Here is a 144,179-nt window from a genome sequence, read left to right on the forward strand (position 1 = left end):
CAGAATACTAGATATACTGCTAAACAGTACAGATACACTGTCTAAAAACAGTGCAGACCGTGTTTGTGTACCCAAACCCGTCTTGATACGTCCCAGCAATGGTACTCACCGGGAAGCACGGAAACTGAAGGCCTCGGAAAACTCGACTGGACTGGACTCGACTCGACTCGATACGTGGATACTTCGGAAAACTTCGGAAAAACTTCGGACAACTTCGGACAACTGGTGGGCCTCTTGACACCTCGGACCTTGCTTCTTTCGGCTAGGCTCTGGTCGGGATCCTCCGCACTCCTCACCGCCTCGTCTGGGTACTGATCGCAGTCTTCGTCACCTCCGTGGGCCAGAGGGAGATGCAGGAAATCCTGCCGGTACGCGTAGTTTCCTTCTAACTGATGGCAGGGGACAGAGCTTGCAACGCACCTACCGGCGCGTGAGGTGGGGGAGGGGTCCCTGTTCGGGCGCCAAAATGTAGTAAATATTTAATTTACCATCGTAATTTCTATGCAGGTAAGTACTTAATCAATAATAACTCAATCGGAAGGAAAGAAACAGAGTCCGTGGTGTTAGAGTTCTTAGGGGTTTTATTCCTTAAAAAGGAATGGTCAAGACCTGGATATCATGTTCTTCCCACCACAGGGGTGGAAGAAGGGATAGAGCGCTATTTTATTGACAATACATAGCTTATATACTTAATTTACATCATAGAAAGCAATGCAGTAGGCGTAACAGCTGAGAGAAGACAAGATAACAACATCCACGTGTTACTAGTACGTAATCAGAAGGCGTGGAATAGGCGTGAACTAGAAACGTCACAGGTAGGTGTCACAGGGGGGTGGCACTAAACAGAAATGTTGCAATGTCAGCAGAAATCAGAGACTTGGATGCGCGCGCAGCTGCATGACGTGTGATTGACGTGAGACTGGAGGGTGCAGGGAGCTTGACATTTACACTAGCGGAAAGAGACAGAAGTCTGGCATGTCAGATCAACTTGTACTTCTATCATATCTGATATCTGATGTTTGGGAACCATATTATCTGGACGGAAAAGGTCTCTGGGGCAGAAGCTATTCTATACTGACTGTGAGTGCGTGTATAAGCGCCTGAGTGTCTGCATGAGAAGCGTGGGGGCACGGGCCTTCCATGGGAGCATGGTAACAGAGGCTATGAATTACTTGCACGGAGACAGGCCGGCCCTTTGGCTCTGCAGCTGGGGAATGTTTACTTGAACTAGTAGGCAGGAATGTATTTTCAAGGAGCGGAACAGATAATTCGAAGGTTGTAGTCAGTCTTGGCAGGCAGCAGGCTGAGCTAAGCGCGGTGGGCCGCGCTGGAAGTAAGTCAGAGTTCACGGGTACAGGGGCAGCCTGGGCTGAGGCTTTCAGAGTCAGAAGCCAGAAAAAAGGCTCGATGGCAGAAATTCCAGGCCTACTTTGCCAGAGCTGAAAAACGTGTAAGGTACACTACAAAAAGACGTTGGCATAGCATACTTAGGAACGGACTATTCAACCCATTCAGGTTGGATCTGAAAGAGGACATGTTAACGTTGGACGCAAATGTATTTGCGTCTTCATAGCTGGCACAGGAGGGAAGTTACATGCACTTGAAGCTGGTACATGGAGACGGTGGGGTACTCGCTAGGGAACACAACTTGACCATAAAATTTATATTTCCTCATTGACTTGGCGCAAAATTTGGTAGACACACTGCAAAACAACATTATCAATGCCATTTGCTCAAGCCCCTTGCAATAGCTATAGCAATACTTCTGTGATTTTTCAGCATCGTAAGGGTGGACATCCCAATCTGCATACTGACTCTTCTTACATTTTAGTGACAAGGTTATCTTTTCAACATCGCCGCGTCAGTTGAAGTAACATCCTACAGCCATTCCGCAACATCTCTAACACGTCACTTCCGTCTTTTACTAAAGGTCGGGTGCATCTTTTGTTTCTATGACCCAACCTTCTTTAGACCAGCCATAGCCACCGTGAAGTCTCTGGCAGCCGGCAGGGCAGGGCGAGGGTAGGTGCAAATGCCACATACCTCCGAGGGTCAATGTAAGTACGCACCATTTCACAGCGAGTGAGACACCATCTCTCTTGTCCGCACTGGGGAGACTATGTCCCTCGGGGTGTCAGGGTTTTTGTTCTGTTAGTCTTTCCCTGCTTAAAAAAATCTTTGAGACGCTTGCTTTACACCCCTTTGAAGCATCCCCTTACATTGATTAAGGTAAGCGAAAAGCCTTTTTAACTTTCTGTACGCCTCTTTCATTTTCTCTACATAAATGTCATGTTGATCAAACCGAGGCAATTAGGAGCATTTACTGTTTAAGCCTTTTTAATTCTGTCACACTACCATTAGTGGCAAGCAGCACTCAAGTTGCTTTAAATTTTATTCTCAAATTGTTGACCAGTTATTGTTTTCTTTATTGAATGCATCTTCATCTTCTTTTTTAGGTTGGATATAAACATTGAAGAGGTTTTAGACGACTGTCCTATAAGAGATAACCACAAAACCTGACCAAGGTTCATGTAACAGGGTGTACATTTCCCTTTGCCCCCCTGTTTACCTATCAATATTTTACACTTTCTGTCGTTATGGACTACTAGGGCTTGAAACATGTTGACCCTGTGACCATTTACACTAACTCACTTTTCATAAGTAGAACTAACCCTCCTCATTGGTGGAAGGTCTGACAGTTCTTTCCTATTTTTATCCATACTAAATGAATCCAAGAATACCACTACGGCATGTCTCTTAAAAAGAGCTCAGTTAAAGAGCCCTCTAGCGGGGCCTGTGCTAAATATTTTAGTAATTTACCTTGATCGGAATTTCTATAATATCAATAAGGTCAAGCATGAAGAGCAGAGTCCATGGTGGTTAGAATTCAAGGGACTTTATTCAGTAACTCGAGTTAAGGGAGAGCCCCGTCACCTAAGGAGGCTCGGGAATAGTCTCTACTTTAATCAAAGAAAACATGGTATTTATACATTCTTGACAGAGAAAAGAGGAAGGAGCTTCCCTTGAGCAAAACTCGGATAGCCGTGTTGTAATCATACAGAAGTCATGGCAGCGTAACTGTGTCATAATCATACAGAAGTCATGACAGGAAGAAGCGTGACTGTGTCTTTAATCATGAAAGTCACGGCAGAAGCAGAGCGTTGAGAAATAACCCTAGGTTGGTTCCTTATATAAGAGAGAGAGAAAGACAGAAAAGAGAACTGGTCTTTGACAGGATGTCTGGTGTCGTGTCTTTAGCAAACAGGCCCTGGTTTCTCGGAATTGGTCGTTGTGTCTTCGCAAGCAGGGGCTTATTTCTCGGAATCGGCCTGACCATAAGAATGTGTGGTTGCAACGGGGCTCGTTTCTCGGAATCAGCTCGGACATAAGAATGCGTGATTGTAATTAGAGGAAGTAGCACGTTGAGTGCAACCTTACGTTCATGTGCCCGTGTTTTCTAGTTTCCACCATGGTGAGCTCGGGACATGAAAGAGAGGGTGTATAATGGGACATACATAACGAAAAATATTCATTTTCCACATTCCCTCCTTGTCCCATAATATACCCTTTTAACATTGTTTTTCTTAATCTACCTCTATGTTCATTAGGTTGTCTATTTGTTCTTGTAACATGATCTCTTCCTTCCTTTTATTTCTAGTGTGGGGTCTGGGCATGCAAGTAGTGATACAGAAACTACAGAGTGCTGGGCCACACTGAATACAGAGGCAACAGGTGAAGAGAATGGCTAGAGCGAGACCTATGACTGTAAGTGCCTTCCATCCCCATGAGGACCGGAGGCACCAGAGCCATCCCGTCAGGGACCAGGCATCAGTATTTGCATCTAGCTTTCTGGAAAGTACATGAAGGCGGGGAATAGCAGAATAGACCGACGGTGCATTATCTGGAATATATATACAGCAGCTGGACCCGATCAGTTCGCATACGCCACCACGGTCAGACAATATAATATCTAGAACCATACGATTCTGCAACGTCATGAGTCTGTCGGAAGCCATCTCAGCCGTGATGTTGCTTAACGCACCAGCGGTCTCGTTTATGGCTCCCTGGACTACACAAGTTAATTGTCTTATGTGGCGGCTGTTGATCATAGGCCCCCAGAAAGAGAGGATTCCTTTAAAGAAATCGCCAGCCTCTTGGTCCGCTGTGTCCTCAGCATCTATGACCCCCCTTCGCCGTCTATTAATTACGGTCGGAGGATCACTTAGATGGTAATCTGTCGGGGCGGTGTAGGTAGGGGGAAGGAGAAATGCACTGTAGCACTTCCCGGACCAGCCTGGGGTAGTAAAGTACGTGCGTGAGGTCCACAGATAAAATAGGTGTTGGGGGCAGTGGCCATTGTTGGGAAGTTTAGGTCAGGTAGGGTGTATGTCTTATTACACTCGCTGTCTCCCATTTTCTGACCCTTGCCCTTTCATCTTACACAAAATAGGCCCTTATAGGGCACAGCCCATCCTCCCTGATCTGTCTGTCTTTTTTGGACGGAAAACGTTTCCCTAAAGGAGGTGGTGTTGTTAAAAAGGGAGTAACTGGTATTCTCATTATTATCTGCTCGTCCCCACGTCGCGGTGAAATTTACCATCTTTTCAACTGCTCGTACTGTCTTGGTTTTTATCTCATTCCAGGTACTAGTGTTCTCGGCCTTGGTCTTAGGAATGTTTCCAACAGAAGCGGAGAATATCATAGAGAATGCGTGGGTAGATCCAGCATAGCCAAAAGGGAGAGGAATAAAAGGCATTCCTCCGTGTACGGAATGTGGCATTAAACCACAGACCCAACAGTTGGTTTTGTTAATAACCATTTGATGTTGGTGGAGTGTGGAGATGAACGTGTTATTAAAAAATTATTTTCATCTATTTTCGAGATGTGGAGGGAGATCTATATGTGAATGCATAGCATTGTTATTCAAAAGTGTGGGGGAAGCAGGTGGGAAAGCAAGATGAAGGAACCAACCTAGGCAAGCCGTGATACAAAAAATAAGAATCATGATAGAGAGGAAAATTGAAACTTTGTTATGCAATAATTTTACGTTTTTAAACATATTTTCCATGTTTTGTTGCTAGTTGGAATAAATCGTGCATACGTGACCGGACACTTCCCAGCAACCACTTCACCAAGACTACGTCTTGGACTTAATCAGCCACCGGTAGGTCGAGGTCAGGTGCAGTGTCTCTAGCTTGTTTCTGATGAGATCGCAGCTGCGATCTGTACTCGTCTTGGGGGGAAAGTTCAGTAAGGGGTGAAACAAAGTCTGTCACTTCAGTCTCTATTGTTTCGCGGTTAGCAAAAATGTCAGTAGAAGTTGATCCGAAGAATTTTTTGCAGTGGCTGACGTGTAGCCATCCTTTTCATCCTTCGACCTTGACTGCAGTCCTTGTTGTGAGTAGCACCAACTTGGGAGACGTCCACCTTCTTTCCAGGGGACTGGCACGGTCAAAATTCCTTATGAGGATCCAATCCCCGGGTTGGATGGCGTGTTCCTCGGGCGTTGTTTTGTCTGGAAAGGCTGCAGCCACCTTTGAACGACAAGAACGTAGTGCAGACATCAAGGAAGCTAGGTAATCTGTCAAAACATTCGAATTAATATCAGTTAATTTTTTAGGGGATAGGACGCCCCAGATATTTGGAGGTCTCCCATATGTGACTTCGAAGGGGGACAGACCCGTCCGGGAATGTGCCACCATTCGCATGTAGAAGAGAGCAACAGGAAGAGCTGTAACCCAGTCTATTTGTTTGTCAGCACAGATTTTGGCTAATTTGGTCTTTAGAGTCTGGTTATGTTGTTCGACCAAGGATGCCTCTTGGGGGTGTCGAACACAGTGGAATTTCCAAGTATATCCTAATAGTAAGGAAACAGCTTCCATTAGTTTAGAGGAAAATGGTTGTCCGTTGTCAGAATATATGACTCTTGGCAACCCATATCGGGGGGGAAAAATTCCCTAACTAGTTGTTTAGCTGTCGTTTGGGCACCGTAGTCTGGGCGGGGTATGCTTCAGTCCATCTGGTCAAGGTACAGACTACTACGAGGACATACTTATGTCCTCGACATCTCTCCATCTGTATTTAGTCCATTTGGAGGACTTCATAGGGGTGGTTTGGGGGATGGAACCCTCCTTGTTCAACTGAGACACTTTTCCCTGGATTGAACTGACAGCAAATCATACAGGTTCGTACTTTTTGTTTGGCTGCTGAGCGCAGATGCTTGTTATGCCATACCAAATGTAGGCTGTCCAACATTCCTTTTTCTCCTAGATGTGCAGGACCATGGGCAGTTTCTATGATTACGGGAACCATTATGTCAGGGAGAAACCATTTGGATTTATCTTTTGTTACCCAGCCCTGATCTGTGTGAGAACCTCCCTCTTCTTCCCATTTTCTCTTTTCGGTCTCTGTAGCTTGGTTTTGGATGTCTACTACATCTTTGGTGGGATCGATAACTGGATAAACAGTCTTAATGGTAGGTTCAGTATTCAGTGTTCCTGTCTGGGCAGCGTGTTTAGCTGTGGCATCCGCCAGAGCATTGCCTCGGGTAATGGAGTCCATGACTTTTGTGTGTGCCTTGCATTTCAGTAAAGCTATTTCTGTGGGTTTGTGTATTGATTCTAGTAGCTGAAGAATAAGATCTCCATATTGTATTTTAGTTCCATGAGAGGTCAGGAAACCTCTCTCTTTCCAAAGGATTCCGAAATTGTGGACAACCCCGAACGCATATTGCGAATCGGTGTAGATGTTAACCCGTTTTCCTTTGGACGATTCACATGCTTGTGTAAGAGCTATGAGTTCTGCTGCTTGGGCTGAATGTACGGGTATTCTGGCTGCTAGGAGGACCGTATTATCTGTAGTGACAGCATAAGCTGCTGAAAGCTCACCTGTTTGGAGGCGCATGCAGGAATCATCTACGAACAGTGTGTGTTCGGGTGGACTTAGAGGTACGTCTACAAGATCAGACCGGGGTTTTGTGACTAGTTCGACTATCTCTATGCAGTCGTGAGTTTGATTGTCTTCTGAAACAGTGGGTAGCAGTGTAGCTGGGTTGAGGATATTGCATCGTTTGATGATAATGTGGGGTTGGAATAATGTGACTTCATAACCTGTGAGACGAGCTATGGTCAAGTGTTGTGTCTCTGTCCTATTCAGAAGTAATTCTACTGCATGTGGGACTTGTACCTCGAGAGGATGTACTAGCACTATGGAATCACTTTGTCAAATTGCCAGAGCTGTAGCTGCAACAGATTTTAAACAGGCAGGCAGACCTTGTGCAACAGGATCAAGAGTACTGGAAAAATAAGCACAGGGACGATGTTTATTGGCCTGCGTTTGTGTGAGTACTGACAAGGCTGTACCTTCCCGTTCCGTGACAAAAAGGACAAAAGGTTTGGCATAAACAGGTGTAGCTAGGACAGGTGCAGAGCATAATGCTTGTTTGAGAGTGTCAAAAGCAAAAGTATGATCAGGTGTCCATGGCAATGGAGAAGAGGTGGCAAAATCGGAGGTCATTAATTGTATCAGAGGTTTGGCTAGATAGGCGAACTGGGGAATCCACTGCCTACAATAGGAAGTGAGTCCAATAAAAGCACAGACTTCTTTCTGTGTCTTAGGGACAGGAATGTTAAAAATGAGTTAGATTCTTTCAGGTGTGAGTGCCCTACCCTCCTTTGACAGCAGGTGTCTGAAGTATTCCACCTGCTGTAAACACAATTGTAATTTAGAGGGTGATACTTTGTGGCCATGCTATTGTGTTTTTATCTAGGAACCTGAATCAATATTGCTATTTTATGCCCTTGTACGGCTATAATCAATAATATCCTTATAATGGCATAAGAATCAGATCCATATTTATGTAAGTAGCCCTTGCAGTCCAAGGCACGGCAAAAGCTACTTCCTTGGATTCCTAGAAAGCACAACGAGTTATTTCAACACACCAAACCTCCAGCAACCTGGGAAATCCCCATTTGCTTTATTTTGATTTGTAATAGAACTCCTGCGAGCACTGTAAGAACGGACAGTTCTTAGTGACATCTTTATTGACGTCTTATGTCCAAACCTTACGTCAAACTCGGCACCTTTCAGGTATAAATATACCAACGTTGCCTTAAGCAAACACACGGTGGTGGTTTTCGAGCAGAGCAACTATCTACTTGCCCGAGAGCCCAGCTGATGCGAGAGCCCATGGACGCTGCCCCTCCTCTTTGACGCGCTGAGAAAGACGCTGTCTTTTCTCCTGACGAGAAAATCCAGCTCCGGCGTTTCCAGCCTACCCTTGCGGGTTGCTTGGATATCAAGTCCTGAGGAAAGAGATACCAGACCTCCTACATTCTATTCCCAAGGTACAGTGCTGACTAAACCCTTAAAGAGAATTCTTGAATCAGATTCTTGGCAAAACCAACTTAACTTAAACTGCTGCTTACTTACTCCTTCCCACGTTTTAGGCTTAGGTCAGGTACACCGGAGTAGGCATAGTTTAGAAGCACCAGTTGAGCACGCTAGTCAATGTATATATGTATGTATATATTTTATCCATTTTAAAGTATCTTATGGCTAAGAAACCATATCAATGCTTTTACAGTATTATTTCATAATACTCCTTTTACTGTACGTAGTTTACTTTATATTAAGTATTGCAATTGTGGCAATTCATTTCTCTTGCATGAGAAGGAAGACTGCTCAATAAATAATACCTTTTATTGAAAACGCCCGTCTCTCTATTCTCTGCACAATTGACTGAGTGAAATAGCTGTCTATTGTTTTCACATGACTCTAGAGATTTACTCTTATTCTGGGGGAGCAAAGTTGTCATGTTATATGGTTGTCGGAATCTAATCCCTTCTTGTCTATCCAGGGAGGTTAAACTCCTCCTCGTTTATTCGAGAAAGTTTCTAGGGACCTCTGAGCTAGCTGGCAAACCTTAAGTCTAATATAGTCAGTAGCGACCTAGTCGACCTCAGTCCTTCGTCTACACTGCTGAATATATATTTTTCCAATGCGCAGAGCCTATTGGAAATATAGGAGCTACACTACAATGCTGTGCAAGAAACATTAGGACAGTTCGTGAGGCTTGTTCGCATTCTGGTTCGGAGTGTGCAGTGATCATTAAGTCATCAACATATTGTGACAATGTCGTATTGGAGGGCAGAACAATGTCATCTAGTTGTCTTTTAAGTGCCTGACTGTAGATACTGGGACTTTCTGTGTACCCTTGAGGAGCTCTTGTGAAAAAGAAACTACGACCTTGCAGTGAGAACCCAAATAGATACTGACTGTCTGGATGAATGGGTATACTGCAGAAAGCATTTTTAAGGTCAATAACTGTAAAATGTGTTGCATCAGGATCTATAGCTGTTAGCTAAGTGCTGATGTCTGAGACCACAGGGTACTGTGGTACCACACATTTGTTGAGTTCTCGTAAATCTACCACAAGTCTGTAAACTGGTGGTGCACCGTCATCTGTCTTCTTTCGCACTGCTAGAACTGGTGAATTACATATGTTGGAAGCTACTTCTCGGACTACTCCTTTTTGTATCAAGTCATCGATAATCTGAATAAGGGCTTGTTCCGCATCTGGAGGTAACTTGTATTGGCGGACACGAGGTAAGACAACACCTTCCTTCAACGTGACTATGTGTGGTGTTATATCCATGAACCCTACGTCAGTTGGATCCGTAGCCCATAGTGTAGTAGGAATGTCTAACTCTCGTGTCGTGTCGTGAAATGACCTTTGAAATCTCGGAGGAATAGTCGGATCCCTTCCGGGGAACAGCATATCACAGCACCCAGTTCCTTTAGTGTCTGGATGCCGAGTACATTTTCAGGACATGATTTAGTAAGTACCAAATCGGTGGAAGCTGTAAGAGGTCCAACCTGAAGTGATACTGGTTCAGAAACTTTGTTAATGACTGGTGTACCTGAGAAACCCAAGGAAATACTATTTGAGCCAGAGAGGGGTACCTTGGGAACTTCGTTGTGTTGTACTGTCGTCCTACTGGCCCCGGTGTCAATCAGAAATTTTGTTTCTTTACCTAGGAGCTTAGCATGTACATAGGGACCCTTTTGGTCGACCGGGACCGGGATTAGTGGACGACTGTCGTGTTCCTCCCAGCTGTCTCATGAAATTGTAGGGAACTCAGGATAGGATGCCACTGGATACTGATAGAGTTGTGTGGCTAATTTAGTATCAGCTGGGGGAGTGGATGTTGGAGCAGAGGGACGAGTGGTATAGGGGCGAGGCTGTGTCTTTCCAGTAGCAATATTATGTTGTGAGACTGGACAGTCACATACAAAATGTCCAGGCTTTTTGCAATAATTACAAGTAACCTTTTCTTGTGTTTCTGGACGTTGCTTATGAGTCTGAGGATTTGTATTGGTCTGTGCTACCAGTACCTTCATTTTAGTATCTTTTGTCCTCTTTTTCTCCTGTTCATGTTCGTCTCTAATTCTATTCTGATGGTACTGGAACATCTGAAGTGCTTGTGAAGGGGAACTTGCTTGCCAAGTGCTTTCGACCTTCAATACCCTATCTTTTATTTGTTGTAAGGCATTTTCTACAAGCTTCGAAACAAACAATCGACTATAAGCGTCTCCACCTGAGGAGAGACCACTATTGATAAGAAAACATTTTTCTAGTCTGGTATAATAGTCCCCTATATCCTCATCTGGTTTTTGTTTGCATGCAGAGATAGCATCCCAATCTTCCTTTTTAGTGGCCAATAACTGGGAGAGTATTTTCGGGAGAAGGCGAGGGAGTTCTAGGGCTAGAGGTCCCAAGCCTTGTCCAGGAGCACGAGTATTTTCTTCTGTCTCTAAAGCTGTCCATGCTATCTTTTTCCCTTCTACCTCCCAATCTTTCCCTTTTAGTTTGTCATATGTTCCTTGAGGCAGTAAGACTTTGAGGAGAATATTGAGATCCTTATAAGTAAAGGAACCCATTTGAAGGATGTCATTGAGTTCACTATGGAAACCCGAAGGATCTTTTTCATGAGAAGGGACCATTTTCTTCATTTCTAATATCTCTATTTTTGTCAGGGGAGTGTAGACAAATGTTTGTTGTAGCTTTCCTCCAGAATCTACAAATGGATGTTCTTCTCGGAGAGGAAATTGACCTTGGTCATACTGAGGAGGATTTGAGTCATAAACATTAGTATGGTATTGGACATAGTGTTGTCGTTGATCTAGGAAAATGTTTAGGAATTCTTGTCCCCTTGTCACCCACCTCCCTTCTAAACAGTCTCGTAAGAGAGGATGTAACATTTTGGGTGGGTGGCTAGTGGCTTCATACAATGTAATGAGGTGTTGAACCATATAGATACTGGCTAGTCTTTGAGATGTCATGGGGAGCGATAAGAACATTTGGGCGACTATTTCAGGGCCATATAAAGAGTACTGGGACACCCAATGGGTGCTTGATCGAGCGAGTTCTTTTTCTTGTGTGGTGAGTGGAGGTTCGTCGTCCATCCAGTCATCCAAAGCTTCTTGTGTTAATTGGAATGATCGATCTGAAGAAACTGATATTTTTTTAGACTTATTCCTTAAATTGCCCGCTACTTTGGGAGCGAGGGATACGAGAACGTACTGACCCCTGAAAAGCAGCTCCTTCTTCCCTGTCTTCATCTGTACCCCCATTCTCTGTCTCTTGAGTAGGGGCATTTTTCTGGTGAGAGTCGGAAACCTTACTGGTAAAGAGAGGGATGAAGAAATCTATTTCCTTTATTTTATTATAACTCCCCGCTACAACTGCTTGATCTAGCTGAAGTGAGTCGTCGGGAACCTTTTTTCCTGCACATGATATCATACGGAAAAAGCAAGTAATCACAAATCGTGAGAGACACTTTTTATGGGTGAAAGGTCTATTTTTAATAGCCTCTTGTAGGACTTCTAAATTTTCTCCTGTTCAGAGAGCTTCGTACATTTTATTTAGGCAACTTGTGATATTTGGTACCTCCCGTATGCCTTCTAAAGCTTCGCGTAAGCGATAGGAGACATCTGCTTGTGGACTTTCTCCTGGAGTCGGGTCGAATTCACATTCTAACATAGGCAAAACATCATCTGAAGTATCAGGGATGGTTTCTGTCTGAGTAATTATCCGTCTGGCTGTTGTTTGATTAGTTCAAGCAGGAGGTGATTCCATTAAATAGGTGGTAATGAAGTCTTTAGATACAGAAGGAACTCTAGGACATGGAGGTGCTGTGGGAATACTAAGATTATCATCGGACTCTGTCCTTTGTGAAAGGACGGGATACATACCCGTCACGGAGGCCGAGGCCTCCCTCTTTATTTGTTCAAAATTAATATCCTCATTCTGTTCTCGTAACTTTCTCATCTTACTTTTTTCTGACATTCTATTTGCTTTCTCTACTTTCCTTTGCTCTTTCTGTTCCCTTCGATGTGCTTCCTTTCGCCATAATTCGATACTCTCTAACATCGAGGGTCTTGCTTTCTTTTCCCAACATTTCTTTTTAACTGCCATGATACAATTTAAATCCCATGTGCCACTCTTTGGCCATCTAATCGCAATTTCTAAATCTTGAGTGTACTCTTTCCACAGATCTAAGTACAAAACAGCACCAATTCCATATTTCGTATACATAAGGAAACCAGGAGTATCCTTTGGGGGGACTGGTACATCTTGTTCCAGTAACCCCCACCGGGTACCCAGTTTACACAACTTTGAAAACAAAGGCATTGTGTCATACTCACCGAGGTGCAGAGAACTTGAAGATCTTGGAGATATGGACACTGGACTAGTTGCGCTGCGCTCTTGATCAGGGGACTTGTCGAGGTTCTGAAGACCTCGGACTCGGCAACTTCACAAGATTCGGGCTCTGGGTCGAGACTTCCGCTGTCGTCCTCACCACCTCGTTTGGATGGCTAGGCCGCGGCTCGGTCCCTCTTCGACACGAAGGAGTTCATGCAGGAACACCCTGCAGTGTGCACGTTGAAGTCCGTCGGTATCTGGAGAGACAGGTTCAGGTCCGCATCACCGGTGTGTGGGGAGAAAGGGAAGTTCCTGTTCGGGCGGCAATTTACTGTGGTAAATATTTGAGTAATTTACCTTGATCGGAATTTCTATAATATCAATAAGGTCAAGCATGAAGAGCAGAGTCCGTGGTGGTTAGAATTCAAGGGTCTTTATTCTGTAACTCGAGTTAAGGGAGAGCTCCGTCACCTAAGGAGGCTCGGGAATAATCTCTACATTAATCAAAGAAAACATGGTATTTATACATTCTTGACAGAGAAAAGAGGAAGGAGCTTCCCTTGAGCAAAACTCGGATAGCCGTGTTGTAATCATACAGAAGTCATGGCAGCGTAACTGTGTCATAATCATACAGAAGTCATGACAGGAAGAAGCGTGACTGTGTCTTTAATCATGAGGAAGTCACAGCAGAAGCAGAGTGTTGAGAAATAACCCTAGGCTGGTTCCTTAGATAAGAGAGAGAGAAAGACAGAAAAGAGAACTGGTCGTTGACAGGATGTCTGGTGTTGTGTCTTTAGCAAACAGGCCCTGGTTTCTCGGAATTGGTCGTTGTGTCTTGGCAAACAGGGGCTTATTTCTCGGAATCGGCCTGACCATAAGAATGAGTGGTTGCAACGGGGCTCGTTTCTCGGAATCGGCTCGGACATAAGAATGCGTGATTGTAATTAGAGGAAGTAGCACGTTGAGTGCAACCTTACGTTCATGTGACCGTGTTTTCTAGTTTCCACCATGGTGAGCTCGGGACATGAAAGAGAGGGTGTATAATGGGACATACATAACGAAAAATATTCATTTTCCACAGGCCCGTGGGGGACTGCAGGCCAACCCCACGAGGAGCAAAAACGCCCTATGATGAAGCATGACACCTTCATGGGTGTGTGAGGGCAACTCTTCAAATATGAGGAATTTCCCTCTGTGTATCCTATCCAACCTTACATTTGTCTACTTTGGATGAGGGATTTTCAACATCTATCCACTTTTTACACAACTTTATTGTCTGGAATCTCTCTATAGGAACAGCTACCCTTCAGTGGATTCATTGCTTTTTGCTAAGCATAGGATAGTCTCTGCATGGGGCCCAGGACGTGTGCCCATCACTCAGCAGTGGCTATTAGATATATTACATTGTCAAGAACGGTTAACAGTAAACTATTAAATGCTCCAGCAATCTAACAGTCCAAAGCACATCTGCTGGCAATTTCTTATCCCCTGAGTTCTTGAATGCCTTTGTAACTCAATAATGTGATTATGGCTCTACCACGGTTGCCAACTGGTTCTCTTTGCCTATATTTGCACTTCCAGGATGACTTTTTTGTCAATATTTTATCCTTGTCTATACTGTCATGAATGAATTGTACTATGAGCGTTTGTTGATTACCAAATAACGCACCCAATGGATTCCATTTCTTTGATTGTACCATGTCTGAAGATGCAGCCATTTCTTCCTGTTGTAATAGTTTAAACTTTGAAATTATAAATACATGAATAATAAAAAAAGAAGATAAAATCATGGCTATTTGGCTAACATTACCTTCACCAACATTTTTACAAGGCAACCTCAACTGTATACTTTCAACTTGTCCTCACACATGGTCATGATTGTAGGAAACTAGCTCTCTAGAAAGTGTCCCAAAATGAGATGTACTGTGTATAGAGTCCAGGTATCCCTTATTAGTGCACAGGGGCTTGCTTTAACAATCCCAAGGTGCTCTATTTGTGGTAGTGTGGTCAAGCAGCCTTAGTCTTATCAGAGGGGAGTATTAGGCAGTTGTTGCACACACACAGTCAATAAGTGAGACACACACTCAATAAGGAAATCCAACACCAATTTAAAAAAATAACATAGATTTTTATATAAATTTAGATACCAAGATCTTTGAGATTAGGTAAGTACTTTTCAAGAAACACAGAATATACCGCTGTCAGATTTGAAGCACGAGCCTCGAACGTGGTAATGTGTAGGGCTGGGCGTAGTTTGTGAAGTAGCGCTACTCGTAGCTATGCGAAGTGCACTTCGCGAGCTATGCGTAGCACTACGTGAACTGCGTAGTACCCTGTTCGCACTGTGCAAGATGCCGTTTTCAATGATTGCACAGTGTGGACAAGCATCCGACACTGTGCAATCATTGAAAACGGCATCATGCACAGTGCGAGCTGTAGTTTTCTGCCGCTTGAGTAGATTTTTACTCGACTGGCAGCTTTCCGAACGCGGACTGGTAGTTTCTCATCGCGAGCGGTTGTGAGCATACACGACCACTCGCACTGAGAAACCTGACCTCCCTGCGCTAGGAATCTCGCCGGGAGGTCTATTTTCCACGCTCACGATCGGCAACTTGATGTTGCTGAACGCAAACGAGGAAAAAGTCTTGCCAGGATGTAATTTTGCTTACTCGCGGTTTCCAACTTGATGTTGAGGATCGCGAGCTAGCAAAAAATGACCTCTGCACTACGCTACGCTTCGCGTAGTGCAAAGTAACGCAATCTTCGCAAACTACGCAAGCGTAACGTAGTGCTTTGCCCAGGGTTAGTAATGTTATGCTATGGAACACTGAAGAGGGTCACTTGTAAACAACTTACAGGACTGCTGTTCTGGACTTAAGATAAGAAAATGTCATTAGAACCACCAGCAGTTTTGGTTTACCTTCCCTGGTGTGCCCAGGTACAGAAATGCCTGCCGCAAGGGTAGCCTTGTACACTACCACTGAAGTAATGGAGAAAAGTACCTGTAGGAAAATGGCTACAAGTAGAAACTGGGCCACAAGTCCGGCAAAACCCAAAGGGTGACTTGGTTTTAGAGGGTCTCTGGAGCAAGGGGGCACCATCTGTAAGCTGGGACTCGGGCTGTGGTGGTCGAGTGCAGAGATGTTTTGTCCGGCAGGTTGCTTGCATTGTAGGCTCCCACTTTTTAGGCCGACAAGATGATGGGACAAAAGAGGGCAGCAGGGCTACTCATGATAATAGCCTCTCTGAAGTGAATAGCCCAAATTGGTAGGTCAGTATTGGTGATGTTGATGTTGGGCTGGACACCAAACAAGCCTTCGCATCAGCAAGGAGTCTGGTGGGGAGATGGAGCTGACCTCCTGGAGCTTGCTGACCTCCTCCTGGGTGGCTACTGCATCAGTGGACCCGGTAGTCAGCAGATTGACGAACCAGACTTTGTGGTTGGTGCCTGCAGGCTGCAGGAAAGTGGCTGCTCCACTTCAAGAGAGATGCTGGCTGGTTGGTGAAGTGCGAACCGCCTTCCAAGGCTTTGGGAGGATTCACAGCTACAGAACAAGTAGGCTCTTTGCAATTGTTGGTACAGGAGCAGGCTGGTACGCTTTGGCGCCAAGTCCTCAGTGAGTACACATTTTTTGCATTCTTTGACTCTTCATTGTCCTTCTCCTTCTTTAGTTAGGTGAATCTGAGTTCCTGGTGTCAGGGGTCACCTAAATTCTAAATTGAGGTGAATTAAGGGGAGTGTAGGATAGTAACCAATGGGCTACTTACCCTTGGGGTCACTACACCCCTATATGACCACTTCCTGTGGGGAGGGTGCATCACCATCTCAGAGTTTCAAATTCCACCAAAAACAAGATGGTAGATCCCTACTTTCAAGCAGCACATCAGGCAACCCACCTAATGGGTGTGACTAGCCTGGTGGTGCATCACACCTACTTGCATAGCTAATTTCCTGCCTGTCTTGGTGACAAATGGTCCACAGGGCAAGGGCTGGTATCTCCCAGGTCTAGGGGATTCTGGGGTTGAATATCATGGGTTGCAGGGACTTTGAAGCCCCTGGTCTTGGTATGAAGATGCACTTGCCATCCTGCTGGAGGAGGTTTGGAAACCATCCTCCAGAGCAGGCAATGTTTCTGGCCTCCGAGAGCGTGGGCTCTCACCTGCAGGGTGTCAGAAATGTTTCTGTGGTGGCAGGCAGGACAATACCGGGCAGCAAGCACACTAGAGGTAGGTTTTCAGGGGGCACCTCTAAGGTGCCCTTTGGGTGCACGTCATAATAAATCTTGTACTGGCAACAGTACAGATTTATTAAGACAAGGTGTTTGACACCAAACAATATAGGTTTCAGTAAAGCCATCATGTAGCTGGGGAACTCATATTGACCAGTGCCCAGTACATGTACTTAAGATGGCTTGCATGTTCACTTGTAACATCGATTAATTGAACTAGTCAGCACTGGGGCATAACTGATCATCCTACAATGATACTTACAATTTTTGTACAAAAAAATAATTGTCCAAAATAGTTTAGCAAATTTAAAACACAAATTGAACCACATACTCAAAGCAATTTTTTGGTATGTAGCTACCATTAACAAAAAGGTTATGCCCACATCCCTGACCATCAAATGATACATTCATTACAGTCACTTACCGTTAGACAAATATGTTTTCAATGAATTCACACCTGAGGTCAATACCGTTATCTTCATTAATGTCATCCGTTACATGCCACCAGCATTTACATGGGGTTGGGTTACCACTGCTGATGCTCATCTGTAATGAATGGTATGCTCCTCTGCAGGGCAATGATGTGAAGCATACAACAGAGCAGTGAAATTTTGTAGACCTTGCCACGAGTTTAGAGGAGGACTCCTTAGGTCTTGTCCGTGAAAATGAACCAGGCCTTTAAGAGCCCAAAAGCCCACTCCACAGGACTCATCGTTTACACATGGGTCTCATTGAAGTTCCTTGTCATTTAATAAAAGCACATTTACAATGATATTCACTTGTCATCGTTTGTTTTCTATAATGGAATGTAAATAAAATGTTATATAGTTCAACGCTCAACTCAAATTAATTCTAATACTTCCTATTGAAAGTATGCAGCACCACAAATTTCATGAATATGTATGGGCAAGTCATTCTATTCCTTTGCATGGAGATAATCTAACAGCACAAAACACTGCAAAGAGGGGAGACAGGGAGCGATGAGGAAAAAGATGGGTCCAGTACCAATGCTCCCAAGTACTAGCATATACTCACTGACAGGTAACTGTTCCTATAAGACAAGCAATACCCCAGACAGTTACGCAGAAAGAGAAGATAAATGATAGTCTTTAGGTGTGGTGCCTGCCTGATGAAGGTGGGGAAATTTCTCCTTTAGAAAATAGTGCCCTCACACACTCTTGTGAGTGTCATGCTTCATCATCAGAAAAGGGGGTGGTGATGGACAGAGTCTCTGAATTAAGCAGAACACTCCTACCCAGTCAACAGATCAGGGCTTGATCCATCACCGTTTTTTAGCTCACTGGACCATCCCAGCTCAGAACCTGGCTACATGCAAATTAGTCTGTCCCTGGCCCAGTGCATCATGGGAACAGGGCAGACCAAACTACCAAGCCAATTCTTTTACTGGAAAGGAAACAAGCTTCCGGGGACTTGTTTCTGGCATTACAGCCGTCTTCGGCCCGGCTTGCTTGAATCCTGATGGTGCAGTGAGCAAGGGACTCACATCTGAGCATACCCTTCCACGCTTAGGGTGGACAAAACGATTCAGAAAAGGGGGTGGTGATGGACAGAGTCTCTGAATTAAGCAGAACACTCCTACCCAGTCAACAGATCAGGGCTTGATCCATCACCGTTTTTTAGCTCACTGCACCATCCCAGCTCAGAACCTGGCTACATGCAAATTAGTCTGTCCCTGGCCCAGTGCATCATGGGAACAGGGCAGACCAAACTACCAAGCCAATTCTTTTACTGGAAAGGAAACAAGCTTCCAGGGACCGGATATTGGTATTACAGCCGTCTTCGGCCCGGCTTGCTTGAATCCTGATGGTGCAGTGAGCAAGAGACTCACGTCTGAGCTTACCCTTCCACGCTTAGGGTGGACAAAACGATTCAGAAAAGGGGGTGGTGATGGACAGAGTCTCTGAATTAAGCATAACACTCCTACCCAGTCAACAGATCAGGGCTTGATCCATCACGGTTTTTTAGCTCACTGCACCCTCCCAGCTCAGAACCTGGCTACATGCAAATTAGTCTGTCCCTGGCCCAGTGCATCATGGGAACAGGGCAGACCAAACTACCAAGCCAATTCTTTTACTGGAAAGGAAACAAGCCCTGATCTGTTGACTGGGTAGAAACAAGCTTCCGGGGACCGGTTTCTGGCATTACAGCCGTCTTCGGCCCGGCTTGCTTGAATCCTGATGGTGCAGTGAGCAAGGGACTCACATCTGAGCATACCCTTCCACACAAAGGGTGCTCACTGCACCATCAGTAATGCCAGAAACCGGTCCCCGGAAGCTTGTTTCCTTTCCAGTAAAAGAATTGGCTTGGTAGTTTGGTCTGCCCTGTTCCCATGATGCACTGGGCCAGGGACAGACTAATTTGCATGTAGCCAGGTTCTGAGCTGGGATGGTGCAGTGAGCTAAAAAACGGTGATGGATCTAGCCCTGATCTGTTGACTGGGTAGGAGTGTTCTGCTTAATTCAGATACTCTGCCCATCACCACCCCCTTTTCTGAATCGTTTTGTCCACCATAAGCGTGGAAGGGTATGCTCAGACATGAGTCCCTTGCTCACTGCACCACCAGGATTCAAGCAAGCTGGGCAGAAGACGGCTGTAATGCCAGAAACCGTTACCCGGAAGCTTGTTTCCTTTACAGTAAATGAATTGGCTTGGTAGTTTGGTCTGCCCTGTTCCCATGATGCACTGGGCCAGGGACAGACTAATTTGCATGTAGCCAGGGTCTGAGCTGGGATGGTGCAGTGAGCTAAAAAACGGTGATGGATCTAGCCCTGATCTGTTGACTGGGTAGGAGTGTTCTGCTTAATTCAGATACTCTGTCCATCACCACACCCTTTTCTGAATCGTTTTGTCCACCATAAGCGTGGAAGGGTATGCTCAGTTATGAGTCCCTTGCTCACTGCACCATCAGGATTCAAGCAAGCCGGGCCGAAGACGGCTGTAATGCCAGAAACCGGTCCCCGGAAGCTTGTTTTCTTTCCAGTAAAAGAATTGGCTTGGTAGTTTGGTCTGCCCTGTTCCCATGATGCACTGGGCCAGGGCCAGACTAATTTGCATGTAGCCAGGTTCTGAGCTGGGATGGTGCAGTGAGCTAAAAAACGGTGATGGATCTAGCCCTGATCTGTTGACTGGGTAGGAGTGTTCTGCTTAATTCAGATACTCTGTCCATCACCACCCCCTTTTCTGAATCGTTTTGTCCACCATAAGTGTGGAAGGGTATGCTCATACATGAGTCCCTTGCTCACTGCACCATCAGGATTCAAGCAAGCCGGGCCGAAGACGGCTGTAATGCCGGAAACCGGTCCCCGGAACCTTGTTTCCTTTCCAGTAAAAGAATTGGCTTGGTAGTTTGGTCTGCCCTGTTCCCATGATGCACTGGGCCAGGGAAAGACTAATTTGCATGTAGCCAGGTTCTGAGCTGGGATGGTGCAGTGAGCTAAAAAACGGTGATGGATCTAGCCCTGATCTGTTGACTGGGTAGGAGTGTTCTGCTTAATTCAGATACTCTGTCCATCACCACCCCCTTTTCTGAATCGTTTTGTCCACCATAAGCGTGGAAGGGTATGCTCAGACATGAGTCCCTTGCTCACTGCACCATCAGGATTCAAGCAAGCCGGGCCGAAGACGGCTGTAATGCCAGAAACCGGTCCCCGGAAGCTTGTTTCCTTTCCAGTAAAAGAATTGGCTTGGTAGTTTGGTCTGCCCTGTTCCCATGATGCACTGGGCCAGGGACAGACTAATTTGCATGTAGCCAGGTTCTGAGCTGGGATGGTGCAGTGAGCTAAAAAACGGTGATGGATCAAGCCCTGATCTTTGGACTGGGTAAGAGTGGTCTGCTTAATTCAGATACTCTGTCCATCACCACCCCCTTTTCTGAATCATTTTGTCGACTATAAGCGTGGCAGGGTATGCTCAGACATGAGTCCCTTGCTCACTGCACCATCAGGATTCAAGCAAGCCGGGCCAAAGACGGCTGTAATGCCAGAAACCAGTCCCCGGAAGCTTGTTTCCTTTCCAGTAAAAGAATTGGCTTGGTAGTTTGGTCTGCCCTGTTCCCATGATGCACTGGGCCAGGGACAGACTAATTTGCATGTAGCCAGGTTCTGAGCTGGGATGGTGCAGTGAGCTAAAAAACGGTGATGGATCTAGCCCTGATCTGTTGACTGGGTAGGAGTGTTCTGCTTAATTCAGATACTCTGTCCATCACCACCCCCTTTTCTGAATCGTTTTGTCCACCATAAGCGTGGAAGGGTATGCTCAGACATGAGTCCCTTGCTCACTGCACCATCAGGATTCAAGCAAGCCGGGCCGAAGACGGCTGTAATGCCAGAAACCGTTCCCCGGAAGCTTGTTTCCTTTCCAGTAAATGAATTGGCTTGGTAGTTTGGTCTGCCCTGTTCCCATGATGCACTGGGCCAGGGACAGACTAATTTGCATGTAGCCAGGTTCTGAGCTGGGATGGTGCAGTGAGCTAAAAAACGGTGATGGATCTAGCCCTGATCTGTTGACTGGGTAGGAGTGTTCTGCTTAATTCAGATACTCTGCCCATCACCACCCCCTTTTCTGAATCGTTTTGTCCACCATAAGCGTGGAAGGGTATGCTCAGACATGAGTCCCTTGCTCACTGCACCATCAGGATTCAAGCAAGCCGGGCCGAAGACGGCTGTAATGCCAGAAACCGTTCCCCGGAAGCTTGTTTCCTTTCCAGTAAATGAATTGGCTTGGTAGTTTGGTCTGCCCTGTTCCCATGATGCACTGGGCCAGGGACAGACTAATTTGCATGTAGCCAGGTTCTGAGCTGGGATGGTGCAGTGAGCTAAAAAACGGTGATGGTTCTAGCCCTGATCTGTTGACTGGGTAGGAGTGTTCTGCTTAATTCTGATACTCTGTCCATCACCACCCCCTTTTCTGAATCGTTTTGTCCACCATAAGCGTGGAAGGGTATGCTCAGACATGAGTCCCTTGCTCACTGCACCATCAGGATTCAAGCAAGCCGGGCCGAAGACGGCTGTAATGCCAGAAACCGTTCCCCGGAAGCTTGTTTCCTTTCCAGTAAATGAATTGGCTTGGTAGTTTGGTCTGCCCTGTTCCCATGATGCACTGGGCCAGGGCCAGACTAATTTGCATGTAGCCAGGTTCTGAGCTGGGATGGTGCAGTGAGCTAAAAAACGGTGATGGATCTAGCCCTGATCTGTTGACTGGGTAGGAGTGTTCTGCTTAATTCTGATACTCTGTCCATCACCACCCCCTTTTCTGAATCGTTTTGTCCACCATAAGCGTGGAAGGGTATGCTCAGACATGAGTCCCTTGCTCACTGCACCATCAGGATTCAAGCAAGCCGGGCCGAAGACGGCTGTAATGCCAGAAACTGGTCCCCGGAAGCTTGTTTCCTTTCCAGTAAAATAATTGGCTTGGTAGTTTGGTCTGCCCTGTTCCCATGATGCACTGGGCCAGGGACAGACCAATTTGCATGTAGCCAGGTTCTGAGCTGGGATGGTGCAGTGAGCTAAAAAACGGTGATGGATCTAGCCCTGATCTGTTGACTGGGTAGGAGTGTTCTGCTTAATTCAGATACTCTGTCCATCACCACCCCCTTTTCTGAATCGTTTTGTCCACCATAAGCGTGGAAGGGTATGCTCAGACATGAGTCCCTTGCTCACTGCACCATCAGGATTCAAGCAAGCCGGGCCGAAGATGGCTGTAATGCCAGAAACCGTTCCCCGGAAGCTTGTTTCCTTTCCAGTAAATGAATTGGCTTGGTAGTTTGGTCTGCCCTGTTCCCATGATGCACTGGGCCAGGGACAGACTAATTTGCATGTAGCCAGGTTCTGAGCTGGGATGGTGCAGTGAGCTAAAAAACGGTGATGGATCTAGCCCTGATCTGTTGACTGGGTAGGAGTGTTCTGCTTAATTCAGATACTCTGTCCATCACTACCCCCTTTTCTGAATCGTTTTGTCCACCATAAGCGTGGAAGGGTATGCTCAGACATGAGTCCCTTGCTCACTGCACCATCAGGATTCAAGCAAGCCGGGCAGAAGACGGCTGTAATGCCGGAAACCGTTACCCGGAAGCTTGTTTCCTTTACAGTAAATGAATTGGCTTGATAGCTTGGTCTGCCCTGTTCCCATGATGCACTGGGCCAGGGACAGACTAATTTGCATGTAGCCAGGTTCTGAGCTGGGATGGTGCAGTGAGCTAAAAAACGGTGATGGATCTAGCCCTGATCTGTTGACTGGGTAGGAGTGTTCTGCTTAATTCAGATACTCTGTCCATCACCACACCCTTTTCTGAATCGTTTTGTCCACCATAAGCGTGGAAGGGTATGCTCAGTTATGAGTCCCTTGCTCACTGCACCATCAGGATTCAAGCAAGCCGGGCCGAAGACGGCTGTAATGCCAGAAACCGGTCCCCGGAAGCTTGTTTTCTTTCCAGTAAAAGAATTGGCTTGGTAGTTTGGTCTGCCCTGTTCCCATGATGCACTGGGCCAGGGACAGACTAATTTGCATGTAGCCAGGTTCTGAGCTGGGATGGTGCAGTGAGCTAAAAAACGGTGATGGATCAAGCCCTGATCTGTTGACTGGGTAGAAACAAGCTTCCGGGGACCGGTTTCTGGCATTACAGCCATCTCCGGCCCGGCTTGCTTGAATCCTGATGGTGCAGTGAGCAAGGGACTCACATCTGAGCATACCCTTCCACACCTAGGGTGCTCACTGCACCATCAGGATTCAAGCAACCTGGGCCGAAGACGGCTGTAATGCCAGAAACCGGTCCCCGGAAGCTTGTTTCCTTTCCAGTAAAAGAATTGGCTTGGTAGTTTGGTCTGCCCTGTTCCCATGATGCACTGGGCCAGGGACAGACTAATTTGCATGTAGCCAGGTTCTGAGCTGGGATGGTGCAGTGGGCTAAATAACGGTGATGGATCAAGCCCTGATCTTTGGACTGGGTAAGAGTGGTCTGCTTAATTCAGATACTCTGTCCATCACCACCCCCTTTTCTGAATCATTTTGTCCACTATAAGCGTGGCAGGGTATGCTCAGACATGAGTCCCTTGCTCACTGCACCATCAGGATTCAAGCAAGCCGGGCCAAAGACGGCTGTAATGCCAGAAACCAGTCCCCGGAAGCTTGTTTCCTTTCCAGTAAAAGAATTGGCTTGGTAGTTTGGTCTGCCCTGTTCCCATGATGCACTGGGCCAGGGACAGACTAATTTGCATGTAGCCAGGTTCTGAGCTGGGATGGTGCAGTGAGCTAAAAAACGGTGATGGATCTAGCCCTGATCTGTTGACTGGGTAGGAGTGTTCTGCTTAATTCAGATACTCTGTCCATCACCACCCCCTTTTCTGAATCGTTTTGTCCACCATAAGCGTGGAAGGGTATGCTCAGACATGAGTCCCTTGCTCACTGCACCATCAGGATTCAAGCAAGCCGGGCCGAAGACGGCTGTAATGCCAGAAACCGTTCCCCGGAAGCTTGTTTCCTTTCCAGTAAATGAATTGGCTTGGTAGTTTGGTCTGCCCTGTTCCCATGATGCACTGGGCCAGGGACAGACTAATTTGCATGTAGCCAGGTTCTGAGCTGGGATGGTGCAGTGAGCTAAAAAACGGTGATGGATCTAGCCCTGATCTGTTGACTGGGTAGGAGTGTTCTGCTTAATTCAGATACTCTGCCCATCACCACCCCCTTTTCTGAATCGTTTTGTCCACCATAAGCGTGGAAGGGTATGCTCAGACATGAGTCCCTTGCTCACTGCACCATCAGGATTCAAGCAAGCCGGGCCGAAGACGGCTGTAATGCCAGAAACCGGTCCCCGGAAGCTTGTTTTCTTTCCAGTAAAAGAATTGGCTTGGTAGTTTGGTCTGCCCTGTTCCCATGATGCACTGGGCCACGGACAGACTAATTTGCATGTAGCCAGATTCTGAGCTGGGATGGTGCAGTGAGCTAAAAAACGGTGATGGATCTAGCCCTGATCAGTTGACTGGGTAGGAGTGTTCTCCTTAATTCAGATACTCTGTCCATCACCACCCCCTTTTCTGAATCGTTTTGTCCACCATAGGTGTGGAAGGGTATGCTCATACATGAGTCCCTTGCTCACTGCACCATCGGGATTCAAGCAAGCCGGGCCGAAGACGGCTGTAATGCCAGAAACCGGTCCCCGGAACCTTGTTTCCTTTCCAGTAAAAGAATTGGCTTGGTAGTTTGGTCTGCCCTGTTCCCATGATGCACTGGGCCAGGGACAGACTAATTTGCATGTAGCCAGGTTCTGAGCTGGGATGGTGCAGTGAGCTAAAAAACGGTGATGGATCTAGCCCTGATCTGTTGACTGGGTAGGAGTGTTCTGCTTAATTCAGATACTCTGTCCATCACCACCCCCTTTTCTGAATCGTTTTGTCCACCATAAGCGTGGAAGGGTATGCTCAGACATGAGTCCCTTGCTCACTGCACCATCAGGATTCAAGCAAGCCGGGCCGAAGACGGCTGTAATGCCAGAAACCGGTCCCCGGAAGCTTGTTTTCTTTCCAGTAAAAGAATTGGCTTGGTAGTTTGGTCTGCCCTGTTCCCATGATGCACTGGGCCAGGGACAGACTAATTTGCATGTAGCCAGATTCTGAGCTGGGATGGTGCAGTGAGCTAAAAAACGGTGATGGATCTAGCCCTGATCAGTTGACTGGGTAGGAGTGTTCTGCTTAATTCAGATACTCTGTCCATCACCACCCCCTTTTCTGAATCGTTTTGTCCACCATAGGTGTGGAAGGGTATGCTCATACGTGAGTCCCTTGCTCACTGCACCATCGGGATTCAAGCAAGCCGGGCCGAAGACGGCTGTAATGCCAGAAACCGGTCCCCGGAACCTTGTTTCCTTTCCAGTAAAAGAATTGGCTTGGTAGTTTGGTCTGCCCTGTTCCCATGATGCACTGGGCCAGGGACAGACTAATTTGCATGTAGCCAGGTTCTGAGCTGGGATGGTGCAGTGAGCTAAAAAACGGTGATGGATCTAGCCCTGATCTGTTGACTGGGTAGGAGTGTTCTGCTTAATTCAGATACTCTGTCCATCACCACCCCCTTTTCTGAATCGTTTTGTCCACCATAAGCGTGGAAGGGTATGCTCAGACATGAGTCCCTTGCTCACTGCACCATCAGGATTCAAGCAAGCCGGGCCGAAGACGGCTGTAATGCCAGAAACCGTTCCCCGGAAGCTTGTTTCCTTTCCAGTAAATGAATTGGCTTGGTAGTTTGGTCTGCCCTGTTCCCATGATGCACTGGGCCAGGGACAGACTAATTTGCATGTAGCCAGGTTCTGAGCTGGGATGGTGCAGTGAGCTAAAAAACGGTGATGGATCTAGCCATGATCTGTTGACTGGGTAGGATTGTTCTGCTTAATTCAGATACTCTGTCCATCACCACCCCCTTTTCTGAATCGTTTTGTCCACCATAAGCGTGGAAGGGTATGCTCAGACATGAGTCCCTTGCTCACTGCACCATCAGGATTCAAGCAAGCCGGGCCGAAGACGGCTGTAATGCCAGAAACCGGTCCCCGGAAGCTTGTTTTCTTTCCAGTAAAAGAATTGGCTTGGTAGTTTGGTCTGCCCTGTTCCCATGATGCACTGGGCCAGGGACAGACTAATTAGCATGTAGCCAGGTTCTGAGCTGGGGTGGTGCAGTGAGCTAAAAAACAGTGATGGATCTAGCCCTGATCTGTTGACTGGGTAGGAGTGTTCTGCTTAATTCAGATACTCTGTCCATCACCACCCCCTTTTCTGAATCGTTTTGTCCACCATAAGTGTGGAAGGGTATGCTCATACATGAGTCCCTTGCTCACTGCACCATCAGGATTCAAGCAAGCCGGGCCGAAGACGGCTGTAATGCCAGAAACCAGTCTCCGGAAGCTTGTTTCCTTTCCAGTAAAAGAATTGGCTTGGTAGTTTGGTCTGCCCTGTTCCCATGATGCACTGGGCCAGGGACAGACTAATTTGCATGTAGCCAGGTTCTGAGCTGGGATGGTGCAGTGAGCTAAAAAACGGTGATGGATCTAGCCCTGATCTGTTGACTGGGTAGGAGTGTTCTGCTTAATTCAGATACTCTGTCCATCACCACCCCCTTTTCTGAATCGTTTTGTCCACCATAAGCGTGGAAGGGTATGCTCAGACATGAGTCCCTTGCTCACTGCACCATCAGGATTCAAGCAAGCCGGGCCGAAGACGGCTGTAATGCCAGAAACCGGTCCCCGGAAGCTTGTTTCCTTTCCAGTAAAATAATTGGCTTGGTAGTTTGGTCTGCCCTGTTCCCATGATGCACTGGGCCAGGGACAGACTAATTTGCATGTAGCCAGGTTCTGAGCTGGGATGGTGCAGTGAGCTAAAAAACAGTGATGGATCTAGCCCTGATCTGTTGACTGGGTAGGAGTGTTCTGCTTAATTCAGATACTCTGTCCATCACCACCCCCTTTTCTGAATCGTTTTGTCCACCATAAGCGTGGAAGGGTATGCTCAGACATGAGTCCCTTGCTCACTGCTCCATCAGGATTCAAGCAAGCCGGACCGAAGACGGCTGTAATGCCAGAAACCGGTCTCCGGAAGCTTGTTTCCTTTCCAGTAAAAGAATTGGCTTGGTAGTTTGGTCTGCCTTGTTCCCATGATGCACTGGGCCAGGGACAGAATAATTAGCATGTAGCCAGGTTCTGAGCTGGGATGGTGCAGTGAGCTAAAAAACGGTGATGGATCTAGCCCTGATTTGTTGACTGGGTAGGAGTGTTCTGCTTAATTCAGATACTCTGTCCATCACCACCCCCTTTTCTGAATCGTTTTGTCCACCATAAGCGTGAAAGGGTATGCTCAGACATGAGTCCCTTGCTCACTGCACCATCAGGATTCAAGCAAGCCGGGCCGAAGACGGCTGTAATGCCAGAAACTGGTCCCCAGAAGCTTGTTTCCTTTCCAGTAAAAGAATTGGCTTGGTAGTTTGGTCTGCCCTGTTCCCATGATGCACTGGGCCAGGGACAGACTAATTTGCATGTAGCCAGGTTCGGAGCTGGGATGGTGCAGTGAGCTAAAAAACGGTGATGGATCTAGCCCTGATCTGTTGACTGGGTAGGAGTGTTCTGCTTAATTCAGATACTCTGTCCATCACCACCCCCTTTTATGAATCATGCTTCATGATCAGGCTTTGCTCCTCGTAGGGGTGGCACTGCTGTCCTTCATGGGCCCTGCGAGAGGGCTCTTTGTCAGAGATCTGTTAGGAGACGCTGCAGTTGTGCATGTGGGTGTGTGGGCCTAATAAAGATGTGTGCAAGTGTATTAAAATTACCCCACCGGTACCCATAAGTTAAGTTTTATCCGTGGGTCCGAGAGGTAAGAATAAAATAATTATTTAAGGGAAATGGAGCACCCCTAAAAAACAAATATAATAGAGGAAAGTGTATTACTCTTCTGCTCTCAGTACCCGTGTTTGTGTGTGAATGTGAGATCTGGTCAACATGTTTCGCACTAAAAAAAATGTCCCTAATGAATCCTCATACTCTTCGTCAGGACCCTGATGTGTAAAACTCATGACTAAAACTAGGAGCAGGGGCAAATACACCCTGTATTCCTATGGTAGCTATATTAAGGTGTGGATGCTTCAAAAGCGCTCATGGGAACATCTCAATCGTGTTCCTGTTTTCAACCTGGTGGAAAAAAATAAGAGTGGGAAACAGACACATAGAGACAAACACAAGTCAAAGTGAATCAATATGTCCACTTTTAACTTTATTACAGCAGCTGCACATCAGTTACACCATGTATCTTGTTGCAGCAGGTTTCTTGGAAAGTGTGCCCATAACAACATCATTTTGCCACATGTACTTGTGAGACAGAATCTACTGTCTTTTTTGTGATTTGTAGAGAGTTCTCATGCGTAGGGCTTGTGTTAACTACGCTTGGCCATGATTTGCCATTGTGAATTAATCAAACATACTCGTTTGAATCATGGTGGCCACCGTTACCATTGCTAATAGTGCGGTATATGTAGGTGGAGCGAAAAAAGGCATAGCTGCCATGGAGTAAAAGTGGCAGTCCATTACGTTCAGACGATAGTGCAAAATACACTCTAGAAACTATACGTTATGTGACACACTGCATGTGCAGGAAGAGGCATTCTATCAATCACAGCATTCATACCAATTACCCCTTCAAAAGAATGAAGTTGCTCCTCAGCAAGTCCTCGCCATCACAAAAGGAGATATCTGTGGAATGATGATTAAGTCGTGAGCCCAAGGTGCGGTTGGACATAGCTTCGTTGTAGTGAGAGGCAGCAGAGAGATACTCACAAGTAAGCCCTTTCGTTGTGGCCTGCCGCTGGTCGGGCGCAGTTGGAACACTGAGAAGCGGCCGGCCGGTTAAGTTTGTGCTTGGCGGAAGTGACACAGCTCTTCCTAGGGGCATGGTATGTGGACGGAAGGGCTGCGGAGGTAGACTAGTACTGGCAAGGCTATAATGCCGAAAATAGCGGCCATCTTGGAATGTGAACGTGTGTGTTCACGTATTTTATCGTATGCCAAAGTGTGGTTAAAACATGGTAACAAAGGGGCACTGATTAGTACCCCTGGCCTCGGCACTGTAGCTATAGTGAAAGCAGAAGTCAGTATTCCACTTCTCAATTTAACTCCTTGTACATCTTATTTTTCACTGTTATTCCACATTTAATCCGGTATTCATTCTTACATCATTCTTCATCCACTTGCAAGGAAAAGCCAATTTCCTGTGCTTCTCATACTCCCGAAGGGCCATCCGTGCCTCTTCATTCAAGAATACGTAAAAACGCCAATTTCATCTGAAGCAGTTTATTTAAAAACCCAATGCATTTCGGGCCTCTGTGGGCCCTTCGTCAGGGGTAACTGGAAAGATCAATTAAATAAAATTAATTTAAATTAATATACTGTGCATCATATTATATTAACATAAATAAAACATGTGCTTTTACATCTTTTCTTTTGATAAGCCAGTAGTACTGTCCTACTAACTATTCTCAAAGGGCCCCATAATCATCATCTCATATACTGTGGTGATATAAAACATTCAGGTTTCATGAATACGCCTAAGCGCAAACAACATTACCCTTTAATTCAGTCAGTGAACCCTTCACATATCCTCACCCCTCCTGTCCCGTTCGCTTTTCACTGCCTCCCTTTAGTTAAACACTCCTTCATAATACCCAGCTGCAGTGCTCGTTTAAAGAGACAGATTTCTAAAAGGAGATTACCCAATAATGCGCAGAATTTATACTGTCATTTTCAAGGTTTACTAAGACGATGTCGTCTTAGTAAACCTTGAAAATGACAGTATAAATTCGGCGCATTATTGGGTAATCTGCTTTTAGAAATCTGTCTCTTTAAACGAGCACTGCAGCTGGGTATTATGAAGGAGGGTTTAACTGAAGGGAGGCAGTGAAAAGCGAACGGGACAGGAGGGGTGAAGATATGTGAAGGGTTCACTGACTGAATTAAAGGGTACTGTTGTTTGCGCTTAGGCGTATTCATGACCTGAATGTTTTATATCACCACAGTATATGGGATGATGATTATGGGGCCCTTTGAGAATAGTTAGTAGGACAGTACTACTGGCTTAACAAAAGAAAAGATGTAAAAGCACATGTTTTATTTATGTTAATATAATATGATGCACAGTATATTAATTTAAATTAATTTTATTTAATTGATCTTTCCAGTTACCCCTGACGAAGGGCCCACAGAGGCCCGAAATGCATTGGGTTTTTAAATAAACTGCTTCAGATGAAATTGGCGTTTTTACGTAGTCTTGAATGAAGAGGCACGGATGGCCCATCGGGAGTATGAGAAGCACAGGAAATTGGCTTTTCCTTGCAAGTGGATGAAGAATGATGTAAGAATGAATACAGGATTAAATGTGGAATAAAAGTGAAAAATAAGATGTACAAGGAGTTAAATTGAGAAGTGGAATACTGACTTCTGCTTTCACTATAGCTACAGTGCCGAGGCCAGGGGTACTAATCAGTGCCCCTTTGTTACCATGTTTTACCCTTACGTGTCTTCAGGGCTGGGCACGTCGCCATCGAGCACGCTTGGATGAGTTAAGGAACATGACAATTTGAGCATAAAATAGGTGTGCAACCTACCCCTTTATGAAAGTGTGGTTAAAAGGCATTTTTTGTGCTGATGTAGCTACTGTGATGCAGACTTGAATAAATACTCGTAAAAACTCACTAAGTAATCTGGTCTTGTACAAGTGAGGGATCCTTAGTGCAGATCAGGATTGAAAGACGCAGTGTTGGGACATCGTCGGTTATCGATATGCGTGTGTGGCTCACCTTGAGATGTACATAGTGCATGGGAGTGGTCATGGTTAGGAATAGATTGTAAATATTTAAGTCACCCTGCCTAAATGGTGTGTGTACCCACATACATGTGGCAAATATAAATGCCATAAAGGGATGATTGTAGATACCGAATGTGATCTAGTGGGGGTTTATTCTAGGTGGTTTGGTACCCCCAGCTGACCAGTGTACTAATGCTTGCTTGGTTCACACTGATTATTAGTGATTTCTTCTATTACCTCAGATGATGAGTTCAGCCCACGGTATCTTGTAATTTAATCCCATAGATTTACACCTTAACCGGAACACCGAACGTTGTTCCTGGCTGAATAGGGTGCTCAGGATCCAATTGGGATTGCATTCGATGATGGTCTATCTAAGACGGTCCGGGCATGGTTCTTCTTAAGGAAGTGACTCAGTAGCTTTGTACTGTTCTTCTTGCAGTGTATAGTACTCTTGTGTTCCCCTGCAGATTTTAATGGGCCTGATTATCATCCCCACATATCGCACCTTACACAGACAAGTGATTAGATACATGTTTTTTTATGTACTGCAGTTTGTGTGTCTTTTTTGGACCCACGGTCTAGCCAGACCCAGATCAATCTGTTTGGGTACTCCTGTAAGGGGACATACAGAACATGACCCGCAGTTGTGGTGACCTTCAACAGGTGGAAGTGACCAAAAGGTTGGTAGAGTGGTGATGGGCAATTTTGGTCGTGTATGGACCAAAAGGTCCGTAAAGGTCTGTGTTTGTTTGAACGAGAAGAATGGGGTGGCCCAGGTTTGAATACTCCAGTCTCCAGGATGCCCCAGTGTTTTTTAATCAGTTTTTGGATTTTTGGGGAGTTGGGAGTGAATGTAGTTACTCACATAAGTGCATCTGTCTGGGGCTTCTCCTTCACATCCATCTTCTCTTTCTGCGTAACTGACTGGGTTATTGCTTGTCTTATAGGAACACTTACCTGAAAGTGAGTATATGCTAGTTCTTGGGAGCATTGGTACTAGACCTATCTTTTTCCTCATCGCTCCCTGTCCCCCCTCTTTGCAGTGTTTTATGAATTAGTACGGCAGTTAGCCATGGGACATCATTATTTTATCTTACCGCCTTTATTCTCACTCACTTTACATGACCTAAAGAAACTTTCAGCTACACTGTTAACCCCCAACATCACAATTAGTAGCCCACCCTACGGGTGTGCACGTACCACGTGATAATGGACAATCATAGCTTAAGTTTTTACAATGACACATGAGCAGAAATACTCAGGGCATCCTCACTGCTAGTTAGAGATGGAAGCGCAGCAAAAGAGAGTAAGAATGATGATTGGAAAGCCTTACAAACATTGAGGAAACTAGAGATAAAGACAGCCCTACACAGCACAATAATGATGGAGTATCTGAGGGCGAATATAGCACCCAATGGTCTATTAGCGACACTCACCCCTTGGATCTTTTTAGAAGACTTAACATTCAGGAAAGAGTGGTCAAAAATAGTGTGTAAATGCACAAGGGATTGGCATGTACTTATAACCAATACGGCCAAATGTCTGTCGGATGAACTCTTGATTCAAATTAACTTGGCAGAAACGGGCCTTAAAGCAGGGATCTCAATTACAGCATTCAAGACACGCCTGACAGAAATCAATGAAGAAATGATGGAACACAGGGACTTACTGACCAAGCAAAAGATAACGAAACTCCAAAAAGATGTCAAACGATTGGACCAGGAGAAGGTGCACCCTTACACGAAAGAGGATTATGTTTTTTAAAGTCATGACACATCATCAGATGAGATGAGTAGCAATAACTCCAGGAGACATAGGTCGATTAGTAGTGATTCCAGCTATGAAGGGAGAGATTATACACCATCATCCAGAGGGACCTGGAGACAACAACCACCACTGTTCCAGAATTTCCAACACCTCCCATTTCAGCAACAACGATACCTGGGACAATGGATGGGTCACCAACCGGCGTGGAACGCATCACCAGGACATCCCCTCCAGATACCACAGTACCAGCAATTTCCGAACCCCCGTTGCAAAATAGAGGAAGTAGCAAAGGAAGAGTCAGATGGAGAATCGGATCAAATAACATGCACTGCCAGGAACCAGAATAAATGACTCTTCGGAGCAAGACGTCAGGACAGAAACATTAGTTGTCAACTTGTCCTCCAGGTCGCTGTCAAGGGAAGAATCCAAGCTCTTGGAGAAGGGCCTTGGTTTTGTCCCGATGCCTTGCAAGGACACATTCAGACTTCATCAAGAACTCCACCAATTCTTCAAGAAGGTGAGATTGAAGGCCTTTTTCCAAGATAAACTAGAGACCCCTTCCAAAAAGAAATCCAAATTTACACCAACAGCGGTGATCACTCCAAATGAAGTGCTCACTTTTGAGCAGGCCGTCTTGAAGGACATCATAAACCTCACATACAAACGCACTTTTGACAATATGTTGAAGGAAAAGAGGACACTTTTGAAAAGAATAACTGAAGATGCGTTCATCATCCTGAAACCAGCCGATAAAAACTGTGCCATTGTGATCCAGGACATAGGCACATATGATGTAGAATGTCGCCGTCAGCTACTGACACCAAGTACTATCTCCCAACTGAAGATTACCCTACGGCGTGACTAACCACAAGGATTAGAAATCTAGTCACAGAAGTTGAAAGCAAAATATGATTACATCCCATCAAGCAGCATTCCTAAACAATGAACACCCCTGGGTTCCGTACTAATGTACACTTCCTGAAATACACAAAGAGACTGATCCTCCCAGAGGACACCTGATAGTGTCAGGTATTGATTCCTTGCTCGAGCCACTGAGCAAGTTTTTTTACTTTTTTCTATGTCCGATAGTCACGAAAACCCCGACTTACCTAAGGGACACGACAGAGGTCCTCAATCTCATCGAGAATTTCCCAGAACCAGAAACAATCAATCTTCTAGTCACCCTAGATGTTGAAGTGCTTTACACCAACATCCCTCAAGATGCCACACTGGAGGTCATGGAGACAATGTTACAGAGCATTAACCCTTGGCCCTATGAAACACCAGTCTCCTTCATCTGTGAGTGTGCTTCTTTGGCCCTTAAAGAAAACTTTTTTGCCTTTCAAAAACATTGTCTCATCAAATCAAAGAGACCAGCATGGGAAGCATGTTCGCACCCAGTCTAGCCTGTCTGTAGCACTCAGTGATAACCTCCCGGTAGGGCAGTTTTTATGCCTTTGCCGTAACTGTAACACCATCTGTGAGTTTGAAAAACAATCAACAATCTTGGCGAATAACTTGTCGGTAGGTAACTACCCCAGGAGGACAATACGACAAGCACAAAAACAAGTGAGAAATAATCACTGGGAGGCATTGTTGAAAGTAAAGGCGTGACCCCAGACAGATGCACTTACATGTGTACCTACATTCACTCCCATCTCCAACAAAACCTGATTAAAAAACACTGGGGCATCCTGGAGCCTGAAGTATTCAAACCTGGGCCACCCCCACTCTTCTCCTTCAAATTAACACAGAACTTTAAGGACCTTTTGGTCCAACAAGCCTCCAAATTTGTCCATCACCACTCAACCAACCTTGTGATCACTTCCACCTGTTGAAGGCCACTACCCCTGCGTGTCATGTTCTGTATGTCCCCTTACAGGAGTATCCAAACAGATTGATCATGGGTCCAAAAAAGGCACACGAACTCCAACACAAAAAACTGCTTATATCTAATCACTTGTCCCTGTAACATGCGATATGTGGGTATGACACCCAGGCCCATTAAAAACCGCATAGGGGAACACAAGAGTACTACATGCTGCAAGAAGACTAGCACAAATCTATTGAGCCACTTCCTTGAGAAAAAACATGCTCCAGACAGTCTTAGATGGACCATCATTGAATCCAATTGAATCCAATCCCAATTGGACCCTGAGCACCCTATTCAGGCAGGAACAACATTGGGTGTTCCGGTTAAGATGTAATTCTATGGGATTAAATGTCGAGATACAGTGGGCTGAACTCATCACCTGAGGTAATAGAGGAAATCACTAATTGCCAGTCAGAACCGATCAAGCATTAATACACTGGTCAGCTGGGGGTACCAAACCACCTAGAATAAACCCCCACTACATCACATTCGGTATCTACAATCATCCCTATATGGCATTTATATTTGCCACATGTATGTGGGTACACACACCATCTAAACTGTATGATTTAAATATTTAAAATCTATTCCTAACCATGACCACTCCCATGCACTATGTGCATATCAGGGCAAGCCACACGCACATACTGATAGCTGCCACATTATCCCAACACAGAGTCTTCCAATCCTGATCTGCACTAAGGGTACCTCACTTGTATAAGACAAAATAACTTAGTGAGTTTTCACAAGTATTTATTCCTGTCTGCATCACAGCAGCTTCATTAACTCGAAACATGCCTTTTAACCACACTTTGGCATACTAGAACATATGTGAACACACACGTTCACATTCCAAGATGGACAATATTTTCGGCATTATAGACTTGCCAGTACTAGACTACCTCCGCAACCCTTCAGTCCACAAACCATGCCCCTAAGAAGACCTGCGTCACTTCCGCCCAAGCACAAACTTAACTGGTCGGCTGCTTCTCAGTATTCCACCAGCGTCCGACCAGTGGCAGGGTAGATATTGGGCCACAACGAAGGGGCTAACTTGTGAGTATGCCTCTGCTGCCTCTCACTACAACGCAGGCATGTCAGACCGCCCCTTGGGCTCACGACTGAATAATCATTCCACAGATATCTCCTTTTGTGACCGCAGGGACTTGCCGAGGAGGTACTCCATTTTTTTGAGGGGGTAATTGGTATGAATGATGTGATTGATAGTATGCGTCTTCCTGCACATGCAGTGTGTCATGTAACGTATACTTTCTAGAGTGTATTCTGCATTATCGGCTGACGGTAATGGACTGCCACTTTTATACCATGGCAGCTATGATTTTTTTCCGCTCCATCTACGTATTCTGCAATGGTAAAGGTGGCCACCATGATTCAAACAAGTGTGTATGATGAATTCACAAAGCACGGCCAAGCGTAGTTAACATGAGGCCCACGCATGAGACGTCTCTAAAAATCACAAAAATGACAGTAGATTCTGTCTCACATTTACATGTGGCAAAATGATGATGTCAGGGGCACGCTTTCCAAGAAACCTGCTGCAACAAGATACATGTTGTAGCTGATATGCAGCTGCTGTAATTAAGTTAAAAATTGACATATTGATTCACTTTGACTTGATTTTGTCTCTATGTGTCTGTCTTTCACTCTTGTTTTTTTCACCAGGTTGAACACTGGAACACGATTGAGATGTTCCCATGAGCGCTTTTGATGCATCCACACCTTATAGGTACCATAGCAATACAAGGTGTGCTTGTCCCTGCTCCTATTTTTATTCATGAGTTTTACATATCACGGTCCTGAAGCAGCAACACCAGCATCCATTAGGGACCTTTTCCTATCGCGAAACATGTTGACCAGATCTCACATTCACACACAAACCCCGGTACTGAGAGCAGCAGACTAATACCCTTACCTCTATTATATTTGTTTTTTAGAGGTGCTCCATTTCCATTAAATAATTCCTTTATTCTTACCTCTCGGACCCACAAATAAAACTTGCCTTCTGGGTACCGGTGGGGTAATTTTAATACACTTGCACACACCTTTTTTAGGCTCACACACCCACATGCACAACTGCGGCATCTCCTAAAAGATCTCTGACAAAGAGCTCTCTCGGGAGGCCCGTGGAGGACAGCAGCACCACCCCCACAAGGAGAAAAACCCGATAATGAAGCATGACACTCACAAAAGTGTGTGAGGGCACTATTTTCTAAAGAAGATGTTGCCCCACCTTCATAAGGCAGGCACCACGCATAGAGACTATCATCTATCTTCTCTTTCTGCGTAACCGACTGGGTTATTGCTTGTCTTATAGGAACAGTTACCTGTCAGTGAGCAGATAATCTAACAACATCATATCACAGGAATCACCCATCCAGTGTTGGGAAGATAGAGGAACCCTCTTTGGGACGTAACAGACAAGCTCAATGGCTGGACAAAATAGTAGCATCACATCCCATGTTGAATTAAAACACAGCAGTCGCCATTCTGACAAGTGTATTTACACAGTACTAAACAATGTTCCACATTTCATAAACTTGCTTCTTTCAGCACATAATAAAACTGACATTGCCACTTTATACCAAATCATTGGTTAAGGCAATGGAACCAAAACATGCAATTGACAGATACGAGTTAGAACTGCAGGACATAAAATGGTCTACCCAGTTCCAGGGTACATACACAATCTGATTGCTGTCTTGGTTAGTAGACGTTCTCTTGAAATCCTTCAGATCTAGACAATTATGAATATTTGAAATCAGTAATTAGATGTAAGCAATGAAGGACTCTTGAGGTGATACAAGTTCCAAAATAATGGTAAGCAAGTTTTCTACGACTTCCAATTAGCCTTTATTGCTCTGGGTGTGGTAATGAGGGTATTGTATCGGACGTGCAGGCATCCCCACTCTATCTCCTGAAGCAGGTCCTTACCCAGAGATTCCTTTTTGCCTCAAAGCCAGGTTGTAGAAGAGACCTGACATCAAGTCTCCACCTCCACCTGTTGCTATCACTTGTACTTTCAACTTTTTCTTTTCCAGCTTTCTCTCCTTCACACTTCGTAGATTGGCCTTCCCGATGTGACCAGCCTTGAATATAGACTCAAGGTAGGGAGCTCGATCATTAGACGGTTTCAGAACTTCTTGGGGGGGCTCCCTGGGCTGGACATGCAGGTGAATCGCCAGCACCGTTCTGAGCATGCCAGAGATGAAACTGTTGAGGCTGTGAGGAGGAGGTGGTGAAGAACCATAGGGCGCAACAGATGCAGGAGGAGGTGGCAATGGAGGAGGCGGTGGTGGAGTCACTCCTTCCTAAGCATCTGATCTGAAACTCTCCACAGATTCAGTGTTGAAAGGAGGCAGGTCAGGAATAGCATTGATATGTGCAGACGTAGAAAAGTCAGGCCTTTGTTCTGCACTGCACATGAGATCACCTGCAATGCCGGGTAGGTCCAGGAGGTAGGGAGGGACATCGGTTTCTGGGACATGCCCAAGGTCCGACACATAAAAGTAATGCTTTGATGTGTGTCGTTCTAGTTGCTCTCGCTTGCTAATTGATAGTGGTGCACAAATAAGTTTCTTTTAAGTTTTCGTTCCCAGGGTTATGTGGGTTTTTAATATTAAACCTGCTAGTGGATCCAGGAAAACATACTTTTTCTTGAAGTTTCTGGTGTGTTAAAGAGCAGCAGGGAGCTAACAGAGCTGATGTTCCTTGGGAGGCTCCCCAAGCCTTACTCTGCAACATCTTCCTCATGGATTCTGGTGTTCAGACAGACAGGAAAGTGTCTGAGCTTCTCCTGGAAAGCTTTTTCCTTTTGTAGCCTGTGCCTGCTTTGAATATGATATGGTGCCTCTTTCTCTAAAGATGGGGCTTCTGCACCACTGAAAATAGAGCAGTACTTGGCACTGGAAAGCACATTCAGGGCCTTCTTCCTTCTTTTTAAATTCTTGATCATGGTTTGTGCAATAGTGACCTTTTTGCTGAATGACTGGAGCTGACTCCTGTTGGTCTCCACGCGCTGGGAGATCCTGGTAAAGGAGATGTCACTAGAAACGTTCTACAAGTACAGAAGGGCATCGGAAATCCGATGAATTACCTCCTCCCTGCACATGTCTGGTGAAATCAGAGGGAAGGAGTCCACTTTCCCATCAAGTGCCTTTGAGATGCTGTGCCACCTGGTTTAGATGTGCCCGCACCTCTTAGAGAACTGGCTGCTCTATAGTCAGTGCTTCATGTGCGCGCCAGGGCATGGAGCCGGAGCAGGGGTAGGTAGCTTGAGCAATGGAAAAAGAAAGGAGACAGACATTGAAGTTCCTCAGAGGTGAAAATAGCCAGGTATGACTCTGATACCATGAGTCCCCTGAAAAACATTCTCACAAAAACAAATGTAAGGGGACTGGCTGACCACATTATAGCAGTTAAAATGTCATAAACATAATGGCTAACATTTACCAACAGGTCACACCCTCCTCAGGTCAAGGTCTGCCATATGTTTAGGAATGTGGCTGTTGTGTGGCACCAGTGAGTCTTTTGTGGAACCAGGAAATCTTGCACAGACACTGGCATTGTAGAGATAAGCAATGTAAACCGCCTGCACATCAAAGATTGTGGAAAGGCTTCCTACTGTAGTAGACTTGCTCCCGGTCGTGAGGTGGCACCAATGCAAGGTGGGTTCATCGTTACAGTTTGATGATCGGAATACTGCATTACAAATATGGCAACTATACTGCCCACCATATATGTGCGCCATAGATTATAATTAACTTGTAAATCGGTGAATATAACATCTGTCCCATGTAACAGAGTAATCCATTCACTAAACTGTAAAGCAAGCCCTGTGTCTAGATGATGTATTTTTTAATCAATTCAAACTGCTTTACCTATTTTTTGTACATATAGGTTAGCTTGTTAATTTGTTTACAAACAAATATATATAATATATGTGCTAATAAGCATGAATGTCAAAAAACAATGATTTGATTTATATTTTTGTCGATGGGAAAAACTATAGAAAATATGATGGATATCACAGCTGCTGTACTACAAGTGTCAGAGGCAAAAATGCACTTGTATATGGCAAATGGAATATCTGCCATGTTAGTGACAGAGCATCTCATCCATCCAAACTAGGACCAAGGTCCTTCATTGTGTGGTTCAGTAGATTTACACTCCTGTGGTTGAGGAAACTGAGTTGGGCATGCTTAAATGCATACAAAACATAATTATTTTGCACTATCTTGCAAAAATCAGCACTATGTGACAAGGCAAGATCGCTTGGCCTCTACTTGAGGTTATTGGAGTTGTGGACATCCCCTTGTAGGGCACGTGCATGAGCAGACTATTGCCACAGTGCAGGCCTAAGCAAAAGGAACAAATGATGGATGGAATGCTGAACAATGCAAACATTTACCCCCAGTTACAATGATCAGGTTTAATCCATTGTTCTTTTGTTCACCACGAGACCTCAGTTTGGACCCAGCCATGTGCAAATATGTCTTGACCCTGTTGCGCATTGGAACAATACCAGCACAAATTGCCAAGCTAGGTTTTCCCTGGACCGGAAACAAGCATCCTGGGACACGTTTTGGGGCATCGCCTCTCATCAGCCAGGCTAGCTTGAATCCAGTGGCACAGTGAGAACAGGACCCACGTCTGGGCATACCCGTCCCAATTAGGATGACAAAAGTAAAAGAAACAAATGATGACCGCATTGCCTCAAGTGGGATGGGTATGCCCACACGTGGGTCCTGTGTTCCCCATGCCACTGCAGTCAAGTTAGGCTGGCTGATGAGGGTTGAAACCCCAAAACTGGGCACAGGATGCTGGTTTCCATTCCAGGGATGACCTGGCCCAGCAATTTGGGCTGGACTATTCCCATAGGGAGCAGGGTCAAGACTGATTTGTATATGGTTGGGTTTGAACTGCAATGGCATCAGGAGCAAAAAAACGATGGATTTAGGCCCAGTTCCCCGTACTGGGGTGAATGTTTGACATTGTTTGGCATTCTGTCCATCAATTGCCCTTTTTAGGTCGAGCTTTGATCGACCTTTTATATCTCTTCTGTTGGGTTTGGCACAACCACCAATTGCCATTGGCTGTTATCTGGGTCATTTACAATGCTGGCTTGGTATTGGTGCATTCGTTTAAATATCCCTCCTTTGTGGGCTTAACTCCCTCGCTGGCGATTTCACTAAGAGAACACTTTGTTTGTCTATCACACTGTCCAGTGTGTGATGGCCTCTCCTCTCTCCTCCCATCTGGTTTATTTATAGCTGGTTTTTCTTCCTGTGAAGCACAGCGCTGGACCCTCCTCCCGGTCTGGGCTTCGCAGTCTAGTCCTGGAATACATGTCCAGTTGAAGCCTCGCCTCCCCGGTTCCACTCGCCCACCTGTTCAGGTGAACAAACCTCTGCTCTATTTACAAGCAATTGAATGGATGCAACTCGTAATAGAGGCAGCAAGTGTTTTACAGAAGTGCAGACAAGTTTCACCCCAGTCAGCCTTATGTCATCAGCTTGAAAGTGAGCCGCAGAAAGCAAGTCACCCGAGGAAATTTAGGATCCATCATTTTGTTATTATTAAAATTCTGCATTTTTTTCCTACTTGGATTTTTTGTAAAACGTTTGCTATCAAATGTGGCTACCTCTTTAAATAAAAGTCAATCAAACACTTTCACCAAAAGGTGAAGTTTTGGTATCTCCACGAGTGTCTACTCCAGAAAGTCTGCTACCTGAACAAAATGCACCTCCCCCTCTCCTTCCCAAAATCGCTGATCTTGCCGCCATTGTACTCAGTATCACAGTTCCCATACTTTTTTCATGCACTTCGACCGCTGCTCTCTATCAACCCAAAGTGTATTACACATCCAAAGCTAAAAGACCAGGCTCCTACTCGTCCACACAGAACTGCTTCAGGGTCTCCCTGCAACCTTGTGTCTGTTTCTTCTTCACCCATCCCCGTTTCTTCTCCCAGCAGACTGTCACTGTGCTGTTTTATCTGTGCACTTCTATTACAGTACATAGAGACAAGTTCATTTGCAAACATGGTAGGATCACCCAGAGCATTCATCAACATGCAATCAAAGGAACATTTTTGGGTGCAAAATAAACACCATTGTTCAGATTGTAGCATTGTACCCCCCTTCTGGCCATGCCTCCTCTAGTGGCCTGCTACTAAAAGTGCTGAATTGTACTTTATTATTGTTTGCGTTTCCTAACCTTTCGCAATTAACTTCCAATTAATGTCCTGCCTCAAAACAACGCGAGCATGGGACCCTGAAAGGTTGTGTGTTCACATACACAGCAGAGATTCCCTGTCAGTTGGACGGCTGCTTAGTTCCTTCCAAGTGTGCTCTGTATGCCACTGGTACCACAAGCAGAGGCTTAAGGCAGCAGATAACTGGTACTTCTGAGTTCTACTGAGCATTATGCTGTCATGTGGATACTGCAGTTGTTGAGTGAGTTCACCTACCTCCTTAAAGAGTCCCCTTCACCTCCGAACCATCAGCTGTCACCTCCCATACATGCTATATGCAACATGCTCAGACAGCGCTGGCCTTTTAACAATACGTGGCTTTCTGGGACTTGTAGTATTGCTTTTAATATTGTTGTATACGGTATAAAACACATGACGTGCTAAATTTTGTTTGGTTGAACCCTAGCTCATTGAAGATGTGGTGTGGGACGTGGATTCAGTTGAAAGTTATGGTCCCATGCCTTCAAATCTCTTTGAAAGTGTAGCAAAATGGTTAAACAGCTAGGGGCAGTACTTGTCGAGCGGTTTGGCTCATGAATTCCCTTCCTGTTAATTCAAATAAAAGGAGCAGGGTGAGTGAGATTTGTTACTAGGTCTTGCACTTTGCTAAAAGCATTTTGCTGCTTTGGTGTGCAACATGAGTTATTGGGAAGAAAAGTTGAAGACTCCCAAAGACTGAAATTTTGTGAAGCAGCTGTTAAATCACCCCCTTCCTTTGCTGACTCTCTCAAAAACATGTTTGCCGAAGAATCTCTGTAAAGACTACTGCTGAGCCTTATCCTGCAAAGCAAACAAATTTACATATTTGCTTAAGTCCTCGATGAATGAATTCTTGAAGAGCATTCTATCTGCCTAAATACTTTCATACACAGCAGTCATATTGCTCCATTTTGTATCAGTTTTCAAAAGAAGACTTTTCTGAGTTTGTGGGCCATGACTGCGTTAGTATTTTTAAATAGGCAAATCGACCTTTGAGCCTATTTATAAAATTAATCTGCATCAGTAGAAGAACCCTCCAATCTATCCACTTCAGCAATGCCTTAAATATGAGGTCTTATGATTTTCAACAGCTAAGTGAGCATCTCCTGACGTCTGAAGGACGGGAGCGTCTGCCGCTGGGGCCGCCGTACAAAACAGACATCCCAGGCACCATTGTCTCAAGATGGTGCCTGGGATGGAACGGACCTGCCTTTGAAACACCGAAGTTGTGTGGCCTGTCTGCTTCACCTGGAAACCTTCTCTTGGCCGCAGCTGACATTCCGGTTGTGTGCCCTTAGCCTAGAAGCACCTATTTGCCAAAGATCGAGGTGAGCGCCCCCCTCCCTCCCCCTGCGCAAGGCAAAATGGTGGCTCCCTTCGCTCTGCCCACCGTAATGGGAGATGTGCCCCACAGCCCTTTCAGGGTCTGCGCTACGCCTCATCAGCCTAGGGACACCGGGGGTGATCCTGTGTCCTTTGTAATAATGGGAGTCTGACCCATGCCTCCCCACAAAGCTCTGTCGTACTTGGCACACTCTCGTTTTGGAAAAGGGTCCCAGGATGCCTGTCCCCAGCATGGCCGACATTGGTGACTTCTTCCCCCTTGCTGAACTTTTACCTACTTACCCTTCCTGGACTGTGCCTGACTTCAAGAGGACTTCTTGATCTCTCTATGGCCATGCCCCCCCTACCCCACCCGCCCCTACACTACTCTGACATTCCCTGAGGATACATGACCTCTTGCTTGACAGTGGAGTCCGAGGATTATGTCCGACGCACGGTGGAGCTGTTCTGTTCAACTAATGAGGCGATCGGACTGGGATCACCCTCTGACCGTCACCTGCCCAGCCGGACCTTGGGCACAGTTTTTCTCCCCTTCTCCCTGTCTCACCCACCCTTCCCCCTCATTATATTCATGCCATTCTGCTTTTTCCTTGTTCTCCTTTCTATCCACCTGTTTGACCGGTACCTGTTGGTGCTTCCTTGAGTTATAGGGGAGACTGGCCTCAGACTACCTCACTGGCTGTCACTTACCCCTTTCAGTCTTTATGCTGACTTTACCTCTGTCTGTTATTTCATCCTCTCCCTCTCACTCCCCCTCTCCCCCTTCCCTCTCTACTGATCTCCCTTTCTCTCCTATTAATGTGTCTGATATATTTTGATGTACCGTAAAATTGTTATTATTGTTGTAACTTTGCTGACCTTATGTAAAGCGGTCTGATACCTGCAGGTCTAGCCAGCGCTATATAAAACTCTTTAAATAAATAAATAAATAAAATTATCTCCACAGTTCCACACCTCACAATTCAACTCCACACATTTCCAATCCACATAACATAATTTGACACCATACCACATAATTCAACTGAACAACACAATTATACAACACTCCAGAAACATCCAATCCACACCACAAAATTCCACATCATGCCACAAAATTCAACAGCACACCATATAATTAAACTTCACTACATACCACTCCAAAAGACAAAATACCATAACATATAATTACACTACATAATACACAATCTCACTCCACATAATTTCCGTACACTCAATACCACATAATTACTATCCACATAATTTCACTGCACACCATGCCACATAATTCCACTACATAAATCCACTCAACACCATTCAAATCCACAACAAAAAATTCCAACCCACATAAATAAACTACACACCCCATACATACACTCCATAACAAACAGGTGAAAAACAATGTCAATTACAACGCCAACACCTGTAACTCAAGCAAATGGGAAATCTATTGCATTTCCAATGTTTGTTTAATAGGGTTGTTCAGTTGTAGATAATGTTTTCTTTATTATAAATGAGATAACAAAAATGCTTGCCACTCTTTTTTTAATAACAATTCAACATGCTGCCCAGAAGCCACATTGCCTTACAACATAGCTTAAAGACATTGGCACATTTGATAGCTTTGGCTAAACACTTATTTGGTCCCAAAGGCGAAGCCTATTGGCTATGCCAATGCTTGTTTCATTTGTCACCCCGAGTGGCACCGGTATGCCCAGCCGTGGGTCCCGTTCTCTCCATGCCACTGGAGTCAAGCTAGCTTTGCTGATGAGGAGTGAAATCCCAAAACTGGTCCCAGGATACATGAATCCAGTCCAGGAAGGGCGTAGCCTGGCAGTTTGGGTTGGAATGTTTCCATAGGGAGCAGGGTCAAGACTGATTTGCATATGGCTGTGTTTGAACTGGAATGACAAATAAACTATGGATATAGGCCCAGCTCTCTGTACTGGGGTGAATGTATGACATTGTTTGGTATTATGTCCATCAATTGCCCTTTTTGCATTTGTCATCCCGAGTGGGACGGGTATGCCCAGACGTGGATCCCATGCTCTCCATACCACTGCCTGGCTGATGAGGGGTGAAACCCGAATGCCTGTCCTAGGATGCTTGTATCCAGTCCAGGGAGGACCTTGCCTGGCAGTTCGGGCTGGACTTTTCCCATAGGGAGCAGCGTCAAGACTGATTTGGAGATGGCTGGGTTCGAACTTGGAATGGCATGGGAAGCAAAAAAAAACTGTGGATTTAGGCCCAGATCTCTGTTCTTTTTGCAATGCAAGCCTAGGCATTCACACACAGACACGTGCAGTTTTAGTTTCAGGATTGGTCCATATAGTCCATGGAGTGTGATAGCAGATATTTACAGTTGTGAATTCAGGCAATGCAATAGGTCTCTACCCTATGAAAGAGACATTCCTGTCACTAAACTAAAAATATTACTGTAACATTATGGTTTTTATTTGGAGTTTGGAGGATGGGATTCTCCTTCCCAAAAACAGCTTTTGTCCATCAAGTACATAATACTCTATGTAGGTCAATCTGTTGTATGAATGGCATACCGCTGTTGACAGAGTAAGGAGAATGCAGCAGGCTTGACAGACATTTTTCTTCCTCAACACATCCATGGTGGTGAACGGTTGAACAGTTGGCTTTTTACAGCCTGTCTACCTCCTCCAAACTCTAGATCAGGCTCTTGGACTCTTTTTAGGATCCTAAAATCTTCCAGTGGTGCAAATCTAAAGCTGTGTCTAACAAAGTTCTCTAACAATCTGACAGCTTTGCCGCAAGTGTTGCTGAACCTTGAGAGGTATGAGGCCTAATTACTTAGGCTTTCTGGAACATTCCTCTTGTCTTTTTTAAGGCTCTGAGGACTACAGGTAAAGGACTTATGGGTTAGTTGCTAACTCCAGGAAAAGATATGCTTGCACTTGTGTCTCTATAGCTAAAACGTAAAATTCCAGCTCTCAAGTTCTGGGTACAAGTTGGAGCAGGTCCAACCTTACAGGTCTCCACACTGCTCACAAACACAGGTCTAGGTGTGTTCTGTGGGGCTGAGAGGGTGGTGTCTCTTTGGTACAATTCACTAGTGCGTTAGTGGGGGACCTCCTCGTCATTCGCTAACCAATGTGAAAAAAATAATTCAAGGCCAAACCTTCTCACTTTCACAGTACATCCTGTGTGCCTTACTGCAAACTATATGGCAGTGCATTATAATAAGTGAAATCAAATATGGCAGAACCCTTCAGTGCCCGGAGGAGGCTGGTGGCCCAGCTAGTAGCGTCCAGGTACCCCCTCCTGTACTAGAGCACACTATTTCTGGGGCTGGTACCTTGCTGGTTAAAGTGTCTCCTGGGATCAACAAATCCCTATTCCCCAACATTCAGTTTACAGTTAAGTATGAATGGGCAAGCCTTATCTTGGACCCTTCCAAATTAATAAAATTCCTGAATCCTCTCTAGATACCCTTCCGCAGCTGAGATGAGCCACATACCTCACACCAAGGTATTCCTAACAAAAGCCTGAAATATTTTTTCTGCTTTGGTTTTCACACCTCTCAGTGTTTCCACTGAGAAAGGGGCAACTGTCGGGAGCCTAGTGCTAATTCGCTGTCAGCTCTCTAGATGCATTAAGATGCAGAAGACTGGGAAAAGATAGCACACAGGACAGAGGATCATATGCACTCATATACATACAACAATATTTACCATACTCATGTGTGCAGCTCCAGCAACTGGAGGGCCAGCACTATCAGTCACACTTCCTAACCAGTAGTTGCAAACTAGGTATTTAACCCCTGCCACCCACACCGGTATTGAGTTCCTTTGTCTTGCAAAAGTGGTTGTTGTGAGTCTTTGCTTTACTTTGTAGTCAGCTTGCGCTGTCCCTTCATCTTTGTTGTTTTCTCCTTTGTTTTGTTTCCTTTGGTACTCTAGTTTGAGGACTCCTGTTTTTTATCCTCTTGCCCCCTTGTCCAGGCCTCCTTTCCCCCGGTGCAACATTGGCATTGTATCTTAAACTCCTTCACTGGTTTTGCGGTACAACAGGGGTTAGTTACAACATTCTCCCTGCTTGCAACCAAGTGGAGACTTTGACATTCATAGTTTGACCTTAATACGCTGTGCCTCTCCAATCCAGTCGAAGTTTTCTGAATAACATAATATCAGCCTGCAGTGAGTGTGTCTCACTCTCTCTACTCACTTTGTCCCTTAGGCTGGGTCTTCATTAACATTCTTGACCAATTACAAGGGTTAGAGTCTAAAACTAGGGAAAGACAGATGTATTGACTTTTCTATCCATATGCTCAAATTACTGTGCTCATGACAGATTACTAGACCTCATAAAATAGAGTCTGAGGCCAATGCCCCCAAGCAATGGCACACGCAATTCATGAGATCCAAAATGATCTTGAAGTCTGTCGTATACAGCATTCATTTTTTCTAGGGAGGAGGACTGACCCCTGCTGCTCCTCCTAGTATTAACACCACCCCAAATGTAGAAGTAATCTAGTAACAAAGAATCTAGTAACAAATAATTAGAGAACAGAACCTTACACATCCACAATTTTAGTAGCGCCTAAAGAGTTCACTGGAGATCCATATTGCTTCCAAGTTTTTATAGCCCAGTGAAATTTGCATTTTAGAGCAATACCTCAAATATCTGTAACAGACAAAGCTAAGGTAACTTTAAATTACCCTATTTAAGAAAAGACAGTGTCACTGCTTTACTTTTAAATCCAAGCACTTTGTTGGGGAGTTTTGGAACATTTGTGCAGAAATGTAGTGATATTTTTAGCAAGAGACGTGTTGCTTTATTCTCCCTTCGAGAAGGCAAGGAAGATCTGGTATCCTATATTAGACTTTCAACTATTAATTTCAGAGGTAGTCTTGACAGAAGAGTCCCAGTGGCCTCCTACTAATACCTCCATAAGGGTTTAAAAGAGGCTATTTCTTTAGTGGTTAATTGGCCAACAACCACCACTGCTCTTATCAATCTCTTTCTTTTTTTTAAATATTTTTTATTTCCTTTTTTAACTTTTACCAAGAATTCCAATACATGTTACAGTACACATATTTCAAAATACACATTAGTATACAGACACAAAAGGGAAAAAAAAAAGAAATAGCAATATAAACAGATAAACCTGTTTCAGCCGCCCGGTCTGTTTTCCTATATCAAATATGTATAAGTCATTCCTTCAATTTCAATGGTGGAGAGCTCTCCCCTATCCTGGCATGGTCTTCCAAAGCTCAATGGGCAGCCATATCCTTTCACCCAGTGCTCTTGCCCTTCTGCCCTTCATATCATATATAGCTTTCTCCATATTGTATGTAGATAGTAGCCTTGCTACCCACATCTGAAATGTAGGAGGCATCCTATCAAGCCATGTTTTTGCTATGCCAATCCTACATACTGCCATTACCATAAATAAAATTTCTATGGGGAGGCCTTCTGCTCCTACAATCACCCCAAGCATTAAAAATTCGTCTGTCATTTTAATCTTGATCCCCAGGGACCCCTCCAAAAATTCCTCAATTGCCAATTTCAATGTATGCAGTTGTGGGCATTGCGCGAACATGTGTACAATATCCGCATTACTTGAGTCGCAACGCGGGCAGGTTATTCCGGTAGCCCCCCCCCCACTGTGCAATTCTCGCAGGGGTATAGTATAATGAATATACTGTTTTATAGTGCTGTGCTTGTAACGTCGCTGAACACAGGACTGTCCGGCCTAGATCTAAAGAAGCCTGTAATCCTTCAGGAGGTGAACCCACTTTTTCCACCCATTTGCTGGCATGTTTGCCCCTATCATCACCTTTTAGTGCATAACATTCTGCATACAACTGTCTTATTGTACAATGACTACTACGTTCTATATAATCTATTATCTTGCAATGGCTAAACCCTAAGAGGCCTCCTTGTTTATTATGAAAATAGCTCCTTACTTGCAGGTACTTAAAAAAGTTACTTCCCGATATCTCAAATTTACTTTGAATCTCCTGAAATTGTAAAATCCCTCCATCCGAATCCATTATATCCCCTAATTTCTTGATCCCCTTATTGTCCCATTCTTTCATGACTGCATCTCTGAAGATCTCCCCTGTGAGTGAGTGATTTGTATACATTCTCATATATCTATTGTATCTGCATATTCCCAGTTTATTTGCAACAGCCTTCCAGATTTAATATATTGCTTTTAAAGTCTTAAACCTAGTATGTTTAAAGTAAGTATAATCTACCATATTTAGTAGTGCATTCTCCGCCTCCCTGCCCACCAAAGCTTTATAAACGTTCACAGAGCCGGGTCTGCCAACTCTTTGACTATCACTTCCCCCTCCAATCAGCCCTTGTGAGTATTGTAGTGCCGCAGCCCAGTAATAAAACCTAAAATCCAGTGCCCCCCACCCCCCTTTTCCCTAGTGAGTGTCATAAAGCGGTAGGCTCTCCTTGTTTTTCCTGCGCCCATATCAGTCTATTTAGTATTACTTCTAGTCTATTAAACCACATGCATTCAAAGAAAAGAGGTATGGCTCTGAAAAGATACAGGAATTTTGGGAATGTAACCATTTTGATCACATTGATACACCCCAATAGGGTCAAGTGTAGATTATTGATCCTTTCAGTGTTACTTTTTACTTTCCCTAACAAGGGTTCCATATTTATCCCTACCAACCTCTCTAGGTCCGCAGTCACTCTAATTCCCAAGTATACCGCTTCCTGAACCACCCTGGCATCCTGATAAATTGTAAACCTGTTTTGCACTATCTGAGTCTTCCCCTTATTTATAAGTTATCCTGATAGTAAGCCAAAGTGAATGAATGAATGAATAAATGAATGAATGAATGAATGAATAACATTTATAACGCGCAAACAATAACCCGAAGGCATCAAGGCGCCTAACAAAACAGATCAAAGGAGAAATCGCTACATCACTGCAGACACGCTTGCACAAAAAGGTGTGTTTTTAAAGCCCTTTTGAATGTCTGAAGAGTGGGTAGAGATCTTATTTCCAGAGGGAGAGCATTCCACCACTTGGGCGCCAGAGTGAAGAAGGCCCTGCCACCCCATTTCACTCTCCTGAAACGGGGGGCAGATAGCAGGAGTCTGCCAGAGGACCGCAGATCCCAAGTTCCTTGCCTCTTGCTCTATTTCACCTATCGCTCTCCCTGGCTCCGGAGTTATAATGGCCACATCATCCGCATAGGCGAACAGTTTATATTCCTCGTCATGCAACCTAACAGGGGGGATATTACAGTTACTGGCAAGTCTCTTTAGCAGGGGGTCCAGATATAAGGCAAACAACAGAGGCGAAGCTGGACAGCCCTGCCTAGTCCCTCGTTTTATCTGGACTGCCTTCGTATAGGTTTTATTAATTCTTATCCTTGCTGTCGGCTGTTTGTATAGGGCCTGAATTGCTTTTATGTACCCCTTGCCTATCCCTGACCACTCCAGGGCCTTCCACAGATAGTCCCAGGAGACCCTGTCGAACGCCCTCTCCGCGTCCAAAAAGATAGCTGCGACAGGGTCTCCTGCAACCTCCGTGGCATCTAAGATGGTAATCAACTGCCTTGTATGCTGGGTGGTCCCTTTCCCTGGAATAAATCCGTGCTCTGATGTAATAACTAACCCCTCAATAACCTTACTTAACCTTTGTGCCAGCGATTTCGAATATATTTTTGCATCCGCGTTCAAGAGTGTTATTGGCCTGTACGACCCTGGTTCTAGTGGGGATTTATCCTTTTTTAATAACACTATTATATCCGCCCCTGCCCAGGAGTGTGGTACTGCCCTACCTGCCTGTGCCTGCCTAAAACTGGCCCACATATCCTCCCCTATTACATCCCAAAACGTCATAAAAATCTGCGGGTATTTGATCCGGCCCTGTTGCTTTTCCTGATGGGAGATTAAATGCTGCTTCTCTTACTTCCAGGAGTGTTAATGGACAATCTAACTTTTCTTTTTTATCCGGATTTAGCCCTACGTGTGGTATGTAAGATAAATATTCCGTAATTCCTGCCTCTGTATTAGTTAGATTTTGCTCATACAGTACTCGTGAGAAATGCTCAGGCGCTGGGGAAAAAGAACGGCAAAGACATTAAAGACTCTGCCCTCAGGCAGCCTACCTTGACGGAGTCATTCAACGCGAAGGGGCTATCAGCCACGGCAAACAGACCCCCGGTGAGTCATCCTCCTCTGCAGGCCGCTGTACTGGTATCCGCCGTCCTCGAGGATGTAAGCATTGCGGTTGCTGGGCAACAGGAGGGAGCTGCTTTGGAACACACGCTTCCCGCGGAAACGGCTGTAGCGGCCGAAAACAAGCAGGAGAGACTGGACTGCAGCCACATTCAGACGGTGAGCGAGGGGGCCACTGGGGAGACAGAACGCCAAAATAATCCCCAGATGTTGAATGCTCTCATACAATTAGAAGCTGAAATGGGCTCTGACAATGCGCAACCACAGTGTGCAAAGTGGGGGAGTCTGGCAAGCCTGGAGTCACAAAAGTAGCACAGGGAGATAGAAGGTGATAGGTTCTTCTCGGTTAATAAAGGCTCGGATTCTATTCCTGTAAGCAGTGGAGAGGATAAGGACACTAGCGACATAAGCTCCGATTCAGAGGGTAGCACTGACTCCAAAGGAAAAAGTACGCAGAAAAGGCAGAAATCAGCGGCAAGACGAGGAGGGGTAGGTTCCCCTGGTAATACGCATAAGAAGCTGCTTTGGGATTATTCTGCCACCTCAAGTGTGTATCGGGAGGACATTCAAGGGGAAGGAACAGTAGGGGGGAATGATAAGGGATCCCTACAGCACGCTACACTGGAGCTGTTGTTCAAGACATTAAAGCAAATGCAGGCAGAAGCCAGGGCTGAAAGTCGGAGAGCCAGGCATGACACAAAAAAAATACAAGCAGCACTCAGAAAAGTAAATAAAAAGTATGAAGAGCTCGAGGAGAGAGTGGAAGTGGTGGAAGAAAGGACAGGCAGGCTTGAGGACGAAGTAACGGACTGGCAAGCATTTAAAACGGAGCAGACAAGAGCTGTTGAAGATCTACAATGGAAAGTTGAGGATTTTGAAAATCGCCAGAGGCGTAACAATGTGAGACTTCTTGGACTAGATGAAGGGATTGAGGGGCAGAATCCAAGAGGATATGTCATCAAATTGTTAAAAGGGGCCTTTCCGGACGCTCAATGGCAATGGGAGCTGGCAGTACAAAGGGCACACAGGTTTCCATTAACTATTAAAAAAAGACGGGATGGTAATCCAGATACTTTGCCAAGAGCCATGCTAGTGTTCTTCGGTAACTTTTTGGTAAGACAAGAAATTATGGGGAAAGCCAGGCCAGACTCTAAGAAAACATTTGAAGGGGTAACGTTCTTTGCAAGGTCCGATTTTTGCCACGTGACTGTGGAGAGGCGATGGCGGCTTAGGCAATTAATTACCTCTTTTCAGAGACAAGGGGCTGAGGCATATCTAATGTTCCCGGCAAAACTAAAGGTTATCGTGGGAGGTCATACCAGGATGCCAGGATGTTTTTTTCAGAAATAAAGGCTGGGGAATACTTAGCAGAACTTACTGAGCAGCATAGGGGGAGGAACAACAATAAGTGAAAGGGCCGGGACACTGTCGGGAAGTAGGTAATCAGATAGAAAGCCAGGTTTAATAAAGGGAAGGAGAGGGAGGCGACACTACAACATATAGCAGTCACACATAGGTCATGTGTAACCTATTTGCGTGTGGAAGGGGGGGAGGGATTCTAGTGGGAGGGGGATGTTGAGGGAGGGGGGTAAGGGGAGGGGAAAGCACAAGGGTGTTGGTGATGGGTGTACGGGACATACAGCACAGAAAATCAAAATACGCAGAGTGGAGGACTGTTGGTTAGACATTGGCACAGAAGGAAGTAGAAAGAGAGTTAAGGGGGTGACTAGTAGAGAAAACTCTAGTAAGCATATATGGCGGTAAGGATAGCTTCACTGAATATCTGCGGCCTTAATAATGGGGAGAAGAGGCAGAAGGTAGCCGCCATGCTAAGATTGTGGAGATTGGATGTAATATGCCTACAGGAAACGCATGTTATGGGAAAGGATAAGTTCATGCTAGAGCAGATGGGGTATGTGGTGCTTGCCTATACAGGACAAGAAACCAGAACTAAAGGGGTAGCTATACTAGCTAAAAGAGGTGCTGTTAAATTCAAAAGGAAGAAGGAGGATCAAGACGGGAGGTGGATATTGCTGGAAGGGGAAACAGATGCTGGGAGATTTACGCTTGTCTCTCTGTATGGATCTACAGATGATGAACCTGAGCTGCTGGAATTTCTTGATCTAGAACTGTCACTATGGCCTGAGCCTGTAATATGCTGTGGGGATTTTAATATCAACGGACTGGATGGACTGGGCGTAAAAGTTGGGGCTGGGGGAGGATATGGTGGTCGGAAGAGAAGGACATATAAAGCATTACAGAATTTAATACGGCATAACGCTTTGGTGGATGTTTGGGCTGAGAATAATCCAATAGGGACAGGGAGCACGTATTATTCAGCACCCCATAGGATGGTTGCCAGGTTGAATTATTTTTTCATTTCTAGTTCGTTGGTAGGCGGGGCCCAAATAGAACGTCTTCCAAGGATAGTGTCAGATCATAATCCGCTGGTGTTAAGCATCCCGTTGGTTAACAGAGGGGAAAGAGATACCAGCACATGGACATTTGAGCGAGGGCTGTTGAAGGAGGAGAGATACGTCACTCGGATGCAGGAATGGATAACGCAGTTTTGGGACATTAACAGGGATTCAGCCCCAGCAGATATGGTGTGGGATGCATTCAAGGCCGGAGTTAGGGGGAAGACTTTGAGCTATACGCTATTAAGGAGCAAAAAGGAAAAGATCAGGATGGAGGAGAGGGTGAGAAAGTTGGAGATGCTTGAAGAAGGTTTAGTTCAGGCCATAAGTAGGCAAGATCCTATAGAGCAGATTTTGCTGGAAATAGCGTTAAATAAAGCAGAGGCGGGCGAAAGTTTGGCACGGAAGGCAGAAGGAAACTTTTTAGCAAAAAAAGAAATTAATATAACGAAAGGGTGGGACACCTGCTGGCAATTCGGACTAGGCAAACCTTAGCAGCAGGGGAAATAAAAGAGATAAAAAATGGCACAGGGAATATAGTAAACAAAGTGGAAGAGGTGCAGGAAGTCTTTAGGAGATTTTATGAAAACCTGCTCTTATCAATCTCACGCTATAAATTGATGCTCACATTGGAAGTTGGGTTCGAGAAAGTGCCTCTGTGTGTCTCTATAGAAGCAGTGATAGAATACCTGAGTTTAAAAAAGGAAGCCATTCAATTGGTAAAAATTGGAGGAGGGCTAACTATGGAAAGAACGTGTTGAAGAAGAAAGAAAGACATTTCCATTATTGTGGGAAGCACAGACAACTCGTCAAAGAATACCAAAGTCTGACGGGAATTAATATGGATACAGACCAGCCAAGGGCCATTCTCTACCTACTTCTCTCATCGATTGTGGTGCTTCAAGGTGCATTATGGACTTCTAGACTCGAGATTTCATGAAATAAATTGTCTATTGAAAGAGTGCAAGAAGACTTGGAACCTATCATGGGAATGTGAAACCACTGTTTTCTGGGGTTGTGTGTGGAAAGCTCTTATGTATGGATCATTTTGAACAATAGACATTTTGATAAGCATTCAATCTAACCATATGGAAATTCCGGCTTTTAACATTGAACTGGTTTCACCTTGACTTCCAAAATATAACTATTCAACTGATTGGCAAGAACATAAAATCTACTTTTTATCATAAGATTCCAATAAGAGCTACCTTCCTTGAAAGGAATTGGAGTCTATACTTCCTTTAACGTGCTGTATTACACAAATGGAGAAGGAACAACCAAAGATACCAAAGGCATACACGGTTTTCCAGAATGTCTTTAGTAAAGGAGGAGCTGATCAACTTCCCCCCCATTGTCCTTATGACTGTCTAATTGATTTTATAAAAGATGCCCATTAATGGAAATATCCTCTAACAGTACAAAAAGATAGTATTATTCAAGAATACAAAAACCTACAGTATGGGTTCATTTGTCATGCGGTTTCACGTATTTGAGCCCCAATTTCTTTCATTCTCAAACCGGGGGTGAGAGTTTTCCTTTGATGAGACTACACAGAACTTATTACCATTACAATCAGAAATATATATCCTTTATCATTGAACTCTGGATTATTGGATCAGATAAAGTCAGGAATAATATTTTCTATTATCAATCTTTGTGAAACCTACAACTTAGTGCAGGTACACTCATGAGATGAAGGTAAGATGGCATTCAACACAAGATACATACACATTGAGTATTTATAGATGCCCTTTGGGCTGTGAAATTCACCTGCAGCTTTGCCGCACTTTCTATATGACATTGCCCAAGATCTAATGGACACGTACATTATTATACATCTTGATCTTTTCTGAGAATCTGAAAAAACATTGGGTGCATATCAAGGAAGTCCTAAAATGGTTGAGAGAACCTTCATTATTTGCAAAGCTAGATACATGTTTGTTGTGTCGGAAGTCATATTCCTGGGGGTTTATATCTCCCAAGAAATATTATACATTGATTTGGAGAAGACTAAGGTGGTACGCGATTGGATCCTTCCTTGAACCAACAGACAAGTGCTAATGTTCCTATGGTTCTCCAATTTCGGTAGGCATCATACTCAGGAATTTTCCAATATTGTCTGTCCCATTTTGAACCTTATCCAAATGGGATTCCTTTTCACTGTAGTAGACAAAAAGAGATTGCCCTTGAAACTCTTAACAGAGCACTTACCAATGTACCCATCCTCGGACATATGGACTGTAATTTGCCTTTCATCTTGGAATACTTGGATACTTTGCGCCACAGGCGATTCTGTCAAAGAAAAGAACTTTCTACATCTGCCAAAATCAACTACACCATTAATGACAGAGAATCATTGGCAATGAAGGAAGCCATCTCACATTGGAAACAATATTTAGAAAGAGTTTAACATTGTATTATCATCTGAACGGACCACAAGAACTTCGATTTTTTTAAATCCATGAAATGAATGAACCAAAGACATACCGGATTGTGTTGGCTCTTTTTACAATTTGACTACAATGTCAGTTACAGACCAAAAAGGCTTTATCATGACCAGGGAAGAACTTCATCTAGCCACTGAGAACAATTTACCTGAAAATGATCAGAGATTTGTACAATAACTTGTGCAAAGTTATCAGTAGGTTAATGGAAAATAATAGGTCTAACAAGTTCCTCACAAAAAGAAAGAACATAATTAACTATTATGGCATAATCAGAGTGTAACCATCCCTGACAGAGACCTCCAACAACATATTTTAAAGAGGGGACATAATTCCTTTGTAGCCGGACATCTGGGAATGATGGAGACTCAAGTCTTTATTACGCTTCACTTTTCAACCGATTTAGGAACAGACATATACTGCTATTTTAAGCAGTTTTCAGTAAGTGCACAGACCAAACATGTCTGACTGATTGTTACAGTCCATTCCTACTTCTCAACAGAGTTTCCATGAATTTTATTTTGTATTTTAAATTGACTTTTTTTTAGCATTTCAATTAAATTATAGCGACAGCAAACACATAACTTTGATAGGTAGTGGAAGGTTACCCAGTGACCCTACCCATCCCAGCAATAATATTAACCTGAAGTAGGCAAACAATGCTTCTGTGTTCCTGTAGAGCAATAACATATGCTATGAAAGTCAGCAAAACGTAGCAACAAAACCAACAAATGATCAAAATTTGTGTTTCGTTATAGTAAACCATCTCCCTCCTCGTTGTCTACTCTCTGAGACCCAGTGTAGTCATATCATCCCTGTCCAGTGTCAATGAGACCAAAGAGAGGGGTCCCATTGACAGCTCTCACACATCAGTCCCTTCTTGATTATTAGCATTCCGTTTATTGTGGTTGTGTGCCATCAGCTTCAGGTGACTCATTTTCTGATGTATCCCCCTTGATGGAGGCGGTCTCAGCAAGTCAGCAGTCAGGTCACAAATCATGGCCTCCCCAGGCAAGTAAGTCATCTGCCAATCTATTATTACATTGTTCAATTATCATCTGGGCTTCTCCCACCGGGGCCCATGACGTTATATCCCTCAGCCATTCAGTCTTCAATGGAGTCTGGGGCTCAGCCACCAAATTGGAATGCGTTGTTTGGCTTAGGTTAGCCCAAGTATTCCGAATTGTCTGCTCTGTGTTTTCCAGTTTTTGGTGGGGACTAGACTTAGACATTGCTTAATTTCTCTAAGGATAGACCAGCCCATGCCCCTGTGTAAATGGAGCAATATCTCAGCCCAGTAGAGCACTATTTGAAAATAGCTCCACAAAACATGGACAAAGTCCACCAGAATATACCCACAAGACATACACCAGAAATCCCTAGCAGAGTAAATAGTATGCAAGATTTTGGGCAAAAGGTATGTAATGTGTATAAAAAATATATTGAAGGAGTTTAAATCTTGAGTTTACTGAGACTTCTTGGACTCCCCTATGTATTTACACCCATTCCACGGATGTGATGGGAAATTCACACACCGGCCGCCATGTGTCCTCAATCTTTAGAGGAAGCCACAGTTGGTCCATTTGGAGGGCATGATACACTTGTCTAATGAGTCTCTGGCCATCCGTCATCGACAACAATACAACAAAAGTCTGTGTGGGCTCCTGGTCCTCAGGAAATCTCGGCCATATCTCCTGTGTGGTTCTTGCTATTTTAGCATCTTGGATAAATTACCCCCTTCCCATATTAATCATATCGTTTTAATTGTATCTTTCAACATGAAGAAGTGATCCACCAGGTACAAATCATCTAGGGTGACGTAACCCCCCTCCCACCAGCAGTCCGATCTTGCAAATCTCAAGTTCTGGTGAACCCTCCCCCCTCCCCCCCCCGTTTCCCTTGCTTGCTCCTCCTTCAGTAGCACATGCGGAATAATAACGATCCCAAATCTGCGTCAGTGCATATGCCTGCCAGTATGGGCGTTTTTCAATTCTGCTCATCATCGAACCAATGGACAGCATGCTGTAGGTGTGATGCCAAATAATAGAATTCAGGGTCAGGTTCCTCTGTACCTCCCATATCCCATTCCTGTTCAGCTTGGCCAAGTCTACTCTTCATCCTTTCTCTGCCCACAGAAGGTCTATCAAGAGCCAGTGTATATCTCGAAAGACACTCCAGGGAATTTCATACATTGTTCCTTGTAGTGCATACAGACAACAAGGGAGTACCATCATTTTAATTAATGCGATTTCCCCCATAAGAGAGAATTTATGGATGTGCCAAATCTGTTTGGACATGCAGAGGTTTGCAATCACACGGCCCATATTAAGGATATGGCAACACAGAACCTCCCGCGCTATGCACATACCAAGATATAAGCCATTAACTGTTGTCCATGGCAGACCAGTTGCAGGAAGACGAGCAGAATCTGTGCCTATTAGCTGCCCCAATGGGAACTGTGCAGATTTTTAACTGGTTCACATATATCCCCAAGAGCTCCCCAAATTCTATCATCGCATTTAATAGGATCGGAGCCGACATGTCCTGTTGGCATAAATAAACCATAGTGTCATTTGCATAGGGAGGCATCACATTGGTCGTATGACCCACCTGAACACCTCATCCCTGTAGCACCTGTTACTGTCACAACATAGACTTGGGACCCCCTCTTTTTTACTTAAGGCCAAGGAATAGAGAGGAAAATAGCAAAACAAAAGAAGAGAATTCCCCCGCGGCCTAAATATTATTCGACTTGTGACATTGTTCAAATACTTTAAGAGAAGTCCTTCAATACATAACAGGTACACATATTTTCTTTTTTGTTTTCAACAATTTATTGATTTTTTTGTATGTATTTCAAAAAAGCTTTTTTTTTATTTTCTGTATAATTTTCTTTTTAGTTCATTATTTTCTCTTAATCATATAAACATTAAAATCCAACACATCATATTGTTGTTTCTCAAGTTTTAAATACATTTCAAAAAAGGCACCCAAACTGCCACACATCTATCTACACTCACATACCACTCATGCATTCATCTTCACACACTCTTCTTATATTCAGAGCAATCTCTTTTTTCTGTGGGTTGTGGTAACCCAAGTTATAATGTAGATTCCCACGCCAGGTCGACGCGCGTTTCGGTGGGCTTGTACCACCTTCCTCAGGACCAACAGAGAAAAGTTTGCCTCTTTTTTTGTGTGGACACTGGGTATCCTCTAAAGATTCTAGGGATACACTGAAGAAATACACCTGTTACTGTCTACATGCCACCGGCTCCATTGCCATGGCAATAAGTAAAGGCGACAAGGGACCTCCCTTTCAGGTACCATGGTCCATGTTTAATTGAATCATCTTCAACACTTGTCAGCAGTTCCGTGTACAGCAGCTTTATCCATGTAATGAATTTCGCCATCAAACCAGCTACAAATAGTTCAGGCAAGTAGAATCAAATGCCTTTTCTATGTCTATTCTATGTTTAAAAAGACCAGTGCATATTGGTCATCAGCCAGACAGGGTATATAAAACACGTGATAAATGACATATATTGCGCTGGGTGTTACTACGAGGGATGAATCCCGATTGATTGGGTTTTCCAGTTGTGGAAGGGGTATTGGCGTTTTCCACAAATCTGGCCAAGTAGGAGGGCAAAAGGAGGCCGCATCCATAAGATGTAGGTATTAGCACTACTAGGGCCTCTTTCATGAAAGCAGGAAGTATTAGGGCTTCCTGGTGTACCAGCAGCAATTTATCAACCATGCTCCGTGGTAATGTTCTATAGAGCTTGTCTGGCAGTCTGTCAGCCCACCACCACCACCACCACCCCCGGCATGTTAATACAGATGCCGCAAAAGGATAATAGCACAAAGGGATAAATTGGCATAAAGCGAGACTATAAACTCTATGTGAAAAGAGAATCTACCATACGGACAGTATCTAAGGATCAGACGTAACTGTAGCGATGTGAAAGACTTTAAGGAACAATCAGCTGGCCTCCACCTAGCCTCTATACCCAGAATCAAGAGGGCTCGCACAGGAGCTCGCCTCTTCTCCTATAACGCCCCCAAGCTGTGTAACTCCCTCCCCCTGTCCTTGCGCGCCGAACCCAAACACTCCACCTTTCGCAAACTCCTGAAAACCTGGATGTTCCCATAATTCATCTTCCCACTTCTGCCAGCACACTCACTAGTGCTGGGACGCTACCGGGCAGCCATGCACTTTATAAATCCCTCTTTCATTTCATGACAACTCTGGACAAGGGGTACAAATGGGCACGCAATCAACCGCGTGAGGCACTGCTTGAAGATAAACCCAATACATCCCAAGATGTGCCCCTAACCTGTGTCACTACTTACAGTAGCCACTCGAATCTAATGAAGAAGTCAATTAATAAAAACTGGAAAATCATCTCCAGTATCAAAAAAACATGGGAGAAACTTCTGTTCTCTTTTAAGAAAGGACGCCCTTATACATACATGTCCTAAAGAAACGCCACCACCAGTGCCATGTTTTATCACTGACACCTGGGGCATGCTAAAAATTGTGGGACATTTTCTATGCTCTGACTGTAGCGTTTGTCATTTGACGACCGCATCCAAACAAATTTCCCTTGAGCCAGGAAAAACCTGGACCCAAAGAGTCCATACCAATTGTAATACGACAAATGTCATTTACCTGATTACTTGAACCTGTGGAATGCGCTACATAGGAATGACCACCCAAAATATCAAGCAACCAATTTGTGAGCATAACATCAGGTGTCACGAAACAACCACCAAAATGAGCAGTCACTTCCTACAGTCCAACCATACCACCAACAATCTAAGGTGGACCATACTTGAACAACATCCCCCACAGACTCTTTGAAAAAGAACAAAGATGGGTGTACCGATTAGGGACCCATATCAAAGGCCTAAAGGATGATATCCCCTGGAACTCAGTACTCAAATGAACTCTGATTCTCTCCCTGCATCCTAGGACACTCCCTGCATCCCAGTACCCTCTCATGCCAGTCTATATTACTACACTGGGACTCTGGCATTCAGCCTGGTGCTGAGTTACGCTTCCTTGTGATTCAGCAAATTTGAGCAAATGTGCACTCTACCGCCGCGCCTAAACGAATGATTCGCAGTCTAGTTGCCCATACCAAACCAGCCTTTACGCACACTCTCTTGTACTTTCTGCGTAAATCCCCTATTTGTAACATTTCACATAGACTTTGAACTCTCGCTTTATGCCAATAACGTTCCCTTTGTGCTATTAACCTTTTGCAGCATGCGTATTAACATGCTGCGTTGAACTAATCGCGCTGTGCCAATAAAGTTTTCTTGATTCAGTAACCTCTTAGGCATGTGCACACCTTCGCCACGTCAAGCCAATCGCTTCGGGGTCTAGTTCTCCAGTCATGCACACCCCAGCCACTTCCGCATATGGTGTGGGTGACACGTCTGAGCCACTCACACTCTGATTGGCCGAAACGTCTATCCACGCCCATGCTTGTTCCGGACCACGCCCAACCCGGAAGGGATCCGGTTTTCGAGGGCAGTAGCAGGTTTCCAGTGGGTGCCTGGCGTCGAGGGCGTAAGTCTTACTCCCGCTACCGTCGCTTCACCCAGATCGTCCTCACCAAGCTAAGTACAGTGTGCTTTAACTATTGGAATATATCTTTTTCTTTCCTAAAGGTGTGCCAATTACGCCACAACCCTCCTCCCGAGATCCATGATGCGTATTCTACTCACCATTCAAGTGAGATATTTTAATCCTAATTTCTGTGCTGTCTGAAGGTGGGGTCACTGACCATTTTGGTCCATTGATCCTCCATTCCACACGCGCCAATATTCGTGTAAGGGCTATACAGCATGAATGTGAACTTCACTGCATATTCCACCAGTAGCCCTCTACACCCCTTGGCATTGTTAAACATTCCCCGGACTTAGTATGGTGTTAACAATACCACTATATCGCCATCTAATGTCCTTTCACCACAACTGGAGCACTTTAGACCTACTCGTGAGCATGGAGCGAATTTTAACGTTTGTTCTATCTCTCTCTGCGATATGTTGCCCGACGTAAACCATCAGCACCATGGTTCTCGGACCATCTCAGATTATTAAGACAGGGATGCAGAAGTAGTGAGAGGAGGTAGAGGAAATCCTGGGATCCTATGGACCGGGAGGCCCATAAGTCTGCTCTACGGGAGTACAAGCAGAAAGTGATTATGGAGAAGCAGGAATACTTTTCCAATCTTACTAGCTCACTCACTTCCTCTAGGGAGCTTTTTAAAATCGCTGACTCGCTATGCTCCCTTCAACTCCCTGATCCTGTAGTCAGCTCTCAAGATCTATGCGACGACATTGCAGACTTTTTCTATAACAAAATCCACGATATTCATACTTCACTTGAAGTTCAACGTCATTCTCTGGACAAGAATATTCCTTCAGGCTTAAGCTCTCTTGAGTCTCTGGATACAGCCCCTTCTAGCTTCCTTACGGATTTTCCTCCTCTGTCTCTGGAAGGATTGAATCTTCTACTTGACAGGACGAAATCCTCTTCTCCATTGGACCCACTACCTCTTAAAAAGCTGAAAGAGTGTAGGAGCAGTCTTCTTCCCTCACTATTGGAGGTGATGAACAAGGCGATTGTCCAAGGCTCTTTTCCATCGGTATGGAAGAAGGCCGTCGTGAAGCCGCTTCTTAAGAAACCTTCACTTGACCCCGGCCTCCCTAAAAACTTTAGGCCTATTTCCCTTCTTCCTGCACCGGCTAAAATACTAGAGGCACATTTGAACTTTCATTTATCTTCCTTTCTGGAGGCTTCTGAGTATCTTGACATCACCCAACATGGATTTCGGAAACATCACAGCACAGAATCTGCTCTCACCTTTGTAGTCGATAACATCCGACGCAAAGTTGACGCTGGTCAAACGACTGTTCTAGTGCTACTAGACCTCACGGCTGCATTCGATACCCTGTCTCCGCCATCTTAACATCGCGGCTTAGGGAGGCAGGTGTTACTGGGTCGGCCCTGAATCTCCTCAACTCTTTTCTCCTTGATAGGGAACAGAGAGTGATGCTTGGAAACCACCTCTCCCCAGCTAAATCCTTGCAATGTGGGGTGCCACAGGGGTCGGCCTTAAGTCCGACCCTGTTCAACATCTACGTGGCCCCCCTTGCTAGGCTTGTAAGATCGCAGGGGATGGAGGTGGTATCATTCGCCGATGACACCCAGATTATGGAGTCATTCACTCACTCCTCTGTCACTACATCTGCCTTCAGCTTCAGGTCCTGTATGCAACACGTTGCAGATTGGATGGTCATCAATTTCCTGAAGCTGAATGGCGACAAGACAGAGGTGTTGGTTTTTGGGAAGGACCAAGATGTCTGGTCGAGTGAGTGGTGGCCTTCCTCTCTCGGCACCTGCCCCACTCCCTCTCAATCTGCCAAAAACCTCGGTGTGGTGTTTGATACTTCACTCTCGATGTCCCTTCAGGTGAATCGGACTGTTGCTACCTGTTGGGGCGTGATCAGGATACTCAATAGAATTCGCAGCTATCTGTCTCTTCAAGCACGTAAGCAGATTGCAGTCGCCCTTGTCGGCTCCAGGTTAGACTATTGTAATTCTCTTTATATGGAGTCCAACAAGGGCCTCATACATCGGCTGCAAATCGTGCAGAATGCTGCTGCACGCTTCGTCTTGGACCTTCCCAAGACATCATCTGCCACGACTGCGAGGAGGGACCTTCATTGGCTGCCTGTCCAGCACAGAATCTATTTTAAAATCTTGTGCCTGATGTATAGAGCTCTCGAGGATGGACCTAAAGGCGCTATCAGCTCCCTCCTTACCCGCTACCATCCTACAAGGTGCCTCCGCTCTGCGAGACTGCTCCAGCTTGCTGTCCCTCGCTTTAGGCTTACCAGATGGGGAGCTAGGGCCTTTTCCGTTGCTGCTCCCCAGCTCTGGAACACCGTGCCTAAGGAGATCAAAACTCTACCTTCTCTTGACCTGTTTAAAAAGGCCTTAAAAACTTGGTGCTTTTCAAGATCCTATTCAGGTTGAACTGCTGAGTCTTTGTTATGAGCTGGTTTTGGAATTAGGCGCCTTGACGCCCATTGGGCTAAGTTTGCGCACGATAAAACTCTTTTCATTTCATTTCATTTCATATATGTATGTCTTTGTCCCTTTCTTTCCACAGGTGCATATACACTAACTTTGAGGTCTCCTGAACTAGGAGTACCATAGGAGGAGTACTCTCCTTCTACAGGCACCATTTTTTCACAATTTTTACTTTCACGTCCCTAGGTTAGGGTGGGTCTTAGCGTGTCCACACCGCCAGGGTTTAGTTCACAATTTGTCCTGATGAATGCCTGGTAAATTTACACCGTTTCAAGGCAGAAACATGTTAACTGACTCTTAAGATAGTGGAAATAACCAAGCAATCTATTTGGTCTACTTTCCCACACTTCGTTTTTAACTTGTCCTAGTGGTCAAACATTAAACTCTTTTTTTTGATACACTACAGACATTTTTAAACATCACCATCACTTTAAATCACTCACTTTACGTCTATTCACAAAGAACCTGCTCCGCAGTAAACCTGGTGTTGAAGCACACTGGAGAGGCACTCGGCCTCTCCAGTGTGGCCCAATGATGAAGCATGTCACCAACCAGGTTGGTGAGTGAGGGCTTTCTATACACACCTGAGCGGGGTTGTGTATCCTCATAAAGAAATTAATTTTTTGCTCCTTTTGTGACAAAATATTTGTTTTTTGGTTAATCTCAATAGCCATTATGTCAATCTTTCCTTCTAATTCAAGCCGAGAGTCCTGTATCACTCTGACGAGATCCGCCAAGGTGGGCCCCTGTCTGGCGCATCAGTGGGCTGGTCTTGTTCATGGTCCAGTTGCAGTGTCTCCAGCTCAACAACATATATTTGTTGATTTTATTGGACTGTGACATTTCACCTTGTCTTTTCCCATGATCAAAGATGGGTGAATAAGAACTTTCCGCTGCGGGAAATGTCATAATGAGGCGAACCAAGTATTGCCCCTCATTCACTTAAGATCAACTGCATGCCCCAGGTCCCAACAGATGAGTACCCCCACAGGCATTCGGCACGTGACTGCCCAGTTAGAAGGCCCTGTAGCCTATGTCGCAGTCAGCAGGCGTTGTACCCCTTTAGGTGGTAGTTGTGGTCACAGGCCTTCACCCCTGAATCCAGGCCAAGTATCCAGTCTCTGTGGTCAGTTTCACAGCCTCACCATTGTTGTGGACCCACAGGCAGCCTCAATGTTGCAAAACAGTGAGGCAGGGGCATATCCTAGAGCATAGGGCCACAACAGGACACAGTGTAGCTGTCCCCTTCCGGGGTACGGGTTCAATCCCTTTTCTCACTCGGTGGTTCCCCCAAATCTCAGCCATCATGCATGTGGCTGGCAAAGTGGGTATGTCATTTCAGGCACCTCCAGGGACCTAAATGCCAGGAGTAGTGTTTTCAGCGCACCGCAATCAGAGGCAATGTCCAGGTTTGAGGGTGACAGCAGAGGAAGGGCAGTGGGTGCAGCCCGTGAGCAGAACACAAGAAGGGGCCCCCACAGGGTCCTCAGTCTCACCAGGGCACGGTAGTCATCAATTCGATTTGGTCTGCCGGCCTCCCGAGCCGAGCCAGGGCATTACTCAGGGCACTCGACGGTAGTGCCTTCAATTCAGTTCACTCCTTAAATCAGGGGCAAAACTGCACAGTCAGTCGACACCAGGAGACCAGGTCGCCACCTGTGACCCTCCGGAGATCACTTTTTGGGATCCAACACAGAAGGAGAGCCCATATCTCTCTGCAGAGTCTCAACCATTGTGCCGGCTCTGGTCCACCTCGCGTCCCGGGACTGCCCATCAAGGACAGACTGCCCACATGGTGTCCTGGGGGACGCAGTGATATCCAGGTCCTGAGGAAGGCAGCACGCTCAGAGCGAAACAGAGAAGGTGTTCATCAGCTTCCATCAGCAGGTGCAGACTCCCTAATCTGATGCGCTGGCTTGATCGGCTCCGCCCCAGATGTATACCCAGAGGGCTGGCTCACTCGGCTTGAGTTCCAAAGTGCCAGCAGGGCCCCTGCAAATGTCTATCGTCTTTCAAGGACTCCTTGCTCCTATACCAGTGTTCCAATCAGGTGGATTGGAGAGGATTAATAAGGATTAGATGTTTCATGGCGGGAGATACTGGATATTGCGACTATGCGGCCATCTTGCCAGGCCATACCCGCTCCCTTGATTTTAACAAGTATTTACCTCAATCAGAAGTTAAATCTGTGCTGGAAGTTATAGTTGACTATTTTACCAAGAGTGGCCATTTTGTTACTGTGGTGAGCAATCAGGATGAGGGTTCAGTCTTTTTGCAAAGTGCTATTCTTGTATAAATGCCCACGACCAGAACAGGACCGATCGCAAGGTGTATCCAATGAAGACTAACAGTTTTCAACCGAGCGCCAGAGATCGATACATTCCAGAATGTGCATTATGTAGGGAGCATTATGCACAGGATGCTTGACAATTTACAACATGCTTTATCATTTACAGCATTTCAATATAACACCGCCTTCCCCACTAAAAATTAAAATCAGCAAAATATAAACAGCATTGAGTACATTTTTTTTTAAATAAATTACCTATAATGATAAGTATTAATTCATAAGGCGAAATGGACTATAATGATATGCATTCATTAATGATGAAGTCATTGAACTTACTGGGTACTTTTAATTCATTTGTGTCTCGCAACACAATCCTATCATTTTATAATTCATTATCATATTTCAATACCTCAGGACCTGATATCGTTAAAGCGTTGCCTACTCATTCTCGATAGCTTCTAACCCAACATGGGAAGCTCTGTCACTAAGTGTTCAACTCTCCCCCAGGATACCTATAAAGGTATGCTTATCTATCGCCCTCTGGGTCCCAGAGGTTTCTTTACAGCATTCTATTGGCCCCCTGCTGGAGAAAGGGCTGTGTGCTAACTCCGTCACAGTTTTCGGGGACTTCAATTTTCATTTGGAGGATTCTGCTGATCTGGACAATATGAGATTGAAGTTAATAATGAATGGAGGGAATCTCGAGCAACGGGAAGAAGGCCCTACACACATTGCAGGACACACCTTAGATGGCAGATTAACGAACAACACAGGCCTTTCTCTGTCAGAGATATTGCCACTCCCTTGGGCAGATCATTCGGCCATCATTTTTAGTCTTTCACGGAAGGCTCAAGATCAACTTAAATCTAAGCCCAAAGAGAACATAGTTACCCGGGCCTGGAAAAATATTGATAGCCTTTAGATAGCCTTTAGATTCTACAAATAACTACCCCAAATCTTTCAACTAATGTGGATGAGGCCAAGGCGGCTTACTCGAGATGGATCGAGACCACTTGTGGGAAATTTGCTCCAGCCAAATTGTTTACCCCTAAGAGAGCCCAGCCCTCAGCACCTTGGTTCTCCGCGAAGAAGAAAAGGGTACAACATTAGAAACAAAGAGGCTTATAAAGAGAGCCTCTCTATCTATAACAAGCTACTCTTAGAATAAAAAAATATGTATTTTGCGAAGCAGATAAAAGAGGCTAACTCCTCTTCTAAAGAATTGTTCTAAACTATTATTAATCTTTCAAACCCCACCAAACCAAATATTCTCAGTATCCCAGCTCTGTGTGAGTCATTAGCCTCCTTCTTTCGCAACAAGATGGAAGCTATCTTCTCCTCTTTCATCAACCAGCAAGGAGAGGTGGGTGACTTGGCAGTCAACCCTATGCCGGTGACCACTGCCTCTTCACATATGCTAGAGGGTTTTAAATCATTTTAAACCCAGGAAGTAACTAAACTTCTGTTAGTATCTCAGTCCGGATCCCCCTTGGACCCTTGTCCAGTGTCAGTGATTAAATGCTTCCCAGAAGTAATCGCGGCTACCCTTATGCCATTGTTCAACATCATCATTTAGTCCGGTAAATATCCTAATATCTGGAAATCAGCCTCAATACTCCTGCTGATAAGGAAACCGAACGTGGAAAAAAATGATCCTAACAACTATGGACCTATTTCACGACTTCTGTTACCCGCAAAAATGGTAGAAAAGGCCTTCAATGTGCAAATCAGCACGTTTCTTCAGAACACCAACGCGCTCGACCCTACACAGTATGGCTTTCGTGCAGGTCAAAGCATAGAGCTACTGAGAAGGTCAGAGAAGCGGAGGACCAGGGAGGTATGGCGATCCTGATTATGCTGGATTTGTCAGCAGCCTTCGATACGGTCCACCACGATGATTTGATGGACAGTTTATCGAAGGCATGGGTTTGCCTTCTCCACCAGACCATTTAAGCTAAGCGAGTATAGAGCAACTCTTATATGCTTAACATAATGCAATATCAAGAACATATACATTCCACTAGATACAAAGTGAATACTATTGTCTGTAACTTGTTCTCTAGGTGATCCCTCCACAAACACAAATCTTTTTAAATAACGTTATGGTGTAATTAGCACAAGGAGTACTGACAAAGGAATAATACATCCACTTGGAAGGGTAGTCACTTAACATGATAAGATACCTCAACCAAAGGCCAACAAAATCAATTGCAACTTGATCCTAAAGTGACTCTGGAAAACGGACAGTTTGTAATGGAGCATTCATCATTTTCCAGTGTTTGCCTGACAAAAGGTACTCCTGTCAATTATCTATTATAGATTTGACTTGGGCATCTAATGATGGCCACCAATAATGCTGTTTCAAATGCTTAACTTTTCTGTTTACTCCTAAATGTCCCTGTTGATCTATCATGATGAGGGTTATCCTCAGTCTTTCAGGAGACCAAACAACTCGTGGCGCATACGAATCTCATTTACAATAGGTAGATTTTCAGAAACTTGTTAGTACACCTTCACATTACCAGATACAATTCTACTTTCCAGTCACCCACCAACGATAAATGTTTTGACCTGAGGCCGTTCCTCATCATCCAAATAACCTTTGCCCCATTCAGTCTCTGTGATTTGTAGAGTACATGCATCAAATACATCTATTCGAGTAGCTGCACACTCCATGTCATTGTCTAGCTCATCATTCTCATCATGATCAAGTAAGTCCAAGCGTGACAAGCAGTCTTTACTATCATGTTTTCCTTCAGGCAAATGTTTTACTTCAAATGTATTTTTTCTGAGTTTATGGCATCAAATGTACTAGTCTTGCAGATGGTTTACTTGGTTTACTCCTGTGGAGTAAATGAACCAATGGTTTGTGAACTGTTATAATCTCAAAATTTGAACCCCAAATATTTGATTTGAACTTTTTCACAGCCCATGTGCAAGCTAATGCTTTTAGTTTGATTGTGCTATAGTGTGATTCAACCTGACAACATTCTTGGACCAAAAGCCAAAGTCTGTTCCTTACCGGCAGTACTTTATGTTAAAAATACTCCTATTCCTATATGGCTGGCACCTACTTTGATGGTACACTTACTCCCTGCACAAAATGCACTCAATGCTGGAGCTCCCTCCATCATTTTTTTGATGGTAGTAAATGCCTCATCCAGTACATTAGACAACTCAAATTTAGTTCCTTTGTGGAGTAATGTTCTTAATGGTTTGACAGTTTGGGCAAAACCAAGCACGAATTGGGCAGAACATTCCTCCAACCCTAGAAAGGAATGAAAAGCAACTTTATTTATCAGGCGTCTGTATCCCTAACTGCTTTTATGAGATAAAATGTTGGTTTGATAAACCTACTTTATTTTGTGTGACCCATATATTCCAGTTCTTGGGTGCCAAATTTGTATCTATCATGCCTCACAGTCATACCAGTTTCTGACAATATTTATAAAACCCTTCGTCAGATAGTATTGTGCTCCTCCACATTTTCAGCAAAAACTAAAATATCGTCCTGGTGTGCCTGAATGCCTTGAACATCCCTAAAGAGATTCTCCATCGGCCTTTGGAAAGTGCTTGCAGCTGATGCAAATCCAAATAGCACCCGTAGATATTTGTAAACAATGAACGGTGCCGTAAATTCCTATGTCTCTTCCACTAAGGTCACCTGGTGGTGTACAGAACATATGTCAATGATGGAAAAAATGCATTTGCTCACCCTAAATTAGCTAACAAGTCATGTATTTCAGGCATCGGATGACTATCAGCAATGATATTCCTATTAAGTGAATGCAAATCTGCAAAAAGTCTGATCTTGCCTGATTTTTTTGTGCTTTGACTATTGGGGAAACCCATTGTGACAATTCGCAAGGTGTTCACATAATGTTTTTAATATTTGTTTGAGTTCATCTTTAATACTTAATAGTATAGGTTGGACTTTTTGAACCACTGGTTGGGCATTTTGCTTCAAGCGAATATGGTGTTCTAAAACTTTGAATGTACCTACTTTATCAAAAAACACCAAAGCAAATTGTTTTAAAATGTCTCCCAGGTCTGTACCATCTGACTCACATTCCAAATAGGACACAGGTACTTTCCCTAATACGACAGGGTCCTCTGCTCCTGGCTAGCAGCAGAGACCCATCTTGGTAAAATTTCTCCAATCAACAATGTCCTTGCCTTTGATGGCCTGATATATTATTGTGGAAGTAATTCTTCCCAAACACTAAATTTAAGATGTGAAGTAGCATGGCGTGTCAATATCTTTCTCCCCGAATGCCTTAACATCTGTAGGCATCAAGGTGAAATCACTGCACCAGTTTTTGTGAAAGGTTGTGACCCTCAAAATAGTAATGGAAAAGCTTGAGAGTCTCATGACTTGTAAATTCACATGACCAATTCTTGCAGTGCACAATGGGCCTTTTACGTTTCTTGACACAAAAATAGAGTCACACTCAATTGTTAAGACAATATTACTCAATTTTTCCATGCACTCCTCATTTGGCGACATCCACAGTATCGATTTTTACCACACTTCTCCCGCTATGATAATGTCTTGAAAGTGCCCTGCATAACTTGACCTTTTTCCCTCAGGTTTGTAGTGATTGGTGTGAGTATTCACATGGTAGACAGAATCATTATTGACCCCTGCAACTTAAAAGTCTTTCTTGCATTGGAGAATCTGACCTTACGGGCCAGGCGGCGCAGGGCATGCCTAAGATCTCCGGGTTCACCTGCTTTGGCAGACAGAGACACGTGACACTCTGTTAGGCGTAGAAAAGCAGATTTATTAGCTGCAGCTAAGCACAATGGTCCTGTAAGTACACCAATGGTAGGTTTTTCAGGAGACTGCCACTTCATTCCGTGACGCACAAACTATTATAGTACACAAGTTTACAATGCCAACTCCCAAAACATACAAAATTGATGAATAGGAATAGTTCGAAAACAAGTTATCAAATGTCTAAAACACACCCTCCTTTCAGACCCTGTGTGCTCTCCTCCCTCCAGGTTAATCAACACTAGTGCCCGTAATTCAATTTGCAGGTGGTTGAACATGTTGAATGCTACAAAGGACAGTCTATGTAACAAGAGCACACACAAAGAGAATAGCCAAGGCCAGTTAAACAAGATAAAGTCAAGAAGAATGGTGGGACCCAAACAGTGGAGTAAGACATGGATTAATCAGTCTAGACATGGATTTACGAAACTCGGGAGACCCTGACATCAGTTTCATAAACATAGGCAGAAGTTATTCTTGTACGGGAAGGACACGTAGCAGCTGCAAAAGCAAAAACATTGCGTTCACCACGTCCGCCGTGCTGCCTGAGTGAGGCAACACAAAATGGCGGTAAAATACAAAATGGCGGCGGGATACGAAGCGAAGTCGAAAACCACATAACCTCAGACCCTCCTTTTGCCATACTCACTCAAAGCACAAAAGACTCATGTTAGTCTAAATCTATATCAATGGTCATGAGGTCATTGAGGTGTTGCCGCAGCATCATTCTGATGTTCTCTGTTTCCTGTGTTACCGGCTTAGAAACACACACAGTGGCACAAAGTCCGCAAATAGCTGGACCGCACTGTAAACACAGACAACAGGAAAAGATGATTGCCAGAATCGCTCCAAGGAAAGTTAACACTTTCCATCCCCATGTGGACAGTAGTCCCCAAAACCATCCCATCACAGACCAATCTCCAGTGTCCTGATGAATGGACTCGGAGATGATATGTAGCTTAGAGATGGCTTGGTATACCGTAGGGGAATTATCTGGAACGTAAACGCAGCAACTGGACCCAATCAATTTACAGACTCCGCCTCTATCAGCCAAGACAATGTCTAGAACCATTCGGTTCTGCAAAGTTATAAGGCGATACGCCTGAAGTTCAGCTGTCAAATTAGTCATTGCTCCAGATGTTACATTTATGGTAGCATCGACCACACGAACCAGGCGTCTAATGTTTCTACTATTTGCCATTGGACCCCAAAAAGGCAGAATTCCTTTCAGGAAATCTCCTCTTTCTTGTCCAGCCGTGTCTTCCGCATCAATAACCCCTCTAACCAATCTCTTTCCATGGTGATCTGCAGGAGCAGTATATGTCGGAGGGAGAAGGAAAGCTATATAACATGTCCCCGAGAAATGTGTGGGAAGCCATGTATAAGCTTTATCATGACAGATAAAATATGTGCCTTGTGATGGAACTAACAGTGAAAGAGTCAAGGGTGTATAGACGAATATGTGAGAACAATTACTCCTTTCCTGCTTAATTTTGGTATTCTGACCATTTATTTGTAAACACAGATTACCTCTCTGGGGTAAAACCCAAATTGGTGCAAATTTCTTCTGTTTAATCTTATCAGTGAGACTAGTGACATACCGGGTCACGTTCCATCCATCATACGCTCTCTTTTAATCTTTGGGAATTTTAATAATAACAGCGATTTTTGCCATGGTCACTATTCCCTTGATCAAAGAGCTATGACTGAAATCCACTCCACCATTATAGGACCCACCAGGAGGATATCGGAGTAGGTTCTGGTATGCATTAGATAACATAGCCAGATAAGCCCAAGCAGAACCTTCATACGAGAATGGAAGGACTAAATACGGCATCCCTCTCTCTGAGTTATGTGGTATGAGCCCATAAACCCAACAATCAGTAGTATTAACAACCAACTAATGTTGATGCAAGAGTTGAGATGAAGTGATGCATTGTTGAGATATTCCATCCTTCTCATCTGCTCATGGTCTAGGAGTGCATAAAATTTATGTGGAGAAATAGTAGTAGAGGAAATCAAAGAAGTAGAAGTAGGGACAGGTGTCGGCTGCATACTGTATATAATCCATCCTATACATGCTAATAAACTGCATAAACATACTGAAATACATAGTGCTACGCCACAACGACTGAATAATAATTTCTTATAATGCTTTCTCTTCATTGTTTTTACATCATTCTCTTTTCCTGCGCTATCCATTACTCTAAAGGTGTTGCTCACGATAATCTTCCTTAATCACTTGGCTGTGATTGTTAGCCGTCCTATGACACTGCAAGTCCTGTTGACCTAGTCACTATTCAGGTCACAGCCTAAGACTCCTACCGTGACCCTGCAACTTGATGGATAGTGGAAAAGGAATGTTTCTTTTTAAGACAAGGCAAGAATTATGAAGTACAACTTTAATTGTTCTTAGGCAACCTTTCCTTCAGGTTGTATCGTGTCTTGTCAGGTATTGTTTGCTCCTTGAACAATATTTCTGGATCCGATGTGTTTAGTCGTAGGTGTGGAGGTACAGCTTCCTGTAAAACGTCGTCGTCCTCTTTCTCGGAACTAGCCCAATCCAGGCGTGCACTGCTGAAAAGTATGAATCTAGGTACCTTCTCACATTCACTGTCACCAACGCCTTCTCGGACCCACTGGTCGTAAGGTAAAGGCAATGGTACCCGCTTACAGTGCACGCCGTGGATCCAGTTTCGTTTTCCAATGACCTTCACTGCTGTACGGGTGGTGGGTAGGACTTGTCTCGGCGGCCCCCAACGAGGTTCCAGATTTTCCTTCCTCCGGAAGTTTTTCAGACACACCCAGTCACCAGGTTGTATGGAGTGTCCTGGATCTGAGGAGGCCTCCGGCAAAGGGTTTTCGACCTGTTGACGAATAACACGCAATTTAGTGGTGAGGTCGTGCAAATAGTCAACCAACAATGGATACAGAATGTCTGAATACTTTTTGGGGCGAGGGACTCCCCAAACATTAGCAGGGTGCCCAAAAACTATTTCGTATGGGATAAGCCCCAAACGAGAATGGACAGTCGTTCTTGTTGAGAGAAGGGCCAAGGGCAAAGCATCAGGCCAGGAAAGGCCTGTACTAGTCTGAATCTTTGCTAACTTAAGTTTAAGAGTGCCATTATAACACTCTACCAAACCCGCTGACTGAGGATGGTTTGCCGCATGGAATTTCTGTATACCAAGACCCACACATACTTTCTGCATAATCTGCCCTACAAATTCACTCCCATTGTCAGTCCAGACAATGCGCGGCAAACCAAACCTCGGGAAAAACTGTTTCGGAAGGATTTTGGCAGTGGACAAAGCAGTATTGTGCTTTAGGGGTTACGCCTCTATCCATCTGGAAAAGGCACAAACCACCACCAGGACATACTTAAGGTTATTGAAACGCTCCATATGGATGTAGTCTATTTGTAGTACCTCAAAAGGATATGTAGTGGGAGCAAAGTGACCTGCTGGAGTTGGAGTTCCCTTTCCCGGATTATGCATCAAGCAAACAATACAATGCTTCACTACATTTTCTGCACATTTAGGAATATTCTCATTTTGCCATACTGGAGCTAGGAGTTTACATATGCCCCTTGAAATAATGTGGGCTGGTCCATGAGCCATAGTGACCACAGGTAGTACATACGCATCTGGTAACAACCATCTCTGATGCTCTGACAATTCCGTCCAACATCCCATCGTATCCAACATTCCCGTACTTTCTTTCCACGTACTCAATTCTTTCTCAGTTGCTTCTTTCTGAATCATTTTCACGCTCTTCACTGTGTCTTCACACATACCAGCATCTGGGACCCAACTTGCCGGTCCTGCAACATACATTCGACTCTCAACATTCCGTGCCGTTTCTTTCGCTATTTCATCCGCAAATGCATTTCCTCGACCCACGTCATCAGTAATCTTTTGATGTGCACTACACTTCACAATCGCTATTTGAGTGGGCAAGGTAAGTGATTTAAGAAGGTCAGTCACCAACTGACCATGCTGTATTTTAGTGCCGCGGGAGGTAAAGAATCCTCTCTCTCTCCACAAACGGCCGAAACTATGGGCAACGCCAAACGCATATTGGCTATCTGTGTAAACAGTCACTCTTTTTCCTTTTGCCAACACACATGCTCTTGTCAATGCAATCAACTCTGCAGCTTGCGCTGAATTCTGTGAAATGCGTGCAGTTTCCACTATCGTATGTAAAGTTGTAACAACATAAGCTGCTGTCGTCTCGCCTTTAGGAAGCTTAAAACAGGACCCATCTACCCACAGGATCCCGTCCGGATCTGTAAGAGGTATATCTTTCAAATCAACTCGACCCTTAGTTTCTTCTTCCGTACGAAGAAAACAATCATGCTGATCTTGTACATTTTTCTCATCCAAAATAGGCAACAATGTTGCTGGATTCAGAACATTACATCTCCTGATATGTATGTGACTTGCTAACAACGTCAACTCATATCCTGACAAACGAGCACTCGTTAAGTGCTGGGTTTTTGTCCTATTCAAAAGAGTATCTACTGCGTGTGCCACCATAACATTAAGAGTATGATCCAACACCAATCCAGCAGATTGACGAATAGAAATCGCTGCTGCCGCTGTTGCTCTAAGGCAACTGGGTAATGCTTTAGCAACTGGATCTAACATTGCCGAAAAATAGGCACATGGCCTTTGTCTCCCTCCAAATTGCTGTGTCAGAACTGATAATGCACAACCTTCTCTTTCATGAACATAGAGTGTAAAAGGTTTGCTGTAATCTGGAGTACCCAACACAGGAGCCGAACACAAAGCAGTACGTAAATCAGAAAAACTCTTTTGACATTCATCAGTCCAAGGAAACGGTTGGGGTGTATCTTTCAGAGTGAGTGCCAACAAAGGTTTCGCTAGTAGGGAGAAGTTCGAAATCCATTGTCTACAGTAAGAGGTAATGCCTAAGAAAGCACGCACCTCTCTTTGTGTGGATGGTACAGACATTTGCGCAATTGCTTGAATACGTTCTGGGGTCAATCGCCTTCCCTCCTTCGACAAGAGATGACCGAAGTAGGTAACCTCTTGTTGGCAATATTGCAACTTAAAAAGCGACACTTTGTGATGTAGATCAGACAAATGTCGCAGAAGTAACACAGTCGCATCCTTACAGATATCTTCTGAATCGGCAGCCACTAACAAATCATCCACATATTGGATAAGAGTAGCACCTGATGGCAAAGAAAAGGTGTCAAGCTGAGACTTCAAAGCTTGACTATAGATGGAGGGACTCTCACAATAGCCCTGAGGTGCACGCTTATATCAAAAACTTCTGCGTCCAAGAGAGAAATCAAAGCGATCCCTACTTTCCTCAGCAATGGGAATGCTAAAGAAACCATTTTTGAGATCAATGACTGAAAACCAAGCTGCCGAAGCAGGAATCATAGTAAGCAAAGCAGTAATGTCTGGAACAACAGGAAACTGAGGAACAACAATTTTGTTGACCTCTCGAACATCTATCACAAAACGATACACAGGTGGCTGAGAAGGATCAATACGCTTTAGAACAGGCAGAACAGGACTATTACAAACATTTCCTCTGGTCTCCTCGACCACACTCTTCTCAAACAGGTCATGAACAATAGCCAACAGCGCTCTCTCATCATCATTAGATATTTTATATTGTGGAATGCGTGGTAACTTAACATCAGGCTTCACAGTAATCACATAAGGTGGAATGTGAAGCAAACCAACATCATTCGGACCCATAGCCCAAAGCGTAGCAGGGAGCGAACGTAGTTCAAGCGGCAATTGGTCTTTAGATACGTACATTGGAGAAGTCAATTTAGCACCTAAAGTAAGATGTACACCAGAGGGTGAGCAATACAATGTGGCATGCAGACGTTTCAATAAATCCAAACCCAATAAATTCTCTCCGCAACCTGTCGTCAAAAGAAGTGGGGCTTCTAAATCGTACGGGCCAATGGAAATAGGCAAAGGACAAGAAACAGGGTTGCTAACTGGGGCGCCAGAGAATCCTACCGAAACATTCGTTAAGCCAGACAAAGGTGGCCCAGGGAGTTTAGAGTGCATAATAGAACTTCTCATTGCACCAGTATCCAAAAGAAATGGTTCTGTAACACCCAATGTTACAACATTAACATAAGGTCCCTCCTGATCCACTGGAACTGATACGACTCCCTTACTCTGTCTATGGCTGTTCTAGCAAGTGAGGAAATCAGCATTCTCACCATCTGCGCAATAATCATCATTGTAATACTGTGCAGACTGAGAATTCCGCTGGTCAAAATAATTTGCAGAGTCCTGAGGGGGAGAGGGACGTCGTTCCTGAGACGATGCACCACGCCCTCTACCTCTGGATACTGACCGTAAATCTCCACGACCCCGTGGCTGTGATCCGCCATAACGTTGTAACAGAATCGGGCAACTAATCTTAAAATGACCTTCCTCTTTACAGTAAGCACATTGATTAGGACCCAATGGAAATCGCGGAGCTGGAGACTCAGGTTTTTGCAAAAGCTTCTGAAACTATGGGGGCTGTTGAAATTGGGACTGAGCAGAACGAGGAGGATAAGACTGTTGCAGAAGAACCTTCGTTTTTAAGTCTTTAGTTTTCTTCTTCGCTTTCTCCTTATCTTCCTTATCCCTATTCTCATAATATTGAGCAGTAGCCAATATCTGGGCAGGTGAGGAAACAGACCATGCACTCTCAGATTGTTTCAATTTATGCGATAAGTCTGGAATCAAATTAAAAACTAATTTTTCTACAAATAATTGCTGTCCACCTTCAGTACTCATATCTTGACCACTATGGTCGATGAAAGTCTCTTCAAAACGAGTAAAGAAATCAGAGACACTCTCATTGACTTTTTGTTTGCACGCTGCTAACTTATCCCAGTTAACACGTACCGCAGGCATCATCGTTTTCATGAGATCTATTATTCTACCAGGCAACTCCGTAATCAGATCATCAGGTTTGGCACCACCTACTTGTCCTGCATCTGTGGTCGCAATAGCAGCCCAATTACCACCTAAAGCTTGATCATGGTCTTGTCTACGAATTTTAGCCCATAGAGCTTGTGGGACTACATTTCCCATAAGCAAATCAATATCTGCCAAATTCATAATACACGCGTTAACAGTCTGAGACAATTCTTTATAACACCCAGCAGGATTCTTACGAGGGTCCAGTAAGGACTGCTTAAGTGCCAACACTTCAGATCTTTTCCAAGGATCATGTACCCATATGCGCTGAAAATGAGCGGGGACAGCTGGATTAGCGTTTGCGTCCACCTCCCTTCATATTGGAGGAACTTCTCGCATGGGATACTGTGCCATTTTACGACGAAACGCAGGATCAGGCTCAGAGGAGTTTGAGAGAAGAAGGAAGATCGGAAAGTAACAAGCTTCTGAACAGCACTTTCTACATCAGGACCCACAATAAGACCCTTATCAAATTGATCCTGTATTTCAAATAAACCCTGAGGAGGTAAATCCAAATCCAAATCTTCCCACCCTTTAATAAGAGTGTTGCACATAATATTAAAGACATACCTCTGCGTAGGCGCCTTCCATATCAGAAAGGTGTCTAAAATATCACGCACACTATACTGTATACCACTCGTGATCCAATTACAAGCAAGAGAATCTAGCTTTGTCCGTTCTTCCAAATCTGGAATCTGACTACGAGATTGTCTTTGAGACGAAGCAGGAGAAAAGAAAAGAGATCCAAGAAAAGGTGACAAAAGACCAGAAACTAAACGATGTCGAGCTGTAGGGGAATCCGACAATAAAACAGGAGACAACGTATTCTGTACAGCAGGAGAAGAACCAGTAGCAACAGAGGGTAAAGGAAACTGAGAACTGAGGCACAGGAGTTTGGGGTACAGAAGTCGTTGGCAAAGGGGGTGGAGGTGGAATCGCATGAAGAGGCAACTGTGCAGGAACCAGAACAGCTGGATTAACAACAGGTTGTAATGGAGGTGCATTAGCGCTTGACACATAAGGAGGAGGTAACGTCAAGAGGTGGGACACAAAAGGATCTTCGTCAGGACCCTTACTTTTTGAGGCAGTAGATAACACAGGATAACATCTATCTATTGCCATACGATGCTGTCTCTCCGAAACCTCAACCATCTGATTAGCTTCGTTATTTTTGAACTGTTGGGCAGCCTGTAAAATAGTAATATCCTGCTCTTTCTTATCTTTCTTCATTTGCCTAATTTCTTTCTGTTTAGATTCTTTACGCCAGAGGCGGAAAGAGTCAAACATTGCCGTCCGGGCTTTTCTCTTAAACAGAATCGTTTCTAAATTGTCTAATATAGCAGGCTCAAAGGTACCATTTTGTGGCCACCGTAAAACACCATCTTTTTTAGTATGCCGAATCCATGTTTCGTTAAAAATAATAGGACCTAAACCATGTTTTGAATAGAGCTCATAAGTGGGAGTTCCAACCGGAAAAATCAGACACGAATCCTCTAGCCGGGAATCCCTAATACAACCAAAACAACAAAATTTCTTAAACTTACTAAATCCAGGCATTTTGTAACGAACTGGACTACTTACAAACGTCAAGGGATTTTAGACAATATAGTCACAATACAAACATACTTACCCCTTGGCTTCAGTTAGTGCACTAATCGAATAACAAAAACAAAAAGGTGGGCGCTACCCACGAATACTTAACTAAATGTTTTCTCACGCCAACAGATGTCCGTCTAACGTGTCGCGATACTAATCATCACCAGGGGGCCAAAGCAGGGCGACAGTCAGGGCAGCAGTCGTCAGCAGCCGTCGGGAAGGAGTAGCCGTGCCTCAAAAGACCTTCGGTCCACTTTGACATTCAGGTTCGCGAAATCCTCCGAAATTTTCTTCCGAAGCTCCTCACGACCTTCAGACAAAACTACTACCGCTGAAGTCGCCCACACGTTGGGCCGCCAATTGGAGAACCTGACCTTACGGGCCAGGCGGCGCAGGGCATGCCTAAGATATCCGGATTCACCTGCTTTGGCAGACAGAGACACGTGACACAGGCATAGAAAAGCAGATTTATTTGCTGCAGCTAAGCTCAGTGGTCCTGTAAGTACACCAATGGTAGGTTCTCAGGAGACTGCCACTTCATTCTGTGGCGCACAAACTATTATAGTACACAAGTTTACAATGCCAACTCCCAAAACATACAAAATTGACGAATAGGAATAGTTCGAAAACAAGTTATCGAATGTCTAAAACACACCCTCCTTTCAGACCCTGTGTGCTCTCCTCCCTCCAGGTTAATCAACACTAGTGCCCGTAATTCAATTTGCAGGTGGTAGAACATTTTGAATACTACAAAGGACAGTCTATGTAACAAGAGAACACACAAAGAGAATATCGAAGGCCAGTTAAACAAGATAAATTCAAGAAGAATGGTGGGACCCAAACAGTGGAGTAAGACATGGATTAATCAGTCTAGACATGGATTTACGAAACTCGGGAGACCCTGACATCGGTTTTATAAACATAGGCAGAAGTTATTCTTTAACGGGAAGGACACGTAGCAGCTGCAAAAGCATCGCACTCACCACGTCCGCCGTGCTGCCTGAGTGAGGCAACACAAAATGGTGGTTAAATACAAAATGGCGGCGGGATACGAAGCGAAGTCGAAAACCACGTAACCTCAGCATCTTCCTGGAATGGCAATTGAAGACAAATTGGCCAATATCCATCCACATTGACACCAAACGTGCACTTTGCAGCTAGTATTCTAACCGGATGAGGTTGAACAAATTGATGTAATGAAGTCATAATTTACTACAACACCAATTTAAGTGCCAAACAAGGTTAAAATAAATTATAAAATATCTGTATGTAATATCAGTTTAAATCCACACTTGAACCTATTGTTTGTTGCAGACCACAAATGGTTATTGAACATACTGTAAACCCTGAATTCTAAGTTTAACACAAAAATGCCTCAAAAACTGCAGCAAACCACACTGTTTAAGCACAATGTACTTGAAAATTCAAGATGAATTTAAAAATCCCTCAACAGTTGTTGAAATCCACATTGTTATGTTAAATGCTGAATTAACCTAAAACAATCATTAAAAAAATGCAAACGCTGTTTCTATCCTTGTTGTTATGTTTCTCTACGCATGTGGTTCAGCTCACTCTGCATCGTTTGGTATCTTTTAAGCACTGTGAAGAACACGCTGCCTCATATGTGGTCACATGGTGTGGATTAGCCATGCCTGTTGACTACTTGTACTCAAATATAGCTGGAGAAAAGTATGATATGGAATACCCTTTCATTTTGAAAATACATTTTTAGGTTGTTCCCAAGTTTATCATTCCTTTTCTGATCCTTAAACAAACTGGTACAGCAACAATCAACTAGCAATGTGTCTCATGCCAAGAAAGCACATTCAGATACTACTCCAACATCTCCCCCCACTTTTGGAACACCTGGGTATGTGGTAAAGGCAGATTTGGACTCTTTATGGTGCAGACGTCAGTAGCAGGATTTGTATTTTAGAAGCGGTATGAGGCGTATCAACTGGTCTCAGAATTTCATGAAAAATGTCCTTCCAAACCCAAGACCGAGAGGGGGGATCATTTGGGGGAGCACACACAGGGAGGAATGGACAGCAGTGCCTGAATGTACATAATTGAAAAACCAGCAGAATCATTCCACAAATAATCGGTGTGACCATGCAAAAAGGTACATTTGTCACAGAAGGGAACTGATCCACAACCCAATGCGAAAAAGTTGCAAATTCAGGAAAACAATGGACATCTCATACTGAAAAGGTGTTGGCCATGTTCTTCTCCCCTGTCCCTATCGATGATCCATCTGTAATTTCCTGTGAAATTAAGTATAACCTACATATTCCCCAGTGGTAGTATGAAAAATTCACAACTACATCCTTATATACTCCTTGTGTTGGCACAAGTTCTGAAAAACTGCTGTAACATGTCTAACATGTCTTCCATGTATGCTGAGTTTATGAGAATGTTTTCTTAATAGACTTTAAGAATTTTTTTCTCATAAAATGATGAAATGCAGCTGGGATATTGCACAGACCAATGACAAAAAATTAGGATCCACACAAACCATACTTTGCTCAGAAAGCTGAATGCATGTTAGACCTGGCATCCTTGTTTGTTTATTTTAAAAAACATTTTATTATTTTCTCGTACAGAATACGCAAAACATTAGTGCAACGTTTTAGCATTACAGGCACAGAGAATGGCTTATAAAAAATGTTAAAATTGGACATCAGAATCATACAACAATCTATGCATTGAAATACATTGTCGAACAGCCCAAATGTATGCACAACCTCCAAACTCAGCAGTGAGCAATTAACAACCAACAAAACCACACCCCCACCCAAAGCCACCCCTTACCAATCTGTCATACCTTCAGCTCCATCCACACCCAAACCAATTTTCAAAAAATTCAATTATTTCCTCCCTCAGAATCCTCCTGCAAAGTCTGAGAGCGATCAGATGCACCAGAGACCAGAGACTACATCCTGAGCTCAAAGGTTATCAACCAATTGTTCCCAAGCTCTTTCGCGATCAATTTTCTCTCAACCTTTTTTCAACTCACAAAACAATATAGTACTCTCCAGTCCAGCCTATTTAACTAGCTCACCTCTCAATCTAAGCACTCGAGGTCCAAGAGAAGATTTACTATGCATTGTCATTTCTCTTTTTGCAAGAATCAATGCAAAATCAATACATCTAGTAGTGTTTTTTGCCTTTTAAGGTGAGGCAAACCCCAAGGATACAAGTCGGAGGTGAGCAAGAGATATCCCTTTGTGTGACATCATTGATATAGTCCACCACAGCCTCCCAATAGCCAGTCAAAAATGGGTAGGACCAAACCATATGGAACAATTCTGCACTGTTTTCTCTGCATCTTGGGCATGCTGCAGGAGCATAGATCCTATTGATCTTACCAGGTGTCAGGTGGGTTCGATGGAAAAAATAAAAAAATAATTAATTTTGATCTGGCATTTTGGGAAACAGTGGGTATGTTAGCTAGGATCTTCTCCCAATCAGTCCAGTAATCTGCATCTCTAGGTCCACCTCCCATGTAACTTTCAGATCTGAGACGGAAGTTAAAATGTTTGCACGTATGGAACGGCACAATGACGTGACTGCTTTAACATGATTTGTCATTGTACAGAGCAGATGATAGACTTTGTGCGTTGCTGGTTCCAAGTCTTCATTTCCCCAGTGATTCCTAATAGCGACTACTATTGCTCGGTGCTTCAGGAGTTGCCACAAGGAGCGCCAAAATCTTCTACCGAGTCTGCAAATGAATGCAATTCTCTATCCTGTTACAGATTTCGAATGCGATTTAATCCATAAGCAGTCCATCCTGTAATCCCACCCGAAGCACCCTCACAGGCCACTGTCTTCAAACACCTAAGTGGCAGATCTGGCAAGCAAATAGGGTTTTGGAAATCAAGTTCTCTGCAAGCAACACTGCCAACACCACTGTGCCACCATAAGCTCTTGAGAAGCTGTATACAGCCACCTCTGGGGAGGCAAGAGGACCCGCAATAAGTCCATCAAGTCAGGAGGTGCACCAACAACTCCTTCATCTGGATACAATTTACATTATATCCACTGGTTGAGCCAGGTTGAACAACTGCAGTAGCGCCGCTAGGTAATATGCTTCAAAGTCTGTTGCAGCCAACCAACCTTCCACTACAGGATGCTTCAACTTAGCTAGTGACGCTGTACCCCTACCAGTCCTCCAAATTAATTCCAAAAGTAGTGATTCCAGTTCTCGGAACAGCCATCGAGGCACTAGTAATGACAAGGTAGAGAAAGCATGAAGAAGTCTAGAAAGCACCACCATCTTGGACACCGCTATTCTACAGGCCACAGATAAAGGCAATGTCAACCGAAAATGTATAATCTGTCTAAACGCTCCAATTGCTGCCCCATCATTATCATCCAATAAATCCTGGTGGTTATGATATATATTAACTCATAAATATTTTAGACATGTAGGGTTACAGGTATGACCTAATGTGTAGACCTGAGACAGCGCCTCAACGTTCAAGCAAATCTATTGTGCCAGGCAGGTCAATTCCAACATTTCTGAGAAACAATAGCATATCATCAGCATATAATGCAACATAGTGCGATACCCACAAACTTCCAACCCATAGCAAAATCCCCCTGCATGAGAAATGCTGGCCAAAGGTTCCATTGAAATTGTATACAGTAAGGGGGAAAGTGGACACCCCTGTCAAGTACCTCGTCCCACTACATGTAATGCAGAGATTGTTCTGTCAGTATAAACCTGCGTTGTTGGCCCCGCATAAAGAAGTCAAACCCAGCTTATGAACCTAGGTCCCAACCCCATAGGAGCTATTACTTGACATGGGAAGTCCCAACTCAGACTGTCAAAGTCCTTCTCTATATCTACTGCTATAACAGCTGCTGTCTCCTTATCTTAAAAATCCTCATTCATAAGTGAAAGAAGTATAAGGATATTAAGTGCAGTATTGCACCAAGGAATACATTCAGTTTGATCCATGTGAATCAAAGAAGGCAAGGGGGGCAGGAGACGAGATGCCAGAATTCTACTAAGTATTTTGTAATCCATGTGAAGCATGGTCAAAGGCCGATAAGCTCAGACATCTGTGGAAGGGTAACCTGGTTTCAATAATGAAATAACTGAACCTTTGCATGTGGATGCAGGAAACAGGCTCGATTTACGTAGAGTAGAGTTCTACTTATGTCGTAGCCAATGTGTTCCATAAGAAGCAAAGAACTCCACTGGCAGGCCATAAGCTCCAGGAACCTAATTGGAAGCCATGTTTTTGATGGAAGCTCTTATTTTCTCATTTGTAATATCACCTCCAACCTCATCTTCATCTACCTGCGGGAGTGCCAGAAGATGTACAGTGTCAGGAAGTCTTCAATGGCCTGAGGGGGTATTTTTTCTGGTGGAGCATAGAGAGATTAATATTAGTCTCGGAATTTAGAATTAGTGGCAGATTGGCTATATAAAGGTGCACCGAGTCTTATTCAGTCTCTAAATTCATGGTGCCTGTATTTTTCGGGTTGACAAATCACACTAACAAGGTACCTGCTTTGCTGCTCTATGATGCTCCGCATGTGAATGAGTCAGATACTCCTTGTAATTAATCATCTGCGGGTAACTCCGCTCCGCCAGCGGAGTTTGCGAAGATTTGCCCACTTCAAGATCCGTTGAGAACACGAAGGTAGACAAAACTCCACCTTCGTGGTGGAGCGGAGTTAGCCGCACCTCCCCTCCCCTCTGAAATTCTTTAAAAACAATAAAAGAAAGCACTTACTTGCATTCCTGCCGCCTCCCCTGGCTGGCCGCTCTCCTTCCTGCTCCTCTCGCATCCTTCATTAACACCTTAGCAGCTATGGAACGTCCAGCTCCAGTGCTGGACATTCCATTGCGCAGGTGCAGTTGGAACGTCCAATGGCCGACCGCAGCACTCCCGAGGTATTGGTCCCGTCGGCCGTTGCACGGGCGCAGCACTTAAGGTGTTAAAAAAAACACTACGTTGTACATCTTGCGAGTGCGCATGCGAAGAAGCAGACCTAACATTTACTACAAAATGGTCCCTAATGGCTTCACCAATATTTTTTTGAACGACCAGATCATTCAATGACTCCACCCGTAGTCACCAATAAGGGAGGTGTGCATGCTCATGCTCCGATTTCAGAGAGAGTAACACTGGGTTATGATCTGACGCTGAGCGGCACAAATATTCTACACCATGTACCGATCCATGCACAGGTTAAGTGCACAGAAAGGTATCAAGATGAATATGAAGCTTGTGCATGCCACAAAAAAACAAGTAGTTTTGGGCTACAGGGTGAAGCGGTCTCCAAGAATTTACCAATCCCCAATGACATTGCCAGTCTGAGAAGATGCACACCACCCAGGTAACCGGGGAACCCCCTAAATGTGGATGGGAACGATCAAGTGCAGGGTCAGCAACACAATTAAAGTTTTTCCTCCTCCCTGCTATTTGACCACCAACTGCTCCCCCCCTTTATTGGTTCAACCCTAAGACATTGTGCACTCTATGAGGTTATCTCAGGACTCACGGACTACCTCAATGCTGCTCAGCATACCTGGATTTCCGAACCTATTATGTAGAATCCGGCTTTAATGTATCAACCCCAAGACAATGTGCACTCTATGAGGTTATCTCAATGCTGCTCAGAACACTTGGATTTCCAAACCTATTATGTAGAACCCTGCTTTATTGTATCAACCCGAAGACAACGTGCACTCTATGAGGTTATCTCAGGACTCACGTACTACCTCAATGCTTCTCAGCAAACTTGGACTGCCGAACTTATATGTAGAATACTGCTTATTGTATGAATCTTGCTCAAAAACTGTTGTGAAGCGCTCCGATAACTTCGGGTCAGGCTATCGTTATATCAAACTCCTTAATAAATAAATAAATACAAATATAAAAAAGTCACCACCCAATAATATGGTCGAAGTCAGGTATGGAGCCAAAACACTTGAAAGCTCCATAAAAAAAATCCTTGGTCACAATTGAGAGCATAGATTTTGACTATTGTTAGATCACGACTCACCAGTCTCCCTGTAATAAACACATATCTACCTTCCAGGTCTATAATCTTACAAGTTTTGTGGAATCGGGACTTATCCATAACAAAACTCCTCTGGCAAAGACCCAGGGCCAATACCTCAGACTTACTAAGATGAGTCTCCTGTAATAGGGCTATATGTGCTACCTGCCTTTAAAGTAGGAGTAAACGTTATATCTCTTAGCCATATTATTAAGACCTTGGATATTCTAAGAGATGAAGTTATGCTTCATGGGACAAGCCATATGAAGGTATCAAGGGAAGGGATCATTCCATTTCTGAAGACAGGAGCCCTACTTACTGTCTATAGTATCCAAGATCTGCAGGCAGGGATAACCTTATCTAAGCCCCTAAACACTTACAATGTACCCAGTTCTTCATTCCCAGTACCAGAAGCAAGCGACTCCCCATACAAGCTAGTCGAAAACATTCCAACTTACGTGCATGCCTTACATGCACAACAATTTGGGGCGGGGCACCTGTTAGGTCCTGCCCAGCACCACAACACACCATCTCTGCAAGAAACATACAGCATAATCCCCTCGAAATTGGGCCACACATGAAATTAGTCACCCAGTATTTTAACCCTGCTACACAAATGAACCAGCCCTACAGAATTGTTGTTAATACAGAACTCATACTGATGCATAGCTGATAGCAAAACTTTTAGATTAACTCGTCTGAAGTCCCTGGAGTGTTCTTTGGCAAGGATTAAGTAGATTCAAAGATGAGATTGATGTTTAGTCAGAGTTTGAATCATGCATTCTCCCTCCTCATTGACAGGCGGAAGAGCAGAGTCCCCTTTACTTAAGGCAGCCACCCCTTCCACAACGTGCTGACTCTCGTAAAGTACCTGCGACTGCTACCGAGCAGTTCACTGTGTGCCCTTTGCTTCCCTTAGGGTCAGTCGGCAGCCTTGTTGCAGTTTTTTCAGGGAAAGATGTTCTTTCCATTAAGAAATTTGATCTATCCAATCTGTACATCATTTCCAAAGGTCAACCTCAATCTAGCCGGGAATAACAAAATGTAATTCCCAGTAGACGTAGATGTTTCTTGCTGTCCACAAAAGAGGCCCTTTGCTTCAGTACCTCATATGTGAAATCAGGGACATGTAACAGAACGGCAGTCCGGCCGTGAAGACTCCACCACCCCCAAGTTGGGGCCATGAAAGCCTGGAAATCCAGAGCTGGTTGGGACAGTAAATCAGCACAAATTATGGAGCATTTATCATTTGGAGGCCCACTGGTGGGTAATTTTAAAATGCATATTCAGTGTTGCAGCGCAGAGTCTACAAGAGATAGAACACTGTCTGAAATGGAATACATTTCCCAGCACGAACACAAGTTAACTCACCTGTAAAACCTACTAAAGGTCAATTGAAATGTGCTGAGAAGTTTTGGCTTTGAGTATGTCTACTTGCACCCTGGCAGCCTGTGATCAAGGAGCTGTGCTCCGAAACGCAAAAGGCAAATAAAGAATTCTGAATTTAAAATGCATTTTGCTTTTACCAGATCCGCGGTGGAGTGCGTTTTTGAAGTGGGGACATATTGATTTATATAGCTGCCATGCCTTTGGAATAAATGTTCACTCTCAGAAATGGGCCTCAGTGTTTGTTTGCCGTGAAGGTGTTTGATGGGCTTCTCCATGCCCATTGTTTTTTTAGGTCGCCCTGTAGGGTCGGAGGTTCTGTGTCTTTGGAGGATTGGTATTTGATTCAAATCAGGAGCATGACCCACTCTCAGTCACCTGCCTAACAAGGAGATGCCTGTAGCAGCGAAAGATGACTGACACAGGAAGGGAGTCGGAGGAGGCGACTGCTCCCTCTAACCATTCTGAGAGACGGGCATTGTCCAGAGACTGACAAAGAATGTGAGCGCTTTGCATCAAAGATATGGCTTAAGGCACATGACTGTGTAAATAATTTGCCACAACCGAATGCAGATACTATGTACAATTTAAGAACACCAAAAAGAGAACAGGATCTATTATGATTCCATGGGACATTACAACGATAACAGTATGATGCATTTTGGGATATGCATTTTTTAAATACTGATCATGTGACTTTTAGAATAAATCAGCATGCACGATGCACTTTGCGTACATCATTTCCACCTGTGAGCAAGGCTAACGCCGAAATGCGTAAAGATACAGAAACCCATGCTGCCATGCCTTTTGAATAAATGTTCTGTCTCAGAATTGGGTCTCATTGTTTGTTTGCCATGAAGGTGTCTGATGGGCTGCTCCATGCCCATTGTTTTTGAGGCAACCCTGTAGGGTCGGAGGCTCAGTGTGCTTGGAGGCTTGTGTGGTGTTGTTCAATAAATAAATAAGCAAACAGGAAACAAATGTACTTAAGCGTAGGTTTATTAAAACCTCAGCCACGAACACTCAGAGTCAACTGACTCTCGATTAATCTACATTCTGGAATCGAGAAGGTTCACATGGAATCCAGAGACGTGTAGCTTAAAGAAACAAAGGAGAAATACAGAGAGAATCATAACATCACACATCTTCCTTCTCAATAAAACACAAATGAGAATGGAAAGCATAAGGAAACAATTAAACATAATCTTTCATGTACATAGGAGCACTACATAACCTCATGCTCCTCTTACGGGGAGTACAAGAAGTGGAAGAGTCAGCTGCAGGGAAATTGATGGCATTGAAAGAATCATTTTCATTTGACAAATCAGAAACAAAAGAATTAGATTTAGATTTAACCAGTACAACACAACTCTTATTCCAAATCCTCCCATCCTGTGTTTTAATAGCATTCTTGAAAACCTTAATGACTGGTCTTACATTTGTATATTTAGACCATAACTTACATCCCACAGGCGCTTTTATTTTAACAAGATCACCCACGTTAATCTCTTGATAACGTACACATTTTTTGTCATCAAAATAAACCTTTCTCAACATCTGCTTATTCAACTCCCTTTCTCTCCATTCACCTATACTATTATCAACCAAACCATTATTCAGTTTCATCCAACCAGGACACCACAAAGTATTGGGTATCCTAACCTTAAACGATTCAAAAGGAGATCTTCCAGTAGAGGAATGAGGAAAAAAACGATAGGCATTTATCCTTTCTTGAAGAGCAACCATCCAGTTCAAACCGTTGGACCTAGCCAATTGTATAGACTCGTTGAGTGTTTTGTTCACCCTCTCAACAGCACCATTTGTCTCAGGATGATATAGGGAACATCTTATGTGTACAACACCACATTTTTTCAAAAAATCAGAAAACAAACCAGAACAAAACTGAGGACCACAATCGGACAAAAGACTATTAGGAAAGCTCTCCCTTTTAAATATATCTTCCAAAAACTTAATGACAGAGCTGGAGGTAATGTCTCTAACCGAAGTCACCTCAATCCATCTGGAATACAAATCAATAAGAACAATCAAATACTGAGTATCAGACACACCACTAAGAGGACCAAGAATATCAATAGCAACTTCATCCCAAGGATAACTAGGTAAAGATCTACACACCAGAGGCATCTGTCTAGTTTTTAAAATCTTGTCACTCGCACAACATTCAACACACTCCCTGACCAACCTCTCTACTTCTAAATCCATATTTGGCCACCAAAACTGCAAATGCATCATCTCCTTTGTTTTTACAATACCCAAATGACCACTATGAACATTTGACAACAGCTTTTTCCGAATACCCAAAGGAGGAACTAATTTAGTACCACGGGTCAGCATACCATCCGTGACAGAGAGTTCATCAGCCACAAGTGCCCAAGGTTTATTCAAACACACATTTCCCTTCAAAGAATTAATTACAGAAATCATCTCATCATCCTTCTCCAATTCACTTTTCCAAACACCTTCTTCCACAGCACCATCAGTGACCTCACACACATTGATAACCTCCTCCATATCACACATGTCCTCCTCATCACAGGACTCACTACCAACTAGTCTTGACAAACAATCAGCGGATTTGTTCGCCACACCCGGAACATATTGAACTTCAAAATCAAATTCCTGTAAAGAAATAATCCATCTCCTAATCCTTGAAGAAATAGAATCCAAACCTTTCTTTAAAAACACTTCTTTCAAAGGCTTATGGTCAGAAAACACAATCACCTTAGTACCCCAAATCAAATTCTTTAATTTCCTTAGAGCCCAATAAATAGCCAAAGACTCTCTTTCAATTACAGAATAATTTAATTCAGACCCTCTGAGACACCTAGAAGAACAACAAATCAAAACTTATTTTCCCTCATTCTTCTGAAGTAGAACAGAACCAAGACCCTTTTCACTTGCATCAGTAAACATGTAAGTGGGAAGACCAGGTACAAAAGCATGAAGAGAAGGAGCTTTTTTTAACTCATTCTTAATACATTCAAACTCTTTCTTGCAGTCAGACGACCATACATACGCAACATTTTTTGCTGTCAATTTCCTCAGATTGAATGATTTGTCCGCAAAGTTCGTAATGAACTTCCCATAAAATTCTACCATACCAAGAAACGAAAGTAATTCATCTTTGTTAACAGGCTCCTTAACCTTATCAATGGTGTCAACTAATTCTCTTTTTGGAAAAAACCCTTGACACGTGATGCGATGACCAAGATAATTTACTTCTTCCAAACCAAATTTACATTTCTCCTTTTTTAAAGACATACCTGCCACACTCAATCGTTCCAAGACTGCACACACCCGAGAATTATGCTCCTGAATGTTCTTTCCATAAATTAAAAGATCATCCTGATAGCATTTTACCCCCTTAAGTCCTTTCAGTAAGCTGGACATAATACGTTGAAATACAGAGGGTGCCGATACGAGGCCAAAAGGCATCCTCCTAAACTTAAATGTACCCATGGGTGTAATAAAGGCAGTCAAATCTTGAGAAACTTCATCTAACTCCACCTGGTGATAGGCGGAAGCCAAATCTAATGTGGTGAAGAATTTTGCACCCTCTAATGTACCAACCATCTCATCAATGTTAGGAAGGGGAAAATGATCTACAACCACCTCTTTGTTTAAAGCACGTAAATCAATGCATAAACGAATCTCGTTATTCGTTTTTTTAGTAACGACTACTGGGGCCAACAATTCCGTGGCCTCAACTGATTCAATAATTCCATTTTTAATTAGTTTTTCAATTTCCTTTTGTACACTGGCCTGCTGAGACAGAGGAATTCTTCTTACCTTCGCTACAACAGGAACAGCTTGCTCCTTTAGCCTAATGTGATGTTTGTATCCCTTCAAACAACCTAAACTTTCTTTAAAAACATTGGGGAATTTTTCAGAAAACAAATTCGAAACACCACCTATCTCTTGAACTATAACTTGAGGAAAAGGATTAGGATTGAGTTGAACACCAAGATCACGCTGATGTAACCAACTCAACAAGGAATCACCTTTCTTTGTCACATAAACTTTCCCCACCGTTATGCGACTACCCAATTCAAGCTTCGCTAAAAAGTAACCCAACATTTTGATGGGTTTATCACCATAACCTAAAGGAGCAACATCACATTTGAACAATTTAACTTTTTTCTTATAACTCTTTATAAACATTTCCTCATCAATCATAGTAATATGTGAGCAAGAATCAAATTTAAAATTAATCATCACATTTTCAACAGAAACCAAATGAGAGGGATGATCTACTTTCTCACAATTGACTTGAGAAGTCACAGTTTTCACTTGTGGTTGATACCATTTCTTATTTGAACTTTCACCCGTGAACATTTTTGTCCTACAGAATTTCAAAAAATGTCCTCTTTTCCCACAAGTGTTGCATAAAGATCGACAATTCGAAGAATTAGCTAAATGACTAAATTGTCCACATCTAAAACAAGAAAATGTATTCCCAGAATTAGAATTAGGAACATATTGCATAGAATTTTTCTTCTCAAGATTGGGATTAGTTTTTTGTTTAACTTGACAAACGACTTCTTCTGCCTTAGTTTCGCTTTTGGTTTCTACCGTAGATGTCTTCTCCTTTTCACCTTTTAATTCTTCAACACATTTAGTCATATGTTCCACCTGCTTTGTAATGACCAAAACTTCATCCAGAGGTGGTTCATCTTTCAACCACAATTCCTTTCTTATGTTATCATGAGCACATCTCAAAACAAATTGGTCTCTTATTCTCTCATCTAAAGTTTGACCAAAATTACACGATGATGCTAATTTTCTTAAAACAGAAACATATTCTTCTACAGTCTCATCTTTCTTCTGTTCTCTTAAATCAAAATGATGCCTTTCCATTATGGTACTCAGTCTTGGTAGATAATGCCGATCAAGTTGAACAATAGCAATTTCATATTCATTTAGATTTCTTTGTTCTGCTACACTTAGTTCAGGTAAATGTTCTAAAACCTCTTGACCTCCCAAACAATGCAAAAGTAACGAATGCTTTCGCTCAGCACTTAAATTAGTTCCACAAAATCTTGCATAATTTGCAAAGATTTTCTTCAATTTTTTCCATTTAACATTTGGTTCACCAGGACTGGTCAAGAAAAAAGCTGGTTGCATGACATTCTGCATTTTCCAAGTATTTCTTATTCAATTTTAAAATATGTAAACTCAGAATTTTTTAATACATTTGGGAAAGTTATATATAGTTTTTTTATTTATTTCTTGTGAAATTGACTTAATAACTTTTCCTTTTGACCCCTTTCTCAGTGGTTCAAATATATAACATTTATGTATCAAAATGATTCATATTAATCTGGAATGAAGATAGCATGTTTTTTAAACTCTTTTCCAGATAAAAGCCTCAGTCATTAATCCAGTAACATCACTGAAGCACAAGCTGATTTTGTCTGAAACGCTGTGAAGATACAGACTCTGTTGCGCAGAGGATTTGAAGACGTCACAATGCCATTAATCAAGCAACGTCACTGAAGCACAAGCTGATTAGCCTGAAACGCTGTGAAGACACCGACTCTGTTGCGCAGAGCCTTTGAAGACGTCACAATGCGTGTTTAGTCACTGACACGCAGAGAAGGAACGCCATGCGTCATTGACACGCAGTAAGGAATTGACACGCAGCAAAGAACGCGCTGACAAGCTTGAATTCCTCTAGCGCTCACAACGCTAATTTCAGCTCGCGCAAAAGCCCTTTTATCTTAGTAAATCCTCCCGATCTTAAATAAATGAACCTCCCGCCTTACTCCTCACCATTTATTTAACAAAATACTGCCGCTGGGAAGACAACACTTCACTTGTTTTCAACGGCCGCTGGAGGAGAGACGTAGGTAGAAGGCTCAGCTTCTTATCTTCTTCATCTGTGTTGAGGTTTTTCTAATCTTCCCATCCTCGTCGCCAATTTATGTGGTGTTGTTCAATAAATAAATAAGCAAACAGGAAACAAATGTACTTAAGCGTAGGTTTATTAAAACCTCAGCCACGAACGCCCAGAGTCAACTGACTCTCGACTAATCTACATTCTGGAATCGAGAAGGTTCACATGGAATCCAGTGACGTGTAACTTAAAGAAACAGAGGAGAAATACAGAGAGAAGCATAACATCACAGCTTGGTATTTGGATTCAAATCAGGAGCATGGCCCACTCTCAGTCACCTGCCTAACAAGGAGATGCCAGCAATGAGGGTGTGGGGGACGTAAGGGACTACCAGAAAAAGCCTACATTTACTGAGGAGAAAAATTAGATTATGATTTCTGAGTTGACAAAACAGAAAAATATCTGATTGTTGCCTAAAAACTCCCAGTAGCTAAGAAGGCTGCTTTTATTTGACAAAGTCATATCGGTGGCATTGAAGGAATTGACACCGCTGACCTTAAGGGCACCAACACAACTCAAGCTGTATTAACAAAATATGTGATATATATTCATGTTTTATATTTTTACTGTTATGTAACATCTAGATAAACATTTCTAGACTTTATTTTGGATGATATTTGGCAAGCTGTGATTATAGGCTCTCAACTGAGGAAGCTCTGTTTGTTTTCATGTATTGTCTGGAGGTCTGTTTTAATATGGTCCTTTAAGCAAAATGAAATTATGAAACGTAAGCATTTTGCTTTCCTTGGTGGTTTATTTTTTACATTTTATCATCTTAGTAATTTAGAAACACATTTATCAATGTTTTGTGCTGGTGCAAATTCAGACAAGGTTACAGTAATTGGTGCAAAGTCATTATAACTTATTGAATTTTTATATTTCAAAGCTGTAAATATACTAGACTTTTTTAAAAGAGTAACGCAACCCAATTAGTGTCTTTGTTAATATTTTCTACTTTACATTAAGAGTATGTTATATGTTTAAAAGTGAATTCATATGTGTTTGCAAATTAATATTGCCACAAACATTACTACAAAAAATATTATGACAAAACACTATGCCTCTTTCATGTAGGTGCAAAGAATTTTGAAATAACTTTTAAATAAAAATGATTAATAATACACAAATATGCTGCTATGTACAGCATACATACAAAATTAGAAAAGTGTTAAAGTAACATTGACTTGTTGTCGAAATAAAGTAATCAAATAATAGTTTGAGAAAAGTATTTTGTACTTGAAAGATATTTTTCTTGTGCAAAATGTATGTAATATATTATGTAGATGTGTTTCTACTATGTTGAAAAGGAGCGTGTGGCTTTATGCAACCTGAAAGAGTGTCAGTTCTTGAAAGATAGCAAAAGCATTTAGTAGCTATAGTACTGTTATACTACTGTTACTCGTATGTTGTTCATGCCCAGACTCGACACTCTTGGGCAGATTTACGAGCCCCTTGTGACACATTTATGCCGTCGTTGCGTCACTTTTGTGACGAAGCGGCGGCGTAAACCATGCACCACGTTGCAACTTATTTACAACGTGACGCATCCAGGCAGATGCGTCACGTTGTAAATCTCTGCGCCATATGAAACCTGCGTCAGGTTTGAGTTGGGCATTCTATCGCAGGGTGGGCGTTCCCTTGCAGGAAAGCCCCGTAAAACTGACGCCGTGAAATCTACAAGATTTCACTGAGTCAGTTTTACAACGCTGCTGCATCAAATCCTTATGCCTGCTTGAAATAGGCGTAAGGAGTGACGCACCACGTTAAGTATGGGCAGCCCCTGTGTATTGCAGGAGTTGCGTCATGCTTGCGACGCGACCCCAGCAATGCGCCGCCCGTACGCAACAAGATGCGTCACGCATCTGCTCCTACTTGCACCATGTTGCACTGCATTGTAAATGCGACGCATCCATGATGCACCAGAAGTTGTAAATCTGCCCCTCTATTTCTTCAGTACCATCCTCTTCCTCTCATTTAAAACAGCACTTAAACTTTGGTTGCTGCGCTGAGTTATGACAAATATAACTCAAATGGCCATTTAACGTTGGGCTGCTGGCTCTCATGACTGTACAATTAACTAGTTATTGAACCTGCAGGTTATGACATAAACAAATGTTGTGAGAAGTCATTGTTACAAAGCACAACTGAAAATTGGACGCTCCTGCGTAAAATGTTTAAATGAAAACAGGAAACTGCTGTGTACCATATATGATAGAATGCATTACTTTTCATTCTTCTGATGTCTATCAGTGCCCATCTGTACAGTCTTTTCCCCCTCTGCAACTTGTCCTGGAGTCCGGTTGTGTCATCTTCCTCATGTGGTCTCTTCTTCCTCAACTATTGTTTGTTTTTAGTTCTAACTTAAACTCATAATTTTACATGGGATACACTTGCTGTAGAGTTTGTGGCTAGACTACAAGGCCCAATGGGATGGTGTGCCACCAGAAGGTGGAGACTGAAGGCTGGAGAAACAGTTGAGAACTGTATACTGCATTCCCTGACACTGCAACACACTTGGTGATAGAGTTTTGATTGGGAAGAGACTACAAAGCACCGGTCAACACTGTGCCACTAGGAGACTGAAGGCATAAGCAACAGCTGAGCGCTATCTATTGCATCCTCTAATACCACAGCATAGGCCGGGGTCAAGCCCAGGGCACGACCAGCCCTATCTGCGCCAGTCATAGCCTAGAAGAGGCTGGGAAGGGCTGGGCCACCCTTCTAACATACGCACTTTCAATGCGCTAGCCAGAGCCCGGAAGAAGCTGGGCCGGGCTACCTCTCTAACGTCTGCACTTGAAAATGAGTTAGCATAAGGCTGCCAGTACCACAGCACCAAAAAAGACAACTATTGTAAGGAGTATTTGCCAAGGAAACCAAGTCTAAGGAGAGGCCCATATAGGTGGACGGAGGAACATTCTGCTTAATCCTGATCTCTCCCAACCAGGTACACCATGTATCAACAATACAGACCATCCTGAAATTCAATAATAGTAACATACTGCATGTGGAGCCGGCGACTAAGCATAAAAAGAGGGTGGGGGAACAGCCATCACATTTTCTAATAAATACACTAACACAGAGTGTGAAACACCTATTGCATCAGATGTTATCAACAAAACTAGAGGGAAAATCTGTTAGCATGTAAGGAAGTTTATTCAGTGTCCAGCAGACCTCTTGCCGCATTTGAAATTATTGCTGGACAAGGTAATATGATCGTCATCAACCTCTCTGAGCTCTTTCCTGTCGACGTTGTTACTGCCAGCAAGACATGCCACCTGTTGCGTCTAAGCCCCAACTGGTCTCAAAAATGAATTTATCTAAATGTAGAGTGACCCAGTGCCCCAGCCTTTCAGTGTCTCCCCCTGATAGAAGTATAGCTATCTTGCAAAGAGTGTTTCCAATCATTTCTCAGAGAGTTCCCACACTGATTCTATGTAATCCCATTGACTGACATTGCCTCTTCATGTGACTGATGTGTGAGAGTCTAATAGAGAGCTGTAGCAGAGAAGGTGTGTTTCAGTTTAATTACACATTTATACAGATGTTTCTCTAATATCAAAACAGGACCTGGGATGTGTGCAATGTGAGTGTGTCACATTCACCATAGCAGCTTGGTTAGAGTTATAGTGAGAGGGTCTCATGGTAGTTGTAGTCACTTCAATGTCACCTTGGCAACACTTGAAAAATGGTAACTTGCATGATAAGTAAACAGCACTTGTAGCATGTTAGACAAGTAAGAAGGGGCAAATGGAGTGTGACATCTTGGTTAGAGTTGGGGTGACAAGGTCTCATGGTAGTTGTAGTCACTTCAATGTCACTTTAGCAACACTTGACAAATGGTAACCTGCATCATTAGTGTAGGTCAGTTGTAACATGGCAGACAAGTGAGAAGGGGCAAAAGGAGTCTATCATCTTGGTTAGAGTTCCAGTCACATGGCCTCATGGTAGTTGTATTCACTTCAATGTCACTTTAGCAACACTTGAGAAATGGTAACCTGCATGACTAGTGTATATCAGTTGTAACATGGCTGGCCAGTGAGAAGGGAAAAAGGAGTCTGGAATCTTGGTCAGAGATTCACCCACAAGGCCTCATGGTAGTTGTAGTCACTTCAATGTCACCTTAGCAACACTTGACAAACGGTAACCTGCATGATACATGAACATCAGTTGTAATATGGTGGACAAGTAAGAAGGAGCAAAAGAAGTCTAGCATCTTGGTCAGAGTAACACCCACAAGGCCTCATGGTGGTTAAAATCACTTCAATGTCACTTTAGCATCACTTGAGAAATGATAACCTGCAGGCTAAGTGAAAATCAAGAGTGACATGGCAGACAAGTGAGAATCGGCAAAAGATGTGGGACAGACATTAATAGGTGTGATATTGTTGAGGAGGTGTTGTTGTGGAACACAAAATAATGCAGACATAACTATCACTGTATATGATTTGTAAACACATGTCCATTTGTGAACACTGTTTCTGTGCAGTACCAATGTTTTGCCTAGGATGGTATCCTACAGCTGTATTTTGTATGATTGCTATGAAACAGTCCGAGACAGGGTCAGGGTCCCTGTATACATGCAAATTACTTAGGGAACCACATCCTTTGCCTGGTCCATGGTGGCGCATCATTTTGCAGAAGAGTCTATTGCAACAGGTAGTTGAATGACTTACTGCTGATTTCCTCCATGACGCAGTGATTTTTGAACATCATCAAGCAGGTAGAGTAGCAACAGGACGTGTCCAATGGGCTCCATGGTAGTAGAAGACGAGTAGAGGCGAGATTCGTCCTCATATCCTGCCCTTTCCACCATCTCAGATGTGGTGGTTAGACTGCCACAGTGGCTGTAAAGTAACTCGTAATCGGGCAGGCAGTTTCACTGGTGGTTCAAGGTTTCATAGGCCTGCTCCTTGGCCGCCATGGTTGTAGTTGGCTGGCAGTGTCAGTGGATCTGCAGCAGTCTTCGTATAGCCAATACACTCAACTCGTAATCTGGCAGTCGGACCGCCAAGATCACTGAGGTCAGATGGCCACCGCCAGTCTTGGGACTGCCAAACACATATTAAGGCCCTATGTTCCCAACCTAAAACTTTCAAAGACATCCTAATACCACCTGTACTAACTGAAACATATAACCATGAACCACTCCTTTAATATGACAACTGTAGCCCTCAAAATACTAATATTTGCTATTTTTCACAACCTATTATCCCTAACAAATAGCATAACTTGGATGAAAATAGGGTGTTTAAAACAATACCCCATCCATTCATCAAAATGTACACATACATGCCACAATTAACAACAACACCATATATGTATTATAATATATGTATTCATGCTAAAAGTATCTTCTGCATAGTTCGATTTTAATCAATTATCAAACAAAAAAACATGAAAAAAGTCCTCTGGAAATAATAATTGACTTTAAAAATCCAATAATTGGCGGAGGAGCTACGCGGGCATCCAAGATGGCCGCATGAGCACAGGGCTCCCGGGACCCTCGCCGCTCTTTGCAAAATATCCTGACGCTATTCTGATTTTTCAGATGGGTTACTGAAGATGAACCTCAGCTGATACCTTTGCTCTTTGAAGAATTTGATTTGGACTCTGGGAACCGCAGTTACGTTGGTCCGAACTTTTGAGGCCCACGTTTTGGATAAGCCGGGGGTTTGGCAAGCTGGCACGCCAGGACGAAGTTGAACAACAACAGCTGAGGGGTCTTCCCCCAGAAGCCCTGCATCAACTTTCAGTTTCGCTTTTGTGTCCTGGCATTGTCAGATCGCAGGACTGTTCCGTTCTGTCGGAGGTCCGGCCTGGCTCTGCCTCATTATTGTGTGCCTTCGACTCTTAATGCTTCTGTATCGAAAAGCGTTGTCACCTAGCCACGAGAGCCTACTCTTGTAGACTTTTGGTGACTTGCCTGCGAGCGGCCATTTTCACCAGGTCTCACGGGCACCTCGGGGGCGCACCTTCCAGTATGGCTACTATGGCCGACAACGAGAAGCGGAAAACCAAGGCACCTATTCGCGGGGGACCGATTCAAACTAATTCCATGGATCGTTATACCCAATCTAAAGGATCCCCGGTGGTGCCAGCCGCACTCCGGAGGACGCCAAGGAAGACCCAGCTGCGCTAACCGAACTGTCTCTCCAAGACGTCATGAGCTCCATTGCCAATATGAAGGCTACCATCGGCCAGAAATATGAAGCTCTGGCTCATAAAATTGACACGGTTGCCATCGATGTCACCTTGATCAAAGCCGACTTGTCTAAAACTAACGAGAAAGTGAAATCGCTGGATTTGAAGACTTCTAGCCTTACGGCCGATGTGTCGGGACTACAAACGGAAATCAGCAATCTTAAATCATCCAACGACCTCATGTCTCATCAATTCCGTGTACAATGTTCCATGCCTTGAGACTTGTTTTTTTCTTTTCTTTATTTTTCTTCTTTTGTAAAAAACAAAAAAAATACTTCATTATGACTCTATCCTGTATTGCTACGGATCTTATCCTGAATCGCTGCCGGGCCTCAGGGATGTCGGCGAAAGAGCTGTGGTATACAATGATTACTTCTATTTTGACTTGTGGTTGTAGGCCCTTGTGTGTAACTTTATTTGAATGCACAATAAAGTTAAAAAAAAACTTTTTTTTTTAAAAATCCAATAATTACGGGCCCGATTCACAGAAGTAACTTAAGTCAAAATCCTAAACTTACTACCATTTTGGTATTCACAGAAGACACTTACTCATTTTGGTATTCACAGAAGGCACTTACTCATTTTGGTATACACAGAAGTTAGGAGTCCTAACTTTAGGACTCCTAAATGCCTTCTCTGAATACCGAAGTCTTAAAATTAGGATTTTCTCAGTTTAGGAGTAGTAAAGTTAGGACTCCTAACTTTAATTTTAAGACTTTCGGTATTCACAACAGAGAACCTGCTTGAAAACACGGAAATGATAAAAATAAAGTTTCCAATGCAAATTGCATATTAAAAATAATGCATTTTCCTATTTATATAGAAAGAAACAATATGGAAAAAACAAAAAATGAACGACCCATTAAAAAGTCGTTCAATGGGTGTCTCCTTTGGCAACCTGTATAGATGCATTAACTAACCCTACATAACCTCCCTTGCACTGTCTTGCAATACATTAACCACTAATTATAAGTTTTATTAAAATAAAAGACTCAACTGCTGCAATGCAGCAGTATACTTTCATCCTTGACTGTGTACTTCCACCAACTAATGACAACGATGCTGAAACTGTACGTAAAAAAATGAATGCAGTTAATGAATAAACATAGGTCAATTTCTCCCTTAGAGAACTATGGTAAAACATGAAAAAGTGTCTACAAATAATAAAATCTTTAAAAAAATTATGAAAATTACTTTATGGTTTAAAAAAATGCTATTGTATTATTATGGAAACTGTGTTTCTGAGTTTAATTTAATGAATTTCTTATTGAAAGATATGAATAAGAGTCATAGTAAAAAAGGTTTGTATTTAAAATATTTTTATTGAGATTGTTATTAATATATTCAATTATTATTTTTAAATTGTAGAAAAAACGTAAATGTATACTATGTATTTAGCTATATATTTAGTTCTAAAACCACACATACTGTATCATAATACCAATAAGACATTACATACCAAATATGCGGTATTTATATTTAATGTGTCGCTAATTTATACTTAAGTATAACCCAAGTTACAAAGGAACACTTGCATCACATTCTTCTTTTCGTAAATTATGTTTTGTTAAAAAAATCAGTTACAATTTTATCATTACTTAAATGAAACACTTGAGTATTAAGGTAATCAATACTTTTTAATAAATATACCGAGTAATACCATTATATGAGGGGCGTTGCCAATTGTGTTGGTAAAGCTGTCCCTGCAACCACTCGAATGTTATCAATGATGCTGGCTCAAAGTATGTTGTTCCTGCTCATTGTGAAATGAATGCTGAACACAGTCAGCCAATCTAGGACTTTGTATGATGTTAATGACTAGCGCAGACCAATGGAACAAATGTTGGAACTTAGCAAGTTTAAGATTTTTTTTGTGTTCTTAAAACTTGCATAAAACAAATGTGTTTTCTCATATTGGGAAGGGGTAGCAGGTTAATCATGTGGAAATAAGTTGGTGGGCAATAACATTTAAAAGTTGCTGCTTTCCAGCTTGTGGAGCTTAGCCTGATGGGCTTTGAACAAAGTCATTAAACTCCCACAGCGTCTTGGCAAGTCCAACAGGTATGTAGAAACTGATGAGAAGTCTGATGCATACTATATACCTTCACAGCTGCCAAATGGCCAGAAGACATGAATAACACCCTCAACCAGTCCTTACGTTTTAGCCAACATCACTTTACGTTTCCTTACTGGCCTACACACCTCAGTATGATATCTATTACTAGATCAGCTGCTAGAATTTAGAAAACTCAGCATATCTCTTGGTGGGCAAATTGATGGAGTTTGCTAAAGATTCCACATCAGACTATTTATGTTTGCTCGGAGTATAACAGGGGCCTCCTATGGAATGATCAGCGCTCGTGTGGATTTTAATTCATGTACAGTTTTCACATAAAGAAAACAACAAAAGCTACCTAAAGTAACCTCCCTCAATCTAGCACACTGCAAAACTCTAATTTTGGACCATCATGCAAGGCAGTGCAGCATCTAGCCACAATATGCTGTATGCCCCAAGGTGTTGTTTGTTACAAATGATGACTCAGAACTGCAGTTTCCAAATACTAATTTGGAAGCCCTGTGATTGCAACCTCAACATCTGAGAGTAATGACAGCTCATTAAAGAAGCAAAAATGAGGATTACCTTAAAATCCAATTGAACTATCCTACCGAGTGACTGGAAGTCATCACGAGAGCATTTACCAGACAGCCCTTGAGACACCTAACCTCGTGGTCCAAGTTAATATCCTTCCCTGATATCAAATATTTAACAGACAAACAGAATCTGCCGAGAATGAGGCTTTAGATGTCCGCTACACTAAAGCAGAAACTGGAAGCAAACTTAAGTAGGCATTTACAGCTGTATATTTAACTTAGCTAAATCGATAGACAAGCGAACAATAGACAAAGAGTGCGTGATTTAGAGGAAAAGATGGATGAAACGGATACGTGAATTTGATGGGCGGTAAGCCAGTTGCTTAGTCCATGAACCAGAAAAAAAGAGGCAGAATCTGCGAGCATGATAGTTAGTAGAGACATAGACACAATGACGGATAGACGAGAGAGGCTGTAAAAATATAAATGTTAAACAGATTTTCTATTTTTATTTTTGTGCAGATTGTGGGCCTAGGGGATCTAAAAACATGATTACTCATTCAAATTTACTTGGAGATATTTGGAGTGAGCTACGGAAATATATGCTCTATAAATAAACACCGACTTTGTCCTGCACACATGCAGCAGACTTTTAAAAGTCGCATTCTCAAATTTGGCGTCAATTAGTTTAGTCATTTTGCTGTAGTATTAAATGACATATATATAGAATCGAGCCGTGCTACAGAAAGGGCACGGTCAGCGGCACAATGAACTATCATCCTTGGGACACTTTATTGTTACAGAAGAGGTCAAAAGTGCACGTGCAGCTCATTCTATAACATAGAATGTGCAGATGCACAATTTGTATCTTTAATCCCAAATGGACATTTTCTCAAGAGCAAATCTGTGCTGAGGACTGCCTGTCACCTGATACGAAGTGACCCACTGCCAGTTCACCTCCAAGGGTATCCCTGTGGAAGGGGATCAGAGACCACCAGGCTTACTCATAGAGGTGACGGCAATATGTGGCAGCAATGATTATCCTTTTTTTTTTAAATGAGTCCAGTTAACTGGAAATCAAAGATGGAGCCAGATGCAAATCAAAGCTCTCGCTTTCACCGATGTGCTTTATCCAGCACGTGTGGAGAGTAACATTTTTTCTATAATCAGATATAGTTGTTCGGTCTGCACCAGCCACACCCAATTAAGGATACACCAGAGCACAGACCAGGACAGTGCGTCTGCTAGCTAATGTGACCTCTTGGGATCTCTGCAGAACAGAATTCTACAGAGATCCAGGGACTTCGTTTTTTTTATGAATGAGTGTGGAATCGGAGTGCTTGCATCAAATCAAACAATTGAAGACCTTGTTGCAGAAATACAATTTTCTGGAGTCGTGTGGCATGCACACATACCATCTCCGGGGAAAAATCCGGAGAAATCATTAGAGGGTTGGAAATTGCCTTCTCCTTATCATAAATCATCAATATTTAGCATGAAGTGTCCACCAAAAAATAGACTGTCAAAAATATACTATCAGTTTAAATCTGGCTCAGAGACAGCATTTACTGTAAAGCAAGCCTTTGAGATAAAGACAAATAGTACGCAAATAGAACAAAATCAATGCTTAGAGGAACTTTGGGTCAGCCTCTTCGACTATTGGTCTGTTGAAGGTTATCCTGATTTTGACTAAGCCCGTAGTACAATATGCATAAAGTGTGCATCGAGTCAAATCTCTGTTGTTACCAGTGTCATTCACATGCTAGGTAAGTCCTCAGGATGGTTAGTGCTTGGTTTGGGTTTAAGGTATTATGAGTCATGGCCTTTTTACATGTGAATCTGAATTAGAAGCATCATTAGACTCAGTTGTTTACGGTGGCATGCTGCTCAGAAAGTGAAGGGGAACTGCAACAAGTTGAAAAGCAGATCCCGCTGGAGGAAATGTGGGGCGCATAAGTAGGCCTGGGCGGTACATTTCGTTTCGCTTGCGGAAATTGCGATAATTTGACATTTTCACGTTCCGCGGAGAGCGCGAAATTGTCAAAACTTTCGCAATCTGCTGCGAAACGGAATTTTTTCTTGCTCGTGCTTTAAAAATGCGTGCTCGCGCGCGCGCTAGCATCCCTGCGTACGCCGACGAGTTTTCCTATGTTGAATTGTTGGTAGCCGGTCGCGCTATCACGCATGAGTTTTCGGTGGCGAACACATAATTCAAAACCCTGAACAGGAAATAAGTATCGCGAGCGGGTGGGACAAGTGAAAGCAAGATGGCGACTGCATGGGCAAGTTTGCGAGACATTTTTCAACGCGATCACGCAGAAAATATAGGCGGGAAAAAAAACGTTTGCGTCTTCGCGATATTTCCGCATGTTTGCGGATATTGTTGACATTTTCACGATAATTTGAGAAAGTGAATTTCGCAAATTCCACCCACCCATACTCATAAGACATAGGCCAACAAATTGCCAACATAACACTGTGCACCCAGAGTTCAGAAGTACTCACAGGTAAATAGTAATCACCCTTCAATCACCCTGCCATCAAGCCTTCTGCTTACCTCTCTCTGCCTGGCCGCTGACAGCCGTGCTGGAGGTGCACCTCAGTCCGGCACCTGTCTTCTCGGCAGCTAAGCTTTAATCCTTTAATGTCCAACATATGGAATGATTAATGGCTGCTATTTACTCCAGGGGTCGTATTATGATAGAGCGCACTTTCCCTGTTTGTACCACGGCACACCTTAAAACGTGTGCCGAGCACAGACAGGGAAAATTCACCCTATTACATTGAATGCACTGACCAAGGGCAGTGCGAGCTCATGCTGCACTGGGGGAAGCACATTGAAGTGAAAAACAAAGTGGCTTTGAAGCAGCTGCTTTGTGTTTCACTGTTTTGGCAGCAAACCACCTGCATTTTAAGAGGAGAGAGAGATCCCCTTGCGGGTGGGTCCAGGAAGTGACTGCACCTGCCTGCAAGGGGATGTCTGGGTGGGTCTATAGGACCCTGTTTTCCCCCTCTAGAGGGCTGCCTTCAGAGGGCGCACTGACAGTGTGCCACCTTTTAGGTGCTGTACTGTCAGTGCACAACCTGACAGCTTCTTTGCCTCTGCGTCGATAATACTGCGCGGTTCAGATGCAAAGTGATTTCCTAATTTCCATGGGATCACAGCATCATGCATATGAGGAAATGTCGTCTGGTGATAGCGCTGATGTTAAATGTGTGCCAGTACTCTCCGTATTACAGAAGGGTCTGCGGCTAATACTGAAGTGTACTGAGGACATGCAATGTGGGCGCTAATGCCTGTTGCGCCCTTGGGGAATGTTCTGTAATATGGCACCTGGTATCCACTTCTGATGGAGGTGTGCAGCAGCAGATGCCCCCCTGAGAGGTGAGAGTCTTGATGGGAACTGGAAGTTCATAGTTGGCCCGGCTGGTCACATTAAATTGTGGAATATTGCTGATTACTATTTAAGTTTAGAATATTCTTAGATGCTGATCTCATTTGTAGTCCTTCTTCTATACCTATGCTGTCATATATTTTTTCATTAAGAAATACGTAATGGAATCTCTAGGTGGCAACTGGACATGGAAGGAGGCCTACGAATGTGACTAAAAATGCAAAAATGTGCACTACGATTATTGATAACCTTCACAGACTGCCACTGAGTTTGATCGAGTGGAAAGAGAGTGCACATTCATGTGCCAGCTGCAAAACATATGTTCAATATAATATGATATGTACATATCAAGAAAATCCATTACTGAATGCAGATGGCAGAACTACAGCAGCACTGTCATACCATTATTTTCACATGTATTTGCTTCAAATACATATATTTCATTGTCATGTCACATCTTACATAAGCGCTGAGGAGGGCTCATAAAGAGAACAAAATAGAGTTTAATTATTCCTCAACAAAGTTTCTGCTCTGTCCAGCTTGCCATCTATTTAACTACATCCATTCTGTAATCCACGATATGGCTTCAGGACTACACAACTCGGCTATTGGAGGCTCTCAATTCCAGTAGGCCCTGCTCCACTTTGAAGAGGTTCCATTAACATTTGCTACCCTTCCTCTTGCCCCTTACAAAATGTTCAACATTTTAAAGTGATATGTATGGCCTTATGTAGACTGAGCCTCAGCCCCGGTCCATGCAGGTAACAGCAGTGGGGCTGTGGGGCCGTGTAGAGGGGGATTTTGAGGGACGATGCCGAAGGAAAATCAAATAAATAATACATTTTCCCTCTGCATCGTCCCTCGAAATCCCCCCTTACACGTCCCCACCGCCTCACCACTGTTAAATGCAAGGACCTGCTGCCTTGTGTGTTGTGGGCCCATATTGGTAAGCACAACCAAACCTTATATTTTTGGGATTTAGAGTGAATGAGGGGGCATTGCCACAGACGCTGCTAAGCGTGAGTGGTAAACAACTGTAAGGGCAAAAGACATTTCAAACTGGGGTTCAGCTACCGGGCTACGCCTCACAAGCTCCCTTGTGGATTGTAGCTACTGTCAAAGAAAAACAAGCTAAAATAACAGTGTGCAACTTAAAAACAATAAAACAAGCAAAAAAACACCATATCAAGATGGCGGTTGTAGTCGGGGTCAGGCGGCACCCTGGCACTCTAGTACCTACAAGGTAATAAAAAATAAAATGATTGGAGGAAGTCCACGCTGCCTCAGGAGGCTGCGCTGATGCGCTTGTTGGCAGGCTTTTTACCCTGGCATCTGGGGGGGAGTTAGGGGGCATAAGGGGACATGGCCACAGAAGCGGCTAAGCGTGTGTGCTAAACAAAAGTCCAGCTACCACGGCTAATCCTCACAAGCTACCTTGTGGGCATAGCTACTGTCAAAGAAAAACAAGTAAAAATAACAGTGTGGAATTAAAAAATCATAAAACAAGCCAAACGCCTCCCTTCCAAGATTGCGGTTGTAGTCGCGGCCAGGCAGCCCCCCGGCACTCTAGTGCCTACAAGGAAATTAAAGATAAAATAATCGTAGGAAGTCCAGGCTACTGTTTTGATGGATAATACATCTTACTGTTATAAAGTCAAAGAAAATTCTATGAATGTAAATGTCATCCTATTATCTGTTCTCCGAAGCCAGGATCTTTGTTTGTGGACATCCATTATTAAGATTGAATGTGGCTGGAGAAGGGAATAGAGTCTGCACTCTATTTCAAGGAAATTCAGTGGAGCAGACAGCAGGCTCTGCCTGCGTGAAGTGCGTTGTGCATTTCCTAGGTTTAATTTGTGCCCAATGCATTCCTGAATTACTTTTAAAGTTGTCAATGAGTGCAGTAATTTGGCAAATTATATACGCCCAATAGGTGATGGCCTCCATAAAAAGGACCCTTACTCTACTTATTTGGGGTTAGTTTCAGGGTTAAGAGGCCCTTTATCTTAGCCAGATTAGTTCCAATTTTAGGCTGCTTTATGTAAAACATAATTCATTAATTGCCCTTATTTTGCATTGCAGATATGAGGTGTTTAGTCAGCTAAGGTGGATCCGCTATCCTCTACCTGGGAGACTGGAAAAACCCCACTGGCCACAGTTTAAAAAATATATAAATATTCCAGGGAGGTTTCAACTATAATACAAATCATCAAATATCCAGACGTTCTTGGGATACGTGTCGTAAGAAAATTATTTATCATCCAATAAGTCTCATCTTTTTACAATTATTTTTTGGTTTTGTGTAAATCTGTTCAGTAGTCTTAGTGGAAGAAAAACACAAAAGGCCATAGTGTGAAGTCTCAAATCAATTTTCTTTATTATTCTTTAAAACATGAATGACTCAACATGGCCAATGCGTTTTGTACTCAAAGAGGACTTCATCGGGGCTGTAAAGAATACATACATACATTTATATACATCTCAAAGAAAGTATAATAAAAACATGTCATCATTACATCTTAATGTGTGGACAATTACACAAACACTGGCTCCCACCCAACCAACTGTGTATAGAAACATATTTAAAAACAGTACTGCACATCACTTTATACATGTGCATTGTTATCCAGTCACATGGTGACACATGATTCAACATTTAAAAACCAATACACCCACCAATCCTAAACTGTGAAATTGGACTTTCATCATCTTCCCTACAAAGTCCTAGCACTAAGTGCAATCTCTCAGTCATAATTAGTAACAAGTGAATTACATAGTCATCCCCCAGGATATTTAGTATACTACACTTATTTTATGTATTTCTTCGCAGCAATAGCCCTTCAATTTCTAATTGTAAGGGAATCAGTTCTCCCAAAAATTCCTAAAGTAAAGAGACGTGTGGATTGGTAAGAATCTCCTACTATTTGCATTTAATAATTTCTATTAGAAACATATTGCAATTGACCCTGCCGATAGGTACCTAACCAAAATAGTTAGAAATCCTATTGCTATTAAGTTCTAATATGATCTTTCTAGTTTTCAAAAAACTTAATTTTATCTTTTACGTACTTGGAACACTCGTGTTACTCATTTGATATCGTACGAGAATAACGGAAGGCAATATACAGAAAGTAGCTTAATATCCACACTGTGGAGAAGTGTGGCTCACTGGTTAGAGGCGGCATACCCTGAAGCAGAGGTCAGACCCGGGACCAGGGTTCAATTCCCGACGCGGCAGGGTCTTGAGCCCAATTGTCCACGGACTCGATAATTCTCGCTTCGGTGCCCACTCTAATCACGGGTTCACACTCTGCAACTCTGGGCATTAGCTTGCTTAATCTCCACAACGGCCCCCCGCGGCGGGATGCCTGGCTTTCACCTTGGGGATGCCCAGTACGGGTTATCTCACAGGGAAAAAGCCAGGACGGGTTCCCAAGGCAAGCGCCGAGATACCCTAGGGTAAGTCGAGCGCTATAAAAGAACACACATACATACATACACATACATACATACATTAGGTTCTGAAATATATATAAGAGAGAAGAGATTTCTCCTAAACTGAACAACTGCCTTTCTCAATCTCAAAATAGATTAAACTGCACCATGAAACATCCATTAAAAAACAAACACAAAACCAATTCTAATATCTTCCAACAGGGAAACATAGTTATGAGAAAAAATCATAACACACTCTACCATCCAACATTGTCCATGACAACTTCAGCAATGGGCTCCTACTCTTGAAAATTCATCATCTCGAAAAATAACTAATCATTGACTTGTAAATGCCAGTAGCATTAGCAGAAAACAACCAAGCAAAAAGAAAGAAAATTATTTTCCCCACACTTTAAGCTACTAACCTGTAAGCTCAGACTGAATAACATGATGCGCTACCTCTGTCCAGTACCTTCCTCTGTTTCATTGAGTAAGGCACTGAATCTATATGGAGATATTTCACCAATCAGTGTCCAGTTCAGTTAAAAAAAACAATCAACCCACAGAATCCACTGTCAGAAGAGAGAGAAAAAACAGCTTTCCATATATTCCTTTGGTTATCAAATTCTCAATCACTATTCAATCAAAGAAGGAAGATGGAACTCCTGAGTTTAGCCACCATTCGGGTCCAGAACGAGGTTAGACCAAAGAGGAACATCTATTTTCTGTACACCCATTGGGTTGTTACACTATCCAATCATAGTAGGAAAATTACTCTTCCTATTCTAACTACTGTTGCGGACCAAGAAAGAAAATCTATTTTCAGTAAACCCATTGGTTCGTCACACGATCCAATCATATGAGGGAAATGCCTCTTCCAATTCTAAACACTGGTGTGGTCCATACACACTTGCAGACCAGAGAGAAACCACTATTTTCTGCAAGTCTGATTGGTTACATTCGATTGGTTATGGTTATTTACTTCTATCAAATCATGGGAGAGAAACAGCAATCCCTACGAAAACCGCTGGGCTGGTCTTTCAATGTGGTCGATACCCAAAACGAACAAATGTTAACTATGACGCCCATTGGTACGTCACACTAACCAACCATAGAAAGGAACTGCCTCTTCCTATTGTAACCACTGCTATGATCCATACACACTGTCGGCCCAGAGAGGGACCACTGTTTTGTGCAAATCTGTTTGGTTGAATCCAATGGTTATGAAATTCCACGTCTATCCAAATCAAGGGAGGGCACTATATTCAACCCAACCCATGAAACCCAAAATATGGCAACAAAACCTAAAAAATGCCAGCATGGATTTATTGACATCCTCTAGTGCCATCCTTTTGCTTCCCCATGAAGGCCTTTCTGATGTTCAAGCGCTAACAAACCACTACTTCATCTCTAAAACCATGGTTATAGACACAATTGCTCCCCTGCAGCTGAATAGGCTATCCTCCAAAGACTCCAAACCATGGTATGACGGAAGTCTCAATGATAACAGACACTCCCTAAGATTAATTGAATGCCAATGGAGATCATCATTAACCCCTGACCACCTTAAACTATTGAGAGCTAACAAAACCTCCTACTATAGAAGTATCATAAAATCCAAAGCCATCTTTTTCTGGAACCAAGTAGACCAAGCCAAAAATCGACCCAAGAAACTATTTGAACTAGTCAAAGTACAATGTGAGGGCTTACCCTACCCCCCCCCCCCCACATTGGCCCTAGCGCACTACACAGTTGTGAACAATTTGCCTCCTTCTTCACTGAGAAGACAGAACACATAAAGATGTGCATACTTAAAGCCTTAGTAACTGACTCTGACACCCACTAGAGCTCCCACCTCCCTCTCTAGCATCCCCTAGCTTATGAACACCAAACTTCGCCCTAAAAAATAATGCTGAATGGTCCTCCTTCAATACTTATACAGAAGAGGCGATTTTAAAAATTCTCACATCATTGAACCCCTCTAACCACTTTACCAATCCGCTTCCTGTAAACTACCTCAAAGAGTTCACACTACTGTTATTACCACTGTGGACCACGATTATCAATATCTCTCTACTTCAACGACTCATCCCACAAAACCTTAAATCAAGGCATGTCTCCCTTATCCTAAAAAAGCCAACAGCAGATCACATGGACTTAAACAATTACCAACCAATCACTAACATCCCAACTCGGGATAAACTCCTAGAAAAATGCATACAGATACAGCTAGGAAACCACATCAACCATTTTAACCTGCTCAATCACACCAATCCGGCTTTTGCGCAGGGCACAGTACGGAGTCTGCCATGACCCACATAGTAGATGTTGCACTAAAAATCCTAGACCAAAACAAAGCCAGTCTGCTAATCCTGCTTGATCTATCCTCGGCATTCAACACTGTCAAACATGACAATCTTCTGGACCTTTTGAAATGCAGAATGGGCTTATCGGGATCATTTCTAAACTGGTTCACCACCTTCCTCCAAAATAGGTCTCAAAGATTCAAAGTCAATCAATCCCTATCTATGACTGTTCAAGTCACATTAGGTGTACCACAGAGTTCATCCCTCTCACCTACTCTCTTCAACTTTTTCATGGAACCACTCACTATTTTTCTCAGCTCCTCTAACATCCAATATCACGTGTTCGCAGATGACACACAACTATACTTAAAAATTGCCTCTCTGGAGGACATAACATTTCTCAACTCAACTCTATAAAAAACCCAGACTTGGTTGGTGGAAAATCCCCTGAAACTAAATACCCCGAAATTCCTCCTAATCGTAAACGCAGATGATGAAGGAGTAATCAAAGTAGGAGTCCCCGAAGACCTTTGAGAAAGCACTGTGAACCCAGACACGAGGGAATACAAATCCTAAATCCAATACCTGACCCTAAAATGGCCACCTACGGGGACTTCTGTCTCGTACAGATGCCAATCTTTCACTCCAGAGATAACCGAAAGATACCCCAAGGCCTTTGAGGAAAGAACCGTAGAGACCAGCCACAAGGCAAATTTAGGCCCAAAACCATTGCTGGTCCCCAAAATGGACGAGGGAATATCAAATCCAAAACCAATGCCTGACCATAAGATTGCCGCCTCTGGGGACCTCCGACTTCAAAAGCTGCCACTCTCTTACCCCAGAGATACCTGAAAGTGCATAGCAAACAACCCTGAGAGGAAGCACCATTAGACATAGATATCAAACCTGGGAGGCCCAGCAAGCAGTGCAGTTAGAGAGCTCCTTGCGAATGTTGAAAATTGCATCGCAATTCAGAGTAAGTGAAAAGAATGGAAGAAATTTAGAGGAATTAAAATTTAAAATAAAAAAATTGATAAAAACTTAGAAAGTTCAGGCCTCCATTGCCTTCACCATTACTTATCCTCCCAATCTTTAAAAAAATGCAGCCAAGAAGTTCATGCACAGGCTCCTGGAAAACTCACCCTGGGGCTCTTATTTCAGATCCCTACTTCTGCATCAGCAAAGGCATACTATTGAATGACCTCATCTTCTACACCAACAAACATGCACAATGGAGAAATACCCTCTACTCCATGCTTCGAATCTCTAATACCCCCAAAATCCCTCATGCCCTCAAATTGTTAGTAACAGCCACGTTCTTCTGCAATGCGAATGCTACCATATCCATATACAACAATGGTAATATCCTTGTACAAGCCTCTAATGTCAATCTGTCTTATCATAGACAAGATCTTCCCTACTCTCAAGAATGCAGCGAACAACAAGAAAAACTCACTCCCCTCCACTACTCATCCCAATTATCCGGAATCTACCAACCTGGATTCCTCCTCTGGCATCCCACTCCTCCTACCTACAGTTAAGTTGTCTTGCAATGCTCCCCATGACCTGCCATCTACCCTGATATTTGATTGGCACCTAACACCCTCAACACTCTCTCCGCTCACCCACACTCACCATTCAAAGACCATACCCTGCTCACATGCATCAGCTCCTATCATGCTATCACCTCTCAAGGCCATCCCCCAGACTCATTCAAACACACCAACAAACCTCCATGATCAACTAACCCCATCGGATCCTAATAATGATATCCCCATGCAACAAGATAATGAGATCCCCATGCAACCAGCCCTTACTTGTAGACCACCCCTATAATTGAACACACGCCTATACACATAACTAATCATCCTAACTCTGATCGCACATTTCAATGAGTTAGCCACCAGCCTATACCATCTCAAGGACGAAATGTAAAATCTATCAACCATCACCAAAGAACTCCTAAACGCACACAGAGCCACTAGTGCAACCGTGAAACGTATCAGTTACCAAACTAGCAGATACATCACCAAGAATTCACACCCTGAGTACACTAGACAGATTAAGAGACCTCCTAATGACACATCTCGTCCTAGGAGGAAAATTGCTGAACTATCTGAGAATGACATACATGACCTCCTCATATCCTATACCAGTACTACAGACAACAGTAAGTCTCTATGCGGCATCATCCAATCCATTCAACCCAACCCCCACAGAAAACCCACTCACAACTACAGATCCATTAATAGAGAAAACCTCACAAATATCAACAAAGTGCAGAATGCGCCCAGCCATTCGACCAGCAAGATGAAGTGTGCTCTCATCAACTGCAGATTCGCTAGCAAACATGCTACTGACATATATGATCTCATCATCTCGAATGATCTAGAAATTATCGTCCTTACCGAAACTTGGCTAAATAGCTCCTCCTCTCCCATCGTAGACCTACTGGTCCCTCCTAGTCACGATATAATCCACCTAGATAGAACCGTGAAACCCAGTGGTGGGTTAGCCTGCATTTATTGTAGCACCATCTCAGTCAATCAAGCAGACTCCATCTCTTTATCCTCCTGTGAATATCTCTGTATCAACATCTCTTAAGACAAGTGCCTCACCAGCAAACTTCACATAATAGACCACCCCCGGGTGATAATCTGACATTCATCGATGAGTTAATGGAAGTCATTACATCCAACAACAACTCACAAGTGCTGCAGATTTTCCTGGGAGACTTCAATCTCCATTGGAACAACACAAGTGATCATGATGCAAGCTGTCTTAAATTCTTTCTGTCAGATCAGGATCTGTCACAGTTCTGTGACAGTCCAACCCACAACAAGGGAGAGACACTAGACCTCATAATAGCAAAAACGAACACTGTATCATTAGAATCAATTACCCCATGTGTCTGGACCGACCATCACAGCATTTTTTTCTCCATCAATATTATGCTAATTTCAAAAAGATGCCATCCTACAAAAACAAAACAATGGAAAAGGAATATCCAAAATATTAACCCCATTGCCCTGGTAAACCGATGCAACTCTGCCCTGATCGCCAAGACAGACATGGTTGACGTCCATGACCTCACAGTCTTTTTTTTACAATTCCACTATGCTTGAAATTCTTGACTCTACAGTGCCCCTCCCAAAAAAAAATTTTCCTCCAAAATCTCCAAACCATGTTTCAATCAAAACCTGATCGGCGCAAGCTAAGATCAGCTGAAGTACTATGGAAATCAGCACCCTCCATTGATCAGATAAATCAACTTAGAATGCTGAGGAATACATACAACAGGAAAATACTAAGGCTAAGGCAGACATCTTCAAAACCCAGCTGAACCAAGCCATTAACCATCCCAAAAAACTATTCGAAATCGTCAAACAACAATCGTGCAACACTCCTAATGCAATGGAACTAAGCGACTCACTACCCCTAATTGCGATGAGCTTGCCAATTTCTTCATTGAAAAAATAAAATCCATTGAATAGATACGGCATTCAATCTAAGAATGCCCTCCCACAAAACTAGTGCTCATGAGTCTACATTTCACCCACAGATCAAGGACCATTTTAGCACTCCAATTGAAATTCCAAAAACAATGCATCTTAGGACACCTTCTCGCCCATTCCTGAACGCAAAATCTATAACACTCTTCTAGCGATTAACCCCTCCAATTACTTCTTGGATCCCTTACCTCCTTCCCTATTCAAAATGATAAAAACGTCTATTCTGCCCTTATGGTCAAAGATTGTAAACACCTTGCTGAGACAAAATTCCATACATGACTGTCTTAACCCTTTAACTGCAGCGTAAAATACGCCGCAGTGTGGGCGTTCTATTGCGCGGACGGGGCCACGTCGGCCAACAGACGTGCGCAGCACTACCGAAGTAGTGCTTGCGACGGCCGTTGGCCGACGAACTCACGCAACAGGTTAAAGTAGGACAGGTCACACCTATTGTAAAGAAAGTCAACTCCCTCTCCTCAGATCTCAACACTACCGCCCTATATCCAACATCCTCCTTTGGCGAAACTGCTGGAAAAATGTGTACAAATTCAATATACAATCACATCGAGAATTACAACCTCCTAAACAAACACCAATCTGGCTTCCGTCAAGGTCACAGCACTGAATCTGCACTTACCCACATAATGGATGACATACTAAGAATGTTAGACCATAACAAATCATGTCTATTGGTACTTCTCGACTTATCCTCTGCTTTCGACACAGTTAAGCATGACAATCTATTGACCCTACTGGAATGAAGGATGGGCCTAACTGGCTCAGTGTTACAATGGTTCACCTCCTTCCTAAATAACAGAACCCAAAGAATCAAGATGAAGCAATCACTTTCTCAACCATCCATGGTCACCATAGGTGCTCCACAGGTCTCAGCACTTTCACCCATTCTTTTTAATCTCCCCATGGAACCCCTGGCAAATGCGCTAAACTCGGCAAACGTTCTATATCACCTGTATGCTTACGACACACAACTGTATATGAAAATCTCCTCTCCTGATGACTTCATCTCCCTCAATGCTATTCTGCATAATACTCAAAGTTGGCCCACTGGAAACTACCTCATGCTTAACACCAAAAAAACAGAATTTCTACTCATCTCCCCCCCCAATCACACACCCAAGACTTATGGCTGAAGCATCTAACTTCCTTTGACTGCGCTCCCCACATCATTGACTCAGCGAAATCCTTGGGAGTCACCCTAGACAATCACTTGAATATGCAAGCATAAATCAATAATGCCACCAAGGGAGCTAATCATCAGATGAGTATCCTAATGAAACTTAAACCCTTCATCCCACAGACCGACTTAAAAACGGCGATACTAGCCCTAGTGCTTGGACTATTGGACCAAGATTGGCAAGATTGGACTATGGAAGCACCACTCTATGTGGTCTTCCCCAATATAAACTGGCCCCGCTGAGGGCATCTCTTAACTCTGTGGTCAGACTGGTATCAGGAACTAAAAGAAACAACCACATTCCTCCTACCTTTAAAGTTCTGAACTGGCTACCCTACGAGGCAAGAATACGCTAAAGATCGCCTGCATGACCCATAAAGCCCTGCATAGCAATACCCCCAGTTACCTAGCCCAAAAGTATGAATGGTCGGGAGGTGGCAGACAATTGCGAAGGGCAAGTTCACTACTTCTGAAACCACAATCCTTCCATAAAAAGAGAACTGGTTGCAGAGCATTCCCAGGGATCACACTGAAAATTTGGAACTCTCTACCTCCAGATGTACGCAGAGTCTCCTCCTTTACCTCCTTCAAAAAAGAAGTAAAAATGTTACTAATGAACAAATTCACATCGTAAGACATTAATTTCTTTAATGACTACTAGCCACTTATGCTATCCATCTACCAATGTCTACCTCTTTTGTATTGAATGGCGAATTTCAAATGTATGTAAAATACCCCAATCATCTATTGTCAAAAAACTGTATATTGTAAAGCGCTCTGATACCCTTGTGGGTCATGTTCGCGCTATATAAAACTTTATAAATAATAAATAAATAAATAAATCGCTCCACCCAACCAAACATCCATCATCGAAGAATGGCTTCACCAACTAACAGCACTCATCTCCCAACCCCATATTATTGACTCAGCAAAGTCACTGGGCTTTAAAATCAACAGAAATCTAAACATGCAGAAAGCAGTGCCGCAAGGAGCAAACATTCAGATGAACACCCTGAAAAAATTAAAATCCTTCGTACCCGCAAGCAACTTCTAACTGGCAGTTAAAGCACTAGTTATCCCAAGAATATGGGAGTGCAACGCTCTGTGGTCTTCCCAGATCGACAAAGGCCCCTCTAAGTGCCTCACTCAATTCAGCAGCCAGACTTTTTATGGGCTCAAAAAGAAATTGCCACATAACCCCAGACCTTAGAGCTCTTAACGGGCTTCCTTTTGAAGCTAGAATTCAACTAAAAATAGCCTGAATGACCCACAAAGCCTCACATCACAATACTCCAAGCTACCTGGCCCAGAAACTTGTGCTCTCTTGTGGCAACAGATCCTCTAGAAGTTCCAACAATCTTCTTCTGAAACCACAAAATGTTCTAAAAAGGTAATAATGCAACCGTACCTTTTCTGGAATTGCTCCAAGGATTTGGAACATACTACCCGCAGAAACCAGACGGAATCCCTCTTCTACTTCCTTTAAGAAAGAAGTTAAGTCTCTACTCCTGAGGAAATTTACAGGAACATTTTGTCTAATTTCCACTACAGATGTAGTATTTATGAAGACTCAATTTGTGACTCTCTGTATTCTTTTTCATTCTGATTTCTACCCGTCTAAAGCGCTCTGATACCCGTTTTTTGCTATATAAAACCTTCAAAATAATATAAATAAATACACATAAAGCCAAACGTTGCTTTACCTGTGCTTGTAAATATCGCCCCTTTTCACGCAACACTTTGCCTGGTAAGGGCATGACATGGGTGTGGCTGTAGGTGCTCCCATGCAACACCCATGTTCTCTGATGTATTTCCAGATTTACGATCCTAGGGGGGCTTAGCGAGGTGCAACGAGGAGGAATGTTTTGGTTTCTCCCAGTTTTTTACTCTTCCAATGTCTGCTGCATTCTAAAGCACTCATTGGAAGAGAAAATCACCTCAATTGATTGTTTTTGTGCAATAAGGGGCACCTTCCTGCCCACAAATAATCTCACCACGATGCAGGCATTCTTGCCACATGGTGCAAGGGTGCCTGCACTGGCACATGACAGTAGTATGTGTACCAGCACAGGGGGAAGCACCGAGATGCAACATATTGTTGTAAATATGTTAGATCCCTATGCTTCAAAACTAACGCAGGGTGGCGCAGCAAAATAACTGGTAGCACTATGCTGCGTTAGTTTCTTGTAAATAGGTTCCTGCATGTTTTGCTCTTTCTCTAAATTATGTCTTCGGCACATGTTACTTGCTACTTAACATTGTGTCATTTTTGATTAATGATGTGTCTTTGACACGTATTGTTCACTTGTGTAAATAAATAGTGTCACTCCTGACTCAATTCCTGCATTTTCAGATGTATGTCTTGTTATTTCAGACAGCACATTTCTGTGCCAGGTTATGTGGTACAAACCACTCTCTAACAACTGTTTGCTCAAATAAAGGGAGTTTACTCACTCTCTCAAAATGCCCCAAAGCATACAACCCTTTTCGGAAACCAGTGAACCAACCGCAACCTTATCATCAACCTCTGCATCAGTGAACTCCACTCACCAAGTCTGGGAGAGAGTTGCTTCTCAATCTGAATCAAACCTGCCACGTAAATCGTTCACTGCATAGTCTCAAAGAAAATATAATCATGAAAGTAGTTCCAATATGGACCATCAAAGAGTATGTATCTCAACAAATTCTGAATAATCATGTACTTTCTGTCTACCCAATTTTAAAAAACATATTACAGCATCTTCCAAAACACTGAGCCGGACACAGTGTCAAGGCAAAGCTTGAGCGTGGTTACTTCCCCAGTAACTAAAACAACACCAACTTCATCAATACTGCAGTGCGGGTTTACAAATAGGTTATAAAGGCGCAGTTTTATTCCAAAACCACTGGTTAAATGATCCTTCTAGTTGTCCAGAAACAGGTGACAACTCACTAGTCATAAGGGTATGGTCTAAAAAATCAAAATACTAATAGGCAAACCATGTAGTGACTTGCCCATTCTCCATTACAGTAGGTGAACCAGGAGCACTGTATGAAACCAATAACCCCTACAAAAAGTAGTACACCTCATTTTTCACATTCAAGCCCCTCTCCAGGATTCTCAATCTGCTATTCCATTTAGCTTCCATTTTGCATAGTCTCGAAACCAAATCTCCACGTTTCGAATGCTTTGCCACTTTCTGGATGGCATGAAATTTAAAATCTAGTCTCTCAGAATGACAGTCCTTCATATGTTGAGCTAGAGATCTTACTTCCCGAGCTCTAACTTCTCTACAGTGCTCCTGTATTCTCAACTTCAGAGCTTACTTGGTACTTCCAATGTATACCGCTTGACAATTACACACAACAGCATCAATTACAAACTGACTATTGCAATTAATGTATTGTTGAATTTGGAAAATTCTGCTTGTGTTATGCCCAAAAGACTTTATTTTATTCATTCCGCTTGGTCATAAAGGTTTGGTCCATGCGGTAAAACGCTGTTTGTAATATGGTGTTGCACTGATTAATTTTTAAACTGGCATAATTTGTATTTAGCGCCGTCCCCCTTACCCACTCTCTGGTCCACCGCAGTGTCTGCTGTTTGAGTGGAGAGAGCTTGCTGGCAATTTCACTTTCTACATGCATTCTGCTAGTAGGTTTAGCTTTTTAGTTTTCGCTTCGGTACTCTGTTTAAAAATGAGGCCGGCAGTGTTCAAGCATCCATGCCTGTTTATCCGCAGGATCCCAGCTCCTTGTTTATCGGAACCCAGATATCAAGTTAGAACTACTAATCTGTGGCGAACTTCATAAATACATGCATGGATTGCAGAACTTTTGTGCAATTTTGTTTTTCCGACCGAGCTCGAAGGGCCTGCATCCTGTATTAAATGTACATTTCAATGTTCTCATGAGGGTTCTAAGAGTGGACAAGCAGCTTTTGCAATGGCTGCTAGTAACTCAGCAAATGTTCCTATTATTGCTCCTGTCACAGACTTACGCTACCTTTGGTATTCAACGGCCTCTCCTACTTCTTCACAAATTACTGCGGGCCAGATTTACAATAACTGGCGCATCTCTGCATATCAGCAGTTATTGTGCACCACGGCTCCGCAACCATGAATGTGCCGCATTTACAATGTGGTGCACCATGGGGCAAAAACGACACAGATGCGTGACGCATCTGCGCTGTAAAGGGGCGCATTGCTGGAGTTGCATCGCAAGCGCAACGCAGCTCCAGCAAGGCTCGGGGGGCCCTATCTTTACAATGCTGCATCAATCCTTACGCCTACTTCAAGCAGGCGCAGGATTTTGATGCAGCATGGGCTCAAAAGTGCAAAACACAATGCAAAAATTAGGGAAACTAGATAGCTGTATAAAAAGGAGATCGTCAGGGGTAAGAGAGAGTGGGAGGAAGCAAGGTGGGAGGAACAGAGATATGCTCTCCACTCAAAGGATGCCAAATCATTCTGGGCCATAGTTAATCTGGGTGCCAAAGGGGGAGGACTGGCTGTTTTACCGAACATTGCACCCACTGTATGGGAGGCACATTTTGCAGCCCTCTACACTAGTCCCGAGACTGGCTCCCAGGCACATATACTACAAGATCAGATGCCAGAAGTAGATAGTGCCCTTCGGATTTCCTCAGCCCTAGACCTCCCGCACGAGCATTGACTGCCGGGGGCCTCTGGCTTGGGTCATCGGACGGACCTGTCAGATCCCCGGGAGACGATTCCCTCTGATAAGCCTGAGAGTATTTCTCCCAAGGAAGTGGAATCTGCTATAGATAGATTGCTCTCAAACAAAGCTCCAGGCCTTGATAAATTACCTGGGGACCTCTTTCGCTCCCAGCCCAAAATTTGGGCACCGTATCTTGTAATTCTGTTCAATGCGGTCCTCTGGGGTTCCAAGGTACCGGAAACCCGGTTGGGAGCTGAGATCGTCCCCATCTATAAGAAGGGCTGTCCGTTAGTTCCATCTAACTACAGGCCCATTAGCTTATTAGATACCACTCAAAAACTAATGGGCCGGATCCTACTGGACAGAATACTTGGGTGGATGGTCCAAGCCGGATTTAGATCTGGGATCTCAACCCTGAACCAAATCTTTAGGCTGCAGGTCCTTTTCTGGAAAACTGCAATAGTAGAGGGTGGCAGCCTCTACCTTGTCTTTGTAGACCTGCGGGCCGCTTTCGACCTTGTGCCCAGGGAGAGACTATGGAAGGTGCTCGAAGAACTAGGTCTTCCATCTTACTTATTAGATGTCTTGATTCGACTCCATGTAGGGAACTATGCCCAGGTGAGGTGTGGGAGGAACGGTGAACTATCGGCCCGTTTTCCCGTAACCAGGGGTGTACGCCAGGGTTGCGCCCTGGCCCCTACACTCTTTAGCCTTTACGTTAATGGCTTGGTGAATGAATTGGGTGGAGTCAGGGATAGCGATGCCCCGTGGTTGGCCACTGGCCGGGTGCCCGCTTTGATGTTCGCGGATGACACCTTCTTGTTGTCCCGAACATCAACGGGCATCCAGCGGGTTTTGGACGGGTTCGCAACCTTTTGTACCTCGCGGGGATTGGAGATAAACTTGGAGAAAACCAAGTTTATGATCTTCAATCCCCTGAGGCATACCCGCCCGAACATTGTACTGAATGGCACCCTGCTTGAACGGGTGAAAACCTTTGTTTATCTTGGAGTTAAGCTGTCTGAAGACTTTGATTGGGGTCCCCAGGTATCTAGCTCTGCCTTGAGACTCAACACAGATTATAGAGATATTGGTAAATTCCATAAAACATCACATTTTAAACAAGTTGCCCCAGTCCTCAAGATCTATAGAACTCAGGCAAGGCCAGCAGCTATGTATGGTGCAGAACTTTGGGGACACAAGAACACACTGAGCTTATTAAAGGTTGAGCAGTCCTTTATGAGAAATCTGGTGGGCCTACCCCGAAGCACCCCTCTCATACCTCTGCGGTTAGACCTGGGCTTAGAGTTCATCAAAGAATCAATAGCCGCACGCCCCCTGCTCTACTGGAGAAGGCTTTGGTCCGTACCGGAGCTTGTAGATTTTAGAGCAGAATTTTCTGTAGTTTGGGGGAAGATTAAGAACAAAAATATACCCTGGTTATCTCACATCAAAGCCCTCTCCTACCAAATTGGCTTGCCTCAATTGTGGGAGTTCCCTGAGGAGAGTTGCCCGAGGGTGCAGAGGTCGGAGTTGCTGACCTCTTTGAGATGCTATAGCATTAGTGTGTTACATAGTTCGACTACTGTGGGTAGGCTGTCCACTGAATTTGTACAGGTGAAAATTGCACCAAAGAGGGAGGATTTTTTAGATATGGTGCAGCCTCCCCTTGCAAGAAAATTATACACTCAATTAAGACATGGCTGCCTGCCCATTAGGGCACTGACTTCTAAATGGGCCGACTCAGAAGAGGGAACCTGTCCAGCCTGCAACAATAGCATAGAAGATACTGCACATGTTTTGTTCTTCTGTCCGGCATATAGCAAAATACGGAAATATTGGTTGACACCGCTGTGCAGAAACCTGGGACTCAAACAATGTGCACAGGCTTGCAGAATTTTAACATACGACCTTTCCCCTCCTATAGTTTTTTCGGTTTCCCGCTTCTTACATGGATTCTGGCGCAGAAGGACCAATTTCGTTTTAAGGAACTAACTGGGGAAATGCCCCTCTCTTGATAACTTACTGTTTAATAACCTTTTAAAATGGTTTTTATCAATGGATTTTAATGCTGTGCTTGTATGTATTTTATGTGCACTTTTATGGTCTATGACCAAAATAAAGTTATCAAAATGAATGTATTTAAATGTTTTGTTTCTAAAGTGTCTGCATGCAGCCCATGTAAGACAGCGGTGTGTGCTTTCATTTACTGTTTCATAAAAAACATGGGAGTCATTAAATTGTTTAATGGCTTCTCTTGTTCAGCATAATGTGGGAAGTAAGATCTACCAAAGTTGAGAAATCCCTTTCGGGCTTGTCATTTTGTCAGTTTGTATGGGGGTTGTAAAGTAGAACACCTGTAGGGAGTCAGGTGCCAGACCTTTACCCTCAGAGGAAATTTCATATGCAAGAAAAAACATATGTAAATATGCAATTTTAGAATTCCTAAAATTAATTTTACATTTGATTCAAGCTCTGTACCCCAACAGGTGTTCAGTCAAGTCATCATTAGTATTCTATACATCATTGATTAATGATATCACTTTGGGATCATCTTGTAACATTTCCATAACTCTTGATGCACAAAGCCCAGGGATATTTTTATTCTCTATGGGTCATCTTGTCTAGGGATACTGAAAACTAACAAAAGGAAAAAAGGATTAGATACAGAGTCTGAGGTTCAATATTCTGACTAAAATAAAACATTGGATATATCCAAAATCGTTTTCTATTTTTAACTTTACTAAACTAAATTAGTCTAGTACTGTGAGCATTTTGTACAGCATGTGGGCATGTATGTGTGAGTATTAACATCTAAGAGTAAAATATTTATTGGGAATATACTGTAGGCACAATTACAACAGATTTCACATGTGTGACTTGTGTCCTGTAATTCAAACAGGACCATGTGCCATTTTCAAAAAAAAGATTTTTAACATATGAAATTCAAATAGAAGAAATCAAAATAGGGAATAACCTCTTATACGTCAAGCCCCTAACAAACCTTCAGCAAATAGGAAGTACCGAACTGAGCTGAAGAAAGTGCCCACGTTTACAGTTCTGCTATCCATAATATTTGATTTCTTGAGTGTGTCATTCAAAATTCTTAAGGATCTGGAAAATGTGTTCCCAGCGTTTGGGGTCAAATGATAGATTTTCTACATTTTTCTAGAGTTATCTAGACCCACGGGCACCAAAGACACAGTCAATGTGTCAGCTTGAATCAGAAAAATGATTGCACTGCAACCACCCCACAATCCATTGAGCAATATTTGAGAGAGAAGTGTTTCAGGTAACGATATATTCCATGAGACATTACAAGGATAATTGGTAGACGCCGAATTCGTTCATTAAAGAATTGTCTCATCACGAACACTAGAACATGAGGCGCACGTTTTAAAGATTTATTTTAAAATCAAAATCCTAGTCTAGTGCACACAATATGAATTGTGACCACAATACAGAAAAATAAAATTGCAGCAGCAATGTTTACTAAAAGTGGGAATAAGAGCCCCCACATCAACATGATTGCTATCACAATCTATAGCAATACTACCCTCATTTTGCTACTTCTAAGTGCTAATCTATTTTTCACCCAGGACAAAATAAAACCTATTTTGAGTTGCAGAAATGGTACACACCTGCATATTGTTTGAACAATAGAGCTTATGTGCAATGCAATAGGAAGATCTGCCATTCTTGTCTTGTAAGGTGAGCTGCACTGATAAGTTCTTTTTTTTTTATTTCAAATCTTTTTTATTGAAGAATAAGGACAAAAATAAAGACAATACAATAAATCTTTAAAGGTACAAATGAACAAATTCTTGGTATCATGACACTTACAATAATCAAAAAGCAAATCAAGGGAAGAAGATAAGAAGAGGAAGAGAGGAAGAGAGAGGAAGAGAGGTAGAGAAGGGAGAAGATAGAGAAGAAGAGAGGAGAGAGGTGAGAAGAGAGAGGACAGGTGTATCCATAGGGCAATAGTAGTTGGTTTACTCAGACTCGGTACACTGTGTGCACAGCAGAGAATATACAGTAAGTATATAAAACCACAAGCAAACACCTCAAATTCCGCTTAGATACTGTTTGGAAAAGTCAATTGTTGAATGCATATCATGGTGGCTCAAAGTGGGAGGATGACGTATCCAGGGATGTCCAGAGTTTTTTGTTCGAGGGCTTCCAAGTAGCTGACTGTAGTGCAGGATTATCTGCCCCTCTTAAAAATGAGAGCCATTCCAGCCACATTTTGAAGTTGATTTCATCAAAATTTTTCCATTTGTAAAGAATGACCTTGCACGCCAATGTCAGCATAATATCAAGCAGTTGCCTGTCATGAATGTCCGGCAATTGTGTTTCCAGAGGACCTAAAATGACATATATGAAATCTTGGACAGGCGTGATTCCAAGCACTTGTTGAATGTATGTAAATATTTTATTCCAAAATGTTCGTAATAGGGAACAATGAAAAAACATGTGTGCCAAGTCACCAGGAGCTTTATGGCAATTCCAACAGGTAGGCGTATCCCTCAATTTACATTTAAACAATCTCTGGGGGGTCCAGAACACTCTATTTAACAGCATATATTTCGTTTGACATAGGATCGGGGATATCTTGTTAGTCAGCGCGGTGTTGTGTATCACCTCCCAGTCTAATGTAATGCCTGTGGAATTAGGTTCCGCTTCCCACTTAATTTCGGTCAGCCTATGCGGCGTCTTGGGTAGGGGGAGGAGTAATTTATATATTCTTGATACAAAATGGTCAGCATGGTATAGTATTCGTAGCCGGGACACAAGCCAAGGTAAGTCTGTGTTGAGGGGGCATTTGGAGATAGCGGCCTTCAGTTTTAGGAATTGGTAAAATTCTATGGGTGGTAAGCTAAACCTTTCTTGCAATGTCGAGAAGGGCAGGGGTCTGCCATTATCATAGAGGTCATTCACTATGTGTATACCTTTTCCGGCCCACACTTCCCAGTAAAGGGTTTTCCCTTCTATCCTGATCTTAGGGTTATGCCATAGTGAGAGTAGGGTGGATCTCTTAATCACCAGAGCAGTCTTATGATACTGGTCAAGTCGGAGAAGTGCTCTTCTGGTATTTAGAAGGATGTATTTGGAGTGAGGTATATGGGCCAGGTCCATGGTGAGGAGAGACGAGAGGGGTGCATCTGCTATTAACGACCGTTCAATAGTTAGCCATACTGGAGTGTAGGATGTATCCTCAACCAGCCAAAGGGCCCCTTGCTTACAGAGGAAAGCCGTTTGGTAGTTCCTAAACGAGGGCAGGCCCAGGCCGCCCTTATCTTTTGCTAGCTGCAGCTTTTTAAGTGATATCCTGGCTTTTTTCCCTCGCCATAGGAACTCTCCGAACAGCTTGTCCACCTTCTTAATAAAGTTGTCTGAGAAAGTCATGGGGAGCATGCTAGCCAGGTAGTTAACTAGAGGCGTGCACATCATTTTTAAAGTCTCAGCCCTGCCCCACCAGGACAAGAATTTTGGTGACCAACTGTCTAGCAAAGTGGATATCTTTTTTAATGTCGAGTCCTCATTTAATTTCAGAGTCGTAATCAAGTCCTTCTCAAAGTCTAGGCCCAAATATTTAAAAGCTTTCGGTTGCCAGGTAAGGCCAGATGCTCCCAGAATTCCTTTATCCCCAATGTTGTTTAGTAACTTAACCTCTGTTTTATCTTTGTTTAATTTATATCCAGAGACTCTAGAGAACCCCTCAATTGTGTCCATCAAGGCCGGGATAGCCTCATCAGCTTTTTCCGACAAGATCAGGACATCGTCGGCGTATGCAGTCAATTTTACAGTGCAATCCCCAAATGGAACCCCCGCAATGGCTTCATTGTGTCTGATGTGCCACAGAAAGGGTTCTATTGCCAATAAGAACAGAGAAGGTGATAGTGGGCAGCCTTGTCTCGTCCCTTGTTTTAGGCAGAAAGAGGAAGAGAAGGAGCCGCCCGCTCTGACCTTAGCAGTGGGGCCTGCATATAAAGCCATTACGAGTTTAGTAAACGTCTCTCCTAGGTTGAAGTTGCGTAAAACTGCCTCAAGGTAGGACCAATCTACCCTGTCGAAGGCTTTTTCTGCATCCAGTGTGACTGCCACCGTGGGGGTCGTCAAAAGCTTCGCTTTTTCTAGAGCATGGGCCAGTACTCTGGTGTTATCACTAGATAGTCTATGTTTTAAGAAACCCGCTTGAGACGGATGTACTAGGGTGGGGAGGACTTTTTGCAGACGGGCTGACAGGATCATGGCTAGTAATTTACAATCAAGGTTAATCAGGGAAATCGGCCTGTAGTTCTTTGGAAGTGATGGGTCTTTGCCGTCTTTTGGCAGGACTGCAATAGTTGCCTCCGCCAACGTGCCTTTGACTTCCCCTGACTCCGTAAATTCGTGAAAGAGGTTTAGAAGAGGATCAACCAAGTCCGATGCAAAACTTTTATAAAATTTGGCCGTGAAGCCATCCGGTCCTGGTGCTTTCCCACATTTTAACCCCTTGATCGCTTTTTCTACCTCATTAGCTAGGATCGGCCCATTCAGACTGAGTTGTTCCTCAGGCTTTAACTTTGGTAGAGCACATTCTTGTAGATATTCTTGAATTTTGTCCCCCATCACCAAGTCGTTTTTAGCGTATAGGTCCTCATAAAAGTCTTTAAAGACCTCGGATATCTTTTGAGGGTCCGAATGAGCAACCCCCGCTGAGTCCCTGATAACATTAATAGCATTCCTTTGCACTTTAAATTTTAAGTATGCTGCCAGGCTCTTACCGGCTTTGTTAGATTCACATAGCTTAAACCTTCGCTTCCTATCCAGCCACACTCCCGCCCTTTCGCTCACTAGCTTGTTATATTCGTATTTTCTATGGGTCATGATATTGAACGTTCCCTGGTCTCTTGTCATTTGGTGTTTGTTCTCTAAAGTAGCTATCTCAGCTTCCAACCCTTCTAACTTCGCATTACAATCCCTGTTCATTGCTGAACGGATTTTGATGCACACTCCCCTTATTGTGCTTTTTAGGGCCTCCCATCTCACTAGTTCTGAGGTGTCCCCTCTCACATTAGTCTCCAGATAAGATCTAATAGCCTCCAAGATTTTAGTCCTATTCTGTTCTTTGTGTAGGATTTCGTCGTTAAGTCTCCAGGCCGTTTGTTTAGGGGATGGTTTAGTGTTACTGATGGACAGGGATATACATGAGTGGTCCGACAGTACCCTTGGCTCAATTGAAGTATCCTCTATCCTTGCTACGCCATTTTGTGTAATGAAAATGTAGTCAATACGGGAGAACGAGTCGTGAGGGGAAGAGTAGAATGTGTAGTCTCTATCAGTGGGGTTTTGTATCCTCCATGCATCAATTAAGTGGAATTGTTGGCATAGTTTGATGAAGGCACCATGTGATTTGTTTGGCTTGAATGTACACCTAGAGTCCCTATCTAAGGCCGGGTCAAACGGAAGATTAAAGTCCCCCCCAATTATGTGTATCGCCGTGTCAGGAACCGTCGCAATCTGTTTGACTAAATCCTGCCAGAATTCTAAATCATTAGTGTTAGGTGCGTAGACATTAGTGACAAAGAATTCCGTGTTATCCTTAGTGAGTTTCACCGTAACCCAGCGACCTTTTTCATCTGAGGAGGAGGATAGTAGCTCCACCTCGGACTTCTTTGACAATAGTACCAGAACCCCATTCTTTTTACCGAGTGCACCTGATCCTACAACCTCTGTATAACACTTGTTGCGCAGAGTATAGAATTGTTTAGCATCCAGTTTGGTTTCTTGTAGCAGAACAATGTCCCCCTTTTGTCTCCGCAAATAATCCAATATCTTTTGTTTTTTAACGGGTTGATTCAGACCCTTAACATTCATGGATAAAACTTTCAATCGGTCAAGAGAGGTTGTACCAAGTGGAGTGGACAGCGTTCTATGTGACATTTATAATGGTGTATGTGTCATGGTTGTAACAAGAGACCCAAGGGAACACATGCTATTCAGCGCATCATGTAAAGGGCACATTGTTCTGCCACTCAAGATGAGATACAGTCTGAAGCCACCATCAGATAACTGGATACCTGAAGATATAGCACGCTTAGTCTGAGTATAGATATATAAACACATCATATGCATGATACAACATGTCCAGTCAAGAGCAAAGAGACAGGTAAGAGAGGAAAGAGAGGGTACGAGAAGGAGAGGAAAAAGAGAGGAGGAGAATGGAGGAGAAATAAGGAAAAATAACACAAAACACAAAACACAGCACCCACCCCTCCCAAACCCACGCAACCCCCCACCCCACCCACCCCAATTGCAATACAGAAGCATGGCGACGTGAGGAAAACTGCAGCAGCCCCCCCGTCTAAACTTAGTCATTTAAAGACATTGGAACAGCAATACATAACAGGAAATGCATATATAAGGCTATGCCAGCAGTGGAACGTTGAGTTAATGCAGCAAAACCGACATGTGTTCAACAGTACACCCACTCATTATAACTTCCTGGTAAGGCAGAATAATTTCTGAGTGCACACTGAGCTATGAATATCGAGCAGAAAATTCAGAAGACACCAACATGACCTATTAGAAGATCTTATGACATCATGTCTCACATCAAGGCACCAAGTAGCTAGTGGCTAGTAGAATTTAAGACATCGCATCAGTGGCGAAGAACCTGAACAAAGAACAGTAGAACATCAGTAATCAATAGTCAAATAGACATAGTTTTGACAGAACGAATCCGGTCTACTCCGGGTAGCCTGACAGTGTACCAGAGTCTGGAGTTAGACAACACTTTACAATGTATACATTACCGGCCATCGTCTCATTGGAGCCAACCAGGCGAGCCAACTTTAAACAAGAGGATCCGATCAAGACCAAGACAGCTGGGCCACTCCAGCGTGAACCAGAGAGGTAAATTAAGGAACAGTCCAGTACATCCGCAGACTTGAGGTCTATCCAGTATGAACCCAGCAACAAATAAGCCAATCAGGCTTTCAGTAACAACAGAGCAGAGAGCACAGGAAATTTTTGATAAGACCTATTGTGGTCACTTGTATCCTGAAGCAGAAGCCGAGGCTGATAGACCATCCGGGTTATTAGTTTCCATGTCGCGTTCCATATCTCGTTCTTCCGCCTCCTCAAGCATGCGTTTGAGCTTCATTGGATCCGTAAAGTAGTGAGCCGAACCACGTATCATCACCCGGTATTTAGCTGGGCCCGCAAAGCCAAATTGGTATCCCTTCACTGACAGATGCGGACGAAGGGCGAGGAAAGCCTTCCTTGTTTCGACGGTCTCCTTACTGTAGTCTTGAGAGATGTAGACTTTGGTGTCCTTCCATAGAATATGATTATGCTTTCTCACGAAGGCTAGGATTTGCTCCACATGTTGGTAGCGTAAGGGCTTACATACGATGGGTCTTGGTCCTTTCTGTGTTTTAGTGATCCTTCCTGGGACTCTATGCGCCCTATCAAATTCCAGAGGATTTGCGAAGGTCATGTTCGTGGCTTTAGTGAACCAGGATTCCAAGAACTTGATGCATGAACCATCCGAATCTTCTGATCCTTCCGGAATTCCAAAGATGCGTAGGTTCCCTCTCCTGTTCCTGTCCTCCAACTCGGCTAGTCGTCTTGTTGTCTGGTCAGAGGAGATGTGGAGGTGTTTCAAGGCCTTTGAGGTTTTAACCTCTATGTCCTCCAGGCGACTGATCCGGGATTCTGTTTCTGTCAGGCGCGCATTAGTATCTCGGATATCTTGACGGATTGCCACCACTTCCTCCTTAGTGACCTTGGCTAGGTCCTTCACCTCATCGAGCCTGTTCAATATCATGTCAAGTGCGTCCGGGGTAACTTTCTTCGGCTTGTTTGGCGATCCCGGGTTTGAGTGATCAGATTTAAGTCTCTTAAAGGTTCCCTGGTCCTTGGTATCCATTGCGGTCATTGGCTCCTTCTCCGGGCCGCTTAGAATTGTAGAATAGTGACCTGAAAGCTCTCCTTGGCACTCACGCGGGGCGAAATAGCCAGCACCAGCCTACCTAGGAGATTGGTCAGCCAGAGCTCAGCTCAGAACTCAGAACTCAGCACACAGCTCACTGTTGATAACACTTTGCAAAAGGCATTTGAGGAGCAGGGCGTCCCATTCATTCATTCACTGTGTGTACGTGGCGCTAACTGAGACCGGAACATTAGGGAGCCCACTGTGAGTTGATGTTGGGCAATCCAGGCGCTCAATTCATCAGATTTAAGTCCTCATGAGTGTATTGTGACTGTAGAGAATGCATTGTGGGCATTGTGGGCTAAAGGCAAGCATTCCAGCACACTGCGTAGCAGCAACCAACTCCTCAGACCAGTGTAAGAATGTGTGTCTATTATCTTCCCCCCATAACAGGGTAGTTCTCCACAATGCTCAATTGGCATCAAAAACCGGCTGAGTGGGCCGAATTAGCGCGGAGAGACAGTTTGCCTCGTTTTTCATGCACTGCCTCGTTTTTTCATGCACTGCCGAGTGGCGGCCGCCATCTTTGTAAAGGTATAGGAAGCCTCGATATGGCCGATCAGGTTGTACTCACACGATCGGTAATGTAGTGTAGCTGACCCGGTTTGCACTTTTCCTCCGTAGATGTGTTCACCCACATCCGCTCCTCTCGCGACCTCGGACCCACCGCTGCACTTCTCAGGAGCTCACTTCATGCTCCGTTTCCCTTCTTCGATCGCGCTGCCGCCCTGGACGCCTCACTCGGCGCAGCACCCGATCCGCTGCAGCCACGGGCACGAGGAACGGCTCATTGCAGTCAGGGAGTGATCCGACGTTAGATCCTTCGGTCACGTCCCACCTGCAAGCATACAAGGGTGCTCCAAATTAAATTTAAGACGCTCGTGACGGGAGGAGAGACGCTTTAAGCCGCCATCTTCCTCGGCGTCCAAGCCACGCCCCCCTCCAAGCCACGCCCCCCCTGCACTGATAAGTTCACACGTTTCTTTACAGTAGTCTTCAAATAAACTGGAGATATGATTCTGTACGACCTGTCTATTTTTTTCCTGGCATGAATATTCCCCTCTAATCTTCACTCTTTGTGCTCGGTTTTTATAACCTTATTTCATTGCTATAAATACTCTTAGCATTAACAATTAGCAGAAAGTGTCTTGTTGCTTTTTTGATTATGTTCATTTTACAAAACTATGAGGCATATTATCATGAAAGGCGTTAAAAGTATTGCAGCTTTAGCGGCGTGTAACTGCGGCTAAAGCGGCGATAATGGGCTTGATAATATGCTGTTGAGAATTCCCATAGAAGCCCATGTTCACACCAGAACATGGGCTTCTATGGGAATTCACAAGGGCATATTATAAAGCCCATTATTCCACTTTAGCGGCAGTTTCCTGCCCCTAAAGCTGCAATAATGTTAATGCTGTTTCTTGATAATATGCCCCTCTGTTCTTTTGAATACCAATAAGGGAGGCGTGTAACTGTCAGTCGTACAGAAACTCTTAGAAATCAGTAACAACATACTTTAGAATAAATCAGTTAGCATTTATATTATATACTGTAAATATACTCACATAAGCCTGATTATCAAATTGCAAAATGTATAAACTAAATGTGCATTGCATTAATCACATATATTTGCTTTTGATTGATTAACTGGGAATATGTAACTGAAGCAGAGCACCCAGAATAGAGATGACATAATATTGATTACAGATATGCAGTTTGACCCACCTATCCTGCTTTCTGTATCCTTCAGCAAGCGTGTCAGGAGCCTGCAGCTGAAATTGACTCTTCTTGTCACTAAACATCACTACAAGCGGTAAACATCTTCTGTGCCAAAATGTGCCCTGTAGAACTTGTCCACAGATTCCATTATAGAAAAGTCACATATGTTTGGAACATATATTAATTTAAAAAAGCACTAACCTTGTTGTAAAGTTCTCAGTTTATCTCAGCAAACATATATTGGAGTAAACAAACTGACAAATTGTTCCCCTGTGCCTTGGGATGAGGACCAGTCTTGCAATACCAAAAGAGCTGATGGGAGAAAAAATTCCCTCTGCCAATTAAAGGACTTTGTTTTTGGAGTTTATTTTACAGTGTGTTAGGAATGGGGGTCTCTAGTTGGCAGTGCCTTGCACCCTGTCCAATTAGGGACCCTTCCTTCTAGTCAGGATGAGTCAAGTACACACCTAGGTTTGCCTGTGCTCATTCTCTGGTAGCTTGGCATAGAGCAGTCAGGCTCAACTACAATGTGTAAAGCATTTGTAAATAACCCACAGTAACACAGTGAAAACACCACAAAAGGACACCACACCATTTTAGAAAAATAAAGTATCTTTATGTAAACAAACAAGACCAAAACAACAAAACTCCAGCATACAGATATCAAAGTATGACTTTTAAAGGGTAAAACAGTTCTGTCAATAGGAAACTGTGAATGCGTCACTTTCAGCACAAAGCACCTGGGATGCCTCAAAAACACAGACAAAAATTGCTGCGGGGAAGGTGATGCATTGAATTCTTACACACGGAATGTGTTGCGTGGGTTCCTTGCTCCTGGGGAGGGGATGCGTTGTTACCTTACTCCCACACAGGGGAGGTGATGCGCTAAATCCTTACTGGAGAGGAGGTGATGCATCTTTTTCTTACTGTATAGGGAGTTTCCTACTGGGCCCCCAGTGTTGTAGATTTAGTGCAAAGGCACGGTGAATGGAAAATTTCGAAGCGCTGGAGGCGATGTGTCGATGGTGAACCAGGTGCTGAATCAATTTATCCAGCCGTCGATCATCGATTCGTCAATTTTTCTCATCAGCCAACGGAGTCGGTGAGGTGATCCTTGACATTGGAGATCCGTGCTTAGAACTTGGCGTGCGGCTGTATCCCAGGCACATGGGGCTGTGTGTCAGGAATTCATCCCGCAAAGCGGTGCTGCATTGGAAAATTCAGCCAAAAAGGAGGATGAAGCAATGCTTTTCTTCAGATCTTTAGTTCTCTGCAGCATACCGTGGCAGGAACCATCTCCAGAGGCCAAGAACTGGAATAAGTACCTCCTGGCAGGTCAGAACTCACAGCAGCGGAGTTCTAGGACGCTTTGGGTGAAGTCTTAGTGGCCCTGAGACCTCAGAAAAGGACCAAGCACATAAAGTCCAGTCTTTGTCCTATCATTAGTAGAAGCAGCAACTGCAGGACTAGCCCAACAAAGCAACACACAGCAAAGGGGCAGTACTTCTCCTCACAGCTCTTCAGTGCTTCTTTCTTGGCAGAGGTTCCTCTTGATTCAGGAAGTATTCTAATGTTCTGGGGTTTGAGGTCCAATACTTATACCACATTTTATATCTGGAGCCCCTGAGTTCAGTACAAACCAGTCTGTCCTTCCTGGTCCAGCTTGACCACGAGGGTGGAGACAGTATTGTGTAGAGGAGACACAGCCTATTCAGGTGCTAGTGAAAACTCCTCCCACTACTCTAAATGAAGACAGGTCTATCCAGCATGGCTATGAGTCATACAGGAAAGGTAAGATCCACCTAAACCCCTCCTTGTGACTGTCTAGATTGAAGGCAAATGCCCAGCTCCTGTCACTCCAAAACCAGACAGTGACTGCAGAAACAGGCAGAGGCACACAGAATGCTAAAGCAAGAAAATGCCCACTTTCTAAAACACACAATTTAAAAACCACCTTCACTAAAAGGTGTGTTATTAAATTGCGAGTTCAGAGATCCTAAACTCCATTTCCATATCTTGTGTCAATGGAAAGTTACACTTGTAAGATGTTACAAGGCAGCTCCCATATTTACCTATGGAACAGACAACCTTTCAATAGTGAAAATCTAAATGCACAGTATTTCACTATCAGGATCTGCAAAACACACCGACACATGTCCTACCTTTCACATAAACTGCACCCTGCCTATCGGGGTACCTTGGACCTACCTGAGGGGTGTCTTACATGTAACAACAGGGAAGGTTAGGGCCTGGCAAATGGGTGGACTTGCCAGGTTTACATGTTAGTTCAAAACTGTGTGCCCATACACTGCAGGAGCAGGTTTGAGACACATTTACAGGGCTACTCATGTGAGTGGCACAACCTTTGCAGCAAGCCTACTAGTAGCATTTGATTTACAGGCCCAGGCACCACTTAGTGCACTTTACTAGGTACTTTCCAGTAAATCAAATATGCCAATCATGGATAACTAATCATAATCATAAGAGTTATGGCACTTCTGTCCCACTCACTGGCGCCCACGATTGAGAAACTCTTCAACCTATCAATTTCAGAGGGTGAAATTCCGGTCCTCTGGAAAGAAGCTTTTGTCCACCCGATACTAAAAAACCAGCGGCTAATCCATTAGAGCTGAGTAACTATCGGCCTATATCATTGCTTCCTCTCCTAGGCAAAGCACTGGAGAGCATGATCAACCAACAACTGAACATTTACCTGGAATCAAATTGCATTTTGGACGCCTCGCAGTCCGGCTTCCGTAGGGGTTTCAGTACTGAAACAGCACTTCTAGCTGTAACTGACTCCCTTTGGATGATGGTAGATGCCGGAGGATCGACAATCTTGATTCTTCTTGACCTCTCCGCGGCCTTTGATACCATCTCACATGTTAGGTTGCTGGAGAGGTTAAGTGCTATTGGTATCCAGGGGCTAGCCCTCAAGTGGCTACAAAACTTCCCGAGGGATAGATCCCAGACGGTCATCATGGGTCCCTATCAGGCAGAGAAAATGCAGTTGGATAAAGGCGTTCCCCAGGGTTCCTGCCTTAGCCCTACCCTTTTTAACATCTATATGGCACCTCTGGCTAGGGTAGTGGAATCCCTGGGGTTCAAAACTATTTCATACGCCGACGACACACAACTGTTGTTTAACATCAGCCCCAATTAGGAGGCACAACAGACTCCGCTTTTCAACTGGGATCTTGGAAATCTCCAACTGGATGACCAACAACTTCCTCCAGTTGAACCCAGGAAAGACAGAAGTCATGCTGCTGGGTAAGGCGGCGACTGTCTGGTCCAAGGATTGGTGGCCCTCACAGTTGGGTACCCCTCCTATACCGAAAGAATGTGTTAATAACGTAGGTATCAAAATTGATCACGCTCTCTCAATGCAGGACCATGTCGCGGCCGTTGCTGGATCCTGTTATTTCAGGTTAAGATTGCTCAGGAAGATCCTTCCTTTCATTCCATCAGAACATCGTAGAACCCAGACACAAGCCATGGTTATTAGCCGTTTGGACTACGGCAATGCCCTCTTAGCAGAAGTAGGGCTGACCTCCCTTTAGAAATGACAAGTGATCCAAAATACAGCGGCCAGGCTGGTTTTGAATATGCCTGCTAGATCTCCTTTGCTACCATTACTGAGAAAACTACACTGGCAAAGATCTATTTTTAAAATCTGTTGTTTGACATTTAATGCCCTACAGGGTCAGGGCCCTAGATACCTGCAACATAAATTGACAAAACACATCCCGAGATGAACTCTTAAATCCAGCTCGCAATTACTATTACACATCCCCCGAATCAGACGTCATAGGTCAGGGGGGCTGGCTTTTTCTTACCTTGCACCTGTCTACTGCAAAAGTCTTCCCATCTCCTTGCGAGAAACTCCATCCTATCAAATTTTCAGGAAACATTTAAAAGCCTTCCTTTCTTAAGGCCACCCCTTTTTTAGTTTTCTCCTAGTGCTGTGTTCTTAGTAAGCGCCGAGATGCCTCACGGTGATTTGTTGCGCTATAAAAGAAAGCATAACATAACATAATCACAATTTACACAGAGAGCAAATACACTTTTGCACTGATCAGCAGTAGTAAAGTGCCAAGAGTCCTATAACCAACAAAAAAAGGGTCAGAAAAATAGGAGGCAAAAGGCTAAACGTTTGGGGATACACCAGCCAAAAAGGGCCAAGTCTAACACAGTGAAACTCCTGCCGGATCAACCGTCTAGATATATCTAGCTATTTAACCCATTCAAGACCAGCCTGAGAGCGTCTTTAAAAGTTAATCTCTCAAAAACAGCTGAATGGATTTACATCAAATCACAAAAAGTAAGTTATCTGAGTGAAATTGTAACTTTGTGCCAAGTTCTATTCACCCGTTTAATGGATTGAGACAATTCAACAAGCTACACCTGTGTGCAATTTACTATCACCATTCAGGTGATAATGGGCATAACCTTTGACCACATGCTAGACACATAGCATATCTGTCATTTGATGAATGATACCCTCTTTTTACTGGCATTCACCCACATAGCAACAACGCCTCCATAGACTTTAAAGTGGTCACCCCTTCTTTAATAAACCTTGAGCTGCCTCCAAAACAGAGTTTGTTCAATACTCATATTCAGTTTGCAAGCCCGGAAATTTAAAGACTGAAAGGTATGCATGTGCCACTGATGAAACACCTTCTGCCAGACTCCATTCCCAACTCTTTGTAGTTTGGTAAACACACACTACATACATACCTGAAAAGAGCACAATGACATACAACCATAGAGCCATGCTTATTACCACAGTGTGATTTAAATCACCTCTAACTGGGTCACTCCCACATTCTATAATATTCAGCAGTCTGCAAGGCCTACAAATATTCAGTGGAGTTTTGGAAATACACTGTATGAATATCCTTGTTACACAGAATTTGTCAATGGCCCTGTGTTATATCTCTTTAAAATTGACACAGGCCCAGACATCCACGGGTGGATAATCTTGTCTCAACAGAAGCTTTCACTTTTGCACCAGGCTTTGACTTTAAGCCACAACCACCCAACTATACCATCAGCTTAATCCTCGTTTTTACCCAGGGAATTTCTGTTTTTTTTTTTTTAACATAAGCTAAGATCGTATTACCCTACTTAACTATGAAGGCACATTAACCTTAGTTTTTTCAGGAAATGTCTGAGGGTTATTTTTACCACATTCAAAGTTGAGTATAAGGCCAGCTCCGTTGGGCACCCTACAGTCAATCCTTTGGATATGCATGGACTTTCTCCATGCACAAAGCAAGGGTTGGCACAGGGCATGGTGTCCAAACAGGTCCTGCACCCTTACCCCATAGACGCCCACCCATGACGCACAAGACCCTTGGTCGTTTGCAGTATTAGATTGGTTAGAGGGCCTGGCCTACTGCCCAAGCCCCAAGGGTGAGACACTGCCTGCTGTGCATGGCCTGTGGCAATGTGTCATGGGGTGTTGACTACAGGGTCTGGCAAGGCACTGTGCCCAAGCCCTGTGACACTCCCACTGTCCCAATGCACAGCCAAACCCCCACTGCACACAGTAGATCCTCTTATATTGCTATCAGTATTCCTTCAGGAAGTGGACCCACACAGCATGAGGGACCAAGCAGCTCGGGCATTTAAGATCAGTCACACCTCTGCACGGTTGGTAGGTTTCCTCCCGCTCTTAGCAGTGGGATGGCCTAAATTCACTTCAGGCCAAAGACTATACTTCTTCCAGCAAGTCCAGGCTTCAGGTGATGTTCGCTCACCACTGGTAGGTGGTAAAAATATACAGAGATTTCAGGGTGCAGCAAGGGGGGGGTAGGGAGAATTGCGGAGGGAAGGGGAAAGTGTCTTCTGATATGAGGGAGCATGTTGTATCTGTATCTTTAATTGACTTGTACTATGACACATGCTGTATTCTTTGCATGACATATCTGTTGTTCTATGTTCTATGCCTGAGTTCTGCTGTCGTGTCATTCTTATCTGTGACCTGGACACGACAGCATCACTCATCCTCAGCTTGTCTTGTGGGTTAATTTATCTTATAGATTTATATCTAAATAAATCACTCAACTGAACTCCTGCTTCTATTGTTGTTATTCCGAAATACAACATAAATATGGCGACGATGGATTGGGATCGAAGACATCTCGAAATGGAATTTTTTTTTTTTTTTTTTTTTTAACAAAAAGCAGTTTGAGTTTGGTTTAATTTAACCCACCTAGGAAATTCGCAAGGCTCAACAGAACGGAACGAGGAATTTCTCTGCGACAACTACATACCCATGGTGAGATTTATTTTTGCCAATTTTGTGTATCGCATGAAAAGAAAGACTGTTACGGTTTAAAACTACCTTGTTTCCGTTAGTCCCGTTGATGTCATTGCGCGAGTGAAGGAGAGCGAGCAAGTGTACTTCTTCCACGTCATAAAAGCCAGCGCGAGTGAGGCAGAGCCAGTGAGCTGACTGACGTCATCGGCAGCCCAGCGCGAGAGCAGAGCGCGTGTGAAGGAAATTGGCAGCCCAGCGCGAGAGCAGAGCGCGTGTGAAGGAGCAGCGCCAGAGCACAGCGCGAGAGGTGGAGCGCGAGTTAAAACCAATCACAGTGTTTACATGTGAAGTTGTCATCGCGCATCACGCAAGTTCAATCAACGTGACCCCACGCAGCGGCCATTTTATGGATATGTAAACAGTGAAACGATTTTCAGTTTTCACACACCGGATTACGTGCATTTTAATAGAAAGGTTAAAAGTGATAAAACTTGCTGATTTCACACACCGGTTTACGCGCGATCTCCGTGTGATACAAGAAGAAAGGAACTGTATTGGTAATTATTATTTTTAAAATAAAATCGGAACAGTTCATTTATCATTAATTCTGAGGTTGAAAGTTAAAAGGTAAAAAAATATATAACACCTAATAAGTGATTTAGGACTATGGCTTATCAGATTCAACCATATCAGAATAATCCTTTCCTTCAGTGTTCAGGAAAACCGCCTGTCAGGTGGGAACAGTGGCACAAATCTTTCGAAAGTTATCTGGTTGCTATTGATGGAAAAGATTACTCAAAGGAAAGGAAAAAAGCAGTTTTATATGGACTCTTAGGTGATGCAGGAAGAGAGATTTTTGACAACATGCCAGAGAGTGAACCACCACCTGGACAGTTCATTCCTTGGGATGAATACCATGAGGCTGTAAAAAGATTGGAAAAAAGGTTTCATGAACAGCCAAATATAATGGTGGAAAGACATGGTTTTAATAAGAGAAAGCAGTTGCAAGATGAAAGTATAGAAGACTATCTTTCTAGTTTGCGAATTTTAGCATCAAAGTGTGATTTTGGAGATATGCTTGACACTTATTTGAGAGATCAATTGGTCTTTCATTGTTTTTCAAACAAAGTTCAAGAACGTCTTCTAGCCTGCAGAAATCCAACCTTAAACGAAGTCATCGACATCGCAGTTGGAATCGAAAGGTCCTCAGTCTCTAAAAAAGTTATTTCTGGATCAAGTAATACAGAACCGGTTTGTTCTGTAACTAATAAGAGTCAGGTACAAGACTATAAAAAGGATAAAGGTTCCTTTTCTACAAAGAAGAATTTGGTTTGTTATCGTTGTGGTTCTAAAAATCACATTGGAAATAATCCAATTTGTCCTGCACATGGAAAGAAATGTGCAAAATGTAAAAAAATTGGACATATTGAGACTGCTTGTAAAACTATTTTTAAGAATAGGAATGCTTCTTTTACCAGTGTTAATGCTTTAGAAGACTTGGAGTACGAAGTTAGTAATTTAGTAATTAATGTAAATTTAGATGATTCTGAGATTACTTTCAAGGCACCTTTGGGAGAAGCTTTTATTCATGGTGTAAAATTGGAAGTAATGGCAGATTCAGGTTCGCCAATTACTATTTTAGATGAAAATACATATGATAATTATCCTTTTCCTGCTAAACTGTCTGCCGCTGATATCAATCCGAAAGCAATTGGTGGTCAATTTCTGAAAATGCTTGGATACTTTATTGGTTTAGTTGAACTGCTAGGCAGAGAGATTACTACAAAAATTTATGTAGTCAAAAAAGGGAAAGATATTATTGGTTGGCGTGACTTGGGTAAGATGGGTATCATGCTTAAGCCTGGTAGTGACACTCCTATTATTCTAGGTGACATTCCAATTGCTTCTTTAGAAATATGCAAAGAAAAAGTATTTTCTAATGATCTTGATTCAATAATCTCTAAATACAAAGAAGTATTTGAGGACAAAATTGGTTGTGTGAAGGGTGTTGTGCATGATATTAAGTTGAAGGATAATGCCGTACCTGTCATACATAAGGTCAGAAGTGTACCGTTGAGTGTACGAGCTGAGTTAAAAGAACATTTGGACAGTCTTTGCAAAGATGGAGTTATTAAACCAACAGATTCTTCTGAGTGGGTTTCGGCTGTTGTGTTAGCCAAACGTAAAAATGGTAAGTTGCGCATGTGTGCAGATTTGCGCTCTCTGAATAAGAACATTTTGGTGGATTGCCACCCTTTGCCATTGATTCAAGAAATGCTTATGGCTATAGGAGAATCCACTCACTTTTCTTTAATTGACTTAAAGTCAGCCTACCATCAAGTTGTTTTGTCGGAGAGGTCACAAGATCTCACTACTTTTGTCACTCCCTTTGGTGCCTTCAAATATACGAGACTTCCTTTTGGATTAGCTTCTGCAGCGAGCGTATTTCAGAAGCTAATGGACTCGTTGTTTGGAGACATCAAAGGGGTGCAAGCATTTCAGGATGACATACTCATATTCGGTAAAGGAGTTGAAGACCATAACAAAACTCTTGATGTAGTATTAAAAATCTTAAGCAAAAGAGGGATGACTGTATCTAAAGAGAAGTGTAGCTTCTTAGTTCAAGAATTAGAATATTTAGGGCACTCAATTACCAAAGAAGGGATTAAACCTAAACAAAACCTGATTGATTCCATTATGCTTGCACCTTCTCCAGCTGATAAAGACTCACTTAGATCTTTTTTAGGTCTAAGCGAGTACTATGCACGTTTTGTGCATGGTTATGCGTTTGTTGTGGAACCTCTCAGGTGTTTAACGAGAAAGAATGAAAAGTATGAATGGACTTTGGTCCATGATGAAGCCTTTAACAAAGTCAAGGAAATGATTAAGAATGCCCCAGCTTTGAAACCATTCTCTTGTGGTGCTAAGTGTGTCGTCACCGTAGATGCTAGTTGTATAGGTCTTGGTGGAGTGCTCACACAGTTTGTTAATGAGAAGGAAAATACCATCGCCTTTATTTCACGAACCTTAACCACAGCCGAGTCCAATTATAGTACTATAGAGCGTGAAGCTTTAGCCTGTTCATGGGCGGTTGAAAAGTTCAGGTGCTATTTATGGGGAACTCGTTTTGATCTTGTTACTGATCACAAGCCGCTCATTTATTTGATGAACGGAAATGGTACAGGGCAAGCCACTTCAAGACTAGTTAGAATTATTTCTAAATTACAGGAATATAATTTTGAAGTTAAGCACATTTCTGGAGGAGCAAATTTTAGAGCAGACTGTTTGTCCAGAATTCCCCTTAAAAACTCATTTGAACCTTCAGAAGTTTTGGATGATGAGTGTGTCGTTGTTTCGGCATTAGATGCCTGTGAGAATTCTTTGGGATGTTTTACTGAGAAAGATTGGTTAGATGGATATGAGAAAGATCAAGTTTTAGTTAAAATTAGAGAGTACATTAGAAAAGGATGGCCTCCAGTTAGAAATCTTGACAAAAATGTTGTGCCTTTTCAACAAGTATCCTCTGAGTTGAGTTTGGAGAACCAGTTCATCACTAGGTGTGGACTTTTTGTTCCACCAAATGTTTTGAGAAAGGGTCTTGTTGAAAGAGCTCATTCTGGTCATCCAGGTATGTCAGGCACAAAGAAAATTTTAAGAAAATTTTATTGGTGGCCCAGTATGGATTCTTTTGTTGACAATTTTATTAACCAATGTCCTGAATGTCTCCTATCCGACAAGCATTGGAAAAGTAAAAGAAATTACACATCTACAAATTTGTTGCCCGAACAAGCATGGGAGAAACTAGCCATTGATTTTTCAGGGCCATACAATATTTTGCCGGAAGATATGAGATATTTAATTGTCTTAACTGACTATTACTCAAAATGGATCTCATATGACTTTGTAAAATTCCCTTCTACTGAAATTGTAATTGGTTTTCTAGAGAAGATTTTCAATGTTGAAGGTTTTCCTAGGAAATTAGTTTCTGACAATGGCACACACTTTGTATCCAAAAATATGATGGATTTCTTGAGTAAATATGATATTAAGCATATTAAGAGTCCATTGTATTTTCCAGCTGCTAATGGACTAGTTGAAAGAGCCAATAAATTTTTCAAAGAAGGCATTCAAACAGCTTTGTCATCTGGAATTGATGTTAAAAAACACATTAGGGAAAAAGTTTGGAGTTATCTAAATACTCCTCATTCTATCACTGGTTTTACCCCTTTTTTCTTGTTGAAAGGTAGAGATGCGAACGATAATATTAAACCTATTTTCAATAATAAGTCATCTTCACTCA

The 144,179-nt window shown here is 43.4% G+C and overlaps 1 pseudogene; it reads right to left on the minus strand.

The window, feature by feature from the left end:
- Positions 1-37,784: 37,784 nt before the first annotated feature.
- Positions 37,785-91,236, minus strand: LOC147712659 (WASH complex subunit 1 pseudogene; annotated as a pseudogene).
- Between the last annotated feature and the right edge of the window lie 52,943 nt (positions 91,237-144,179).

The sequence above is a fragment of the Lissotriton vulgaris genome, chromosome 5 (genome assembly GCF_964263255.1).
Source record: "Lissotriton vulgaris chromosome 5, aLisVul1.2, whole genome shotgun sequence".
NCBI classification, from domain to species: domain Eukaryota; kingdom Metazoa; phylum Chordata; class Amphibia; order Caudata; family Salamandridae; genus Lissotriton; species Lissotriton vulgaris.